The sequence below is a fragment of the Mesocricetus auratus genome, unplaced genomic scaffold (assembly GCF_017639785.1).
Source record: "Mesocricetus auratus isolate SY011 unplaced genomic scaffold, BCM_Maur_2.0 Super-Scaffold_15014, whole genome shotgun sequence".
Taxonomy (NCBI): domain Eukaryota; kingdom Metazoa; phylum Chordata; class Mammalia; order Rodentia; family Cricetidae; genus Mesocricetus; species Mesocricetus auratus.
The window spans coordinates 36,014,223-36,158,401 of NW_024429186.1; the positions used below are offsets into that span (position 1 = coordinate 36,014,223).

The 144,179-nt window shown below is 44.3% G+C and overlaps 1 protein-coding gene and 1 long non-coding RNA gene across 3 annotated transcripts; one reads left to right on the forward strand and one right to left on the reverse strand.

Moving 5' to 3' along the window:
• Positions 1 to 32,494: 32,494 nt before the first annotated feature.
• Positions 32,495 to 117,981, reverse strand: Susd6 (sushi domain containing 6). Of its 2 annotated transcripts, none has more exons than XM_005072725.4 (6): positions 117,851 to 117,981; positions 80,930 to 81,151; positions 42,896 to 43,093; positions 41,766 to 41,904; positions 39,070 to 39,497; positions 32,495 to 36,453 (listed from the first exon to the last, which is right to left on the reverse strand). In XM_005072725.4, exons 2-6 carry the CDS (start codon positions 81,048 to 81,050, stop codon positions 36,428 to 36,430), a joined length of 912 nt encoding a protein of 303 aa, XP_005072782.1. In that variant the 5' UTR covers positions 81,051 to 81,151; positions 117,851 to 117,981; the 3' UTR covers positions 32,495 to 36,427. The 2 variants fall into 2 exon arrangements, with proteins under 2 accessions (XP_005072782.1, XP_040598755.1); XM_040742821.1 differs by lacking the exon at positions 117,851 to 117,981 and adding an exon at positions 81,420 to 81,440.
• LOC121139310 lies at positions 44,667 to 54,416 on the forward strand. Its single transcript, XR_005876233.1, has 3 exons — positions 44,667 to 44,818; positions 47,911 to 48,010; positions 53,681 to 54,416. It is a non-coding gene; the product is annotated as an uncharacterized LOC121139310 (long non-coding RNA).
• Positions 117,982 to 144,179: the final 26,198 nt, after the last annotated feature.

A 144,179-nucleotide genomic window follows, 5' to 3' on the forward strand; every position in this document is an offset into this window, starting at 1 on the left:
CTAGCTGGCTTGAACCCCACAGAGATCTGCCTCTCTACGCCTCCCAAGTGCTGGCATTAGAGGTGTGCACCACCACACTGGGCAAGGATACGGGTATAAAAGCTGAGTGATGCTCAAGACAAAAAACAAGAGGAAATGGGAGGCAGAGGTAGCCGTGGCTCTACTTAGGGCCTGCTGCTAAGCCTGGACTCTACCAAAGGGATGTTAACAGAAGCTTCAAGATGTTGTGTAAGGAAATAACATGATGAGGTTTATGTGTTAGGTGGAAAAGGCTGAGAGAGAGATAGTGGCCAGAACCAGCAGAGACTCTATAGGTAAAGAAATATAATTCTTTTTTTTTTTAAAGTTTGAGTAGAAACACTTTTTTTAAAGATTTATTTATTATGTATACAGCATTCTCACTGCATATATGCCTGCAGGCCAGACAGAGAACCAGATCTCATTACAGATGGTTGTGAGCCACCATGTGGTTGTTGGGAATTGAACTCAGGACCTCTGGAAGAGCAGTCAATGCTCTTAACCTCTGAGCCATCTCTCCAGCCCCAAGAAATATAATTCAGTACAGTCTGGTACAAATAAAAAAGTGCTGGGACATAGCTCAGTGATAGTGCTTGTTACTACTCAGGCATCTGTACTGGCCTGCCCTTGGGGTTCTGACAGGATATGCCCTCAGCTGCAGCCACTAAGAGCACCACCTGTGCACATTCACTATGTTCCCTTTTAAAAAGGCCCTGTCCGCCTCCTCTCTCTCACTCTCACTCTCTCTCTCTCTCTCTCTCTCTCTCTCTCTCTCTCTCTCTCTCTCTCTCTCTCTCTCTCTCTCTCTCTCTCTCTCTCTCCCTCCTCTCTGCCTGTCTTTCTCCCCCCCCCACTTTACTTCTCTTTTCTGATGTTTCTGTCCCCAGGGGTCAGTCTCCCCCTCTCTTTCTCCCTTTTCCATTCCCTTCCCACAAAACAAAACCCCTCCATGTGAGTTCTGTTGCATGGTGTCTTTATTTCTTATGCTGCTTTTTAGATTACAACAGTACTTTGCTCACTCTCAGCCCTACATGAAAAAAAAAAGACTAATATAAGTGAATGTTTTACGGACAGCGCTAATATAAGCGAATGTTTTACAGACAGGTTTAGCTGTCTTGGATTAGCTTTGATTACTTAGTTGTAGGCTTAATCTAGAGTGCAAGTGGTATCTCCAGTGTTTGCCTCTGCTTCCCACAAAAATCAGCTTCACTCTAGGGCTGACTTACTTCATCAGCTCCTCCTCCTCCTCCTCCTGATCTCATCCTCCTGCCTCAGCCTCCTGAATTCTGAAATCACAGTGTGTGCCAACCTCTCCTGAGTTCCTTTGAAGTTTATTTTTTTTCAATCTGTGTATTTATTTGTATGTATGTATCTATGCAAGAGTGTACCTACATGTGTTTGTCGCTGTGTGTACCTGTGTGCACGAGGAAGCCAGAAGAGGATGTCAAGTGTCCTCCTCTCTCATTATCCATTATTCCTTTGAGGCAGGGTCTCTCCCTGAACCTGAGGCTTGGGTTTTCTCAACTAGGCTGGAAGCCAGCAAGCTGTGATGACTCTTGGCTCCATCCCTTGTGGAACCAGTGTTACAAGTAATGACTGCATAGCAAGCACTCTTCACTGGTGAGCCTCTCTCCAGTCCCCTCCATTGAGGCTGCTTTGATCTTTTCCAGAAGCTCTGTCAAATGTTTCCTTACGTCTCATTGTCTTCAGTTGAATTATGTACTCCTTTTTGAATCTACTACTAAGACTGGATTGTAATGAGTCTTTCTCTGTCTCACCAGCCAGCTCCCAAATAATGACATGGAGACTTATTAATTATGAAAGCTCTGCCTATGGCTTACACTTGTTTCTACCGAGTTCTTATAATTTAAACTAACCCATTTCTATTAATCTACATCCTGCCATGTGGCTCCTGGTTATTACCTCTTCTCCTTCACACCCTGCTTCCTCTGGCTGTCGACTCTGCCTTTTCTTCTTCCCAGAGTTCTCTCTCTGCCCAGAAGTTCTGCCTATACCTCCTGCCTAGCTATTGTCTGTTCACCTTTTTATTACACCAATCATAGCAATACATCTTCATACAGTGTACATATATCCCACAGTACCAGACTGACTGCTGTGTTAGTGAAATGTATCATTCTCTTAGTCAGCTGTGACAAAATATATGAGGTGAACAACTTAAAACAAAGACCTCTTCGCCAAGCACAGTAGCTTGTGCCTGTAATCCCAGCACTTGGGAGGCAGAGGCAGGTGGATCTCTGAGTTCAAGGCCAGCCTGGTCTACAGAGCAACTTCCAGGACAGACAGGGCTACTCAAAGAAACCCTGTCTAGAGAAACAAACAAGCAAACAAAAAGCTTCCCCCCTACATCCTGCTTGGAGAGAAGCCAGCTGTCATAAGATAATAACTTATGGAAAGACTGACTGAAGCCTCCAGGCAATAGCCAGCAAGAAGAGGAATTTGTGGGCTTGGAAGGAAATTCTGACACTGGACTGCTGTCCTCACTGACGGCACAACCACAGCACCGGAGGCAATGCTGAGCCTGAGCCACCCAACTGAGATGCTCACCGACTCCTAACCCACAGAAGCAATTAGAATAATGTGTGTATTGTTTTCCAAGTGGTTCTACCTGCCACGTAACAACAGAAAGCTAACATATAATGAGGTGAAACAGCAGCAGTGCATTAAAAGTCAGTCGGGGAGTGACGGTTAGTCTGGGGTGTCAAGAGAACTACTAAAGGGGCTGGAGAGATGGCTCAGAGGTTAAGAGCACTGACTGCTCTTCCAGAGGTCCTGAGTTCAATTCCCAGCAACCACATGGTGGCTCACAACCATCTACAATCCAATCTGGTGCCCTCTTCTGGCATGTAGGCAGAACACTGTATATGTAATAAATAAATAAATCTTAAAAGAGAGAGAGAGAGAGAGAGAGAGAGAGAGAGAGAGAGAGAGAGAGAGAGAGAGAGAGAACTAGTAAAGCATCACTTCTGGGTGTGTCTGTGGGAGTGTTTCCAGAGATCAGTGTGTAGATCAGCTCAGTGTGCACAGGCACGGCCCAACTTCTGGGAGCACACGGAACTCTGGCACTGCCATCTGGAGTGAGGTGTAATGTCTCCTGCTGTGCCCCTTACACTCTGGCTGCTCAGCCTTTGGTTTTGGACTTGGGGGTGCACTCTTGGCCTTCTTGGTTCTGAAGCCCCTGGATTATTGGTCTGAGCCATGTTCTTCATTTTTCTGGCTCTCAGCATGCAGACAGCCTATTGCAGGACGTTCAGCCCCTATGATCATGAGGGCTAGTTCCCTAGAATGTTCCCTGTTCTAAATTTTTTTTAAAAAGTCCTGTTTTTTGTTTCGTTGTCTTTTTTTTTTTTTTTTTTTTTTGGTTTTTTTTTTCAAGACAGGGTTTCTCTGTATTGTTTTGGAGGCTGTCCTGGAACTTGCTATGTAGACCAGGCTGGCCTCGAACTCACAGAGATCCGCCTGCCTCTGCCTCCTGAGTGCTAGGATTAAAGGCATGTGCCACCAATGCCCGGCTTCTTTGTTTTTTTGTTTTTTTAAATACATTTATTTATTATGAACACAACACCCTGCCTCCATGTACACATCAGAAGAGGGCACTAGATCTCATTACAGATGGTTGTGAGCCACCATGTGGTTGCTGGGAATTGAACTCAGGACCTCTAGAAGAGCAGTCAGTGCTCTTAACCTCTGAGCCATCTCTCCAGCCCCTTGTTTTTTAAGGAACATTGAATAATACATGTGAGAAGAACGTGACAGTGGTGATGGGAAGGGACAACTTGGAGAAGTTGATGAGGCCAGTTGTAGCAATGTGGTAATCAACTGGACAGGGTAAATAGACATAAGAACAGAATTTCATTTCCAATTTGAGTGTGCTGTGTCAACAACCGGACCAAGCTGCGCTGAGGATCCTGGGACGGTCAGGAGTTCTCTATAGAACAACTGGTCCCTCGACACATGTGCCAGGTGGTGGGATGGCAGCCGGTCAGTGGGTCTCACCGCCATTGCAGTTCCAGGGGTCCGCCTCTTCATGGGGCCCAGGGAAGGGAACAACCTTTCTTCAGGCTTATGTGTCTGATAAATTCTCTGGCAGGCCTGGTTTTCTTGAGATGTCTTTAATATACTTATGTGTCCCTACAGTCCCAATTTGCCCCGATAAATTTATAAGATGGCACCAACTCTACTTTCAAAAATAATCACGTATCAACCTGCCCCACATTCCTGGTGCCACTCAGGTGTTCAGTCATCATCTGTCTTAAGTTTCTTTTCATTTTTCTGGGGTAAAAATGATTTCCACCTTAAGGGAGAAAGGTGTTGTTCTGTCTCACAGTTCAGTGATACACAGTCCATGATGGCAGAGAAGTCAAGGCAGCAAGCAGTAGGTTGAAGCAGCTAGTCACATCACATCTGTAATCAGGAAGCAGTGAGTGATGAATGACCAAATGCTGCTACTCAGCTCTCTTTCTCCTCTTATACAGTCCAGGATCCCTTCTAGGGAATGGTGACACCCACAGTGGGCAGGTCTCCAGGCCTCAATTAATGTTATCAAGATAACTCCCCACAAGAATGTCTGGAGGCCCCCAACTCCCACCACCCTGTCAAGTCTATAGTCAATGCTATTGATTTCATTCTCCGTCCCCAGAATGGAGTCAAACGTTTATAAAATAGACAGTCTGACAAGGCACTGCTTTACACAGTATGAAGCAACTTGGGGCAGGGTGGCTTGATCTCAACAGCTGGCATCACAAATGTTCAATAAACAGTGTAACGTGCATTCTTCCTGCCAGCCTGGTCCCAGAGTCGCATCAGTCCCAAATAACACACAGGACGCTATATTAATTATGAAGCTGTTGGCCGTTTGCCATGGTTTCTTAATGGTTAGCTCTGACTTAACTATTAATCCATTATTACCAATATATATTTTTGTAATGTCTTATCTTACTGAGGACGCAGCCTCATGTGTACTCTCTTCCCATGATCACATGGCGACCCCTACCCTTGACTACATTTCCTAGAATCCTCCTCGACTCCTAGTCCCACTTATCTTGCTTCCCTATTGGCCAACAGTGCTTTATTTATTAACCAGTAAGAGAGACATGTACACAGAAGTACTTCCCCATCAAAACAGGAAACTTAACTTCAACTGGCCTGGATCCCGTATAGGGCCTGGTGTGCAACTTGTAACTGTGGGACCCAGGGCAACACCTGCAACTTGGCTACACTGCTGCCATGCCAAGGCTCAGTGGAGACCAACCAGAACGTAGTCCTGAAGTTTCAGTTTGCCCTGGGGTAAGACCACAAACTGGGACCACCTGGGCTCCACCCAGGAAGGGCACATCCAAGGGAATGTTCGAAAGGAAATTCCTAACATTCCAACCATTATAGATAAGATCACCTGATGTCCCTTAACCTAAGCATACACCCATCCCCTTTCACCAAGACACCCTTAGACAAATATCAGCCAGTCAGGGCCTCGAACCCTGAAAACCCCCTCACCCCCAACCTCTATAATGACAAAAACCCTACCCCACCTGAGCTGGGCACTCTCTTCTCTCAACCGCTCCATGGAACAGAGTGCAAGCTTAAGCTTGAATAAAGGCTCTTTGCTTTTACATATGGAACCAGTCCCCTTGTTGGTCTTCCCGGGACTCTGTGATCTGGGTCTAACAGTAACCAGTAACCACCCATTGACCTTCCAGCAGAGCAGTGCATACCATCTTATCTGCCTCCCAGGATAAGGCCCTGTTTTGGCAGACACATGAACCCACGCAATCTGCCTGAGTCATGCCAATTTTCTTCACTATGCCTATCACAACAAGATAGCTTCATAATTGCCTATGTACCTTGTAGCATCCAGGAGTAATTGGAGGCCTGTTGTATGCCAGATGCTGTCCAATTCATTTCACTGGTTTATCGCATCTGATCCCTCCCCCCCCCAACACACACACAAGAACCGTAAGAAGGCAACTGTTAGCTTTGTTTGATGGAAAAGGAAATATGTCCCAAGAGATTTATTTCTCAGTGTGGGATTCAAACCAAATCCATCTAAACTGAAAGCCCATTTTCTTTTCCTCTGTGCCAAGATTGGCTATAGTACAGAATGGAGAGACTGGCAGGGTGAAATCCTGTGCCTTGTTTTCATAGTATGGCTTTTGTCCCAAGGACATAACGCTATTTTGCTGCAGAGATTACCATGGCAAGTAGTCATGGCAACTACTTGAGCAGTACAAATACAGTGATAGCTAGTCTGTGGTGATGATAATGGAGTCACTGAGAGAAGGGAGATTCACAGGCCATTGCTGCTTTCCCTTCCAGCTGCAAGTGATCATGGGAGGTTCGAGAGTATAATAGGAAGTCAAGGTTAACCCAAAATGAGACTCTACACTATGCATTTTTTTCAAGGATTTTTAATTTTTATTTTATGTGTATGGATGTGTTTGCCTGCATGTATGTATATGAATCACATGAGCTCTAGATGTTAACCTAAAATGTGAGAAAAGATGTTAATTTTCATTTTTCCCCCAAAATTCTCTTAAAGAGCAGATAAACAGCAAGAATAGAAGCCCACCTGTCTGGGCCACTGAGTGAAACTTATTAACACAAGGAAGTGGGATGAAGTGATAAGAGTCCCCAGGGGGTGTGCAGGGACCTGGCCTCTCACCAACCCTGACCCTACTTCCTCAGTGACCTCTCTAAGCACATGGCTCAAAGGGACTTTTCAGTGTCCTCCCTGGGCATTCCGGCATTCCGGCCACCAAGATTATAAGCCTAAGTAAGCACCTTTTTTTTTCCCCCCTTTTTGTTAAGATTCATTTATATATATGAGTGCTATGTCTTCACACACACCAGAAGGAATCTGATCCCATTACAGGTGGTTGTGAGCCACTGTAGGGTGATGGGCGTGGTCAGCGCTACGGGTTTCCTAAGATCTCTCTCTACAAGCCACCATGTGATTGCTGGCAGTTGAACTTCTAGAAGAGCAGTCAAGTGCTCTTAACGGCTCCAGCCACCACTCCCCGCTTTTTTGCTTTTTTTTGAGACAGAGTCTTTTTCTTTTATCTTTTCTTGGTTTTTCGAGACAGGGTTTTTCTGTGGCTTTGGAGGCTGTCCTGGAACTAGCTATTGTAGGCCAGGCTGGTCTAGAACTCACAGAGATCTGCCTGCCTCAGCCTCTGGGATTAAAGGCATGTGCCACCAATGCCCAGTGAGCCAGAGTCTTATGTAACCCAAGCAGATCTTTTTATTATGTTTTGTTTTTTTCGGGACAAGGTTTCTCTATGTAACAGTCCTGGCTGTCCTAGAGCTCACTTTGTAGACCAGGTTGGCCTCATAGAGATTGCCCTGACTCTGCCTCCCACTGGGATTAAAAGCGTGTGCCACCACAAGCTATTCCCAAACCAACTACAGGGTCCAGGATGACTTTGAACTCCCGATCCTTCCCCTCCCATTTCCCAAGAACTTGTAGGAATTGTATGTCATGCCCAACTGCAAGGGACTCCTAAGTCAGTGCTTCTGAAACTCAGAGCAGCAGCAGAGGCAAGCCCCAGAGAGGAGTCTGGTTAGCAATGGGCGCCTTCCTTAACCCATGGCAGCAGATTTACTAGAGACTGTGCCAAATCCCAACTGGAGTGAAACTCTGTGGTCTGAACAGAACCTTTGTCTTCTAGTGAAGGACTTGAGCAATGTTCTGCTAGGCTAGTTTTGTTGTTGCTGTTTTGTTTTGAAACAGGGTCTCACTATGTAGTCCAGGATAGCCTTGAACCCATGATTCTCCTATCTTTGGCATTACAGTATGACTAGATTTTAACAGGCATTGATGAACTGAAGAAGACTTTAAGGAGATGCTCCTCTTGCTAGCTGTAGTCCTGGGAGAAGACCAAGGACCTGTAACCAGTGTAAGAGTAAGGTAAACTGGAGAGGACAGAGTTAACTCCATCCTCAGAAAAAGCCACCTTGTGAAATTCTCTGTGTGGCACAAGCCCAAGAACCACAAACAGTTCTAGGGAGCCCCCAAACTGTGTCCACCCTGGTCAAAGTGACCCCATCCGGGTGGTCAGGCAATGACTAACTTCGGTATATAACATCTTCTTGTCACAACTGTCCTTGTGGCAACTGTTAGTAACAATTTTGAAATTTCCCTAGTCCCCACGTCAATGAATCCAAAGGTCACCTACTCTTACCCAATCCTGAAACAGCCAAGACATGTACCACCCTGCTTGTAGTTTTGGTTTTTGTTTTTCTTTAAAAACTCCTTGTGGGGGGCTGGAGAGATGACTCAGGGGTTAAGAGCACTGACTGCTCTTCCAGAGGTCCTGAGTTCAATTCCCAGCAACCACATGGTGGCTCACAACCATCTGTAATGAGATCTGCTGCCCTCTTCTGGCCTGCAGGCTTACATGAAGTGCTGTATACATAATAAATAAAAACTTAAAAAAAAATTGCCAGGCGTTGGTGGCACATGTCTTTAATCCCAGCATTCGGGAGGCAGAGGCAGGCGGATCTCTGTGAGTTCGAGGCCAGCCTGGTCTACAGATCTAGTTACAGGACAGCCTCCAAAACAATACAGAGAAACCCTGTCTCGAAAAAACAAAACAAAACAACAACAACAACAAAAACCCTTGTGATTGAGGCCAGACACCCTTTTCCTGCAGCTGCTTTGCCAGTTTGCTGGACAGGGTCCCTGCTGAGGCATGTAATTTAACAATAAACCTTGTTGAGTCGGCTCCTTGGTGGGCTTTTTGGAGTCTCATGAACTTGGCATAACACCAGTCCTAGAAAGCTTGCGGTAACATTGAACTAGACATCCCTCGGCTGCTATTTTTTTTTGCAGGGGTGGGGGGGGGCTCCAAGACAGGGTTTCTCTGTGACTTTGGAGGCTGTCCTGGAACTCACTCTGTAGACCAGGCTGGTCTCGAACTCACAGAGATCCACCTGCCTCTGTCTCCCGAGTGATGGGATTAAAGGCGTGCACCACCACCGCCCGGCTTCTCAGCTGCATTTTAAAGGTGTCTGTAACCTAACAATGATTATTATCTAAGCCAGTACTGTCCGGTAGAAATAATAACACAACAACAGATAAAGGACTTTCTAGTGGCTGTATTCTTTTATTTTGTTGTTTTTTAAGATAGGGTTTCTCTGTGTATCCCTGGCTGTCCTAGCACTCCCTCTGTAGACCAAGCTGGCCTCGAGTGGTTCTACTCCTACTCTTTTTTTTGGGGGGGTGGGGTTCGAGACAGGGTTTCTCTGTGGCTTTGGAGGCTGTCCTGGAACTCACTCTGTAGACCAGGCTGGCCTCGAACTCACAGAAATCTGCCTGCCTCTGCCTCTCGAGTGCTAGGATTAAAGGAATGCACCACCACAGCCTGGCTAGTGGCTCTACTCTTAAAACGTAAAATTTAAACAGGTGTAATTCCATTTGAAAAAATATTTTAATTAAATATGTTCCAAATAGTAGCCCTTCAGCATTTAAACAGCATGAAGTCATTAATGTGCTACTTTATGCTTTTGCCAATTTATGCGTCTTATACGTTCTCCTTTAAAATGTGTCTCCTCAGGGCTAGGCATATTGCTCCATTGGTAGACTGCTTGCTTACCATGCATGAAACCATGCATTCAAGCCCCAGCGCCTCAAACACTGGGTGTGGTAGCACATGCCTGTAATGCCAACACCTGGGAGATAGAGGCAGAAGGTTTTGAAATTCAGGGTCATCCTTGGCTACACGTAGTGAGTTCTAGACCAGCGCTGGCTACAATGACACCAACTCACAAGACAAAGAAAGAAACAACATTTCTGCCCAGAGACAAGTCTTTGACTTGGTTGTTCGGGTTTGTTTGTTTTAGATATGTTTGTATATTTTATTTACGTGTATGACCGGGTTCGTTCAGGTACTCACAGAAGCCGAAAGAGGATGTCAGAGCCCTAGGAGCTAGAGTTAGAGGCGATTGTGAACAGTCTGGTGTGGCATGCTGGGAAGAGACTCAGGCTCTCTCCAAAGGCAGCTTGCATTCTTAATGTTGAGTCTTAGGTTTACATTTGTTTGTTTTTAATTTTTTCATCTCTTCTTTTTTGAGAGAGGGTTTCTCTGTGTAGCTATGGAGCCTGTCCTGAAACTAGCTCTGTAGAGCAGACTGACCTCAAACTCATAGGGATCCTTCTGCCTCTGCTACTCGAGTGCTGAGATTAAAGGCGTAAGCCACCACCTGGCACTCATTTTTTTTTTTAGAACACTTCCTACCTTGCAGTCAGTTTGAAACAAAATTTTGACACGTGTTTGTTAGTGATGTGTTGAGGTTTCATGTCACGGCTCTAACTATCCATGTCACATTTATGCCCACAATGACAACCGGTTCTTTTCAGCTATCTGTATGGAAACCCGCCTGAAGGTTGGATTCCTTTATATTCAGTGATGGACAGACAGACAGTTGGGTGCACTACTTCCTCTGGAGTACTGACCCCCCAAAGTCATCTCACACTCCAGACTCTACCCTGGATACAGGTTCCTAACCCAGTGACTTTAGGAATGAGCCTTCTGTATGGATGGTGGCTGCTTTTGGTGGGTGGCCAGGCAACAGAACCAGCCTCTACCGTTGCTAGCAGTGTGATTTGGACAGATGGCTTCAGAATCTTCATCTTAAACCTGAGTATAGAAGGATGACATGTCACAGGGTTAAGATATGCCCCTATTTAGGTGCATGAAGTCCACTGGAGATAGGTCCCTTTTTGTGGTACCCCAAAATTAAATGCATTTTTCTCCTCTTTAAAAAAAAAAAGACTAGGTGTGGTGAGCATGTCTTTAATCCCAGCACTTAGAGGCAGAGGGCAGAGTTCAAGGCCAGCCTGGTTTACCAGGGGAGCTCCAGGACAGCCAGGGCTATACAGAGAAATCCTGTCTCAAAACACACACACAAAGCTACACACAAATCAACTGGAGTATACTCTTGTGGTCTGAATGCAGATTGCCCTCTTTGAAACACTTGTTGAAATTTAACTTGCATTATGAGGTACTAAGAAATGAGACCTGGACTCTTGAGATGCCACCAGACCTGATGATCTGACTTCAATCTCTGAGATTCAGATGGTGGAATGAGAAAACCAGCTCCTGTAAGTTGTCCTCTGGTCTCTACACGCACATGCTCTGGTATATTTGAGCCCACACACATAAGCAAATAAATTCTAGTATTTTTTAAAGAAGTGGAAGCCAGAAGCACACAGGGACAGACAAATATATGTGAATTTAAGGCCAGTCTGTTCCACGTAGAGAGTTCCAAGACAGCCAGGGTAAGACCTTGTCCAAAACAAACAAAAAGAAAATGATACCAGATGGGACATTGAAGATGTTCTCTAAAATGGGTTCATTAGTTGGGTATGATGGCACATGCCTTTAATCCCAGCGCTCAGGAGGCAGAGGCAGAGGCAGAGGCAGGTGAATCTCTCTGAATTCAAGGCCAGCCTGGTCTACAGAGTAAGTTCCAGGATAGCCAGGGATACACAGAGAAACCTTGTCTCAAAAACAAACAAAAAACCAAACAAGAAGAGATTCATCTGCTCAAGCAGTTAACAGATCAGTGGGTTATCTCAAAAATGTGTGAATCATGGGCTGGAGAGATAGCTCCGAGGTTAAGAGCACTGGCTGCTCTTTCAGAGGTCCTGAGTTCAATTCCTGGCAACCACATGGTGGCTCACAACCATCCGTAATGAGATCTGGTTATACACAATACACAAGTAAATCTTTAAAAAAAGAAATCAAACAGCAATTCTTTAAAAAAAATGGGTGAACCACAGAAACACTTTGGCTAGACCTCTGGAGCACTGCCAGTCTCTTACCATGTGACGCCCTGTGCCAACTCAAAAGTTTCCATCAAGAAAGAACAGTATTATCGGATGGAGCGCCTTGACCCAGAGCCTGAACCGTGAACCAGCTAAACTTCTTGTCTTTGTGAGTTGCCCACCTTTTGTTGTTGCTACTGGCAACAGAACATGGACAAAGATATGTGCTTACAGTAAAACAATGCTAGTGTTGTTAACACGGTGAAGCAGTCCATCATGGAAATAGCGGGGATTTACAGGATTAGGGATTTAGGGGACTGAGTCAGGCTGGAACTCTGGGGAGCAGGGACAGGTCTCAACCGAGTATCATTAGGCCAGTGTCGCAGTTACATTTCCCAGAAACCTTAGTTTAGGAGGCAGGGGCACAGTGTGCTGCTGGCTAGAAGGTAATACTTTAAAGGGCAAAGGGCAAGTGGTCACGTGGTTTTGTCTACTGTCCCTTAGGAACACTGTTTAGGTTCTGTTAGAAAAGTCATATCTGATGCCTCAAACTCACATAGATCCGTTTGCCTCCGCCTCTGAGCGCTGGGAATAAAGGCGTGTGCCACTACCTCCCGGCTTGGAAACTGCTTCAAGTAGCAAAATTACTCAGTCCATGATTTGACAATGTTTTTGGCAATATGTGGTTAATTGATTGTTTGTTTTGTTGTTGTTGTTTTGTGGGTTTTTAAAGAATTAAATCTATTATTCTATGTTTTGGTACCATGTACCTATGTTTGCCATATACATGCCTGGTGTTCTCAGAGGTCAGAAGAGATCATTAGATGCCCTAGAACTGCAGTCACAGATGGTTGTAAGCTGCCATGTGGATTCTGGGAATCAAACCCAGGTCCTCTGCAAGAGCAACAACTGTTCTTAACTGTTAATTTGTTTCTCTGGCATTCCCCCTACCCTTTTTTTTTTTTTTTTTTTTTTTTTTTTTGGGTTTTTTTCGAGACAGGGTTTCTCTGTGGCTTTGGAGGCTGCCCCTGGAACTAGCTCTTGTAGACTAGGCTGGCCTCGAACTCACAGAGATCCACCTGCCTCTGCCTCCCAAGTGCTGGGATTAAAGGCGTGCGCCACCAACGCCCAGCCTTCCCCCTACCCTTTTGATGGCTCTTATTTTATTCAAATAGCAATCTGATCACACAAGGTTCAAGAATATTTAAATAATAAGTTAAAGAGTTAGATGTTAAAGATTGGTCTTTAAACATTGTAGCCAATGATGTTACTCTTGCCTGTGACCTTTCTAGTACAAAACCACAGCCAGGGACTAGAGAGATGTCTCAGCTAGTAAAGGCAGAGGAACAGCTGTTCAGCTCTGCAGAGGAACAGAGTTCAGGTCCCAGCACCCATGTTGGAAGTTGCAACCAGGAGCAACTGCAGCTCCAGGGGACCCAATGTCATTCTGACCCCCCTCAGACACAGACACATCTGGTACACACACACACACACACACACACACACACGGAGAGAGAGAGAGAGAGAGAGAGAGAGAGAGAGAGAGGGAGGGAGGGAGGGAGGGAGGGAGGGAGGGAGGGAGGGAGGGAGGGAGGGAGGGAGGGAGGGAGGGAGAGAGAGAGAGAGAGAGAGAGAGAGAGAGAGAGAGAGAGAGCGAGAGAGAGGCTGTTGTCCTGGAACTCACTCTGTAGACCAGGTTGGCCTCAGACTCACCGAGATCCCCCTGCCTCTGCCTCCCGAGTGCTGGGATTAAAGACATGCACCACCAATACCTGGTTGAAACTACTGCTGTGAAATCAAAACCATTTCCACACTTAGTGGCCACCAAACTTCAGCACAATTGTCCTAGTAGGCTTATATGTTTGAATGCTTAGTCATCAGGGAATAGCACTATTTGAAAGGATTTGGAGGTCTGGCCTTGTTGGAGGTGTGACTTTGTTGGAGGAAGTGTGTCACTGGAGTGTGGGCTTTGAGGTTTCAAAAAGCACATTCCAAGGCCAGAGTTTCTCTCTCCCTGCTTTTGGCCAGTGGCTTTTCTACAGTAGTAGAAAGCAAACTAAGATATGATCTTGTTTGATTTTTCTGACTGTGAGAAGGTGGCATATAGTTTCTGCTCTGTTCAACGTAATGATTTAGTCATAGAAGCCACCTTGGTGGGTAGGAGCCAAGGGGTGCCACAAAGTCACGTCATGCAACAGCTCTACCATGAAAGGTTTATTGGGGGTGGAGGTGTGTGCAGAGGCTGCCTCTGGGTGAGGATGGAAGGGGAAGAAACAGGGAGAGAAGGCATTTGCTTTTTATCAGGGGATATAGCACATGCGCATAGGGAGCATGTGTGACTCATGTCGCCAGTGTTGCATTTTGCTGTTGCTCAGTCCCTGAGGGCAGGCCTGTGGAAATGCCTGAATGCTAACATTTATCACATTTAAACTTTGAAAAATGTACCCTTCCTGGATAGGGAGCCTTTAGTTTCATATTAAATGTTCTAAAACCCAATCTGATAAATACGTCATATACAGCCTGTTAAATGCAGTTCTTAGTGACATACAATCAAACATTAGTTTCATTTACTAATTGCAAATATTGAGGCCAATGTGGTAGTCCTCATTGAAGGGGCTCTAGCAGGTCCCAGCATGGAAACATGGCTCTGGCAAGCCGTGTCCTTCCCTGTTGTGGGATCTTTGTACACTATGTGAATGTGCATTGCTGTGATTGGCGTAATAAAAAGCCAAATGGCCAATAGCTAGGCAGGAGGACTAGGAGGGACTTCCGGGCAGAGAAAGGAAGTAGGAGGAGTCTAGGTGCACAGGGGAGACACGAGGACACACAGAGGAAGCAGAAAGGGTGCTATATGATAGAACATAGATGAATAGAAATGGGTTAATGTAAGTTTTTTTGGGGGGTTTCCAGGCAGGGTGTCTCTGTGGCTTTGGAGGCTGTCCTGGAACTCACTCTGTAGACCAGGCTGGCTTCGAACTCATAGAGATCTGCCTGCCTTTGCCTCCGCAGTGCTGGGATTAAAGGCATGCGCCACCACTGCCTGGCCATGGCAATTCTTTTTTTTTTTTTTTTTTTTTTTTTTTGGTTTTATGAGACAGGGTTTCTCTGTATTGTTTTGGAGGCTGTCGGTCCAGCCTGGCCTCAAACTCACAGAGATCCACCTGCCTCTGCCTCCCGAATGCTGGGATTAAAGGCGTGCGCCACCACCGCCCAGCCCATGGCAACTCTTACAAGCAAAAAATATTTAATTGGGATAGTTTACAGTTTCAGAGGTCTAATCCATTATCACCATGGTGCAACATGGTCGTGTGCAGGCAGTCATGGTGCTGGAAAAGGAACTGAGAGTCCTACATCTTGATCCAAAGGCGACATGAAGTGGTCTGAGATACTGGGCGTGACTTGAGCATATATGAGACCCCAGTTTACTCCCACAGTGACACACTTCCTCCAACAAGGCCACACCTACTCCAACAAAGCCACACCTCCTAATAGTGCCAATCACATTCAAACCACCACACAGAGAGTTGTGTTTGCTGGACATAGACAAAGGCATTTGGGAGAGTGGAGTTTCCTTTCCTTCTCTAGGGGTTCAGCCACCTGGAGGCTCTCAATATGTTAATTAATTTAGGAAGTAGATCTTGGTTGCAAAGTTCTCTGCCTGATCTCTAAATTATGGCACCTAGTGTGCATTCAAACCTTGTATCCGTTAAAACCCTGTATGGTGTCCCTCTACTTCCAGGACATTTCACGGTCCTCAAGGACCCTTGCTGTGGAGCCATAGTTTCAAGTCCATGCAGCCTGGCCCTCATCCTCCTTTCCAGCCCCATCTAAGTCTGTCCTTCATTGTCCTCAGCACCATACTCCTAGAATCCTGTTCACACTGTTAGCTCAGTCAGCAAGCCCCCACCCCCTACCCCACTCCAGCCTGCTACCTATCTCTTCTCAGCCTGGAAAACTCCCACTGACTCAAGTGCCATCTTAAATCCCCCTTCCTCTCAGCTCTGCACCTCTCCTGTGTTCTCCCTTTGAAAGCCTCGAGTGTATAAAGTGGCCCCACGTGCCTGGGCCTCACTCTGCCCCGGCGCTTAGCAGATGCTGGAGGGACCATCTGTGGAGCCTACTGCGATGGACTGAAGATGCTTAAGCCCCTCCTCAACCCCTGTGCCTGCGAATGCGGCTATAATTTGAAATAAGGTACTTACAGATTACACCAGGTCAGGTGGACCCTGGTGTGATTTGTCACTTTACAGAAAGAGGGACGAGCGTCACGTGGTGAGAAGAAGGGCAGGGCCTGGAGTGGAGCAGGTATGAGAAAACCAATGCTCACCAGAGGCGCTGATCTAGGAAGAAGCAAGGGCAGATTCTTGAGGACACTTGTCAACGGCTTGATTTGGGGCATCCGTCCTTCAGAACCGAGACAATGCAATCCTGTGATTTTTCAAGGTAGTTCTAGACAACTATTTATCCGGGACCCCTGGCTCTCTCACCTCCATCCTCAGGCTCCAGCTGCCTTAAGTTCAGGGTGGATCTCAACCTAGGCGGTCGGGTCCATCTCGCCCTGCCTGTGCCTTCTCGGACCAAGAGAAGGCCATCTTCCCCATCGACGCTAGATGGCGCTAGGGCGCCGAGCCAGCGCCTCTTGGGCACTGAATGGGGCAGCTAATCAATCTTTCAGGTGTAGTGTGACTTGCTGAGACCCTAAATCCCAGCTGATGGCTGAGTACTTGTTTCTGTAAGCTCTTTCCAGAGAATATGGTGTTTGTCTTTTCAGGGAGCGGGAAGCGGATCTTCCTCTCTCAAAACTGCCTTGCTAGCCCGGAGTCCCGCTTTGTAGCCTTGCAACCTTGCAGCCCCAGCTTTTGAGTGAGCATTCAGGGACCTATTGCCTCCCAGTGGGTCTCGGTGTCAGGGTTAGTGTCTTCACCCACTGAGCCTCCTCACTGGCCAGGTCTTTTTTTTTTTTTTTTCCTGAGACAGGGTTTCTCTGTGTAACCTGTTGTCTGTCTGTCTTAGAGCTGACTCTGTAGACCAGGCTGGCCTCAAACTCAGAGATCTGCCTGCCTCTGCCTCTGCCTCCTTACTGCTGGGATTAAAGACATGTACCACCAGCACAGTAGTGATCAGGTCTTTTTTTTAACACTTTCTTTTCTCTTTCCTCTATGGCCTATCTATCACAAAGATCTGCAGTGTCTACCTCGAAAGAAAGCCTGGCCACTGCTCTTAGCATTGCTGCCAGCCTTGGGTTCAGGCTATCACATTTCTTATGGAAACAGGTCCCTCACTCACTCCTCTGGTAGTTTCCAGACCAGCCTTGGTAGCTCTATGTGCTTGACAGAAATGCAGAATCCCTACCTCTCCCCAGTCCTTCTGAATCAGACCTGCTTTCGAACAAACTCCCAAATAAACAGGTGCCTTCTCCGTCCATTTTCAACCCAGGAGGACCTTGGGAGAACACACGATGTCATAGCCCCCTCCCCCAACCCCCCCCCCCACGTCCCATCAAGGCACCCTGTGTCTCTCAGGTGATCCTCAGCCAAATGGTCAGCTACCGGGCACTGGCTGCTGCTTCAGTAGCAGTCACTGCTCTCGTCTCCTCCGAGACACATGTCCCTTCCTATTTCAGGGTGTCTGGTATGGTATACTGGTCCACCTGCCAAGGCCTGGGGCTTCCTAGCCTCCGTTCTGTGAGAAGTAAATTTCTGTTCTTTATAAATCACCCTGGTCTAAAGGACTGTGTCACAGCAACGGAAACGGACTAAGACAGAGAACTCCCAGATAGAGGGCATGTCGTAATCATTCTTAATTGAAATTATTTTAAATAAAACATTTTTATTTAAAAACAATCATAGCCAAGCAGTGGTACCATGTGCCTTTAACCCCAGCACTCGGGAGGCAGAGGCAGATGGATCTCTGTGAGTTGGAGGCCAGCCTGGTCTACAGAGCGAGTTCTAGGACAGCCAGGGCTACACAGAGAAACCCTGTCTCAGAAAACAAACAAACAAAAAAATTTAATCATATGCTTATAGAAAGCTTCCTGGACCATGTGGCTGACCCCCTCCAAATTTAATATGCTGCTCCTCTGTAACCATGGTACAGTCACTGGTCAGTGCCACAGACCATGCAGCCTTCACATCCCATAGAGTGTTCTCTTAATGTCTATATGATTTAAAGTTCCAACTATCGTTCTCTCAAGGAATCTTGTCCTGAGTGGCCTGAGCACCCGTCTCAAGACAGGGCCTTTGCTGACCTCATTCCCTTCTGGTGTCCTTATGCTTCTCAGGGTTTGTTCAGAGTTCATGCCCTGTGCTCATTTGGCACTAACACATCTGGTAATTACGGTGTGTCACAGCTGGCCCACAGGAATCGAAGTGCGTGTGTTTCCAGGAATACCATGACTCTCCACCCCAGGAATGTAAATATGTAGTAAGCTTGCATCAGACCTTGTAAAACACTGGGTTCCGTGGGGAGAAACGAGAGGGGCTGGGTTCTGCCTCTCTCGCTCTGCCCTTGCTGGTCCCTGACCCGCTGAATTCCTTACATCCTTCCCGTCCAACAAATCCCACCCCCTCACTTCACCTGGAAGCAAGCGTTCGTCATCCCCAGGAACAATGCAATGGGTCATCTTCTAAGTCCACAGCCTGAGTCCTACACGCCTTGACTCTTTGCATGGCCTCCCGGAATGCTTTCTTACAGACCAAAGCCAGTTCGAAGCCACACTGCACCTTCTCTTTCTTCTTGCCTTCGAGATGTAATCCTTCTGACCCCTTTGTATCTTTTTCTCTCCCATATAGTCATTCTTGAATCTCAGGCCTTTCACCCAAGATGGCCTGGTGTGTGTGTGTGTGTGTGTGTGTGTGTGTGTGTGTGTGTGTGTGTGTGAGACTGTAAGTATAGATTTACATATGTAGTTCAAGTAGTTTATTGAACATGTGTTATATTCACTTGCTTCAAAACTCCAAAGAGCAAGAGGATCTAGGACTAGAGAGATGGCTCAGCAGTTACAAGTACGTACTCTCTTTCAGAGGGCCCAAGTTCAGTTTCCAGAGCCCACATCAGGTAGCTCACAACTGCCCGTGACTCCAGCTCCTGGGAATCTGGTGCCTCTGGCCTCTTTGGTCACCTGCACTCAAGTGCATGCACGTGCGCTCTCTCTCACACACACACCTTAAAGAATAAATCTTTCGAGGGTCTTGATTAGAAGATGACTCCTCCAGTACTGTTCCTCAGAGACACTCAACGCTACTAGTACTGTCCATGCAGAATGCACCTACCTCTATAGGTTCCCTGTGCACAGGAAAAATACGCATGCTGATAAATTCTTTTCCATCTCTTTGTCAAAAAAGAAAAGATAGCATCATATGTACTTCATTTGACACCTGGCTTTTCTCAGGCCACAATATGTTTTGTAGATTGCCTCTTAAGTAATTTTTGTTTTGTTTTTCAAGTCAGGGTTTCTCTGTGTAGCTGGCCTGAAACTCGATCTGTAGATCAGGCTGGCCTTGAACTCACAGAGATCTGCCTGCCTCTGCCCCCCAAATACTGGGATTAAAGACTTGCACCACCATCAGCTTTTTTCTTTTTTCTTAATTTTAGTCCCCCTCCCCAGGTATTCATTGTATATTTGATTATGTTGGATTATATAACTAGACAAGGTTGATAACTGTTTGGCTTACATTCACATTTTTTTTTATTTGTGGTTATATTCTTCCTTTTTTTTCTTTTTAAATTTAAATTTAGATTAGAAACAAGGCTGCTTCACAAGTCAGTTCCAGGTCTCTCTCCGTTACCCTCCCCTCCTCCCGTGCCGTTCCCCCCCCCAGTATCCCCTCATTTCCCCAGGGAGGGTGAGGCCCTCCTTGGGGGTATCCATAGTCTGTCATTTTATCCAGGGCAGGGCCTAGACCCTCCCCCAAGAGTTCAGGGTGAGAGTACATCTCACATTGTTGGATGGGAGTCCAAAGTCCATGTGTATACTCGGGATAAATACTGGTCTACTGCCCAAGGCTCAATAGATTACCTAGGCCTCCTCACTGACACCCACATTCAGGGGGTCTTGATCAGACCCATGCTGGATTCCCAGGCTGATGCCTGGGATTCAAGAGTTAACCATTGTCATTTTGCTTTACTAAATAGTTGCAAAAAATAACTTAGACAAATGGGCAAGGATATTTGCAGAAAAAAAAAACTCTCCCAAGTGGAGCCATTGAGTATGTCCCTCCAAAGTTTATATGTTGGAACTTAACCCTTGAGGTGATGAAAAAGTGGGACCTGTGGGAGGGGTTAAACAGGTCATGGGATAGTGTGAATGGTTGGCCCTTCCATCTCTTCTGCAACTGCGGAGTATTCATCTGTTTTACAATGCTCATCATTCTACTAGAAAGAACAAGTGATGTAGAGACCAGGACTTTTGTATGAGTGTTTTGCTTTACATTTACCACGTGTGTGCCTGGTGCCTGGGAGAGTCAGAGAAGGGCATTGGGATTCCCTGGAACCGGAGTCACAGACGGTTGTGATCCAATGTGGTGCTAGGAATTGAACCCGGATCCTCCGTAACAAGCAGAAAGTGTCTTCACTGCTGAACCATGTTTCCAGCTCCCCGTGGTAATAATTTTCAATGGAAGTAATGCTTCTATTTAGAGACAATCACATACAGAAAACTTCCTGAACCATGTTCCTGATCCCCTCCCATATTCTAATGTGTTTCCTATGGTTAGAACAAAAACAAACTATAACGATATTCGAAGCTATATAGGGAAAACAATATATTTATTTACCAGAAAGAGAGAGAGTTGCACAGACCAGGAGTTAGAAGCGTGGCTGGCTTCCAGGAGAAAAAAGGAAGCCCCTTTTCCTTTCACTTCCTTTTATCTCTACCTTGACCCCGCCCTGTTGGGTGGATAGCTTTGTGGGGTTCACTCCTACAATAACAAACAAACAAAAAAAAAACCAAGCTAACAGCACACAGGGACACACACACACACACACACACACACACACACACACACACACACACCCCAGAGGCTAACATCACCACCTAACCTTCACCCCCAGGTTTGTTTGTTTGTTTGTTCTTTGTCTTGTTTTGCTTTTGTGACTCTAAACAATTATATATTTAGAAAGAAAGAGAGAGAGAAAGAGAGAAAGAAGGAAAGGGAAAGAAACGGAAAGAATTAGAAAGAGCTATCTCCAGAGACTTCTGCAGAGGCCCCAGCTGCTCACTCCCATTCAGTTTCAACCAGATAACATATGCCTTTTATGCAAAATGAATAAGACTCGGCTGAGAACCACAGGTACACTCCACTGCTTTGGGCTTCCTTAGTCTGGAGCAGTTCCTTGGTCTCCTTGATCTTCATGGCCATGACATTTTGGAGACTGCTGACAAGCAGAGTCTGTAAAATATGACTCAATTTGGGGTTTTGCCTCAATTTTTTTTCAAGACAGGGTTTCTCTGTACTGTTTTGGAGGCTGTCCTGGAACTCGCTCTGTAGACCAGGCTGACCTGGAACTCACAGACAGCCGCCTGCCTCTGCCTCCTGAGTGCTGGGATTAAAGGGGTGCGCCACCAACGCCCACCTTGCCTCGATTTTTAAAGCACTCTTAGCTATTTTATTTTCGCTCCTGTTATCTATTTTGTATTTAGTCTGTCTTGATAATTACTCTCAGTTTTGCTTTAGTTAATAGTGAATTTGGGTGCATTTCCCTAGGAAATCCAGAGGGTGGTGCTGTCATCTCTTGATGCATCCCGTCAGGTGGTAGATAATTTTCATTTGTCCCTTTGGTTGACATCTGCCAGGCTTTTTCACCATGAGGTTTTTCTGTATGGTGTTGCCTTATTTTTCCCAGGGGGACACAGGAAAAATGCCCAGTCACCCCAGATGCAGCACCAGTAACAGAATAAAGGAAAGACTGTGCCCAAGTCCAGATTTGGGGAGATTGATGAATTTATTATAGTTACTTAAGGAGTGTGGGTGACTCAGAGACAGCTGCTTCACCGAGAAGTTTCACCCCAGCATGGGTAGGGACTCAGGGAAGTTGTATTACAACAACTGCTTACTGCTTTCAGAAAACCTGGGAAGGGTCGGTGAGTTCCTGTGAGTTTCAGGGGCTTCCCTGCCCCCACAAAAGGGGATGAATAAATTCAGAGGGAATGGCTATACAGTGTATGGACACCTTAGGTTTTGTGTTCTTAATTATTGTTAGCATTATTTTGATGATCTGGAGAGGTGACTCAGTGATTAAGAGCACATGAGGCTCTTGCAGAGGACCTCGATTGGTTCCCAGCACCCACATGGTGATTCACAACCATCTATAAGTCCAGTTCTAGGTGATCTGACACCGTCTTCTGGCCTTCGCAGGCACCAGGGGCACACACATGCGTGCAGGCAAACACTCACACACATAAAATAAATCTTTAAAAAAGTTACTTGCAGTGAGAGTCCTTTGGGCACATAGCTACCATTCTTTGAAAACTTTTGTGCTGTTTAACATAAACAGTCCAGTCTCCTGTAGGCTTCCTTGGAGTCAGCCATTTCTCCAAGGAGCTGTGGTTTCTTTTAGTGTGAACAGTATTTATTTTATTTATGTGTATGTGTGTGCCTACACAAATTTATGAGCTCCAAGTACATGCAGGAGCCCAAGGGAGCCAGAAAAGATGACCTATCCCCTGGAACTGGGGCTAAAGGTGTTTGTGGGCCACCCCATGGGTGCTGGAGACTGAACCCAGGTCCTCCACAAGAGCAATAGGCACTCTTAAACAATTAGCAGCTCCCCAGCCCTGGAAATAGTTTTTTAAAAACAGCAGACTGGGGCTGGAGAGATGGCTCAGTGGCCAAGAGCCCGGGCTGCTCTTCCAGAGGGTCCCATTTCAATACTCAGCACCTACATGGAGGCTTACAGGCATCTGTAATTTCAGTCCAAAGGGATTCCATGGCCTCTTCTGGACACTGACGGCATTGCACACACAGTGTACAGGCAAAATGGAGGCAAAAGACTCTTATACACAAAATAAACGAATCTTAAAAAATCAAAGCATAGGTGGTGGTGGCACACACTTCTAATCTCAATCCTCGGAAGGCAGAGGCAGGTGGGTCTCTGTGAGTTTGAGGCCGGGCTGGTTTACAGAGTGAGTTCCAGGACAGCCAGGGCTACACATAGAATTGTTGTCTTGAAAAACCACACACACACACACACACACACACACACACACACACTTATTGTTGTTGTTATTATTATTAATAGCTCTAACCTCAGTGCATTTTTCTCCTTGGGGTGTCATGGCTCCCAAGTCCCCTGGGAAGAACTGTGAACATCTGTGTCTACATCAAGTGTGTATATGTACACCCACATCATTTTCGCATTGTTTTATCAATTAAGGGTGTGTGTGTGTCAATTTTTGCATATTGAAAGCCATTAGTTTAGATGAGTATAATAATGCATGTCTTTAGTCCCATCACTCAGGAGGCAGAGGCAGGTGGATCTATATGAGTTAGAGCCAGCCTGGTCTAAACAGTTACAGGGGCAGTCAGACCTACCCTGTGTCAAAAAAAAAAAAAAAAAAAAAGAAAGAAAGAAAGAAAAAAAAGTAAGGGAAGAAAGGTAAAGGAAAACCATAAGATCACTCTCCCTTCCACTGTGATCCGGCACTGCAAGGCTCCTTTTTTTGTTTTGACTTTTTTGTTGTTGCTGTTGTTGTTTTCCTGGAGGGGCTTGGTGTGGGATCCTCCTAACTTTCAAGCTTTGTGAGTCTCTTCTCACAAACACAACGCTTTGTTTTGTTTGAGACTTAGTAGCCAAGGCTAGCCTTAAATTTGCTATGTACCAGAGGATGATCTTGAATATGTTTTTATTATTTTTTAGACAGGATCTCATTGTGTAGCCTTGGCTGGCTTAAAACTCACTATTTGGACCAAGCTAGCCAGGAACTCATAGACATTTACCTACCAATGACTCCAGAGTGCTGGAATTAAAGGCACAAGCTACCCAGCACCATTCAATATCTTTTTCTTTCAGAGTTTTAAAAATGTGTATGAGTGTTTTGCCTACATGTATGAACATGCACCACTTGCTTGCGGGAGGCCCATAGATATCAGAGGAAGGCATTGGATTCCCTGGAATTGGAATTATGGACAGTTGTGACCACCATAGGTGCTGGGAACTGAAACCGGGTCCTCTACAAGAGCAGCAAATACTCTAACTGCCAGCCAACCCAGATTTAAAAGAAAAAGAAACTGTGTGTATGTGTGAAAGAGAAACGGGATGGGGGTTGTCGGCAAAGACCGGAAGAGATGTCAGACCCCTTGCAGCTGGAAGTCACAGGTGCTTGCGAGCCACTGGAATCACACATGGGTCTTCATAATAGTGAGTACTGTTAACCCCTTAGCCATCTCTCCAGCCCTGGCTGCACAATGTCCTTATGAAGGAATTGTTTAAAGAGAGAAGGAGAGAGAACGAGGAGCTATGTTGTAATTTTAATGGTTATTGTCAAATTGCCTTCCACGAGGAATATTCCGATTTCTCTGTGTAACAGCCCTGGATGGCTGGAATTTGCTTTGTAGACCAGGCTGGCTTTGAACTCACAGAAATCCACCTGCCTCTGTCTCCAGAGAGCTAGGATTGGAGGCATGGACTACCATGCCCAGTGAATGTTCTGACTTTTACTACTATTGCTTTTGTGTCTTTTGTCAACCTGGAAGACCAGATATATTATTTCTGATGCTTTAATAGCTACTATTATTAAGTAACTTGATAATTTCTGAACGCCTCTGGTGACAAATGGAAATTGACAAGAAAAGAATGTTGTAATGAAGCACTGTCCCCACTAGGTCACCACCAGGTCAGCACTGTCCCCACCAGGATAATCACTGTCCCCACCAGGTCACCACTGTCCCCACCAGGCCATCTCTGTCCTCACCAGGTCACCTCTGTCCTCACCAGGTCACCACTGTCCCCACCAGGTCACCTCTGTCCTCACCAGGTCACCACTGTCCCCACCAGGTCACCACTGTCCCCAACAGGTCACCTCTGTCCTCACCAGGTCAGCATTGTCCCCACCAGGTCACCACTGTCCCCACCACGTTCAGCATTGTACCTCCCAGTCCAGCACTGTCCTTCTGGGTTCAGCTCTGGGGCTTGAACCTGGGATCTCATGCATGCCAGCCGTGCACTCTCCCACTGTAGTATATTTCTAAATCTTGTTTCTTTTTTATTTTGAGACAGGGTCTTGGCAAGTTACCCAGGTTGGGCTTGAACAATTCAGTAGCTCAGGCAGGTCTTGAATTTCCAATGCCCTTGCCTCAGCTTCCTGAGTAGATCGGATTACAGACCTGGGCTTGGCTTTCCCCCTCATTTCGGGACCGCACTAAGGAAAACAGTAAAATGATGAACTTGTAACTTGGAGCAGCTAGCTGCCTGGCTGTGGCTGACCGAAACTTCATGGCAAGCAGTGGCTGCTTCTTGTGTTGTCCCAGCCAGAGAGAAAGCACTGTACTGGACACGTGTACTGTTACACATGAGATGGTCTGTACTGGACACATCTGATGCCTCCATCTGCAGAGGCAGAAGCTGGCTTGGTCCCCAGGAAGTTCTGCTCTGCTGTTAGTAAACCACACAGGAGGGAAGTGTCTCAGCACTTGCTTGTTGGTATGCCACTCCTGAGTCTTTGATTAGAAATCTCGCCCTGAGAAGAAAGGCACTCAATTGCAGCAGCCTTGGTTGGATAATCATAACTTTGGTTGGAACTCCTCATATGTAAGGATTCAGGCATTTTGCTAGTCTGCCTCGTCACTGGCAGGATGCACTCAGGCAGTACCCTGGCTAGCCCAAGGTCCCATGGATGCTACGTCACTATGTAGCCTGCACGGAGGTGCAAAGGTCCGTTTAAGAGGCAAACTCCGCCCACTTCTGCTCTTTCCTGCTGTTCCTCTGAAGGGGCAGGCAAGTCTTTTTTTCCCTGTCTCTCTCCCTCTCCCTCCCTCCCTCTCTCCTCCCCTCTTTCTAGTCTCTCCCACCTCCCTCCCCAATCGTGCTTGTCCCTCACATGCTATAGAATTAGCGACTGCCTCACCTCATTCCATACTTAAAACATTTATATCTGACTTTTTTTTATTAAAAAAAAAAAAGCCGCGCGTTGGTGGCGCAAGCGTTTAATCCCAGCACTCAGGAGGCAGAGGCAGGTGGATCTCTGTGAGTTCGAGGCCAGCCTGGTCTATAAAGAGAAGAGAGTTCCAGGACAGCCTCCAAAACAATACAGAGAAATGCTGCTGTCTCGAAAAACAAAACAAAAAACCAAAACCAAAAAAAAAAAAAAAAAAAAAAAAAAAAAGGAAAAGGGGCAGTTTCTTGTGGTTCCTCACTTCAGGTGTTCTTTTTCTTTCTTTCTTTTTAAATTCCTACGGATGCCTATAGTCTGGATGGCCCCTCCTCTGCCTGTGTAGAGTATTAAAACATAATCTATCCTTTCAGACACAAAGCAAGAGGCAAGTCTTCTTCCCTGGGGATTCCTTGCTCCTCCCCCAAAGCACTGACTGTGCTCTTCAGTCCCCAGCACTTAGAGCTTTTTTCTTTTGTAAGCTCCGTCTTAAATTTCAGGTGGCCGTTAAACCCCCCTCTTCCCTGCCGTACACCCGCCTTGAGGGTGTAGACTGAGTCTTACGTAACACTGCGTTCTGAGACGCTAGTACCAGGCTATGCGTAATGCCGGACACTAGCTTACTGAACACATTCAAACTGAATGAACGATGAAATGACAGAAGCAGAGGTAGGGACAGTCATCCCGTAGAGTGGGGGGTAGCACAAAGTCCCACCAAGTCTCTGAGCACGGCTGCTCAACGACTTCAAGAAACCAGTAGTCCCTAAAAATAAGGCCGCCCACGTCTGTGGTGTGTTTGTGCTGGGCCAAAGCCTTTGTTTCGCATGTCCTGGGTCTCTCCAGATGTTGAACTCAGCTGGCAGGCTTCATCTTCAAACAGGCTGCCTTCACTGGAGGCCAGACGGTTACTGGGGGGATGTCCACACTTGCCAAGCCCTCTGCCTTGTCCGGGCTAAGCTGAGAACCCGAGAGCAACTGCTATCCCAGGCATACAAAAGCTGCCCATGCCAACTGCAGGGGTCACATCTATGTTGCAAAATTTCCTTTTCTGAGGACACAGGGGGTGTCGGGTAAATCCAGAAAACCAGACAACTGCTCCCTGCCTGGGCGCGGGATGGGACTTTCTTGTGTTTTTATAATGCTCTTCTATCACTAGCAGCTTGCAGGAGAGCCACGCCCAGCTCAGGAATGTGTCCATCCCAACGCAGGTTCACAGTCAGAGATCTCATTTAATAGTAAAAGGAAAAAGCCTGGCCAATGCCCCAGCACTAGATCCTGAAAGTCAGAACATACCCCAGGCTAGGGCCAGGCGGAGCTGCAGGGTGGCTCCTGGCTCACCTGACCTCCTAGTTCCAGGAACCATGCTGACTGCTGGGGCAAACCGTGGGAGGACTGGCTTTGAATGGACTGACTTTGGGAATTCTGAAGGAATTTGTGGCCAGGATAATAGGTGGAACAGGACCAGGCGCTGGAGAAGATGTTCCCAGGGAGTAGTGATCAGGAAGTCGGGGTGGGGGTGGAGGTCAGAATGTAGAGGTCACTTGTGATCCCTGTGGGGTTCAGGTCAGAGAGGCTTGCCTGGGTTCAAATCCTAGCTCAGTGGGTGACTGGCTACTTATGTGGTCTTGGACCTGTCTGAGCTTTGCTTTTTACACTTGTGAAATGGATAGTCTGTGCCTGCAAAAGTGGCTTTCTCACAGACCACTGTCCCTGTTGGAACACAAGCGTATTAGCAATAACATCTGCTTTGCTGAAGACAGACCTGAGACTGTGCATGGAAGGCTGGACTTCGTGAGTTCGTGGGTAGGATTGGACAGTGTTTCTCTTACTCTGGGCTAGTGTTGAGAAGACAGGCTACCAACTCCCGCCATGGGGTGGGCTGTTCAGATCCCCTTCTGGCTCCTTGTTCTATGTTCAAGGCCTTTGGGAATAGAGTCTCTCCTTCCAGCTGGGCCTTGGCATTTTGAGTGGGAGTTCCCCAGTACCTTCTGACCAGTCATAGTAAAGGCAAGTCTCAGTTCCTTCCGCTCTATTCTCTTAGAGCAGCAGAACCCGCCACTTCCAGGGTAGGGGACAGAGGCTGCCTGGCAGAAGGTTCCTTCCTTTGCTGTAGCCCAGGCTGAAGACCAGTCAAAGTTTTCTCCCTGAGGTCTAACCTGGAAGAGGGGAAGCAGGGTTTTTTTGTTTGTTTGTTTGTTTTTTACGAGACAGGGTTTCTCTGTATTGTTTTGGAGGCTATCGGTCCAGCCCGGCCTCGAACTCACAGAGATCCACGTGCCTCTGCCTCCCGAGTGCTGGGTTTAAAGGCGTGCGCCACCGCCCGGCTGGAGGCAGGTTTTAAGTGAAGGCTTTGCCTAGGTTTAGGACTCTGGGACATGTTCCCAACCCATGCTGGGCTCTTCTTTCTCTCTGCCTTATCTGAGGAAGCCAGAGAGGGAATGATGAGCTCCCTCAAGACAACTTGAGTCTTTGCTCAAACCTCCTTTGAACTTGTCTGAGGTAGCTGACTCCCCTGAAGCAAGCAGTGGCAGTGGCTGCTCTGCAGAGGGAAGCTGAGTTGGAGAGGATGAAGGCTTTGCTCAAAAGCCAACCAGATCAAGGCTATTGGTTACTCTCCACAACTTGAAGGTCCTATTGCTGAAGACGAAACTTATATACATATCATCAAGCACAGGGAAATTGAGCTGGTGTCCGGACTAGAAGCATCACCCCTATTGACTAGCATTCAAGGTACTGAGAGGTGCTCTGCATGCTACCAGAGGCAAAAGGTATCTCCCAGCTACAATCCCTGCAATCTACTACAACAGCCTGCCTGCAAGTTGCAGGAGTAAATAACCACTTTCTGGTTAGATTTAAGGTCCATCCCATGATAGAGCCCATTGATAAGGTGGCCAAGATTCCAAGACTAAATAGGCCATAGGCCTGGGGAAAACCTAATGATGACCTGCTACACCCGTAGATCAGTGCCTTCCATCAGCTCTCATGGGAGAAGCTGCCTCTTGCAGTAGATGAAGGGAGAACCTTAGGGGCACTCACTCCTTTAACCAGGCTGTTTTAACCAATCCCCCACCCCACCCTCTGATGGGCTCAGAGACCAATGTGGGCAGAAAGATCGTTAAGAGCTGAATGAAGGTAATGACGACTCCAAGGAAACAGCATCTCCCAGACACAACAGGACCGATGCACACATGAATCCCAAAGTCCTTGGTGAGAGGCACAAGTTCAAGCCAGACAGGGTCCCAGCAATAAGGGTTCTCACCCTTGATCAAGAAACTATCTGCAGTTAAAACCCGCTGGCAAAGGAAAAATCCATTTTCTCCAGTGAAGTCTCATTGAGTATATTAACCACACACCTCAGGGCAGGCCCCATTCTCAAAAGCTGGCCAACATAAAATGAACTCAATGGTATTTTTATAGACTTTTTGGTTTAATCTTGCTTTGTTTGGGCTTTTTTTCTTTTGGTCTTATTATCTTTTGCTTATTTTGACTTTTATTTTTATGGTTTCATGGGTGTATTTGATTTTTTTCCTCCTTTTATGAGAGAAAACAAAGTTGTGTGGGTATTGGAAGTGAGAAGGATTTGGGGGAGGGAAAAACAGGATCAAAATAAATTGTCTAAACCTTTTTTTTCTAAAAAAAAAAGTTCCCCTCAAAAGCCAAGCAGAAATGTAGACTTGTTGAGGGTGGTGGGACACACACACCCTGGTGCTTAGCTCCATCCCTGCTCTGCTACCAACAGGCTGGTCAGCACATAGCTGGGTGCATCAGTTCCCGCATCTGCAAAGCTGGGAAGTAAATGACCACTCACTGCAGGGTCTGTTTGTCTTTCCTGCTTTGGATACTGAAGCCAGTGCCAGAAGGTGAAGGGTAACAACCTCCAAGCTGTCCTGGTAGAGCTAGTTTTGAGTGGTTTTCTGTTCTCCCATCAAGAGGCAGCCTGAGGTTATGGGCAGAGTTATCTGAGGCATACATCAAGAATGTGGGCTAAAATAGTCATGTTTGAACCCATCACTTCATAGCAGTGTGACCTTAGGATTAAAGTACTTCTCAGTTTTGTTTTAATCATTATTGCAGTACGGGGACAGAACACAAGACTATATGCTTGCTAGGCCATTTTGGGTTTTGTTGTTTAAGATAGGCTCTTGCTATAAAGCCCAAGCTAGCCTTTTATCTATCTATCTATCTATCTATCTATCTATCTATCTATCTATCTATCTATCTTTTGGTTTTTCAAGACAGGGTTTCTCTGTGGCTTTGGAGGTTGTCCTAGAACTAGTTCTTGTAGACCAGGCTGTTCTCGAACTCAGAGATCTGCCTGCCTCTGCCTCTCGAGTGCTGGGATGTCACGTCTGCTGCGTGGCCTGTGTCCGAGAACGTATGGAGGGTGTCGGGGATTGACAACACAGAGACTTGTTCAATGATGTAAAGAAAACTTTAAGCAGGCCCCAAAAAGGCTCAAGAAAACTTCCTAAGAAAGGCTCCCACCAGAGAAGCTTCTGCTCTCTCCTCTCCCCTGGCTGGTTCTGCTCTGACACCAGAGGTGGATGTGTGTGGGTTTTTGAAGGTGCGGTTAGTCTTTGGACAAGGTCGAGGTCAGGGCGGTTTCCGTGGGAAGGCCTTTCCCAGGAACTTATTGTATTGTTTTTAGTAAACATGTTTTTACTAAACATTGTCTTACAGCTGCCTACTCCCAGGCAGAAGGGGAAGTGGCCAGGAACTTATTGTATCGTTTTTAGTAAACATGTTTTTACTAAACATTGTCTTACAGCTGCCTACTCCCAGGCAGAAGGGGAAGTGGGTCTCTGCTCACGGTCTGGTGTTCCCACACTGGGATTAAAGGCATGCGCCACCAATGCCCGGCTCCAAGCTAGCCTTAAACCAGTACCCAACATTTATAATTTTGAGCCCATTTCATCATTGGAAATCTCAGGTTGACCATCATTCCACTACCCCCACTTACCATCTCCACCTTGACCCTAGCAAGTTGCTGGGGACTAGAGGAGTGTAGACTGAGCCTAGAATATACTCCATAGATACTTTGTTACTATATATATATATTTTTTTTTGGTTTTACGAGACAGGGTTTCTCTGTATTGTTTTGGAGGCTGTCGGACTAGCCCGGCCTCTCCGCCTGCCTCTGCCTCCCTATTGCTGGGATTAAAGGCATGCCCGTTTTTTTTTTTTTTTTTTTTTTTTTTGGTTTTACGAAACAGGGTTTCTCTGTATTGTTTTGGAGGCTGTCAGACCCACAAATACTTCTTTATCACACCTAAGTTCCTGCTTTTTTCCTCTCGTGCCTGCTGCTGAGAGACCTGACCACTATTATCACTTCTATAGCTTCTTGGGCAACAGGAATAGAACCATCTACCTACCTATCTCACTATGTATTTCTGCCTGGCCTGGAATTTGCTATGCAGGCCAGGATGGCCTCAAACTCAGAGATCTGTGTGCACCACCACTCCCGGCTGTCCTCATTTTAATTTTAATGTCCTTACTGCCTTCTTCCCTAAACCACACCTTTTTCTTGTGTTAGGGCCCAAACTTCTGGGGCTTTGAGGATGCCAGGCTAGCATCCTCTGATGTTCTACTGAATTATATACCTCCCCCACCCCAGGTTGTAAACTGCCAGGGTCTCACTACATAGCTCTGGTTGGCCTTCAACCTCCAATTTTGCCTCTGCCTCTGAAGGGGCAGCATTAAAGGTATACAGCACAAGTTCAGGAGCATCTTCTCACACTGCATGTGCACATGGCTCCCTTTGTGCCCACACATAGGTTGCATCACATAGCTTGTCCAGGATCATGCCTAGGCTCCTTCACGCAGCTCAGCTATATTTTAGTTTGAAGGCTTTCTCCAAGTACACCATCCCACCCTCATGTAGGTTCCGGTTTATATCAATCACAACACACTGAAGCACAGTGGTTGGTACCCTGAGAGGATCAAGAGACAATGGGTTTCCACTGATGACAGCTTGTGGTCCTTCTCCCAGGACCATCTTCCTCTGCACTGACAGCAGTGGTCTGTGTACCCCGAGAGGCCCCCTCATCCAGTCAACCACCAACCCACTGGTTCTATGTTCTTAATGAGAGATTTATGAATAGTTTATGAATCTCTTCTGTTTCCTTAACCTTGTGCCAGGCAACATCTCTTCATGAGCTCTTGAACACATTGTGTGTGTGTGTGTGTGTGTGTGTGTGTGTACGTACGTACGTACGTACCTACGTACGTGCAGGGGCCAAAGGATGACATCAAGTGTCTTCCTCTATTGCTGTCTACCTATTTTTGGGGACTGACTGACCTGGAGCTCACTAATTAGCTAGATTGGCTGTCCTCATTTCAGGGCTACAGGAACATACCACCACGCTCAGCTTTTCATGTGGGTGCCGGGGATCTGAACTCAGGTCAGCATGCTCAAACACACTTTACCAACTGATTGCTCCTCTCCTCCCCTCTCTTCCCTCTTGTGGTACTGGAGACTGAACCTAGGGCTTCACACATTGCCAGGCAAGAGGCTCTAACACTACACTAGAGCTTCACCCCCATACCTACTCTTCTCAATCATCTAGAGTTCTGTAAAAACTTTTATAAAGGACTACATCTCCCAAAACTGCCTTCATAAGAACTTTTATTATTATTTAGAAATGCAGTTATATACATAGAACAATTAAAATTAAATTAAACTTTGTACAAATATTAAAATACTATCTTCATACCCACTGCAATGTACAGGATACCAAAAAATATATATAAAAAATAAAATAAAGCAAACCCAGATTGGTTGACATCCTGCACAGTCAATTATGCGTGTGTTGTTTTAAACCATTGTATGAGTACCATTCTGCAAAGGATCCCATAGTGGTGCGCAACCTTAAGAAGCCAGGCCAGTGTGCATACAGCCATGCAGCCCACAGTCATTTCCTCTCCCTACTTGGCAATCTAAATGCTCTATCCCCAGATGCCCCATGGTGAGCTCTGTTATTGGAAGAGGTTTTTATTTTGGGGGGAGGGGCTCTTTGCTCAAAACTCTACTAGGTTTTCAGCTGGAAAGAAGTCACATCTCAGAAAAACTGGCCCCACCACTTTCGGCTTTCCAGAGAACCAGCTACCACATCTCTCTGCCTAAGCATCTGCCAAGAAAATATTCTCTGAAGGCTGCAGAAGACCCAGCAGGACCCACAAGAGGAGGCTCCAGCCACACTGCCAGGCACAGGCACACCTGGAATTAAGCTGTGTAGTAGGCATGCTACCCAGCCACATTGCCAGGCACAGGCACACCTGGAATTAAGCTGTGTAGTAGGCATGCTACCCAGCCACATTGCCCAGGCACAGGCACACCTGGAATTAAGCTGTGTAGTAGGCATGCTACATGTCCCTTCTAGGTCCTCTTTGCTCTTTAAGGATGAGGAAGGGAGCAAGGATCTAGAAATGTCTGCAGCATATTCCATTTTCTATTCTGGAATGTTCCTCAGAAACAGAGGAGACATTGTTATGTAGGAAGCCAAGTGTTTCAGGAGCTCTGATGGGATTGGGAAGAAAAAGGCGCCATCTATCCCCATTCAGCCACTCACAAAGCAGGAAAAGTATACCTTTGTCTTATAGCCTGGCTTCTCTACATACTATAAAGCTGGGGGTGGGGGAGGAGGGCAAGATGAATGGGGAAGACTTTAAATGGAGTGCTTGTAGAATGTACATTGAAATGCCTTCAGCAAACAAATCTACAGCATGGCCAGGACTCCACCCATCTCACAGTTCTCACCCAGGGAACAGGAATACAGGAACGAAATACAGAGCTGGGCAGAGAAAGCCTACCTGTTAAATTAAGGCAAGGAGGGACGGAATTTTCTATTTTATTTATTTTACCATTCTGGCCCTTGAAAACTGATAAGACTGTCACCAGGATATAAAACCTGCATTGAGTCAGCACAAGTATGAAAAAGCAAAAGCATCTCCCAAACCCAAACAAACAACCCAAAACTCTGTGTAAAGTCCTTTGGTGATGATGGCCTCTTCTGGACCAGTCTGCAGGACGCCCCTGGAGGTGAGCCCAGCACAGTGGGCTGCACAGCTCCTTCCCACCCGCTCTAAGCATCTTTCTGCCCAACAGTCTGGCACCTGCCACTGACCCTGTTTCTATCTAGGCTCCACCTCAAGGCAATTAAGTGCCACAGTCCCTCTGTAAGGGACAAAGTCCAGATGTCCCCAAAGCCACAGTATATGGCTGATAGTAAGAAATTGCTTTAGAAGAAAAACACAGGAAGAAGTCACAGATGCCAGCAACAGTAGGTGGGAAACTCCACAGAACAGACATCAAAACTAGTGACTGGATGATGGGGAACATGATCCTTTTGTCCTCCAGTTAGATGAGCCTGGTCTTGTGATCCCCAGAGAGAAGGTTAATGGATGGGGAGAGGGAAGGAGGCACCAGGAGGTTCTTTTTACCCAAGGGTCAAGCCAGTCACCTTGTGGCTAAATAACTCCAAAACAAAAAGTGCAATCTGTTAAGGGGCAAAAACCCAGAGTAAAGACCCAGTAAAAGGAAGGACCTTCCATTTTTCTCTTAAAAACTCCCAGAGCAGAATTAAGATTTTTCGAGGAGCAGTAAGCAGAAGGCTCCTTCAGCAGACTCCTGCCCCCCTGCCTCCCTTCTCTCGAGGAGTGCGGGCACCACTAAGGATAAAGGGGAGTCACTGAGCGGTAGCTTGGCGCCTCGGAACCCACCCCCCAGGTGGTGTATGACAGCAACTGCTAAGAGTGTATACTGTCTTCCATTGGACTTTAGTCTTGTTCTAGCACCTTCTCCAGTCATTCCTAGCCAACCACACCTGCCTGGACACTGGACACAATAGACTGGCCTCTTGGGTGGAGGATGTGGGAGTGGCCAACAGGGAAGCAGGCACTGCCCTTACCCTGAGAGGAAAGAAGACAGGGTGGCAGGAAGCCAGGCATGACAGGGACTAAAGTGCATTGTAAGTGGAGGCAGTGAGTGAGAGGACGCCATTCCCCTATCTGAGGCCACTGATGCCTGGAGCTAACTAACCCTGATAGGTCAGGAACTATAAATACACTGGGGTTTTTATTATTTTTACCACCCCAGAAAGGCTCAGGGAGAAACATCATAGGTGTAGTCCAGGATTGGCTGACGTGTCCCCAGCCTTGAGGCAAAGAATGAGAGAGAGAGAGAGAGAGAGAGAGAGAGAGAGAGAGAGAGAGAGAGAGAGAGAGAGAGAGAGAGAAGCACACATTCCTTAACACCACATTCGGTGCCACGGGAGGTCCAGCACAATGCCCAGAATACCCCTTCAATGCTAGCACTTTCACGCTCCCAGGGCCTTCAAGTCAGGCTTCTGGGTACCCACCAACCACACCAGCTGGTGAAGCCAGGAGTGCTGGGAATCATTTCTTAGCTCTGCAGGAAGGATAGAGTGGCTTGTCAGCAACGACAAGTGGAAGGCCTGGAGAAGAGAGCAGAGGAGGGAGGCAGCGACACAGCAGGCCACTTTCTGGGCATAGTCACTAAGGCACATGACTGTGGTGAGGAGGATCCTTGGGACCTCGCCCCAGCTGCCTGCAGCCACAGGGGACTTGGTCTATACCTCTCAACCTCCCCTCCATCACCACAAACCTAGAAATGGGCAACTTGCCCAGACTGCCAAAACCCAGATGAGCTTTTGTTGGCATCTCAGCAAATCTCGGGGTTCTGTGGGCTGCAAGGAAGCCAGAGCTACCTAGGACAAAGTCCAGGAGACAGCATGCAACTTCCCCTTACCCAGGAACAGAAACCAAGGCCAAGGCAGCCAATGCTGGAAGCAGGAAGTAAGAACTTGCATATTAGGAAGACAATCATTATCCGACAACCTTCTTCCCTCCCACAGGTCTTCTGGGTGCTTCCTGGAAACTCAAAAGAGCCAGGAACCTGCACCCAAGCTGGACGGCTGAGTGCTGGGCAGGTTTGATATGACTTCCCAAACCTACCCTCAGTTAAGGAAGATGCCATCAGTGTCTACACACAGGGCAAGCTCAGGGACCCACATTCTGGCCCCAATAAGAGTCACTCACTCCTGCTTTAAGGGCCTTACTGGTCAATCCGTTTCTGCAGCCCCAGTCCCAGCCCGTGTACAGGTGGCAATCACCACTAAGGCCTGCGGACAGCAACCCACCTGCATACGGGGAACGGGACAGGGTGGGGAAGGCACAAGTAAACACAGCAGTGCTCAGGCCCTCATGGCTGTGGCTGCCACCAGAGAGCTGGCTGGAAGGGACCCAGTGGCTCGGGAAAGGGAGGGTTCAATCCAGCACATTCAGACATGTCCCTGACAGATGGGAAGGCTGGGCCAGGCAAAGAGCCAGGTCCTCCAGCTGCTCAGTGGGCAGACGGTGAGAATCTTCCTTGAGTATCCAGCGGGGTGGCCTGTAGGCCCTCAGGTACACACAGATACACAGGTGGCAGCTCAGGCATCCAGGTGGGACAACTGGAGAGGACATGGTACTCAAACCCACAGGAGGAGAGAGGACGGGCAGAGAGGAGGGGCCCACGGCAGCCCTCATGCTTCTTTCAGCAGTGGGATATCTGCAGAGAGGTGGGGAGAGAAGAACAGTAGTCACTGAGAGCTGTCTCTAGTTCTCCTCCCAACGGCTCCCATTTAAGAACAGTAGTCACTGAGAGCTGTCTCTAGTTCTCCTCCCAACGGCCCCCATTTAAGAAGAACAGTAGTCACTGAGAGCTGTCTCTCAGTTCTCCTCCCAACGGCCCCCATTTAAGGAATAACGCTCTGCAGCACACATCTAAGCTATTAAGAACTTCTTGCTTTCTGCCTCATCTCTCCAACTGCCTGTGTGATGAAATCTCAATGCTGAGCCTGGCATTCAAACACCTTTGTCTCCCTTCTCTGCTGGTCTAGTTACTTTCAATTCTCCCTAGGCAGCCACAAAGTCCTTCTTAAGTACCAGCATTTCCTTAAGGCCACCTGCCATCTCTGTGAACCTGGACAAATCACATTGTTTCTCTGGGTTTGGGTCTTCTCCTATGACGAGGGGAGAAGGTAGACCCATGCGTCAAGCTCCTGACTTCCTAGGATATCAGTCTCAGGTGTCTTGTTTTCTGAATGCCTCATTATGACATCATTTCTTCAGCTGTTTTATCATTATTGTATTTTTAAACTTTATTGCTATCCATTTTTAAAAATGTGTGTGTACAAAGCACACTGCAGGGAATACGTGATGATGAGCGTCTGTAACTGCAGGTCAGAGAACAACTTTGGGAGTTAGTTCTCATTCTGCCATGTGGGGCCCTGGGATCAAATTCAGATCAGCAGGCTTGGTAGCAAGTGCCTTTACCCACTGAGTCATCTTGCTGGCCTTATTTCTTTATTTTAAAGACAGGGTCTATGCAGTTCAACTAACTTGGACTTGTGGTCCTCTTGTCTCAGTCTCTGAAATGCTAGGATTGCAGGCCTGATGCAACATATCTGGCTAGCACTACAAATACTGGTTCCATAATGTCTCCAATGCAGGCTCCATTGTCTTTCCAACTGATACTCCATGCAGCAGAGAGCATGTTTCCTGTTTGAGTCAGACCTGAAACTTCATTTGGCACCAAACACAAGATGGAGCTTTCAAAAAGGTCTGTTCAAGCCAGGTATGATGACACCTACTTTTAATTCCAGCAGAATTATTTGTAATTGGAGGCAGAAGCAGGTCACTCTGTGTTTTTGAGGCCAGCCTGGTCTGCATAGTGAGTTTCAGGCCAGCCAAGGCTACATAGTGAGACCCTATCATTAAAAATAGAAAGCTTACGTAAGCTAGCACATGGTAGACAGCTGTGTTCAGCCAGTTGGGGGGCTGAGGCAGGAGGACAATGGCTTCTAAGGCAGCATGGACTATGCAGAGAGGCCATGTCTCTGAAAACAACAAAATAACAAACAAAAGCCCTCAAACAAAAAACACAAACCAGTAGCCATCAAGGAAGAGCAGGCAACCTCCTTTGCTCCTGAGGAAGGATAAAGGATGCCATGTGCTCTTAGCCACATCTCATGATACATGTGCCTGAGGGTCCAGAGGTCACTGACTGCCATATCCAAACTGGGTCAGTTATTACAGGGCCCTTGCCATCTTTCTCCAACAAAGAAAGATAAGCTACTGATAGACACATTTCTAAGTGTTAGACATGGACTCTCCAGGATACCAGGATTTGTGAAGTTTCCTCTGGGGCTCTTTCAGAAAGGCAGAAAGCGCTACTATCAACAGTGAGCTTCCACATTTTCTCTGAATCTAGAACTACACTGGGATTTCACCTATAGATATTCCTTAAAGTGACAGATTTGAATTATAGTTAAATTCTGCAGTCTCCAGCAAAGGTGGGTTGTCAGTAGGCAGTCACTTGCACTCTGTGGCTAGTCTGACACAGAGGAGCTAGTCACCTGGGAGCCATCATGGCACTGTAAGGTTAAAAATGCTGATTTAGGGCTGGAGAGATGGCTCAGAAGAGTCCTGGCTGTTCTTCCAGAGGTCCTGAATTCAATTCTCAGTAACCATCTGGTGGCTCACAACCTTCTGTAATGAGATCTGGTGCCCTGAAGGTAGAACACTGGATACATAAGTACTTTTTTAAAAAGCTGACTTAGAGGCACAGTCATTTAGTTTTAAATCTCAGCTGTCAATTACCAGTGGATAAATAACAAGTGAAACTGGGTCTCATTTTCTCCATCTGTAAAATGGGGACCGTCATAAATACCTACCATTCACTGTCACACTTAACTGAAATGGACAGCACAAGGAAACCAGCAATACTCTCCCATGTAAATGAAGCAGCTGTCTTCTCTACAAGACATGCAGTTCAGTCCAAGGTCTCCTTATTTTCTGCCTTTCATGAACACAAAATTTTTTAACAGCCCTATATATATCCTGAACCCTATCCAGCTGGTTTAGCAGAGCCTATGGCTGTGAACAGTATTAGACTCTAGAGCCATCACAATTCATAGGTAACAATGAAGTCTCCCTACTAGAGCCCAAAGCTTTACCTGCCATTCTGAGGACCAAATCCTACTTTGTAGACTCGGCTGTTACCTTTTTTTGGAGGGGGGGTGAGGGGTGTACATATACTAATTATCAGAGTGGCCCAGAGGGCTTCCTCATTCCCAGCAAGGATTTTAACAGCTAGTGATCATGTTTAGCAAGGACCGCTTACCATCTGTGTACTCCTCTGATGTGAGGGATAAAAGGCTTTGTATGTCACTGTTCTCCGAATCTGCAGTGTCTTTGTGTGGTGGCCGGCTGCTCGCTGAGCCGGCCACCCAGGAAGACGTGGTTGCTTGGTGCACCATCACAGTCTCTGAGCCCTGGGAACCCCAGGCTTCACACAGCCCAGAATGGCCCGGGGCCTCGTCCTCTCCACCCACAGAGGAGCAGGCCCCCTGGCCCTGCAGCTGCTGCTCCCTTGGCATGTTCCTCCCACTAGGTGCAGACCCTTCCGACAGAACGATCTGTACTCTGGGGTCAGCCGGTGGCATGCAATGACCAGAACTGCCATATACAGCTTCTTCGTATGAAGGTAGCGCAACCTGGACCCCATCAACCATGATGGAGACTTGGTCCCCAGAAACCCCTTGGTCACGCCTGGATCAGGAAAGAAAAATACAAAATAAGAATCTAAGCAACACCGAGGTGACTCAATAACACTGTACCAACAAAAACCATCATTTTCCAGCACTTCTTATACACCAGCAATTAGGAAGCACTTTAAACACTTTAGCATGCTGACTGGATTCTCACCTGAGCCCTTTCACATACAGATTCACCAAGAATGTAGGCTTGGCTCAGAGAAGCAACTGCTTGGCAGCCAGGGAGCTGGTAAAGGGTGGGCTTGGGATTGAACCCGTTCTACATACTTCTAAATACTGTGTTCTTGGGGTTGGAGAGGATGGCTCAATGGTTAATAGCACTGGCTACTCTTTCAAAGGACCTGGGTTTGATTCCTAGCATCCATATATCATGCACAGATATACATGTAGGCAAAACACTCATACACCTTGCTGGGCGTGGTGGCACACACCTCTAATTCCAGCACTTGAGAGGCAGATGCAGGAAGATCTCTATGAGTGTGAGGCCAGCTGGTCTACAGAGTGAGCTTTTTAACAGCCCTATATATATCCTGAACCCTCTCCAGCTGGTACAGATTCACCAAGAATGTAGACAGGGTATACACCACATCTAACTGATTTTGATTTTAAAGAGACATGTCTTGCTAGTACTTAAGCTCAGACTAACCCTGAACTCAGGGTTCTTTTACCTCAGGTTCTCAAGTGCTAGGATTACAGGCATATAACACTAGGCCTGGAGCTCGCTCTGTAGACCAGGCTGGCCTAGAGCTCACAGAGATTTATCTGCCACTGTCTCCCAAGTGCTGGGATTAAAGGCATTATTCACCCACAGATCAGCTTTTACTTTATATTTTTATTGACTATAAAACAAATCCTTTAACACTGGTTTGGCTTTAAATTTACAGACACCTTTTTTCTGGGGATTACACTTTTTTTTTTTCCCTCTGAACCATTTTAAGGCATGGTGAAGACATAATTTTGTATAAGCCTCATGATTTCTTTCCCCACATAACTTACAGTGTTGTTACAGTTCAGAAATTTCTGCAAAATTGTCCATTGCTGCTTTGTTCTTTGTTTTATCCAGAATCAAACATACTGGGCAGGCTAATTTTATGTCAACTTGATTTAGGCTACAACAGTAGTCCTCAACTTTCCTAATGCTGTCATCCTTAATACAGTTCCTCAGTTGTGGTGGCCACCCAGCCATAAAATTACTTCATTGCTACTTCATAACTGTAATTTTTTTTTTTTTTTTTTTAGTTTTTCCAGACAGGGCTTCTCTGTGGCTTTGGAGGCTGTCCTGGAACTAGCTCTTGTAGACCAGGCTGGTCTTGAACTCACAGAGATTCTCCTGCCTCTGCCTCCCGAGTGCTGGGATTAAAGGTGTGCATCACCAACGACCGGCTTATAACTAATTTTTTTAGTTATGAACTGTAATATAATTATCTAATATGGGACTCCCTACGAAAGGGTCACTTGACCCACAAGGAGGTTGTGACCCACAGATTGAGAACCACTGAACTAGAGTCGTCTAAAAGGAGAATCCCGATTGAGAAATTGCCTGCATACACTGGGCTGTAGGCAAGCCTGTTGAGCATTTCCTCAATTAGTGATTGATGTGGGAAGGCCAGCCCATTGTGGGTGAAGTCATCCCTGGGCTGGTAGTCCTGAATTCCGTAAGAAAACAGGCTAAGCAAGCCATAAGGAGCAAGCCAGTAAGCAGCACTCCTCCATGGCCTCTGCACTAGTTCCTGCCCTGTTTAAATTTCTGTCCACATCTTCAGAGAAGGATTATGGATGTGGAAGTATAAACCCTTCTCTCCAACTTGTTTTTTTGGTCTTGGTGTTTCATTACAGTACCCTAAGACACCACTTGAAACCAAATAAATCAGAATTTGGGGAAGCTGAGGTGCACTGAAGATTAGAAACAAGGGGCAGGAAGAGGTATCCACATCATACAGAGAGCTATAAATCCTATCACTGCGCCTTAGCTCAAACCACAATCCAGAGATAAGTGGAAATGCCATGGCTTTGAGGGTGAACAGATTTAGGTTCAAATCTCAATTCTGCAGTCATCCTGAGATATAACATGAATATCTCAGTTTCTTTGTCTGTGATGTTGAAATGTAATCAAAGTAATGTATGTTAACCAACTAGTACAGTCACATGCACATCCAGGAATTTAACACCCACTTCCTTCTCTCCACTTCCCTAAGATACAGACTAGCAGAGGCTACAGTCCAAGGCTGGTCTCGTGGGGATGCCTGGCTAACAATGTGCTCACCTGCTATGATGGAAAGACTTTAGCTTTGGCTGCAGCAGCACAAACAGCACCACGAGGAGAAGAATGAGTGCCACAGAGCTGGCAGTGGAAGCCACTATGGACAGCGTGGGGACCCCGAGCGACGCGTGAGTTTCTTTGTCTAAGGAAATAAATCATCACACACATTTGGTACCCAGAAACATAGCACATGGGCTCTGTGGATGATGTGCATGGTAATATACAGAAATATGTATTTGACAACTGGACCTTTTCAGGGAAATCTTATAAAGTGGTCTATGTATGTACAGTGTTTCTGGAAACACTTCCTTTTCCTGTTCACTGAATAAGATGCCCACCTTACTCACTCAGTTCAACTGGTACCTAAACTCACTTAACTCTAGAGTTCTTAAAACACCAATGGCAAGCCGGCAAACATCAACAATTAAAAGGGCCACATCTTTCTACCACCTTGAGTTCCACCATATCCCCCCCCAATACGGCAGGATAATTAAGAAGCGGGCAAATAATAAGGTCCTGTCCTAAGTCCTTCAGCCGCCATTGTAAACCCCACATTGTTTCCCATTCTCTTCCGAGGTGTTATAGGTTAAGCATGCTCTGGTTTTGAAGCCCAAGTGTGAAGCAGAGAGAATGCTTTTGCCACACATCCCTTTAGGAGTCTGCATTTTCCTGTCATGCTAGACAGGAGGAGGCAGGAAGGAAAAAGACAGATTCTGTACAGCGGGGCTATAGCTCCATAACAAAACTGTCACTTTCTATTCAAGGGAAAAACGAAATGGAAGAGACACTGGAAGATGTGTTAGCACTGTGCTCATTGCTCACTGTGCTAGCAGACAGAACACAGCCTAAGGCCATCAGCACCTGACTAGGCAAACAGAGATCCTGACATCAAAGGCATTTTACATAGTCAGGCAGATGCCTCAATAAAGACACAGAGCTTCTCAACGGTTCAGTGGAATGCAACGTGACATGCACCAGCAACCAATGACATTCACAGAGACATGGAATACCAAAGAAAGAGAGGCCGAAGGGCTTAATACAGCCAAGGGAGCTCTCGAGAAAGCATGCTCCCTCCTCAGAAGCTAGGAAAAAAGCAGGACCCAGGCAGCACCCCATTTCACATGTAGACTGACCTTCATTGAGATGACAGCTGACCTCCATGGCTGGCTTCCACTCGCCATCCTTGCAGGTCAGGTATTTGTAGTCGCCCTTCAACATGTAGCCTTCCGCACAGAGGTACTCGATGACACTGCCTGCTGTCAAGGGATCTTTGCAGGGCCGGGGGTGGCAAATGTAGCCACCATTTTCTGGCTCTGGAGGCAGAGGACACACTGCAAAGACAGAGAGAGATGGTATCACAGTCAGGCTTTCAATGGGCATGGGCTCTCAGTAGCATGGCCCCGAAATATGAGGGGCATAGAACCATCCTTGGAAAAGCCTGTTAACTAGTATGAATTCAAGTTGTCACTGACAGAGGAGGAAGTGCACCAGCCAAGTCTGGCTGCTTACAGCATTTCTCTTCTCCCCACTGGACGGTAGACTCCAGAAAAGTTCTGCACCTGCTGCAATTTATACCTGATTCGAACAGTGCCTACTAACAGTGAGTCAGACTGAGAGGGGATAAAGCATGGACAGCTCATTATGGCAAGTGTTAGGCTGTTTACAACATCAGTGCGGGGAAGGACTCCCTGGTATAATCAAAGCATGAGCTTGGCTTCTGAGAGGATTTCAGAGAGCTTTCCTGGGAGGCTTCCCAAACCTGTGCACCTTCTCTTGTCTGCCAGGCTTCTCTTGCCTCTGTCACAATAAACCCCACACTTCTCTTCTAGGGATAACAACTTAGTTTTAAAGTCATTGTCATCTCTTAGGATTCTATGAGGTAGTTATCATTTCTTCCCTCTGACGATGAGGATACTAAATCTCACAAAGTGAAACAACTTTTAGGCAAGATTAGGGCAGGGTGACCAGAGTCAGGACTTCTGATTCTAACCTCGAGCTCTTTTTCCCATGAGACCTAATCCCTATCCTACAAGCAGTTGATTTGTAAAGTTACGTACCAAGATCACCTCCTTTCACTCCCTCAATTGGGCCAACTAGGATGGCAAACCGGGTGGGTGGTACTGTGGTTTAGAAAAGCTGTCGCGGGGGTCACAGGAACTGGGAGGTCTAAGCAGCTCTTAGGGGAAGGAAAACTATTTCTATGTCAGACATTATAGAACTTAATCCCAAGTCAGGCAGTGCAAGGGGGTGTGTCTAGCCACACTTGAGGAGTCCAGTGGGGCACTACGGAATCTCTGAAAGGCTGGCCTCGGAGAAGGCAACAGGCACTCATGACCTCCAACTTTCCAAATGTTTTACAAACACAAGCTACAACAAAGATTTTCCAAAGGAAATTCAGTTTTGCTGACTACATGCCAGCCTATCCCCTCGATCACAGAGACATCTGTGTGGGAATCAGACTGCTGGTTTCCTTTTCTCACTTCCTCTAAGAGGCTCAGAGTGGCTGGGAATTACACAGGACTGTCTGACTAGCACGGTAAGGCCCTGGCTGACTTCCATGTGAATGCCCCACAGATCACAGTCTGCAGATATACCCTTGCAACTCCCAGTAGCGCTGACCCAGAATGCTACTATGGAGTCTGGCTGCAGAAAGGTGTTAGTTGCAAAAAAGATCCTCACCCTCAGGCTGCACATACATAGATATCCTTACCACACACTTAACTCAAAGTCCTGAGCAGGAGGGAAGAGAATACAAGCATTTCTACAGTTCTCAAAGTTTTGGTCAAGTCATTCAGAGAGCTGGCCAGCAAACCAGCTGCCTTACTACTTCATTTTCCATCTTTTGTTCAGAGTAGTAAACCCCCTCAGATCTTCTGACTGACATTTGTTTCTTTGCAGACTGTGTCTAATTGGTTCATTTCCGGAGCATAATTAATGCTGAACATTCTGGGTGGCTTCTGAGAGAAGACAGGACCCACAGAGGCCAGTGTTCTCGGAAGAGGCTCTCAGAGAAGGGCTACTCTGCTACACCTTCCCTTCCCCTGCAAATCCCATAGGTAGGATCTCATCATATATGTGGCATAAAGTTAGAAAATAAGTTATACAGTGAAAATCCAGACATCTTCTTGTGCTCTGGCCAATCAGTTCCCTCCAAAGATAGCATGTAGTTTCCCTTATGGTTCTAAAATATCTCCGCATGCAGATTTGTTCTAATATGTCCCGAAGGATGGGATTGCTACTTCAAGAGAGGGAACACAAGGGCAGCAGAAATAACAGCTTGTATGGGGACTCAGAACACCTCTGGGAGAAGTGATGCCCCAGATGAGGCTTCTTTTCATCAGGAGGGGAAGGGGCAATCTGAAGCAAATGCAATGAGATTGGAGAATGTAAGTCAAGCGAGGAGAATCCAAAGTTTCCCAAAACCTTAGCGAGGACCTTGCCTCACAATGTGCTATATGTTTAAGGTTCTTTACAAAAAGAGATGAATCTAATCTAAGGTGAACCAGATTATTTCAGCAGTACAGCAAAAATAAACTTAGTATAAAAAGTATTTGAGTTTATCTATGAAAGTCACTCAAAGGCAACAAACTGGAATACTGTAGGTTCAGCATCAAGACAGTCAGAACCAGGCTCAAGAAAATAAGGAGGCTCTAGAATGAAAGGTCAGGAACAGAACAGGCAAGGTCACTTTGAGATATCAAGGGCACACACGTAAAAATATTGCTCTTTAGTACAAAGAGGAGACTATGGGGAAGAGCTAAAACATAGGCCTTCAGTGAAGCCTGGAGTTTACAGGCAAGGGAAGAACATTCAGGAAAACCAAAGCTCACAAGGCAATGAAACACCCAGGAATTTCTGGAAGCCACGGTCTTGGCCAGGAGACTGACAACCTACACTTCAGGTTTTCTTTTTGTTGTTTTGTTAAGACACTGTTTCTTTGTGTAACAGTCCTGGCTGTCTTGGAACTCATTTGTAGACCAGGCTGGCCTTGAACTCAGAGATTTGTCTACCTCTGCCAGCCAAGTGCTGGGATTAAAGGCTTTGCCACCACTGCCAGGTTTCCTTTGACAATTCCTCACTAAAGAGAGGAAGTTAAAGCTTTGTTCTTAACCTTGGGAAGACAATGAACTCAGCTGATCTGGCAATACTACTTAATTTTTAAGAGGGACAGGAAGCCAGATGACTGCACGGAAAACTCAATCTCCCAGTTGCTGCTTTCTGCACTCTGCTAGCTCCTGCAGATAGATACTTGGGCCCCACCTGGTAAATACTGTCTTCTCTGAGACTTGCTCAACAGCAATACTTAGAGCCAAAGATTTTGAGTAAAGTAATATTGAAACCGTCTTGTACCATACCAAGTACAAGACAGATATTAATATTTCTTTGTTTACTTTCACATAGCAAAGTAAATCCTCAAGGGAAGGGGCTAACCAACCAGAAGGCAATGTCTCCAGGGGGAACTAACACACTGTGAGCATTCAGTGACCATCTAGTCAGGAAGCAGTGAGAACACAAATTTGAGAGAAAAGACCCAGCTGAAGTTTCTACTTTAGGGTCACTTTTGCCTAACACACTCCTCAAAAATCAACAAGAACCCCAAATTGTCTTGCCTTTGTGTTTTGGTGACCAGAGGAAACAATTTTTGTAACAGTTCAAAGAACAAAATAAAACTCCAGGAAAGGCCTTGAGGTAAACATACAAATACTTGAACCCTTTCAAAACAAGTAGGAAGCTACAGAAAGAAGCTGCAGCATCCAGTCTCTAAGGGATTAGAGGTGACAAGGGCAGGCATACATTTAAATATCTAGCGTATTTTCAAAAGACTAAACAAAAGAGGTTTCTGCCTAACAGTCACCAAGAAAATACAATACTATCAAACACAGGAGTCTCGGGGCTAACAAACTGCCATGTCAAGTGTTCACTCGCAGGACTGAAATAATAGCGTCACAAAATCAGTATGTTAGCATTTGGGATACAAATGAGCACAAAGAAACAGCTGTTTAGGGGACTGGAGAGATGGCTCAACAGTTAATAGCACTGACTGATCCTCCAGAAGATCAGGTTCCATTCCTAGCAGCACATAAGATATCTCACAATCATCAATAACTTCAATCCCAAGGGATCCAATCAATGCCTTCTTCTGGCCTCTACAGATACTGCATGCATACGATGTACAGATACACATGCAGGCAAAACACTCATACACATAAAATAAAAAATGAATCTTAAAAAAGTGTTTGATTTGAAAGAAGATGGATGGCCAGAGAAGCTCTCCTGGGGACTGAGGGTGGGGGAGGGGAAGAGAAAGAGGGTCCCAGGTCCAAGCATCAACTCTAGAGAGGTGATCATTGGAGCAGGGCTGAGATAGTACTGTACATGTCCTACTGAGTGAGCTGTAATTGCAGAAAACAATTAGAGGAATCTCTTTCCACCTGTGTCTTTAGGAGGGCTATAAAGATCGTAATAAGGCAGAGAGCATAATGCTATGAATAGAGCCTAGGGTCCAAATTCCTTGGTTTGTTAGCAGTATGAACCCCCGCCCCACAATCTCTTTTTCATGGCCAGCTGTTTCCTCATGTGCTCCCACTATCATGTTCTGCCTTGCCATGGGCTCAAGTGACTGTGGACTGAAGTCGCTTTTCTCAAGTACTTTGTCACAGTAAGAGAAAGCTAACTAACATAGGACTAGGAAAGGCTAATGTTGATAGTCAGTAGAATCTTACTGAAAGGAGTCTTGGCTAAATATTGGAAGAAGGGTTAGAGGATACAAAAAAAGACAAAAACAAAACAAAACAAAAAAACCCAGAAAGATTTATATAATAGCTGAGACACGGTCAGGTGTGGTGTCTACACTCCTATATATAATTCCAGCATCAGGTGGCTGAAGCAGGAGGATTCTGAGTTCAAGAACCCCCTAGGCCACACAGTGAGGTGTTTAAAAAAAAAAAAGCAGTCATGTAAAAATCCTAGCATTTCACACAGAGGACCCTTTAAGGTTATTTAGAAGAGGGCTATTTATTCACTTGTGAAACTCTTGATATGTAAAGGTTCAATTTTTACTTCCAGTTTACTAGTAGCAGAGCCAGAGAGAAGACAAGGAAATTCTGGAAAGTGAAGTTTTTCAAATGTGTTGTATTGTTTTGTACAGGAAGCAGCAGTTACTGTAACAGTTGTCTAGGTGTACCAAGCACGTTCCTGAGTTCCTTCTCCATGAAGCATTTCACAGGAGGACAAGGAGGCTCTTTTGAGTTGAGTGGTTTTCCACAAGGCTGACCCATGCATGCCTGTTCAAAGGGAAGGTGAAAAAGTATTCCAGACAATTGGAATTAGAGCATTATAAATACAGAAGGGAGGAGGGAGGAGGGGGAGGAGGAAGGGGAGGAAGAGGAAGAGGAGGAGACCATCTGGTGGTGGCCACAGGTTTCTGTGAAGTGCCTTTCACAAGCTGAGTTTTAGCAGCTCATGCTTACTGATATATGCCAGGCACTATTTTAAGCAGTTTACACATGGAACTCCTGTATGCTTCACAACACACACACACACACACACACACACACACACACACACGCACGCACGCACGCACGCACGCACGCACGCACACACACACACACACACACACACACCTTAAATATACTCCTAATACACGAGCAAACTAAGGAAGAGAGGTTAAGATACTTATATAATGCTAAACAGCAGGTAAAGTTAGCACAACATATAACAGGAGGTCTCAGAGCCTAGCTTCTCCTCCAAACCTTAACCTGCCATAGGTAACTCAGTGAGAAGTTCAGCAACAAGGACAATCTGGACAATGTAAGCAAACACTAAGGTCATTTCTAGGCCTGTTTTAGAACACGATGGCACTAAACTAAAACACCTCGGAGGTCACTTCTGACATTGAAAACCTGTCTGAAGTTGACTATGTGGTTATTAACATCACCACCTCTTTGAGAGGTTCATTTATAAAAATCACAGGCTGCAGTGAGAGGGAATCAAGATGATTTCTCATGCCATTTGCAACCTTCTCATATAAAACAAATCTTCCCAGCAGTCAGACAGGAAGCCCATTGTCCAGCCAGAATCTCTTTTCTTAGAGACCTTCCCACACACTGTGGGTAGGGACAGTCTGCCGTAGTTCAAGCCTTTCTCGGGGCATGGCACTGTGCTGGGGCAGGAGAGCACAGGGAGGAACCACACAGGCTGTCTTCCTGCAGCCCTTCTTAGTCCCCATCATCTTCCCAAGAAAGGCCTAGCTCAAGCCTGGCTCTGGGACATCAGCAACTGGCAGACAAGTCTAGCTGAGAGACTTCTTATTTTAGGACTGGACTCTTCCTTCTCCTTCCTTCCCTCTTTCATAACCAGTAGCCTCAGAAGAGGAAAAGTGTTTTCGTTTATTGTCTAAACATGGCAACTCTTATTACCTGGAGAGATACAAAAAGCCCTTAGTCACTCAGAATAAAGTGTTCTCCTTGGCCAAGGATCCTGACCTTAAAGCACATACACCCAGGTGAAACTCCCACTTTTATGTTTCAGGATTCCAAGGCTGTCGCTCCTGAACACCTCTCCAGCCACTGCCAGAGAGCACAGGCTACAATTTGTCAGTGTGGGCCCAGAATTAAATGCCTAGCTTGTTAGTTGCCTTTAAAAGTTACCCATTACAGCCTTAGGAAGATCTATTCCTCAGTTTCCTCATCTAAAGCAGGGGGATACAAAGGTTTTTGTGAAGATTAATCCCAATATACAGGACAAGTGCCTGGGACGGGGTCTGTTACATGCTAAGTGTTCAGTAAGCAGACCTTTATTATTTCCCCCTGCATTCCTGTAACAATTGCATTCCTCTTGATAAACTACAACTATATTATTTTTGCATTTATTTTTCCACAAGTTACCCTTCCTCTATTTCTCCACTAAATGCCACCACCCATCTGTCTACACTAGAGGACAGGGATTGTTTTTGCTCATGTTTGGTCCCCAGTGCTTCATAAATAATATGACAGATAGTAAATACTTAGTAGAAAATGGTATGGAGCTCGCAAAACCCTGCCCACTACAATCCCTGTCTTGCTTCTAACTAGAGAATCTCTCTGCAAGTAAATCTCTTGTTTTGTAAATTGGCATCTAGCTAATCATAAAAATATTTTGCCTGCCTAACAGGATCAGGCCAGAAGGGATAAGAGGTGTCAAACAGAACAATCTGAGTTTGACCCGAGGATTCACTCTGTGGCCTGTTACTGCCCTGTCTTCTTTTGAGCCTTACTTAATAGCAGTATCTTTTTCTATCAGTGTGAAGAGCCACTCAATAAAAACATTCATAAAAATGCTTTTATCATGCTGCACATGCAACAGGCCTAAAACATTCTCACATTAACTTCACAGAGTAAAGTAAACCCCATATTCTGAGTTTTGGATGGGGCAGGACAAAGACTTTACAAAAAAGAAAACAGCAGTATGAAGCACCATCTCCATCTGTGCAGCGAGCCAGCCCGTTCCCGTTCCCCTTCCCCTTCCAGCTGCAGAGCTTAGCAGCACTTGGCTGACAAATGGCCTCCAGATGGCCTGGTACCCTTTCACCTCTTCTTGTTTTCACAGCCCAGGAAGGAGGGGAGAACAGGCTGGCAGCTGGGCTAGGTCCTTTCCCCTTCCCATTGTTACGACTGCTGATCGGGGCAGGCAGGAGGGCATTCTCCTTTATCCTGCTACTCCAGGCCCAGGCCACCAGTCTCCCAGTTCAGTGAGCTGAAGAGCACAGCTCACAGCTGTCCTGTAGACCCAGGACAGAAAGATGGCCACAAAGCTAAGGAGGCAGGGCATTCTGGGTGTGCTAACATATTACTGTGCTACCTTGGATGGTAGAGAAAGGTCAAGAGAAATCAGGAGTTTATTTCTTCCTCAGTAGCAATGGCCACCAGCCTCATCCTCACCATAGCTCCTGCATAAGCTATCTAATGGTATGCATTAGCCCTCAGAATTCCACCTGCAGGAGGAAGCCCTATATAGCTGCTTAGACACTGTCAGAGGGTAGCTATGAAACCTGAGAGCTTTCAGGGAAAACAGAATTAGAGGCTTGTGTACAAAGGTCAAGTTGTAGCTTCACTTCCTCTACCAGCTAAAAGTAATGTCTAGTCATATCCATTTAAGAAGCATGCATTTAAATGTAAAACAAACTTAGTCTCCGTTGTCCTAGGAGATGCAAATGAGGAAGAAAATTAAAATTTACCAACAGCACTACATTAATCCTACTCAATTCTCCCTCCTTACAAGAAACATGTAATGAGATTTTAGTCAGACTAAGAAACTAAGGCTCTGACAAATTTACTCATGGCTACTGAATTGTGGAATCTGTTCAAACTCTGATTTGCCCTTATGTGTGCTATATGGGATCGCCCTGATTACAAGATGTCACAAGAAAAACTCCCCTGCAATGCAGTATATCGCATGGAGAAACACAAATACAGGGTAGTACAACTCCTTTCTGGAGCAGAATAAAGTTGGGGTGTTTGCTTGTATACATAGAGGCCTCCAGGGTTCACACACCTGTAGGCAATATTTCCCCAACAAAGTGGGGGAGAAAAGGTCAGTTTTCTTTACTACAAATGGAGCTGTTTAAAGATCTCAGATCCCAAAGATGCACCTTGGAAGGGTGGATACATTTTCAGAAGTGAAATGCAAGCTGATGTTACCACTAAATGCAGACTCACAGGGCCACTGAAGTAGCTCTACTGAACCTCAAACAGCTCTACAACATATCACCAGTGAGCCAGGAAGTGCATGCTGCTTCCATATTCAACAGGCACTGGTACTCACAGAGGCCTGAACAACCTAGAAAAACGAGGCATTCAGTAAACCCTAGTTATGGGTGGTCACAGAGCTCCATCGAGGCAGTGGCTACATATCGTGGGTCTTGAAAAGCACTCAAAGATCTGAACGTTGTTTTCTCAAGGAGATTAGACAAGGTCTAAGACATACTATGAAGTGAGCTCTATGCACTCTGCACAGGATGTGTATCTGTTCACCCTCTCATGTGTCGGGACAACAGGTCATAAAGAGGATAGAGGGTGCTATCAGGAGTATATAGATCTTGTTTTGTTTTTTTTCAGAACCCCAAACATCTCAGAAACAAGGCAATGAGAGTATATGGGTAGAAAGAGGCAAAAGCATCCCAAGATCTGGGTATTCTTTCTTGTCCACCTTGTAGGGGGTGATTCTCAACCTGTGCTTCTCGAGCCTCACAGGGGCTGCATCAGATGTTCTGCATATCAGATATTCACAACTCATAACAGTAGCAAAACTACAGTTGGAAGTAGCAATAAAAATAATTTTATGCTTAGGGGTCACCACAACATGAGGTCCTGTATTAAAGGGTCACAGCGATTAGAAGGTTGAAAACCACTGCTGTAGGGAATGGAACTCTCAGCTTTAAATAATGTTAAGTCACAAGATTTTGAATCACCTTGTCTCACGCATACAACACCATTAAAGCAGCTTGTCATGGTTTGGTTTGCATGTCCCACAAAGAGAAATTGTGCCAGCTGATCATGAACAGTTAAGAGTATTTATACTGTTGCTAAGGGTTTCGGGGTCTCTGTTTCTTTGTTGTTGAGGGCCTCACCTACTCTGTGTCTACTGCTGAGCCTACCTACTGTGTGTCTACAGACAGCAACATACAAATGCAACATATAATAAACAGAAACACCCTTTACTCTTACCTTTCTAAAGAGTAGATTTAATAACTACCTAAAAGATAATAATTAAGAGTTTTCATTCTATTGTTTCTAGAAATTGCTTTCTTAACAGAAATTTCTTCATTAACTTAGGAATCATCTACTGAATACTTACTATGTCCCAGGGTGGTACTACAAACTCAAGAGCAAATAATACAGCATCTGTCCTTGAAGAGACTCCAGTCTGTCTCTCTAGGTTATAGACAAAGAGCCCCCAGTATGTTATAATAGTAACATCTACTCTGTTTAAGCTTCAGAGTTCATGTAAGGATTACATTTGCCCATCCATTCCCTTGAGAAGGTTTTACTAAGTACCAAGCACTGTACCAGGCAATGGAAGGAGGCAGGTAACATGATGAAAAAGACCTACTCTCTTGGGGGACTCTTGTCTAATAAATGACCACAGCATAAATCAATAAGGGATATAAGAGGTTTTGAAAAAGGACTAACCCAATGAAGAAGTGACGAGGAGTAGAATAAATTGAGTTCCAATTGGAGGGTAAATAGAATCCGTGACCACAGGATAAAGCATGTGACAGAGATAAGCAGCAGAGCAGGAAGAACCCACTGAGGGTGGAAACAGGGCAAAGACAGACACAAAAAGAGGTGGCTTGTGTATAACAAGTAACAAATACCTCCAGTATTGGCAGGAGACAAGAGATTTAGAAAAACCAGGCTGGTAAAGTAGGCGTTGCACCTTATACCTTTAATCTCATCACTGAGAAGCCTCAGCCAGGCTACAAATTCAAGCCAGCCAGGCCTACATGGTCAGTTCCTATCTTAGGGGAAAGCAGTGGAGAGATGTCAGGCTGGTGTCTGATTCAGATAATTAGGGAAGGGCCTGAATGCAAGACTAGGAATGTGAACCTTTGGGTTCTTCTCCCAAGAGATGAACATTCGAAGAATCCTTTCAGCCCTAAAATGCAGAAGTGCACTGCTCATAATAAAATGAAAGTCTGCTTTATGGTACTAATTCTCCTGAAGAAGCCAGGTCTATACATCTGCTTATATCCCCTGAAATAAATGCTTCCCAGTGGAATTGGATGCACAGTAAAGCAGAATAAGGAAGGGGGGGGGAGAAATCATGAAGTTTTCCAGTACAATCATCTTGCTTCTCAGGTTTACAAGGAGACAGGAAAAGAACTGGAGGGTGAAGAGAAAAGGAATACAAAGATGACTTGGGATCAATTTCTTTTCCAGGACTTGTCACATGGCAGCAGATGGAGTGCATCCCCAGAGGACTGGATCCCAGAAAGCAGCTGTTCCCAGGTTCTAGTTCTAACAGCTGGGTCACAGGTCCTCTGCACAAACCCAATGCCAGAAATCAATAGGTCCCACTGTGCCTGCCTGCATGTCAGACTCTCCTATCCCAGGCTCATGCCCTTCATGTACTTGGAACAGAAGATTGGGAAAAATGACATCATTTACTTTAAAAGACTCTATCTGTAAATTAATAGAGGATAAGAGTATTATAAAAATCTAATGTTACAGAGACTGCCTAGAATTTGCTAGGAAAATGAGATGTTAATTATTTTAGATACCAAAGGACTCACCATAAAGTAGAGAGACAGAAGGATAGAGCATAACCAGAGTGAAAAAAAAAATCACTAAATGCCTCTGGTCCTCCTTTTTTCCCCCAATGCATTATTTGCCTCCAACCAAAAAGCAGGCTAGAGGTTTCAGTATTAGAAGAGAGACTAAAGAATCCATAAAATGACGTGTATGTACACAGAGGAGTATAACTGTATGATTACATAATTAAGCATATTAAAGTATTTATACTGCTGAGACTAAGAGCTCCTTCTCAAAGGCATTCCACCAAAGCTGAAAGGGAAAAAAGAAGATAGAATACACAGCATCTAATTGCAATCTTCTACAACACCAGACATCCCCAGCTGGTGCCACAGCTGAATTCTCTTAATTAAAATCTTGTAACAGCAAGTATGAAAGACACTATATGCTTATCAAATCTACTCAGTGACCAGCCAGACATTGAAGAGGCTCCCAATACTATTATAATTAGAGATTTTTTTTCTAGGACAATGGTAACCCAGTGTGGGATATTAATTAGTTTCCCCTAAAAACCTTATTAATTAAAGCACACACTTAACAACTCAATACTCACAAAGTTGGGGACAAGGGTTGGAAAATAGAAAAGGTTCACAGTTTAGCAGCTGGTTTACTGTTTAATGGTTCTCTTTATTCCTCAAACTTGAGGCTTTGCAAGTTAGAAAAAGCTAACAATATTTGAACAGGGTAGCTTTTATTTTACAGACTTAAAGGTGGGTGGTGATGATGCATGCCTTTAATCCCAGCACTTAGGAGGCAGAGATAAGCAGAATTCTGTGAGTTCAAGGCCAGTCTGGCCTACAAAGTGAGTTCTAGGACAGCCAGGACTACATTGAGAAACCCCATCTTGAAAAATAAAAACAAAAACAAACAAACAAAACCATGGGTTAAATATATCTAAGTGGAAGATGATAGAAATGAACATATATGAATAAGTAAAATGTGCAGCCATTAATACATGAAGAGGCTAGATACCCACACAATATATTCCAAAAAACATTCTCACAGTTCTAGAAAGGCCTTTATATTTACAAAGTTTTACTTCTGTATGACTTAAAGTTACAGTAGAACCTGTTCCCCTACTTCCTGAATGGTCCAGATAGTGTCACACAATGGACTTACATATTGAAAGGAAGTCATGTTCTCAGTCAGAAAAAGACACTAAAATGCCTAACTATACGCTGCCTCTTGACTACAACTGGGGACAGCACAACCTGGGTATTTCATACAATAGTGTGCATGTATTTTCTTCTTCATAGCTGAGCAGAGATGCTGACTCACACTCAAGTAAATATTCTGCCCTCACTGCCCCACCCCCACCTCTGACATAGTCACTGACTAAATTCCAAATTTCTCAAGGATGTCAACTTTGTAAGACCTACCCATCTTATAACCGGAACCAGTAATTTCATTATTCATTTTCAGTTTAACCTTACAAAATAAAGGCTCGATTCTAAAAGTTCTGCTATAGAGTAGAGGGAACACACAGCTCAGAGCATGAATCTGCTTTCACAGGATGGTGTCCATCAAGTTCTTTATCAGCTGCCCAAACTTATTACTCAGAGGCTTTTGGGTACCGATTTACAACAATCAGAAAGCAGGTTGCTCCTAAATGTCCAGAAGTAAACTGTTCAGTTTGTTTTGGAGGTCCTCACTTCCAAGGGCTCAGATACAAGTAGAGAAAATATATTCTTAGGTGCCCTCACCTGCAAATGAGGAATGTAGCTATGACCAAGGATCTCTGGCACTTAACATGTACACCTGCATTTCCCAGAAAACAGGCCTGCATCTGGAGTCAGAGGTTTGCTGTGCTTCCTAAGGGAAGTCAAGTTAGTCAGCACCTATACAAGCCTGCTATTCTCAAGACAGCTCATCCTGGGCTTCTCCAGCTCCTACACTTTGTTGAAAAGACTTGTCAAATATGCAGATAGAGCCCTCAGATGCTTCCAGCCAGGCCTCCTGGTGGAATAGTATTAGTAGCACAATAGTTTCTTCTCTAACTGGAACCAGCCTATGGCAAACAGAATCAATGTGTTCACTTCTCCATACAACTAGACAATGCCCTGTGGAACAAAACAAAACCACTCAGCTGAAAAAGGGCATATATGCTTTAGGTCTGATTCTGAACGCTAGGCTTGGTGCTCTCACCTTCAGCACTTCCTAAGTACCCTCAATCTTCTCATCGTAGGACCAAAAAACAAGGACAAACTGCAAAGTTCTGTAGATGAGAGGGCTGTTTTAGGGGGACTGTTACCCAACTATAATGAGATACTTCACAACGCAGACCCAAACAGAAGCTTTCAAGAGAAGAGGAATGTTTTTGTTTTTGTTTTGCTCTAAGGACAAATGTTGAAAACTCAGGCCTCCTCCTTAGCACTTCTGCCTTACGAGCCCCAAATTCCTTGCTGGAGCCTCATCCTGGCCTGGCAACAAATGGGCTGATTCACAAAGAAATGCTCTCTTTCTAAGGTTACAGGCCATGCCTTGGGTTTCTGCCAAGCACCTGAACCAGGTCTGTGGGAAGTGACAGCTCCACCCAGGACCAGCAGCTGGAAGGGAAATGCATTCACTTTCTGTAGGAAAACATTTTACCTTCCCACTTCCATGAGGAATTAATAGATTTTTGAGATGAGTACATTTATGCCTATTCATTCCCACAGAATCTCTTAATAAATATTATTTTCCCCAATTTCCATTTCTCACTATGAGCAACAGCTAGATTCTCTCTATTAAAAACACCCTTTTGCCAACCAAACCAGCTTTATTAGCTGGGTAGTGGTTGCACACACCTTTATAATCCCAACACTGGAGGCAGAGGCAGGCAGATGTCTGAGTTTGAGGCCAGTTGGCTTACAGATTGAATTCTAGGACAGCTTGGGCTATACAGAGAAACCCCGTGTTGAAAAAACCAAAAAACCCCAAATAAAATTAAATAAATAAAACACCTTTTGACTTATCTCTTTTCCTTTAATAAAACCCTAATGCTTCCCAAGTTTCTTACTGAAAATTTGTAAGGGGGCAGATACAAGGGAAGACTATTTGACTAAACACTGGTTAGGGTTTTCAGAAACACCTTTTCACTGCCAGCTACCACACACAAGGTGACTGATGTCCCCAGAAGCTGAGCAGCAACCTTCAGCCAATCTCACCCTAAAATGACGGGGATCACTGGGCGCTTCACCTACCCCGGGAGGAGAAACTGGCTAAAGCTTTACTCAGGGCAGCACCAACAGCTGATCAGGGTTGGCAGCACCGGCCCAGGGCTTCAGCTGCAAGGCTCCGAGAGGAGAGAGAAACTGGTGCCATCACTGCACGATCTCCTCACACAAAGACAAACATCTGTCAGCCACCCCCTCTCCCCAATGCTAACTTCATGATTTCCTTCTCAACTATGGCAGCTGCCATTCTTGCTGCGCCTACCTAGAGGCTACTCACTTTGCTCTTACAGGTTAACCTCTAAGCACATTTTTCCTCGTGATGTCTCTTTCAGAATCTTTCAAAAGCTGCCAATTTCTATAAGTCTTGGGGTTTGGGCCAAATATGTGCCTTTCCACAGTTAAACTGGGGCCCAAGATGCTAACTGTATCTTAGCATCTCCTTCTCCAAACTCAAGTCCAATCGCAACAATCAAGCACACAATTCTACAATGTTATGTTCACTATTTTAAAATGTGTGTTCTTGTCCAGCAGCCATGAGCTACTGGAGCACATTTAAGTCACTGGAAAAACACCAGACAGAGCCTGTGTCCAGAAGGCTGATACCGCTCATAGACAAGCCAAATGCTCAAAAGCACCCAAGGTTCTTGTTTCCCAGGGAGTTTCTCTTTTCTACAGGCCACTCCTGACTCAGTCCTAGCCAATACACAGACTTCTGCCTACAGACAGCCCACATTCCAACTTGCAGCAAGCATCAAACAAAAGATTTCACAATCCCACCCTTGCTGCAGGCTCCAAAACTCTTAAAAATCACCCAGTTTAAACAAGAGGTGCCATACATTTTTGGGAAATGATGAAGCAACTTCCCATAAGAGAAAGGAGAAAAAGCCCCCAAGTGTAAAAATGGCTTCTTGGAAACCAGAACAGCTTCCCTGCCAAGTCAGAGAAGAAAGGATTTGACATCTAGGTCCTTTATCCTTGGCAAAGCTGCTATACAGCAACAGGAGAGAAGGGGCATGTAGGGAAAAACAGGAACTCAGTGTAGTTTCCAGAATCCCAGCATTATTAGATGATGCATCTGATCCTGCATGATCCCCAAAGTCCAGCCCCTTCTCCTCCTAGTGACATATATAAACAATGGATGTGGTCCAAAAACTTGAGTGCAAATGCACTCAGGCAACACTCTGGCCAGCCCAGAGTTCTGTGAGAACCACGCAGGTGCAAAGGACCCCTTTAAAGGGCAGACCCCTGCCCGCTTACGCTCTCTTTTACTCTCTTACTTTCTCTCATCATCTCATCCTCTCTTTTACACTTCTCTTACTCTCATCTTTCTCTTCTCTCTAGTCTCTTACTCTTTTCTGTCTCTTGTATCTTATCTTCTTATCTCTCTCTCAGATCTGCACGGGTTGGTTACCCCTCACGCCCCCTTTCTTCCCTGTCCACCAATAAAACTCCATGTGGGACCGTAGAGTTCACGGTTTGTGTCTTGTTACTGGATAAACCTAGACATTTTAACACCACTTTCAAAATATACCAGGTAGCAATTCATTACTTATGAGTAGTATGTTTATCGATGGTGAGGAAGGGAGAACTTAGTGTTTCTCTGAGTTTGTTCAATGTGTCTCCTCCCTATAGGCAAGTTATACTGGAAGACAATTTATTAGGGTGTCTCTTTTCTTTCAGCTACTAAAAAATTGGGCTGCAAAATGACAGGCCAACGCTATAAATAAAATTTATGGAAAGGAACTTGAGGGAAGGGCTAGAGATATTTCATCTTTCCTCCTCTAACAAAGCCACAACTAAAACAAAGACAGAAATTAACCTAGAGGAGTGGGGGTTTTAGTTCAGTGGTAGGGTGCTTGCTTAGCAAGTGCCACCCTGCCCCCACCCACCCCAGTACTAAGGGCTAACTTGAGACCTTCATTTTAATTGGAATGATGGAGTTAACAGAGAGGCTAAGGGAATCAATCATTCATCCTCTCAGTATGCCAGAGCTGAGTTTGTGGAGTCTGAGCAGCAACTGAATTAGAGAAAACAGCACAAGCAAGACACAGGAGACACATGCCATGATGTATGTATGATAGGGATGTAAGTTCTGGACAGAAGCCAGAAGGAAAATGAGGGTTATGCTGCTATGGAATGTGGACTTTACCACAGGCTTAATTAAACTGCTTGTGTGTGATCACTCCAAGTCTGAGATTTTAAGAGTTATTTTGGCAGCATGATAGAAGGGAGATTTGTGGAGAGAGCAACAGAGATGATACTGGAGACAGTAAAACCAGTAAGAAATGAAGACCTTGGATGTCAGCTCTGTGTGTGTGTGTGTGTGTGTGTGTGTGTGTGTGTGTGTGTGTGTGTGTGTGTGTGTGTGTGCTGGGCTATCATTTGTGCCCTTGACTATAGTTAACCACCTGGCTGTGTGCCCACCTATCTACCCCCACAGATACCACCAGGAAGAAGACACTAGTGCCTTTGGAGAGGAGTTGCTTCCAGAATCTGTCACTGGTAGATTCTGGCCTCTAGACAGCAAACTACAAAACTAGGGATTCAAAGTGAAGAGTATGCACCTCAGGGAATCACTGCTGTAGTCTGCAAAACACCAGATGGCTCTCTCTAACAGAAGTCTGGACAAAGTGGCAGGGTCTCTGTGTCCCTGCTCCCATCCCCACCCATAAAGAAATGGTAGAAAATGTTCTATTCAAGCTATGTAAGTATTTGGGGAAAGACATAAAATTAGACATTATTTCTAGTAGTTGAAAATTCTGGGAAATGGAAGGTGCCGGTCATAAAATATACTCAAAAACCTCTATAAGAAAACATTAGAGGCCATCTTTACAAAACTAGGATAAGAGAGCATGTCTTCTAAATAAAAAAAAAAAAAAAAGGCTGTTAGTGTGTGTGCGCGCACGCGCGTTGTCGCATGTGTGGCACACGTGCCACGGTGTGCCTGTGGAAGTCAGGGTTGGCTCCCGCCTCCCACCATGCGTGCACAGCAGCAAGCACGCCACCTGCCCACCCATCTCACACGTCCTGAGAGAGGATCTGAAACAGGACACAGAAGCCACATCCCAGACAGAAATACTAGGAAAAGTAACAGTTACATCAGTGCCAGTTCTCAAACTGTTCATTCTCAAGTCCCTTTTCTATGCGTAGGCCAGATGCTGTGGTGTGTGCCGTAGTTCTTGCTACCCTGGAGGCTGCAGTAGCTAGGTAAATCACTTGATCTCAGAAATTTAGGGCCAAACAGTCTGAGCAACATAGTGAATGAATACCTCTTACGGGGAAAAATTAAATGATTAAGGACCCTGAGCTACTAAAGTCAAATTTGTTTCTGTTATCTTTTAAAAATAGCTAATTTATTTATAAATTCTTTTTAAAAAACACACATACAAAATGAACACTGTCATGATCATGATATCACCTAGCCTTTGTAAATTACGCTTCATACACGAGAGCAAAAAGAACAAGTAACTCAGGGGTAATGAATGAGAAAACAGTTTCAACACCATTGAGGATGAAATTCTTCCCCATCCCCAAGAATCTTAGCCATAGAGAAGTTAAAATAACCTATAAACTACAAAATAATAAAGAAAAAAATTAAAGTCTCACAAAGATTTCATTTCTTTTCATTAGCTGGACAAAACTCAGTATCTAACAATGTAAGATGTAACAAGCATGTTATGAAAAATAATTTTCTTATATTTCAGTATATGTTTAAGTACAAAAAAAACCTCTAGAACCCAGGTATGATGAAATTGGTCTGTGTTTTATTTTTGAGATTATGCCTCTCACTTCTGAGCTTAAGCAATTTTCTCAGATCGTTTTCCGAAGTGTTGGGACTCTAAGCACGTATACTGTTTTGTTTTCAGTGTTTACAAATTTTTGGAGAAATGGCAACAGATTTAATGTAGCTAATATCTCAAAGACACTGTGCGTGCATGTGTGCGTACTGTTTCAGGCTACGGAGGTGACCTGAACATTCTTATAGATGATATTTTGCAATGCCCCCAAGATAAGACATATCATTTCTCACTAAGGCATTTGGGAACTTGAAAACTGTTTTCTAATCTTCAGTACCATAGGTCCCATTTGGTCTTCGAGAACAGGGGGGAATGCTAAGAACCCACTGAGACTGCCAAGTCCTTGGCAGACCTGTTTCCACCAATGCTATGACTGACCTTGCCCCTCTTCAAACACTCTCACCTGAAAGCTAAGACCCCAGGTGGGAGCTGTCAGAGTAACACAAGTAACTATAAGCAGGCCACAACTTTGCTGAAAGGCACTCAGCCTCGGTGGCCTACTTCCTGCCTTTCAAGCGAGGCCGGCAACTGACCCAGCCGCTGCAGTCAACCTGCGTCTGTCCTTTCCTATCCTCTCCCCACATATTCTATTCATTCCTCCCGTTTCCAGTTAGGCCCCAATGATGGCAAGCTTTATGATGCAAAAATCCAGATTCCTGATCTCTCACTCTTTCTGAAACCATAGAAGGCACCAGAATGTTTTTGGATAGTATCTTGGTGTGGTCCACCCTCGCCAACTGCCAAAGAATGACAGGGGCATGGGGGTGAAGGTTCTGCCTCTGAAAGAAAATGAAATGAATGAGTTTCCTCTCTTCGGTGAGGAGAACTGAGGATCTGAGAAACTTCCACATTTCTGATTTTTTAGAAAAGAATGTAGGTTGCTGGTCTGCTCCTCAGGTCTATACAGGAATGGGAATCTGATTTTAAAAGCCCAGCAAAGGCAGAGGCGCACTGGGGCAAACGAAAAGGACCCACCACTCCCGGGACACTGGGTAGGTGTTAAGCACTGTTAAAGTTACTGATACAATTAATGGTAAATTTTTTTGAGGTCTTATAAGTTTTCCTGTAAATAAGCAAAGATGGTAGGGGAATGAGGTAATTTGACAACTTAATTGGCAGCTATTAAACTCTTTTTGCCCAGTCTACCTTAAAAGAACTGTCAGTCAAACAGCCAGTCCAACTACCTTGTACCAGCTCTAGCCATCTACAATGTTCCAGCTCTGAGAAAACTGCAGCTAATGGCCTGGGATCCTAAAGGCAGAGCCTCAGCAAGGGCTGCAGAAAACAGTTTTCGCCAGACTTTTTGCTAGCCCAGTCTCAGTGAACTCTAGATGAACTTGCAGCCCCAGGCCACAAAGGAAGACTACTGGAGCTAAGGAGGCAAGGCTAATGAAGCAACCAGACAAGCATCGACGGCTGTGATTAGTCCAAACACCCCTTCCTGAGCTATATAAGCAGACAAGCATCGACGGCTGTGGTTAGTCCAAACACCCCTTCCTGAGCTATATAAGCAGGCTGCTCTGGCTCACTTGGTGAGTTAGCTGGAATACCTCTCCTATGCTGCCTCCTATTAATTTTGCAGCACCAGGGCTAAGTTTCTCTCAAGTGATCTTTTCTTGCCTACTTTCAGTAGTACAGGCTGAGAAGAACAGTTACATGGAGAGAGCCAAACAGTTGGCAGAGCTAGCTACTTGACAGCTGAAGAAGTAGCAGCTGAACAGTTCGAGAGACACCAGGGCAGGAAGAAGGGACACAGATGGGGATGACAACTGAGGACAGACAGATGAGGCTGAAGGAGCCAAAGAGGAGAAACTGCAGGCTCTAGGAGCCAGGAGTTCAGAGAGCTGTCAAAGGGCTAAAGGTCTAGGACCTTGGAACAATAACTGTAAAACAGGCCAATTGTTAAGGAATCCTGATACCACAGCCTTCCTGGAAGCTGCAATGCCAGCCACAGCCAAGAACTGTGTGAACACACTGTATGTACATCCACATGGTGAACATACATACATGCAGACAAAACACTTGTACAGATGAGAGGATCTAGATTCAAATCCTGTTTTCCCCACATCCTAGGATCAGACATGGTAACACTGGTAGAGCTGACAATCCTAACGCCAGAGCCTACAAGAGGCCTCAACAATACAAAGTGCCACTCATTCCTGCCTGGTTACTGGTGGGCTTGCTGCCAAGCAGGGCTGCTAGAGACCAACACTTGACCTTCTCATTGCCTGCCCACAATTTCTCTTCAGGTAGAGCTAATGGACCCCCACCATCACCTCAAATGACACTGCTTTTATAAGTCTAATGAAGGATGCAAACCTTGGCATCTTTCCTACAGCCCTGAGTGCCAAGCAGTCAACTAACAACCAAAACTCTGGAACCTTCTGATTTGAATCCTGCCTTTCTACTAGCCCCAGTTAAGTTTCAGTTAAGTTTCTCAAAGCTTTGCTAGAGAAAAGTCATTCAGTGTGAACTACTCAAGAGAAACTAAGCTTTCTTCTATCTTATCCTATCCCCAATTAGACTGTAGGACCCTCCTTCCTGCAAGACAAATGGTTTGTAATACTCAAATAGCTGGGGCTAGGGGTGCATGCCTTCAATCCCAGCACTCAGGAGGCTGAAATAATTTTGAGAATATCCCATGTTTCAAAACAGCAAGACATTTTAAGTTATTAAAACAATACTAGACAATAGCATGGGATGGCTCAGTGGTTAGGAGCACTTGCTACTCTTGCAGAAGTAGGTTGGGTCCCCAGCACTCACAGGTCAACTCACAACCTCCTCTAATTCCAGGGGATCCAACATCCACGGGCATCAGGAATGCACATGGTATACATCTATACATACAAGCAAATACTCACTTTGATTTACAATGAGAGAATCTGGGTTCAAATCCCAGCTTTATCCTTTATGAACTGTGCCATGCTTATTACAAGGATAATAATATAATAAAATATGCACAAATCTGCTTTAATCATAGCTGTTACAAATAGCTACAACTATCCATTACATCTCTGGTCTCCTAAAGTGGTTTGTATTATTTATTTTTCTTTGAGTCAAGAATGGAAAAGCACAAGAAATAGAACTACAACCGTGAAAATGTTTACAGGTGTTGCAGGGCCGGTGATCCCTGTGTAGCCAGCACACCGATGGAATCTGAGCTGCTGAAGCTTCTGCATTCCCACATGGGCTACAAAATTACTGGGAACACGAACAGTGTATGTCATATTCCAGGAGGTCTACAAATGCTGAGTGCTAAAAATGAGTGATGAAAAACTTGCAGATGTACTTCCTGGGACAAGAGAGCATTCTACGGTAGGACCCTTCTCCATCTGTCTGCAGGCTCCAGGTGGGTATGAACTCATTCACAGCAACAGTCTCAGCTTTTGGAAATCCAGCTAAAGCAAGTCATTAAAAGCATCTTCAAACCACACTTCCAGCAGATGAAAAAGCAGAATGTGGTACCAAGCTGCCTAAATTAAAGCAATGTGGTAAGGGAAACGAGAAACAGGATTTCCAATTACTGCTAACAAGAGGGTGTTCAGACGGGAAGAACTTAATGAAATCATCAAAAGACTGGTGATTTTACTTAAAAAGAATGAAATCAACCTCAGTCTTTCACTGTTCAAGAGAGATCTTGGGCTAGTCAGTGCTTGAGTTCCCTGAAAAGTGTCCCAGCTGGATTAGAGAGACTAGCAACAATTAACAAGGGCTGGGAAATCTTTAGCTCCCATATCACAGGGCAGAAAGACAGGGCCAGACAATGGTTCTGAGGCAGTATGTTAATTCCCTTCAAGTCAGAAGTCCTTCAGCTTGCCAATACAAACATTACCAGGCCCCAGCAGGAAATAAAGGCAAAAAACAGGGTCAAACTCAACTTGCAGAACAGCAAACTCCTTTAGGGCAAAACATTCTGTAACTCACAGTTACCCAGAATAACATGGACAGAAAAGAGAAGGGGTCTGACAGCCCTGAAGGGACACATCACACACATGCACATACATGATCAACTTGTGTGTGCTTCTAATACACTCAACATAGATACACAGCTCTAACAGAATGGGAGGGGTTGGGATGAGCATAGGCTATGGTAAGGAGGGAAGGATGATAGTGAGTTTCAGGGTGGCCAAAGCTACATAGAAAAACAAAACAAAAACATAAAAACAAAACAAAACAAAAAAGACTACCCCCTCCCCCAAAAAAATTACCAGAAAAAGCCATTCTTGTGACCTAGGGCATAAAAAGTCAACATTATGTTTGTTAAAATAGGTTAAGTAATCAATTTTATGAATGCAAGAAGGGACAACTGAACCACAAAGCTTCTGAATTTCCTAACAAGGTACTAAGAACAATACATGGAAGGATGGGGTTCCTTCACTGAAAGCTATTCTGAAGAAACATGAGATACATCCCTGCAATCTAGAAAATGTCAAATAGAGCAGCCCTCACCCCATTTCTCAATTACCCCAGCAGAGCAGATCTCAAATGATGAATCCTGGAATACATCCACACAGCCCAGATGGTACCTTCAGTAATCTCCCTTCCCTCATCAAGGAAGAACTCCCATATCCTTTGGGGGACCCTTCACAGTACATCAGGGAAATAAGAAATCCTTGTCAAGCATGTCTTTACAAGCTGGCTGAGCTGTGGTAGGAAAGGGTCTAGATAGAGGGCCTATCTGGACTCCCCCCCCCCCCAGGCAGTCTGGAAAGGCAATACAAAAGAGCCTGTTGATTCCTGTCCCAACAGGGGATAGAAGCCCAACTACCAATCTTATCACCCTCAATCTTCTCCCACAGCTTGTACTTAGACTTATCTTCCTTTAACCCTCCCTACTTCCCTGCTTAGAGTCAATCCCTTACTGTTTGTTTTCTTGCACACTTTAATCCTTAGCTCCTACAAGAGAGTTTACTCCTCTTTAGCTCTGACAAGGGTATCTGCCTCCACCAGCAGTTTCCTCACTCTCTGCGGAAGGACACTAAACTGTTCTTTTGGTGCTCTGTAGTCTAAACTCTTGAACTTTTAGGCTGGTCAGCACAAGTTTTCTTTCTGGAAACTTCAGTTTCTGGACATGTTCCACCTAAGTGAAGGTCATCATACATTCACCACCCCCAGCAATGGGTACACCAGTTTAGGAAGTAAGTATCCTGGATCCCAGTTTTAAAAGAAGTGAAATGGGGTGCTAAGGAGATATCTCAATCAGTAAAGTGCTTAGTAAGGGCCTGAGTTCAGATTCCAACACCCAACTGTAAACCCAGTGCTGAGGAAACAGAAGTAGGTAGATCCCTGACCATCACTGGCCAGCCAACGTCGCTGAATTTAGGAAGAAGTTCTAGGTTCAAGGAGAGACCCTATTTCAAAAAAGGAAAATCAAGAGCAACAGAGGAAGACACCCAAAGTTAACCAATCTCCAGCCTCTACAAACACATATGCACACTAACAAACACATATACCACCCCACACCCTATCACACCCCAAAGCCTTACATAGAGTAACCTGACAAGTTTGAGAGAACACTTGGCAGATGTTATACTACTTTCTTCCCTTCCTAGGTCCCTAGCAGCTGGCTATGGTCTGCCACCTTAAGGTGCCATACTGAAACAGTCATGATACTTGGAACATTTAACTACCATACTTGGTGTGTGCAGTACCATTAGAACACTACAGACTCAACCACTGAGGACAGAGCTTGAGAGTCTAGTTTAAAATTACATATCATGTTCATGCTGAACTACGATTTATACCAGCCAGACTGGCTGAAGAAACAGCATTCTTAACCTTCCTGTGCCGTCTTGCCTCTTTGCCTTCAGGTCTCAGTAGACGTCTTTCCCCCCAAAAAGCCTCACAGTGACCACCCCAATATTTGTCAGGAGTCCCTTCTATGTGTGTCTCAGTACAGTGCTCAATTCCCTCACCAGAGCAGATGTCATCATGGTACACAATAGTGCCATAGCCTAGCCAAGTACTCACCACACACTTGAAATCAGAGTGCTATATCACAGCTCTGCCTTCATCACAGGGCAGGATACTGCTCCTGGCTACCACTGATGATGTCACAGGCTGGCAACTGACAGCTTCCACATACCAGTTCAGTGTCTGGTTCCTGGAAAGCCCCCCATGCCATTATATATCTCTAGCTGTGTCCTTCCTTCCCTGCCCACCTTCTGTCAACACATACTTGCTAAATAAAGAACTCAATGATGATTATGAAAATACCAAACCCAACTGTTTTCACAGCAACTCTGGGTCTCTATTAGTTACTTGTCTTGTTGCTATGACAAAATACCTGACAAAGCAACATGAAGAAGAAATGATTTATTTTGGCTCACAGTTTGAGGGAAGAGTCCACTGTGGCTATTGGCAAGAATGTGATGTAGCTTTTTATAATACGACCATCAGTTGCAGAAGCAGTCATGTCAGGTAACTAGTCGGAGGCCAAGAGCCATGGGCACTGCGGCTCATTTCCCTTTCTCTGTTTCATTCAGGTGGAAACCCCAGCCTACAGAACAGTGCCACTCACATCTAGAGTGAGTCTTCCCACCTCAATTAGAAATTGTCATAGAAAACCTAATGTAGAAAACCCTCATAAACATACACAGACATTTTCATGGTAACTCTAAATCCCATCAAGTTGATAATCAAAATTAACCATTACATCACATGGTCATTAGAGTTGGAAGCAAGTTTTTAGGATTTTAATACAATGTATTATAATCTTCAAAACAAAAAGTTCAGGTTTTTCCAAGGTTGCAGTTTCCTAAGTCTTATCAAACTGGTTGATCCTTTCAAATAAAAGACAGCCAGGCATTAGAATTCTATTCCTAAGAAAATGTTGGCATTCTCTGAAGACAAAGGACCGAACTAAAGACCCTTGCTAATTCTACTTATGCACAGACATACAACAAAGCACATTTTCCTTTCTAAAATGTATTCTCTTTTCTGCTGTTGTGATAAAACACCATGATCACAAACAACTTATGGAAGAAAGAGTTTACTTTGGCTTAGGGTGCAGAGGGATGAGTCCATCATGGTGGAGAGGCATAGTATCAGGCAGGCATGGCAGCAGGAGTAGGAAGCTGAGCAAACACACCTTTACCACAAACACAAGCATGTCCCACCCTAGCGATGTACTTCCGCCAGCAAGGCTAACTTCTGTCAGCAAGGCTGCTCCACTTAAACCTCCTCTAATAGCAACACCTGAGCCTATGGTGGACATTTCTCATTCAAACCCCTAAATGGTAAGGGACTGATGGTGTCCTTAAAGAGGTGTGTCTGAACTCTGGATCTTGCAGAATAAAGAGAGGTGTGGGAGGGCAGGGAAGCAGGTGGGATTCTAGCCATGGGAAGAATAGGATGAGAATAGGCTTCAAGGTGCTATTGTTCAAGCAAAGATGAATAAAGGCACTCATTAGCCTTGATCTTTAGGGACAAAGGCTATGTGGACAGAAGAGGAGGAGGTTGTGGGTGAAGACAAAAGATGCTACCCCAGCCTCACTTTTCAGTGAGGAAGTATTCAGATGCCCTGTGTTTCACTTTTCTACTGACCTCTCTCCCCTCCATTCTGGCAACAACAAAGTCCTTCCTCTCCCTGTTTCCTTTCCTCTTTTCTCTTCTTTCCCCCTCTCCCCACTCCAGAACTAATGGGATCGACATTGGGCTTCAAGATTCCTACCCAGGCTAGAAATCAGCCCATTCTATATCCTTTCCCCTCCACCCACATTCCTGAAGCCTGAAAAATCTTCATGTGCTTCTCAACTTCCTCACCAGAAAGTTAGGGACAAGGACCTCATCAGGAACCATAAACCAATAGGGAGGTCCCCATGCTGCTACTACTCATGGGCCTTAGACTTTCAGCTCATCCTCATACAGAGAACAACCCACAACGAAGTAATCCCACCCAAGGTAGATCTTCCCCAGGACACACTTATGATTATTATTGGCCTGGGTATAGCAAAGGAATAATGTATAATTTTGTCCCTGCTTTCGATAAGCTTAAATGAAAATACATAGAAAACCAAAAGAAAAAACAATCAGAGGCTGACAGACAAGTATAAATGACCTCAAAAAACAAAAAGCTCGGATAAAGCTCAGAAAAGGGTCTCTCTTGTAAGGATATAAAACAGAGAGCTAAACAGCATAAGGAAGTCTCTGACTAACTTCACAGTGCAGGAATTGGCAAGTGTGAGTGAGTGTGCATAGCTATAAATAAGCCTAAGTGAGCTAACACCACTGGTCCTTTGCAACCCAGCCTCCATAAGTAGTGAGCAACTTAAGAGAAGAGAGAGGTTCTTTTCCCATTTGGCCCTAACCCTCTCTGCACCTAGCCCCCACACTTAGGAAACACGGGCAGGCTGCCACCATGACCACTCAGTTTTTCTCTGTAGGCAATAATTTCAGCTACACTATTGTGCTCTAAGTCATTCCTGAGTCAACAAGGCTGAGCTGTCAGTACTCAAGCCAGTGACAACACATGTCCCAACCCCTTTGGAGGAGACACATGTCTACTACACATGAAAAGTTGACCTCACCCTCTACTTTTTATAAAGTGTTCCTTGTTACTCAGAATAACAAAAACTAGAACAGATTTTGTAACCCTGCTGTACTCACCCTAACTTCCTGAAACCCATTTGTGCCCCCCATAGTTGCAATGTCAAAAACACTTTTATTCAAAAAAAAAAAAAAAGCGTTGTGAAAAAGAAAAACTGAAGAAAATGTATTATCTTCCTTGTATTGCTGCCTGGAATTTTAAATGGTTAAACAATTGTACCTTAACATGTGGCTACTGGCAAAACTAACAAGTTAAATGTAGGGAAATCTCCATCCCTGGAAATGTCACAGAATCTAGGTAGAAAAGGCTCTTAAAATTAGAAGCTCTGTGTTGGCAAGATTGATGAATGGTTAAAGTCCTTGCTGTCTGCTTGTGAAGACTGGAATTTGGATGTCTAGAACCCTTGCTAATGCTGGGTGGGCATGAAGGCCCACCAGTTAACTCCAGTGTTGGTTGGGAAGGTAGAGATGGAGCATCCCCAGAACAAGCTTACCAGGCTAGACTAGCCAGATTGGTACGAGACTGTTCAAACGAGAAGAGACCCTGGCCCAATGAATAAAGTGGACACTAGCCAGGGAGACTCCAAACATCAACATCAGGGCTCCACATGCGTGTGCACCCACATGCATGTACAACACACACATGAGAAAAATTTATTTATTTCCTGTATTTATTGGAACACCAATAAATACAGGAAATACAAGAAAGAAAAGCAGAAGCCAGGCATTACAGTTCTAGTTCTGTGAGCAAGGCTCTCAAGCTCTGCAGCAGGAAGACGGTGGGTTTGAAGCCAGTCAACAAAGACCCCATAGCAAACAAACAAACATCAGAAAACAACCAAGCAAAGAACATGGAGATTATTTCTTTTAATTCCAATTCTTCCAAGTGTATGTTGGGATCTTTCAAAATATATTTTTATAGCACTGTGCTAGTGAAATAAACTGTCTTTAAATGAACATATCCTTGGTATTTGAAACTTAACATATAAGGTTTCAAAAAAGACTTCCAAGCTCCTAACAAACCACAGCTCTAAAATGTCAACAAGACACAATCTCACTGAAGGAAAAGCTTACTGTGGGGTCACATAGGTGACTCCCGGCACCAACAGCTCAAAGAGGCATCACCGGCTCTTTCATAGTTATGTTAACTTTATACAAGATGCCAACATCAGCATTTGATAATTAAGACAGTTAAGGAAACTATAAGGGGTATAACTCTACTCACCACTGTATTTAATGGAATCAAATAGAATGTTAGAGATACAGAAGGAACAAGAAACATCTCACTTTATATATGATCTGTCTGAACTAAGCAGCTGAGGAATCATAAATGCTGAAATGTACAATGGTATTAACTGGTGCTTGAATTTGAATTCCGATAAGGAATTGACTTTCTGTGTGCCCTACACATTCCATTTTACTCAATCCTCACAAGGACTGTGTGAAGTCTGGCACTATTATATACCATTCTGGGGGAACACAGAGTAGAAAACTACCCCAAGTAACATGGATAGTAAGGAACAGAGGATACACTCAAGCACAGATAACCTGGCTCTGGAGGTCATACTCTAAATGACTATGGTACTTCTTTAAAAAGAAGGTGGGAGCTGAAGTTAAGCCACAGCTACGTATAATAAACGCAAAGCTCCGCTGCTAACCTCAGTGGAGTATGCAGACTGAATCCATCCCACCAATTTACACGTCTATGAAAAGAAGCTGTAGAACAATCCTCTAAAGAAGGATTGTTTCATCTTCTTGTGAACTCAGGTTTCCTTGTGTTTACTTTGCTCAAGTGAGTTGGATGAGATACGGAGAGCTACCAATGAAGCTCTCATTCCTATGGCACCGTGGAAAGCCTGTCTTCTAACATTGCTGTCCCTCTGGGCTCCAAAGGTAAACGTCAGGTGGGCCAAAGCCATGCCTATCTGACCACAGTCTTGGCACCCAGCCACAGCAACAGAAGCCACCTGGAGTGGGAAGCTGCTCACACCCTCTGGAGGCTTATACTCTTGAGTGACAAACAAGAATGGAATCTTCCAGTGGTTAGGAAGTAACACAAAGAGTTCATCTAGAAACCTACTCACAGTCATTAGAGATCTGATTACCAGCTCTATTTCCCCTCCTTGAGCCAACCTTGCAATCACCTTTTGATGAAAAAGATGAACAGGTAAGAAAAATAACCTCCAAGTTAAAACAAGTTAGACCTGAGAAAAGAATACTGTGCTGAACAGATGGGAGTTTGTGTTTAATGAGGATTTAAACCAACCAAGATTCAGCCAGGTATTCAATTTGGTGGGCTTAGGTCTCATTTGCTAGAAAGACAGTACAAATGTAGTATCATATACCTTAATGTTCTAAACATGACACTGTCTGTGGAAAGTAACTTTTCAATGTCTTTTCATGACACCAGAGTTCAACAAAGCCAGCAATGACCTATCCAGCCTCCTACTGCAATGCCCAAGTCTTTTTATAGTCACAGGTAATTACCCATGGAGAGATTACATCACTTTAGTTAGTAGGGTTTGCAGCTGACAGGAAGATGCTTTGGGGATGTTTTGGGAGCTACAACCTCATTTAGAAACACTTTGCTATGCTCCTATTGTTCCTTTACAAGAATAGAAGTGCCTTGGCAAACCCTGTTCCTAAACTGGAACCAAACAACCAAGAGCCACTGCAAATAAGAACACAACCTCAGAGAAACATGGTAACAGATGACTCCTGTATCCTTTTTATCCACCAGGAAAGAACACAGATAGGGAGGAACTTTATCCTATTATCAGAACAAGTCTCTGAAGACTGGTCTAAGCCTTTCAATCAGGAACCCTGAGAAAAGGGTCCAAGGACACCTACCAATCAGTGAGGTAGGCCGATGTCAACAGTCACGAGCAGAGTCACACTTAACCCAAATCTGCAGTCACAGTCAGTCCCACCACTTGCAACCATGTGTCCGAGTAAGCTACCCAGCACCCACCTCAGTTCATCTTACACTCAATGTGGCACAGAACTGGTGTTTCTTATGGACACTTCCTATCTGCTGCCCTAGAATCCCAGGTCAGTGTACATTATCAAACTCTAGGTCCTTCAAGGAGGCCTGCCAACACCTCTCTGGTACAGTAGCAGTTAGCACCAAAGCCACCTCCAATCAGAGAACCTGTTTCTTAACAATTTCCATCTTCAACAAAAACTACGTACTTTCCTTTCTCACTCTCGCTATGTAGAAATGCAGATATCGCTGCTTTCCCCACTATCTTAAGACTGCATTGTGTGAACTGTGATGCTAAACATGGCCTCATGCATGATGACAACATGAGGAGTAGGTGATCAGAAACAAAGAAAATACTGTTTGTCAGTAAATACTGTCAAGACAAAGAAGGCAAAGCATAACTTTTGATCTGTGTCAGCAGGCCAGCCCAACTGAGATCATCAAACTGTGCAAACATGAGTTTTTGGGAAGACAAAAAGGATTCCGCAAGTAATCAACTCTTCCTGGCTGGTCAAATTTAACACCTGCTCCCAAATCTTAGCCAGCACAAACACTAACTGGATATTCAGTTCCGTGCTTTCAAGAGAGCAAAGGTGTTGTCTTCACTTTAAAGTCACTCGTGTAGTGACTCAACAGTAAGTCACCTAACAACTCTGTTGTTATTTAGAAGTTACATCATGCTTTATGTCATGTGCCCTCCAATCATTTTCGTTAGTCTATACAACACACCGACCTGACATCCTTAAAGATTGTCGTTTCTCTTTAATAGCAGCATGAAGAGGTCAAGTGATCTGCTCAAGGTCATACCTCAGGTTTCTTCAGATTAAGCAGACAGAAAGAGCTGGGAGAGACTGCCCCACAGATGGGTCCTAGTTCCTCTCTATTCCAATAAAGGTGGTTTGAGTAGCACATACACACATTTTGTTTTTAGTTTTGGTCTTCCCACAGCATGGTGTCAGACTGCCATACCTAAAAAGGGGTCTCCAATAATCTTCTCTGTTTAAAGAAAAAACCAGAGGAAAATCTGGCCCTTGGTTAACGCTCCTCTAATATTTTTGCTAGTATAATCGAAAATCCTGAACTATACATTAGAGGAACAACAGCTAGGTATGGTAACACACAGCTGTAATCCCAGCACTGGAGAAGCTGAGACAGGAAGGTGTCTAGTTCAAGATCAGCCTGGCTACATAGTTGAGACTGTCTCAAGAAACATGAAGGAGGAGGGAGTGAAGAAAAGACAAAAGAAAGGGCAGGCAGGCAGGATGGTTATGGAAATCAAACTCCAAAAATAATGCAATTTTACCCTAAAACTCTCAAGTGCCTCTTTACACATGATTCTTTTCTGTTTAAGCTGAGATTATAACCAAGACTCCCAAGATGTTTATAATCAAGAGACTAGGCTCGCATGCCTTTGGGGGAAGGCATTACCTATGATCCAATGGGATTCTCATAGTCATGAGTGTATGTGACATGTGAGTATATCTATTAACTACTAGAGTCACTGGTAACAAGATAACAAGGCTATATATTTTACCAATACTCATTTTAAGAATCTCTGAATGGAGCCGGGCGTTGGTGGCGCACGCCTTTAATCCCAGCACTCGGGAGGCAGAGGCAGGCGGATCTCTGTGAGTTCGAGACCAGCCTGGTCTACAGATTGAGTTCCAGGACAGCCTCCAAAGCCACAGAGAAACCCTGTCTCGAAAAACCAAAAAAAAAAAAAAAAAAAAAAAAAAAACTCTGAAATGGGTATTCAGGAACAGCTACAAAAAATAGGTAAGAAATCAAGAAGGCAGGGATCTGAAGGAGATAGCCTAGTAAGTTAAGATCACTTGTTATACAAGCTTAAGGACCTGAGGACCCGAGTTAGAATCTCTAGCATCCACATAAAAAAGCCTATAAAATGTGTATCTATATTGTGGAATCCTGAGAGCTCATTGGCTGACCAGCCAAAACAGAGTTCCTAGTTCACTGAGAGGCCCTACCTCAAGTCACTTAGGAGGAGGACGATGGAGGATGACACCAGATGTCTTGTTCTGGCCTCCACATGCTCAGGTCATAAACTCATAGATTACAGGCATGTAACCACCCCACCACACACACACACACACACACACACACACACACACACACACACACACACACACACACACACACACGAAGGGGAGCAGAGGCTCTTCCTGAAAGGAACTGCTTTTCTTTAGCTTCACTGTATCTGAGAATCTTGGTTTCCTGGTGAGCATACCTGGCACACTGCTCATGGCAGTTACAGCCATGCAGGTGTATACTTGGTTTTCAGGCCAAAAGGGTGGGTATCACCCTCCCCTAGAAGCCACTTCACAGAGGGAAACACTGGCAGCAACTTGGCACACTGAATCTTAGTAAAACCCCTTTTCCCTGTCGGCAGTCGGCTCCCAGATAGAACACATATTATAAGGAATAAAAATGACTTGAATGTTAGGATGGTAGGGGAGGAAGGAGTCTTTGCAATGGAGAGGGGGAAAACAGCTTCAATTCCCCCGTTCTAGTCTGGGCCCACATTATAAACAGATAGTTTCTCCACATTGAAGAACAATAATCCCTTTATCTAGCCTTTCTAAACTGTTGGGTGGAAAGTAGGGAAGGTGTTGATGGAAAATGGAATGGGAAATGGAAGAAAGCATAGAGCCAATAAAAAAGGAGGGTGGAGGAGGTGAGATGGCTTAATGAAACTAAAGGGCTAAAAACTTTCGATACTCTGCTACCAATATTGCTGCTTAACATGCTAGGGCAGCTTCCCAGGAGAAATCCTGGGAGAGGCAGGTTGCAGTAGTGTCTTTAGGCACTAGTCCAGGTTCTGTTCCTGGCCCTACCAATAGCAAATGCAAAATGTGGCTGAGCAGTTTCCCCTTCCTAGCTCTGACAGTTGTCCCACTCAAGCACATACTACTGAGCACTAACTGTGGGCATGGGGCAGGGGAGACACAAAACTCGGATAAAGAGTCAAATCTTTTTGTTTGTCTGTCTGATGTAGGGTTTCACTCTGCAGCCCAGGCTGGTCTTGAACTCATGGACAATCCTTCTCCCCAGTCTCCTAAATGCTAGAATTATAGGCAAAGACTCAAATAATTCAGATTTGGTCTTTCCTATATCTATTTGATTTTTAGCATTATAGCATAATAGTCATAGAAACTATATTCAAGAATGAATATTCCATGTTCCACTCAAATCTTACTTATAGGCATTGAAATTTAAATTTCATATATTTTTACATATCACAAAACATTACTTTTCTGCCTTTTTTCTAACAAGTTAAAAATATAGTTAGCATGCAGGTCATACAAAACAGGTAGCAAGCCAGGCATGGTGTTACATACCTGCAATCACAGCACAGAGGAAGGACTCCAAGCTCAAGGCCAACCTGTATTATAGCATTTATCAAGTTTTCAGGCTAGCTCTAACTATATAGTTGGGGGCTATAGTTTGCTAGCTTCTGCTCTCAAGTTAAGAGCAGTAAGCAAGACAGCTTTTCTACTGTATTTCTGTACCTATCACTTCCAGAGGCCTCATATAGTCAGGTCTTATTTTCCTTTTCATACAAGCATGATCCCATACTATGGTGTCCTAATCATCAATGATACTGGGGGTTGTACTAGGGCTCCTCATTACCAGGAAGGAAAGGTATGACCCAGAGTAGGGTGGAAGCAGGGGCAACAGAAAAGAAGTATGTACAGAGGGAAAGAAAAGAAGGAAGGTTACAATGGAACAACAGAATCAGTAACTATTGCTCTCAAGAATTCAGAAGAATGCTAAAAGTAGGTGAACCTGCTCCATTATCAGTATATATGAATAAAAGGGTAATAGAAATGATAAGTAATAGAAGAGAACATTGAGTTATAAGAAGTCTATAGCCACAAGTAAGGTGCCTCATCACCACTAAAGTCCCCTGTTGTGGGATATTTTGTACACTGCGTGAAGATATATTGTTGTGATTGATTTAATAAAGAGTTGGATGCCAATAGCTAAGGCAGGCGGTATAGATAAAACTTCCCAGGACAGAGAGAACTCTGGGAGGAAGAAGGGCAGAGTTGAATGACCAATAGCTAAGGCAGGCGGTATAGATGAAACTTCCCAGGACAGAGAGGACTCTGGGAGGAAGAAGGGCAGAGTTGCAAGACAGACACGGAGGAAGCAGCATGAGCAATATTAGAGAGATGAGGTAACGAGCCACATGATAAAATGTAGATTAAAATAAATGGATTAATTTAAGTTATAAGAGCTAGTGACACAAGTCTAAACTAAGGCCAAGCTTTCATAATTAATAATAAGTCTCCATGTCATTATTTGTAAGCTGGGTACCCAAAGTCTGACTGCATTTGGTGCCCAACACACAGCATGTAAATCCACATAGGGCCTAAGAAAGCTAGAAAAAAAAGTTCCAAGTAGGCTCAGTGCTTGCAGCTCATTTAAAGAGGCTTATGAGCATCAGGCAGCTCACTACTCAGTGGGGGGAGATTAGGCAGAACTGGGGCAGATAAATCAGCTGCAGACTTGGGGGGGGGCCCGCACAGGCATGAGGTTCCACTCTCACAATTCCAAAGGTGGGAGAAGCCGCTGCCAGGCCATGTACTAAAGAAGGAGCTACGTGGTGGAGGGCCTAGCCACTGCTTAGCAGTTTAAAATTCGGCTCACGTGGTCAGCGAACGCTGCAAGGCTTAGTAAAGCCAAGTCCAGACACAGAAAACCTCTAAAAAGGTACAGTATGTTTTAAAAAAAATGTGCTTGGATGTTGAAGAAAGCAAAGAAAATGTATAGACAGTCATAGAAAAAAATGAGTAGCTTTAAAACAATAAAGCAAAGTCTTTAAAAAGAGTAAAGTAATTCAAGAATGAATATTCCATGTTCCACTCAAATCTTACTTATAGGCATTGAAATTTAAATTTCATATATTTTCTACATATCACAAAATATTACTTTTAAAAAGTCACATAAACTGGGCAGCAGGGGCACACGTCTTTAATTCCAGCACTAGGGAGACAAAGACAGGTGGATCTCTGTGATATCAAAGCCAGCCTGGTCTAAAGAGTTCCAGGACAAGCTCCAAAGTTGCTCAGAGAGAAACCTTGTCTCAAAAAACAAACAAACAAACAAGTCACATAAAGATGAAAGATAGTAAATACACAGGGCATCTGGATCCTGAATGGTATGCTTTGTTGACTTAGTTATATTTTTGTTCTACAGGAAACAAAAAGCTATGAACTCCTTCAAAGTTAATCAAGATGAGATTTGACTGGGGGAGACCTCCTGAGGATCTTGGCGGCAAACGAGGGAAAGAGCCAAGCAAAACTACAAGGCAGATGACGTATAAGCTGATCCCTCAAGATGGGAACAGTTCTGAGACTGGATGAAACAGAATAATTTTTGTTGGCTACAGAGTACTCATGACTTATTATTACATGCCATCCTTTCATATGGCATGGATAGAGGTTTGGTTATACAGTCCAAATGATGTATAAAGTTAACAGATGCAGCCTCCAAAATAATACAGAGAAACCCTGTCTCGTAAAACCAAAAATAAATAAAGTTGACAGATGTCTTTTACCTGCTCAAACATAAAATAACAACAACAAAAAAATCATCTTGGTACACACCACACATTCCCTACTTGTGTTAATATATATATTACCTTTAAAAGTTTGTATGTTTGCAGAACAAAAGAACCAGACACCAATAAAGACAAGTAGACCAGGTGATACCAACTCTGAGAATGCCTGCTGCAGTTTCCTCAAAATTCTGCAGAACAACTTCAAAGTCATTAGCTGAAACAGTTCAGCCTCACAGATTACTCCAGCCAGACTCCAGATAAACTCTGCACCTTCCCATTATACTGAGATTAGACAACAACTAGCTCTCCCAGGACTTGACCGTTATCCCAATTTTCTCAAGATCTTCTAAGATGCCGTCACCCACAGACAACAGGAAGCAGTCTAGAGAACTCGATGCTCACATTCTCAAGAGGTGGGGTGGGTGGTTTTTGGACATTCGGTAGGTTATGAATGTTTGTCATTGTTTAGGGGGGTTGGTTACAAGTTGTTATTGGTAATGGTCAGAAAAAAAGGCTGAACAAAAGAGATGAGATTCAGGAATTTCCTTCTGAAGGGAAAAAGGGAGGATATAGAATACAAATAGTGGGATAAAAGGGTGGATTGTTGAGTCTACTTTTGAACAACCGTTAGTCTCAAATATTTTACAGTGATATGTATTTTTATATACTGATACAAATTTAAGGTTATTTTTAATCTATATAATACATATTTCTACTTTTGCCTAAGGTATTGTACCTGTGCAGATTATTAAACAATGTAATATAAACTTCAAGTCCTTGAAAGTTATTATTGCAAGCTATTTAAGATGATTAAGAAATACAGGCTAGTAATTAGTTATCTAACAATCAAATTTGTGGCCATGTTAGGTATGTTTTCAAGGTCCAATGGAGAGATATTTTAGACAGATGGCCTTCAAACAGTTCGGACATCTATAGAATATAGCATTTAAGATGTTTTAATAACCTAAGACTTTTCATGACAGTAAGACACATCTGCTCCAGGCAGTATCAATTTACTTCAAAGAAGGATGACAGTCTCTGAAGAACCGCCATATGGAGTTTGTTTTTATTGTGGCTAAGTTAGCCACCGGACAAGAAACTGTCTTTGCCTCAACTGCTAACAGGATGCTGTCCAAACTAGACAAGCAGGACACAAAAGATGATGACTGTCTCAACTGCTAAGACTGCTTCACAAAAAAAAGTCTGTTAGATAGTCTAGGTCTGAAGGACAAGATGGATGCTCCAAGACTGCAGAGGTCACTGGGTAACTAACTGTCCAGGCAACCAGACATCTGTCATTTCTTAGTTTTGGAAGTTGTTTGCTCTGCACTTTCTGTTTAATCAAGTAATAGTATATCCTTCTTGAGTTACAGTTATAGTTACAGTTTTCCTTGTTACCAAATTCAGAAAAGAAAATCACAAAAGAGGTATAAAGTTTATAAGGTTGAAAGACATAAAAGCTTAACTTGTTTAAGAGAATGTTTTAAGGTCTAAAAAGATAGTTTTGGGTTGGTTAGGATAGAAAGTAAATTAGGTACAAAACTTTTGACTCACCAAGATAGGATAAGTAATGAAACAGTTTCTCTGAATTTGTCAAATACAGTTAGAGTGGACATTGTAAATATAATCTTTACTGATAACTGTTCTTACTGCATACAGTTTTACTCTGAGTTAAAACCTTTCCTTTTTATTTAGACAAAAGGGGGAAATGTTGTGAAATATTTGTATACTATGTCAAGATAAATTGGTTTAATAAAGAGTTAAATGGTCAATAGTAGGAAGGAGGTATAGACAGAGCTTCCTGAGACAGAGAGGACTCTGGGAGGAAGAAGGGTGAACTCGTCAGGCAGACACAGAGAAGCAGCATGAGCAGTATGAACAGATGAGGTAACAAGCCACATGACAGACTATAGATGAAAATAAGTGGGTTAATTTAAGTTATAAGAGACAAGCCTAAGCTAAGACTGAGATTTCATAATTAATAAAAGTCTCCGGGACATTATTTGTGAACTGGCGGCCCAAAGAAAAATCTGACTACAGTCCCATTCCAGATTAGCTTGTGATCCCTCTCCAGGGAACAAGTCCAAGAAAACTGCCATCTAAGGCCCTTTAAAAAAATTATTTACTTTATGAATATGAGTGACGTGTCTTCGTGCACACCAGACCTTCAAGGTCATAAGGTCAACTCCTTTATTTAGCACACGAAGAAACTGAGCTATGGGACAGTTGAGTGGCTTTGTCCAAAATTCAGCGTTAGTGGTCAGTTACCAGGCCCTATTTTCACTAAGATACAGAATCTCAATATACCTGATCTGAGTAGAGGCATAGAAAAAAACAAAGAGTGAGCATCCTTAAGTGTTTACTATGCAATATTAATACCTTTACAATCCTCAGTGAAGTAGTACTGTTATTAACCCACTCTGCAGCTGAGGAAGCTAGAAATTCACAGTAACAGAGCCACTTGCTCAGGATAATAATAGGTAGTTGTAGGAATGGGCTCTGAACGGGCAGTCTAGCCCCAGTCTATTCCCTTCCCTGTATCCATATGCCCTGGATCCTACACGCCTCCCGCCCCCCCTCCCTGAAGAAGCCAACAGCTGAAAGAAAGGGTGATAATCACCAGAAGGTTTCCCACCTCTTTCTATTAGCTCATTGGGCTTCAAAGGACTGGCTCCCACACCAGACTGGGGAAAACAAACAAACAAACAAAAACACCTCTTCGCAAACTGCAAGTCCCCTACCCCAGGCTCCAGGCGAAACACTGGTGTAGAGTTGCCCCCCCCCAGCCCCAGAAGGCAGATCTGGACTTACCAGAGGCTAATCCATCGCCAAGCAGGGTGCTAAGGAACACCAGTTGAAGAAACACTCCATGCCCCACAGAGGGCACAATAAACGCTGAGTTGCTCTTTGGTGCTATCCTGCCATGGCACATCTTTTATCCGTCCGATGTCTTTATTTATTTATTTATCTTTTAAAAAGAAGACTTTAAAATCCAGAAGTAAGAATCCTAAAGCCAGCCAGGAGTAGCTTCACCTATAACAAACAAACAGACAAAAAGACGTAAGTAAAAATTTCAGTCGTAAGTTGATGAGAAGCAGGCACTCTGAAAGGAAGCCACAATCCCACACTAAGATGAAAGAATTCTAGCAACTGAATCCTTACTGCCAAGAGAAGAGACAAGCACAGAAGTCGGTTTCAGCGTGTCCTGGGGGAGCTGCCAAAGCTTGCTGCCAGCTGTTGTCAAAATCTGGTTCAGGAGCCAGACCCTTTCAAAAAGGGTCAAGGGACAGTTCCAGCTCACCTGTATGTCACCTGCATGGCTAGCCAGGCCAGTGTTGCTTTCAGAGACTTCTTCCTGCTCTGCCAGCACCACTGACTTATGGGCTCCAGCAGAAAGCAGCTGTTGACACGGAGCTGCTACGCCTATGTCACTTGGCCTCAAAGAGACTTCAGCTCACCAAAGGAAAAACAGTGAGCACATGTCTTAAAGGAATAACTTCACCGCCTAGAGAAGGAATGCAGCGCAGCAGCAGGAGCCAAGTCCACAGAAGCCTGACCTGTCAGACACTCAGGAGCCATGAATCTCAAAACTATTCAAGGATCAACCCACACACCTGTCACCAGAGGGGTGACATTCTATTGACTATCCTTGACAATGATGGTGATGGGAAGACAAGCTTTAGTTGCTAATTGGTCCCACCACTCATTCTGGTTCACACTGACTTCTGAAGGTCAGAAAGTATTATCTAAAAAAAGAAAGAAAGCCGGGCGGTGGTGGCACACACCTTTAATCCAGCACTTGGGAGGCAGAGACAGGTGGATCTCTGTGAGTTCGAGGCCGGGCTGGACCGACAGCCTCCAAAACAATACAGAGAAACCCTGTCTCATAAAACCAAAATAAATAAATAAATAAATAGAAAATAAAAAAAAAGAAAGAAATCAAGCACACACCTTTAATCCTAGCTTTCTGGAGGAAGAGGCAAGGAGATCTTTGTGAGTTCAAGACCAACCTAGTCTATACAGGGAGTTCCAAATCAATCAGGACTACACAGTGAGACAGTCTCAAACAAACAAACAAACAAAACTAATCTGTAGTCAAGAACTTAAGGATTATTTTCTAAGTGCCTTTAGAGAAGATGTTGGGTTATAAAATGAGCCTACTTCAGTTAATTTTTTTTCTTTCAAGACAGGGTTTCTCTTTGTAGGCCTGGCTGTCCTTGAACTCATTCTGTATATCAGACTGGACTGGAACTCAGAGATCCTCCTGCCTCTGCCTCTTGAGCGCTGAGATTAAGGTTGAGCGCCACTACCACCTGGCTATTCAGTTCTTTTCTTTAAAAAAATTCTATATACACTTAACATAAAGCATTATAGACACAGGTTAGAGGGTATGTCATCTACAACCCTAATAAAGGACTCCCTGAGACTTGGCCAAAGATATTAACTAGACTCAACTTTAATATATGTCTGAAGCCTTAACTCAAATACATGCCTCCTTCCAGAGAATACTTATGCAAGCAGTAACATAAGTTCTCTCAGTGTAAAAGAGATCAGTTATGATTCTTCAGTAAACATTAGCCAGAATCAAGAATAGAGTGAGTCACTGGTCTTCACCTCTTTTCCCTAGTAACTGTGACAACAGCATCTTTGGTCCTTAGTTTTTATTCACACTCTAACTTGAGCCTTTAAAGCTATAGACAGAGTGATTCATGGAGAAGTCAGTATGGACATGGAGTGTGTTCACATTTATATGGCTGTAAATGGGAGTCAGAATGCCCAGCTATATTCAAATATTTGTTCCTTGTGGCTCTTAGCCCTAGTTTCCTCTGTGAAATAGCAATGATGTAAGGTTTAGACTCAGGCAAAGTGCCCAGACCTATTTAAGCCCTCAATTGTCATTGCTGTTACAGTCACCAATAAGACCTGAGCAGGGATCTTTAAGCTGCTTTTCTTGCAGATGCAAAAAGGGGGGGGGGGGGGGGTGTTTAAAGTCAAAGAGGTTAAAGATGTTAAAGGATATGCCCAGAGCCCTAGCTGGCTAATAACAACTTAACAACCAGCTCTGTGGTGCTACCATTTCAGTGTATGCACACTAGATAACCCTACGAGGCATTCTTTAGTCATCTCTTCAAAGCAACAACTGGGAACCATCAAAAATGCCATCTGCATGTGCCACATCACAGCACGTGCACAGCACATATTTAAGTGGTGAGTAGATATATGTGAGGTTGTGCCTTAGGTGTTTTGTACATGAGTGCAGAGAGCCAAACAATACTACTCAGAGGAGCTAATGCTCAGCTGCGTCCTAAATGATGGGGGGGGGGGGGGCAGAGTTACCATATACAGGTGAGTCAGAGTACTCCCGGCAGAGGTTCAGAGGAAGGCTAAACATTCTACTCTGAAAAGCAGGTAATGCTGACAAGGATATTAAGTTGGCAAGTTACAAGAGCAAATTCTCTTGTAATTTTACTATTTTTAAATTATACATGTGTATATGAGTATAAGCATGTGCATGTTGCGTGTAGAGGTTCAAGGAAGTCAGAAGGTAGTGTTAAATCCTCTGGAGCTGGAGTTATACACACTTATGAGCTGCCTCCCGATCTCTGAAAGAAGTATGGGTAGGATGTACACTCTTAATCACTAAGCCTTATCTCTAGCCTCACAAGATCAATTTTATTTTTAAGATCACTCTGGAAGGGATTTTTAAGAATTAATGGGGACAGAAGATACGTTTTTGTTTTTCTCTTTCTTTTTTTCAACAGGGTATCTCTGTATAGCCCTGGCTGTCCTGAAACTTGATTTGAAGACCAAGCTGGCCTTGAACTCACAGAGATCCACTTGCCTCTTTCTCCCAAGTGCTGGTATTAAAGGCATGCATCACCACTGCCCTATTGATAGAAGATAATCTTAACATTTTATATTTTATACATAATGCCTTTGTAAGACAACTTAATAATGTAGGTCCAAAACAGCACATATTCTCTGACCTAATAATTCTAATTCTAGATCTGCCCTTAGAAGTCACACGTGTAGAAAACACATACAACTGTAGGGTACTCAGAGCATTGTTTAGAAAGAGAAAAGATGGAGCAACCTGAAAGTTAAGAAGGAGGCTGGTTAAATTAGTTATAGTACACTCAATAGTATTGTTGCTTAAAAACAGGGCATTCCAATCCTTGTATGGCTTCTAAAATTAATGTATGAAAAAATTTAATGCACACTTACTATTTTTTAATTTACTAATTTATTTTAGGTTTTTAAAATACAGTCTTTGTAGCCCAGATTGGTGTTGACCTTGGACTTAGGGGTGACACCACCTAAGTGAGCTGGTCATCCTACATCAATTATTAATCAAGAAAAAGCACCACAGGTTGCCCACAAACCAATCTGGTGAGGGCATTTTCTTAAGGTTCCCTCTTCCCAAACACCTCTAATTTGTATTGGGTTGAATAAAACTAGCCACCACATATCATTAGCCCTAGAGAAATATCAGGGCTTAAACCGTTCAAAAAGAGGGAAAGACCAAAGATTCTTTTGGTATATTACTGCCCAAAAGAATATGTTTTGTAATTATTTATTTGAGACAGGGCTTCTCTGTGTAGCTCATGATGTCTTTGATTTTACCTTCCTGCCTTGGCCCACTGAGAACTAGAATTTGGAATTACAGGCTTGCATGATGTCACCTAGTTACATCCTCTACTTTTAAAAAGATCTATTATTTTTATTTATGTATACTTGTATGCCTGTAGGAAGTATATGCAGGTGCACACTGGTCCCATGGAGGCCCAAAACTTCAGATCCCTTGTAATTAAGAGTTTTAGATAGTTGTAAACTACCTGATGTGGCTGCTAGGAATCGAATTGTGTCCCCTGAACATCTCCTTCCCTCGATCCTTTATTTAAAAAACAAAAAACAAAGCATATAATATGATTGTTTTCAAAGCTAGCACTCACCATCCTCACAGGAATGTAACAACTGAAGTTACAGGTGAGCAGAGGTGAATGACTTAAGCCTGTTTGTAAGTCTTCGGCCACCAGGCAAGCAAAGTTTTCTGGCTTCTATTTCCATTTATAAGATTGAGTCTCAGGTCTCATCTCAGCTACAGAATTCTTCCCTATTGATTTTATATTTATCTTCATGTAAAACAGGTTTTCCCCTCCAAAACATGGGGCAGGAGAAGATAGGGAAACCCTATATTCATTATTCTGGTTTCCTTCCTTGGGAACACAGCTGCTGTCCCCAAAGTGGGCAGTAGGAAGAGGCCCAATGAGCTATAGACAGTGAGCCCCACAAGAACAAGGTGCTAGCCCTTCACATTTGTGAACTAACAACAATAAAGCCTAGGGGACTGCATGCTGTTGGATGTGATGAGTATTCATTCCTGCCACTAAGCTATGAGTCTAACTTTGGGGCAGTCACTTAACTCATTTGTCTATTTTTCCTCTTTTGTAAAGTGGAAGAGGAATATTGTTTGCTTTGACTATCTCACTAGGCTCTGTTGAAGCTCAGCCATTCAGAAAGAAAGAAAGAAAGAAAGAAAGAGAGAGAGAGAGAGAGAGAGAGAGAGAGAGAGAGAGAGAGAGAGGAGGGAGGGAGGGAGGGAGGGAGGGAGGGAAGAGAAAGAAAGGAAAGAAAGAAAGAGAGAGGAGGGGAGGAAATGAAAATCTTGTAAACTAGACCTGGAGCTTTGTGTAGTCCTAGCCAGAACCTGCAACTTGAGCCCAAAGTTCATATGGCTTACTTGCTTCAGGGTTATTGACACAGCCTGCTAAAGGTTAAAGGTGTCCTTGAGTCAAAACTAGCTCAATGCCTGAGAAAACAGCATAGGTGGCACAGCCATGAAACAGCACGTACCCTATTCTCCAGGCAGCCAGGCACACATCATCTTTGCCCATTTGCCCAAATGCCTTGGAGAACCCTGTGGAGAATGCCACAGTTTTGCAGAAGGTATGTGTGTGGGGGTGGGTGGGGGAGTATGTCACATTGAGCTCTCCTCTCTGGAGTCAAAAGGGTCTGACTCAATAGCTTTGACTCTCAAGTACCTGAAGGCTAGTCAGCTTCAGTTCACATATAATTTTAGGACAAATTATTTGATAAACCATAAATCATTTATCCATTACTCAGGAAAGGGAACTAGGAAGAGAGAACAAATTTGAAAGTTTTTCTTGTCTCAGACTAATATAAAAAGGAATGGAGGACGTATAAGAGAGTCTAGAACAAGACAGTGTTTTCTTTTGACCAACCCTCTCCCTGCTACATGAGAAGGGACAAAGACCATTTCCTGACATATGAACAGAATGTAAGCAGCTGGCTACATTTCAGAATGTAATGATAAGTCTAAAGTCCTCTCTCAGAAGAGAATCTAAAAGTGACTCCCCTTCCTTACATCTCCCCTTCTTAGAGGGGATTGCATAATGTTCCCCCTTTCACTCCAATTTACCTTCAAAACATCAGGACCTCCTACCATACCCTACAAACAATAGGAGTTTTCTAAGGTGCCTTCTATTTCTTCCTCCTATGGATCTTCTCAGTCACTAACTTCTATTTCTCCTGAGCCAACAAACACTTCAGTGCTTCAACGTCCACAATTTCTTCTACTGGGGTTTCAGGAACATTTGGCAGAACATTACCTTATCCACTTCAAGGCAGGGTAGGGCAGGGCAGGGCAGCAATGTGTGTGTGTGGGGGGGGGCAAGGTAACTCAGACTGGCCTTGAATTTGTAATCCTACTGCATCAACCTCCAAATTGCTGGGATTATAGCTGTGCTCCACCATTCCTAGCTAACAAATTTTTGTTGAAATTTAATTTGCTCCTAATTATAAAAATTACCCCCAGCTTTCCTCTTAAACCACCTAAAAGTTACTGGAACATGCCAGAGATTTTCTTGAATTGCTTTGATATTCCTTACAATCCTGTGCTGCTCCAGAAGAAATGCTGTTGATATACTCTGGGCATCATACTCTCCCAAGATCCAGGCAAGCAGGAATACCAACAGACAAACTACGGTATCATCCTTCAGTCTTCTCTTTCAGTCTCTAACACCTCTTTTCTAGGACCTAGCAGAAGTTTGACTACAGCAGGGACCTGACACAGGAGACAGCTAGATTCAGCTTCAACATTAGGCAAGTGGTTCTGACCTCAAGCAAGTCACCCAAGCTTCCCAGGGCTTAGAGATGGACCTGGATAGTTCCCAAGGCTCTTTTAAGTCTAAGGAATTCAAAGTCTTCTAGAAGATATCCAATAATACTTCTTCTGAAAAAGTAAATCAACAAAAGTTCTAATTAAAAGGAAGAAATGTTAAACCTATTCTAGTAGCCCTTCCCTCTTCATCTTCCAGGACCAAACTCCAGCATTATTTCCCACTGCAGCAAACTCAGGAGAGTCTACTTTTCCATTTAGAGTTTAATCAATCCACCAGCACATTTGTACCCACAATCTAGTACATGGTGTTCCCAAAGTGCTTTCCAAAAATAACAAACAGCTAACAAAGAGTGAGAGAGAGAGAGAGAGAGAGAGAAAAAAAACAACAAAACCCCAAACCAAAAGCCAACCACCCCAGCCTCTACACACAAAGAGCACTGTAGCATTGCAGGAGAAAAGTGCAAGAGAAAAGAGCAGAGGAGGAGAACAAAGCAAAACTGACTGACAAGAAAACAGAGAACAAGCTCAGCCTCACACATTTCTAATCTGTAGTCAGGAAGCCACTTTTTTTTCCTTTAGGGCAGAACTTTACCATGGTCTGAGAGCCTGACCTATGACAAAAACTTCCTGTGCTTTTAATGAAAGAAAAACTGTTCAGCTAAGTACCTCTCACGAACAGTATAGAAGACCAGGCCAGAGTCTCTGGTCTACTTGGACTGTATTAATTGGGTGGTCTAAGGAAAGTAATTTTCGATTCCCATCTGCAAACTGGACGATACTGATCTTATTGGGCTATGTAAGGCGGAAAAAAAATAAACACAAGCCATAGATGTACTGCAACTGCAGACTTCAGTTCATAATGGTGAGGACCCTTCTTCTATCAGGCTATGTCTGATACCCACCGTACTCCCAAAAGGCAGCCTTTGAATGTGGTTTAGACACACCCTGAAATCTGGCTCTAGGCACAAGGTCAATTCTGATTTAAAAAAATAAACAAAACAAAAAAGTCAAAGAGTTAAAGAGAACCTTCCTCAACCTTAAACAAGGCTCTTTCCAAATTCCAGAATATTTTTAAAGGCTCTTAACTAAGCACTACTGCTCCACGAAGAATTAAATATCTATTTGCCTGATGAAAAAAGTGCCCTGCTCTTTTGTTTTCCAAATAAAAGGTCAAGCTCAATTTTATCTTTGAACTCAGATTCTTCTTTCTCTGCATCCTCAGTCAATTCTATCTTGAGACAACCAAAGTATCTCCCCTCCTTGAAGCCATATAGAAACAGGTTTCTCTCACAAGCTGCATTTACCACAGGCAATCAATGCATAAAAACAGGAGAGAAGGAGCACATCAATCTTCAAGTTTTGACTAGCAGCAAAACATGCTTGGCAAAAACAGCAGCAACTGGTTTCTAAGCCTCAGAGACAGAATTTTTATGTCATCACACTCTTCATGATTCACAGCAGAGCTGAGAGGAACAGGCTCCAATACCCACTTTGCAAATAAAGTTCAAGAAGGTGATTTGTTCAATCTGAACTCTTAGGGCTCTATGTTTTCAGGGGCTGACTATAATTCAATTCAGCAAATATTTACTAGCTGTCTTCTATGCAAGGTTTTGGTAATCACAGAGACCAAATGTAGTATCTTACTCTCATGGAATTCTCCATATTCTTGAGAAGTATATGTTTATCTATAGCACTGAAATTGTTACTAGGGACTCCAGAGAAAAAAGCATTTTATAGTGCTAAGAGAAAACAAAGAGGTTGAGAACAAAGACCTTTGATGTGTGTGGTGGGGGAGTGAGTTGTGCCCCATATTCAAGTACACAATGGTGATCACACTTCAGGACAATCTTTTGCATGCAGGGAATCAAAACAAGACAAGCAAGCAAACAAAAACAAAACAAAAAAGACTAAGTCACAAAAAGGATGAAGAGGGGTGCAACCCAGTTTGTCTGTCTAAAATCACAGAATGCTCCTGTCTGGTAAGAAGAAATAAAGACCTATCTATATATGTCACTGGAAAGGAAATTTAGGAGCCAGATTTTAGTGTTCAGAGTAGTTATAGCTGTGCAGGAAACACCTCCTCCATGTCAAAAATAGCGAACCCAAAGGAAAAGGCTGCTGCAGTTGTGTTTACTTTTTACCATCTATGTGGATGGCTTTCCAAAGGCCCTCAAGTGGGATGATATAAACAGGTCTGTGTCACTTCCTGTTTCTCAGGCCTTCTGCTACACATTCCCAGTCTGTCTGGAAGACTGCCTACTTAAAAATAAACTTTAAAGCTCACCAAAAACTCCAAACTTAAACCATCCTTCCTCTATTTCACTAAAATTAAATGGGGTAAAGAGCAAGAAAGGAGAAAAAAAAATCACTGAGAAGGAATCTTCAGTTCAAAACAAAATTTTAAAAAAATGTGCTCAATGGAAGAAGACAAGGTCAAGAGACTCGGGGTTCTACTTACATATCACCTCTCAGAAAGCTGACCTCAGAGGAATGATGGTGTCCAAATAACTCAGAGAGAGCCCACGAGGAAGAGTCTCTGAACTAGCAGCTACAGCTGGCAAATCTAGCAAGGGGCTTTTGGCGTTCTCTGTTAGAGAGGAACCCACTTTTTAGTGTTCATCGTCATCAACAACGACAACAAAAAGCTTCTCTGACGCACCACACCTGCCCTGAGATTTCTAACTCTTTGGCAGGATTTATTAGTGAGAAAAACAGACAACACAGTGATCTCCCCAGCATCTTCCAGATACATAAATGTGATCATAGTTTCTATTATTTTCCTCTTTCCTACTCAGATGTCACCAGAGTATTACCCTATTAGTAATAATTACATGTTAAAATATTTTCATTGGTGCTTACTATTTAGCACAAGGAATCAATAGTTCTGAAAAACATTTATAACTACAGTATCCTCCAAGAAGTGAAATGAAGTCCTCTTTTAGGATCTTACCAAAACAAATTATTTATGTCCTCTAACATCCCAATCTGCAACCCTGTGTCACCTTACAGAACAATGGAATATATTAACACACTAGAAATGAGTCAGGAGGTCCTCATTCCATCACAAAATAAAATCAACTTAAAAATACACATTAAGGATTGAGATCTACTAGCATGTCACAACAATGTCTTCTTCAAGTATTAACACTGAGTATTAATATGTTTCATGGACCTCTACAAATTAAGATGAAAAAAATTTTCAAGTATGTTCCTTGAGCAGAAACAAATAACTCAAGTCAGAATATGAATATTAAGCTCTTAATTATGCAATCTAGCCCAAGGCAGCACAATGTTATTGCATACTCTGCTTTGGTGACTTGTTCTTCATAACCCAGCCCAAGGTTTACATCCTAAAGAAGGCATAAAGCTGGTAATTTACTTTCCCAAAAATGTTGGTTTGCTTTCTCATATCAATGTCTGGAGGTAATTCTGGCTGTCACAACTTGGGAAAGGGTATCTAAAGATTAGTGACACAACTGATATCTAATGATTAAGGTCAGTACTAATGCTAAACACTTTACTATACACAAAACAAAAAATTAATTGATAAAGGTCAATACTCTGCAGCTAAGAACTACAACCAAGTGCATAAATGCTGAGCTGAGCTGCACATATACCAGAAGACATACGGTGACACCTAGCTAGTATGAAACCTGGTCAACACAGAAAAGTCTTGTATCCTACTTCAAGTTCCTAAATATACATTTTTATCCTCTCTTTCTAACTCAGGACTATAGCTCTCTCCTCTCCCCTCTCTCACCTCCCTCCCTCTCTCCCTCCCTCCCTCCCTCCCTCCCTCCCTCCCTCCCTCCCTCCCTCCCTCCCTCCCTCCCTCCCTCCCTCTCTCTCTCTCTCTCTCTCTCTCTCTCTCTCTCTCTCTCTGAGCTTCAGAGCTGGGAAGGTGGCTCAGTGGTTAACAGCACTAGCTGCTCTTCCATAAAACCCAAGTCCAATTCCCAGCACCCACATGTCAGCTCACAACCATTTGTAACTCCAGTCCCAGAGGATCCAGCTCCTTCAGGTCTCTGTGGGTATCAGGTATACTTGTAACACACAGACATACACACAGACAAAAGACCCATACAAACAAATAATTTTTTGTTTTGTTTTTTGTTTTTTGAGGCAGTGTTTCTCTGTGTAACAGCCCTGGCTGTCCTGGAACTTGCTCTGTAGACTAGGCTGACCTCAAACTCACAGACATCCGCCTGCTTCTGCCTTCTGAGGACTGGGATTAAAGGAGTGTACCATTACTGCCCTGCAGTAAATTACTTTTTGAAAACAAGGGAGAGGAAGAGCAGAGCAGACCTTAGGAATGAAGACATCTGGTCTCCTTCTTCAGCTCAGCCCTGAGTGTAATTCCAGGCATGATGCACAATTTTCTGTACTCAATTTTCTGCTAGAGTTCCTCTGCCTCTAAAATTTTATTTAAGATCTAGGTTCAGTCTTATCTGTTTACAATAAATCACAGAAAAGGAGGAAAGATTCACATACTCCATGAAGGTAAAAGTCAAATTCAAGCAAAGAAAGTGTAAAAAAGTCAAGAGCTCAGATTAGGGAACCAAGGAAGGCTTGTGGGTACTGGCTAGTCCTGAATTTAAAACTTGACAGTCTGTACCAGACTGCCTTCCTCAGGTCAATCTTGATGGGAAAAAAGGCAAAAGGAGGACAAAGCTTTGTTAGTCTAGCTAAGGTTCACCCAAGAACCGCACTGGCATCACCTGACAACTTTTCAGAAACATTAATTTCTTAGCCTTCATCCCAAATCTACTCAATCAGAGCCCGCATTCCCTAAGATTCTCCAGATAATCATCTGCACATTAACATTTGAGAAATATTACTTTATAATATGCTAACTCCTAGTCACCATTTCTGTTGCTTCTTCATTTAATAAAAAACATTTTACCCAAGTTCCCTTGATAACCCCACTTCCTTATATTTTTACATACACAATTTTATGCCAGCTCAGAACCTCCAAACTCAAGATTACCAAGAGCAATGAGGGCACATTACATTCCCCTTACATATTTCCTTCTCTGCACAAAGTTAAGAAAGGCAAGCCTGACCACAACCTAAATTATAACTCTTCCAAGTAAGTAATTCAGCCCATACATATTGTTTAAAGATCTCCCAGGAGGAAAAGTGGAAAACAAGGTGGTGAACCCAAAGGTACAAATTGATAGGTAGAGGCTCATCATTTATATCTGAAAGAGACCCAAAATTTCATTTATGAATGTTTTTATCCCCCTCCCCCCCCCCCGTGCTACTTTATATTACATGAAGAGTCTCAGAGACCAGGGCAAAAGGGTAAAGTACTCACAGAGTAAACAGAAACTAAGTGTTCTCTAGCAGAGTAGTTAGGGGACAGCAGCTGGAACAAAACCAAACCTGGATAAGTCAGAGCTGTGGTGGGAGCCCTGGACCCATCCATACAGTTAAACCTGAAAACAAAAACAAAAATAAAAACAGGTAGCTGCTCACCCTAGACCTCTTCCCCTGCTCAGGTCACTCACAAGCAGCAGAAGACGGCAGCCCCAGGCAGATGACTGAACATGGAGGGTGACAAGACAAAACTAAGGCCCATCAACTGCTTACAAGAGTGCTTGGGGTTGGCACAGCTCAAAATCAGCAGCATTATCTAAAGTTCTTCAGCACCCACAGAGCTCAGAGAGAGTCTGGATAAGGAGTTTGGAGTTAGGGAAAGACCTAGTACAGCTTCCAGCTGGCACTGAGATATGCTGGCCTAGGGGGGCATTCATTAATTTACTGTGAATACACCACAATCAAAGCAGTATACCAGCAACTAGAGAAACAACCACAGAGAGGGTGACAAGACAATCCGCTCTCAGGAAGTTCACTGAAACATAAGGGTAAAGAATTAAAAGAGATGGGAACACCGTGAGGGAAGTGCTGTGAACAGGGCAAACAGTGGCGTAAGCAAGAGAGACCCAGAATCCAGGACTCCAAACTGACCCTGGCTTTATAGATACTAGCCAGGCATAAATGAAGGAGGTAGTGAAAGACAGGGACCATTCCAAAAAGAAACAATTTAGAGGCAGAAGAGATTTGGGGACTATCCCACCTTTGCTGCTAGCATGAGACCCCAACCATTACTGCCTAAAATGAACAGTTGGGGCCATCTTATAATGCCCTGTCTACTCAATAAAATAGCAAACTGTGACCTCAGCATGAGTTACAACTTGCCCAGGGATACAGGCCTTATGAATGTCTAAACCAGAGCCAGAGTCCAGTTCTCTCACTCAACAGTTTCCTTGGGTGTTCCCCAATCAGAATCTGACTGCTAACTTAAACCCTCAAGGGCACAGTATCAGTCACAGATCTGCTCCCCCTAGGTTAGGTGTATTCTGAGCACCGCTGGGAGGGCTCTTGCCTAGGTCTCTCTACCAGATAAGGAACTCAGTAACACTGGCCTTCAGGAGCTTCAGTGTGGCAGGAAGAACTCATGAGAAAACAGAAGCAGGTACCTACCTGTCTCTTTGGGAATGAAAGCAGCAGCCATCTGCAACACACACATGGTGGGGGAGTGTACAGGCAGGGTTAATTAAGACTCCACAGCAAAGCTAATAATGTTCAAATCTATTTACTATGCCATTTACTGCCTGGTGACCATCCACTCTAAGACCTTAAAGCAAAGGTATGATGAAAACAGATTAATCACCAGATATCTTTGCTGCCTCCACTGCCCTCAGATTCTTCCTCTGACCACATACTCCAGCGCATTTGCCAAATGATGGCTTTGAGGTCTGAGGGCGTAGTTCAGTAGTTAGTACAGCACTTACATAGATATAAGATGAAACCCTGGGTTTCATCCTCAGGACCATGAAGTCATCATAAAAGCTTTCTGATCCTGGCCTTCAAGGACAAAACCAGTTAGGAACAATCGGGGCACATAAGTAGCCTGACAAAAGAATGATTTATGCAGGGACTGAAAAGCCACGTTCAGGGATAGATATATCCTGAACTCCTTCACATCCACCATGTGAAAGCTACGGGTGGGGGTGAGGGTGTTTATGTCTGTCTGTGTGAGATGACTCTATCCAGACTTCCTTCTCTCCATAAAATTCTCCCTCTGGACCTTGAACTCCTAAAAGGGAAAAGAAGTTTTGATTTCCAGATGAATGTTCCCATTAAGAGAAGCGCAGCTAAGAGTAGAAAGAAATATCTACTGTGAGTTCTAGAGCCATTACACTTTTGCAAAGACTTCCTCAAAAGATGCAAAATACCCATTCCAAACAGCAAATACACTTCATTCAGATTACTTCTCTAAATGTACCATTTTGGTAGATGATGTCTCTGTTCTCCATGACTGCTTTTTTTCTTTACATGACATTAAAACTCTCACATATAATGCATAGAATTTTCTTACCAGGAGCTTTAGAAATAACTAGTTTGCTATTGATTGTGGTCACACACACACACACACACACCCCACACACACACACCCCACACACACACCCCACACACACACACACCCCACACACCCCACACACACACACCACACACCCCACACACCCCTACTTCTATTCCCAATTTTGGAGAAGAGACAAAAAGACTGTAGTTGAAGCTAGCCTACATTACATAGTGACTCCAATGCCACTCTGAACTACACAATGGTAACCTATCTTGGGAACAGGGGGAAGAGACGGCACCTAGACATGGTGGCGTGTACCTTTAATCCCACTCTCAGGAGGCAGAGGCAGATCTTTGTGAGCTGGAGGCAAACCTGCTCCGCATATCAAGTTCCACAACAGCCAAAAAACTACATAGTGAGACCCTGTCTCACAAAACAAAAATAAAAACAAAAACAGGAAATAAAGGCAGGAAGACAGATCTCCCAAACTGACTTTTCAAAAAATTAAAAATAGAACTACATGACACGCTATTTTACTCCTAGGCATATATCCAGAGAATTCTATACCCTACCATAGAGATATTTACATCTCCATGTTTATTACTGCTTTATTCACCATAGTATAGAATTAGAAACAACTTAGTTGTCCATCAACAGACTAATGGACAATAAAATTCACACACACACACACACACACACACAGAATATTACTCAGCTCTTAAGAATATGAAGTTTAAAAATTTTCAGGAAAACAGATGAACTTAGAATGTATAATATTAAGTGAGACCACAAATCTCAGAAAGGAAAAAAAATGTATGTTTTCTCTTACATCTAGAATCTAGCTAAAAATACGCATATGCATAAAGAAATGTACATGTGTAATACAGAATAATGTAAGGAAGAGAATAAGAAGGCTAGAGATAAGGGGTGAAGAGAGACTGACTGCAAGTAGGGAACACAAGAATATAAAGCTAGCTGTTTTTCTAGTTCTGATCTGTCGTTCACTTTTTGTTTTGGAAGGCACATAAATGCAAAGTGAAAAACATGCAGCTCCACAGTTTTTGCTCTGAATGCCTACTCTAATTGTATAGAAATTCATGTGAACTATGCAGACTTCAGGTATGGTTAATTTTGGAATGTGAAATTTCTATTTCTTTGCAATTTTTAATAATAAAGTTTATAAAAACTTTTTCAATCATTAAGAAAAAGAATTTTTACAAAGTAGTAATATTGGTTTACAACTCAATCAGTGTACCTGCTATTGTATGTCACCATCACCACCACCAAAGAACTAAATTTCATCATAATATGCTGCAACATTTAGGTAAATGAAGGTCATCTTTTTAGGTAGAACAGAACAGGAAAAGGCAGCAGCATTTTTCAAAGACACAGGATTTTGAGAATCACTCACTAGCTTATTCACCACAACAGTAGTAGAGCTGCCACCCCAAAGTCTATAAAGCATTTACAGAAGTAGAGAAAGGTTTGGAGAAGGTCTTGCTATGAGAAGAAAACTGACACTAGTTTCATTTCCACAAAAATGACAACTCCCTGAGTTTTGTCTATGCAACCACACTTTCTACCTCATTTCAGCACACTTGGCTATACCCCAGGAATTTACCTGGCTGAAGCTGGTCCCTCCCTGCCCATAGTCCTGGAGAGGCCAAAGAAGAGGGGGGACAAAGGGGGGGTCAACATGATGCTTAAAACTCTATCCCCAAGCCATATCCAGATTCTATTATTCAAATTAAAAAACCTACATAGGCCTATAAGCCCCATCAATAACAAGCAAAGAAAAAAATGCTGTTCATACTTGCACAACAAGATCAAATCTCCAAGCTACCCAGATAAGTCCGATACAAATGTCAATAATATGTGTAAGTAAATCCTTAGACTAATAGATCTGCTTACTGGTGCTCCTATCTAGTCCCTAAAGCTGTAAGCTTCCCTGTGACTAGGCATCCTCCATACCTTCTATTAGAAACTACATCAAAACCGGGAGTTGGTGGCGCACACCCTTAATCCCAGCACTCGGATCTCTGTGAGTTCGAGGCCAGCCTGGTCTACAGAGTGAGTGCCAGAATAGGCTCCAAAGCTACACAGAGAAACCTTGTCTCAAAAAGAAAAAAAAAGAAAAAGAAAAAGAAAAAGAAAAAAGAAACCAGGTCAAACAGAGGCACACCTGCTCTTACCACCATCCTAACTACCCTCGCAGTCTTCTAGAATAAACATATTTTCCACCCAAACCTTACAGCTTCTAGGAGAATCTCAAGGTTGAACAAACTCTTGAGACACAAGTCTGACCATGACTGCACTTGGCCAGTTTCTCTCAGGTCTTGGTTCCCAACAGCCTAAAAACTCCAGATCCTTGCTCTATCCTCTGGCACTTGAAGTTATTATGGTTTTTTTTTTTTTTTTTTTTTTTTTTTTGGTTTTACGAGACAAGGTTTCTCTGTATTGTTTTGGAGGCTTTCGGTCCAGCCTGGCCTCGAACTAACAGAGATCCGCCTGCCTCTGCCTCCCGAGTGCCCTGTTTTATCATGTCCTAGAAACCTTCTCTACACAGCCTGTAAAATGTACAGAATGCCCAGACCTCAAACCTACCAGAACTTTCAATAGAGCTAAGGAGGCTACAGATTCCGACAGCAAAAACAAGACAGGAGCATCTATTTCAATATCCTATGTGGGTGCAATAAATGCTGAACTGTGGAGTATGAATAATGGGAAAGCCTTCTAAAGGAAACTCAAGAGGTTGGACATGAAAGCTTTGAAGTCTGAGAAAGTAGAGGCAGTCTGACCCAATGGTATAAAGCTGTAATCCAGCTCTGGGAAGGCTGGCACAGGAGGATCTCGCCATTCAAGGACAGCCTGAGCTACATAATAATGCCATGTCTTAAAAACTATAATAAAAACGTATCAAGAAGCAAAGAGGGGGAACACATAAGAATGTTCCTTCTTGAACATTTTTTTGGAGCAAAACACTGAAGTTAAACATCCTAGATGGGGAAAGTTCAAGGATCCTCACGGTGATTCTTACTGGTTTCCTTAGTTTCTGGCACTTGGCAGGTTCTGGTTATTTCACAAAGTATTAAATATTCAACTGACTCTACAGATAGGGCCAGCTTGGAAACTTACCCTTGGGTCAGGATACAGTGGGAATGAGCAGGAAGCCTGACTCAATCCAACATTAACTCCACAGCATTAACAAGAGGCCCTCCAGGAGCACAGGAAGGAACGACAGGGGTGCCACACCCTGACATAGTTTTTATTCTCTTACCTAATCCCCTGAGATGATAAGCACTGTGAAAGGGACCTAACGGACCCTGACAAAAGCAAGACGGCAACCTGGAAGGCCAGTCAGAGCAACACAAAAGAAGCCTTTGTCAGGCACTGGTGACAGGAAGCTGCAGAAGGTGGCACAAGAGAGGCTCTGAAGGAGGAGCACTGGGCAGAACTGGAAGGTTCAGGTTTCCATCCCCGATGGTGCCATTGTCTTCAGACCTTGATGCTGTGGCTTGGCTGACAGATGCCAAATGCTAAGGTCAGTCAGCTCAGCACTCTGCTTGCTTCTGGGAATAGAGGTTACACATTCCATCCTTCCCATCTGTCTGTGGTTTTGTATGCTAGCTGTGATTTCCTGTAATTCCTGTTTATAAGGGGATCAATGAGAAGATAAGGACAAGCACAGGCAACTCCTGTCCATCACACTGTGACAAACACATCTCAAGAGTCCTGCACTACAGTTTTACTGGTAACTCCAATTATGGGAAGAAGAGGGAAGGGGAAGGAAGCATCTTGCTTTGAAAGCAGCAAGGGAAGTGCCCTCCTTACACAATCAATTTCCCCTTTTGGCAGAGCCTTCCCAGAATGCATTTAGTGAGAGGGAGGAGAACCAACGGTTTTCAGCCCTGAGCCCTAAGTCCCGACTGGTTCCTGCACCAATAAGGAACCAAGATTCCTACTTTTTTGCACTGTGAGAAATGAATACAAAACCAGGAACCAAGTATCAACATGAGACCAAAAATGCTTCCAAGTACACAGCGCCTTGAAAACTGGGTGCCAGCCTTTCACAGTGATGACTCTGAGGGGGACAGGACACATAAGGCATGGACACTGCAAAAGGCTTGTCTCAAAGTAGGGAAGATTAAAAGTTCAAAGTCAGACTGGCCTATAACAAGACCTCTTCTCAAATAAACAGCCTTACATACAATTTTTTTTCTTTTTCTTTTTCTTCTTTGAGGTAAGGTTTCATATATTTCAGGCTGGCCTGAAACCTACTATTTAACTGAAGTTGACCTTGTTTTTAGTTGTTTGTTTGTTTAGTCGTTTTTGAAACAGTGTCTCTCTGTGTAGCCCTGACTGTCCTGGAAGTCCCTCTGTAGACCAGGCTGGCCTCAAGCTCAAAGAGAGCCACCTGCCTGGGCTTCCCAAGTGCTGGGATTAGAGGGATTCATGACCAAGCCAGGCTTTATGTGATGCTGGGAATCAAAGCCAGTGCTTCAGGCATGCTAAGCAAGCACTTTACCAACAGAGCTATATCACTAGCCCTACATCTGTGATTTCTAAAAGATTTTCAAGATCCGGGAAGAACAAATTTCAGATGTGTATCTTCACACAGGAAAAGTGCATTCCAGTACTTTTCTAACTATTAAATAAGCATAAGGGGGAAAGAGAGCAGATTGAAAGAAGAACAAAGTGTTGTTAGTTATAACTTGGTGAGTTCTGACATTTTCTAAACAAGCACTTCCCTCCCACCAGTGACAGATTCAAGCACCCCAGAACAGTCACACTGCATTCTTCAACATGGGCCTCTGAAAACTAAATCTAGTAGATGACCCGAGAATACCTGTTACTGCATGATTTTTTTTTCCCCACGATTAGGCCTCCTAGAGAAGCCAAGCAGTCCTTTACAAGATTGTGGCCTGGTGTGTCAGCGGGGAGAGAGACATTTTTGTCATTCTCTACAACTGAGGTGGTCATAATTCCATCCAAGGAAACTCAATAGCACTATTATTATTCTATTAACTAGCAGTTGACTGCTTATTTGCTGGGCATGAATCTAAACACTTTACCCTGACTATCTGATCTAAACACTTACTATCTGATCTAGTCCTCAAACTACCTTAAAAGGTAGGTAAAACAAGCTAGCAAGCACAAAGTTCTGACTGCAATCCCCAATATTATAGAAACAGGGCATAATGATGCACACCTGCAATCCCAAAAATTGGGGTACAGAGACAAGAGGATCAAAAGTTTAAAGTTATCCTTGACTACATAGGAAGTTTGTGGCCACCATGGAACACAATTCTGTTTCAAAAAACAAACAAAACAACAACAACAACAAAATCCAGGAGGTGGTAAGGCATGCCTTTAATCCCAGCATTTGGACTGCAGAAGCAGGAGACTCTCTGTGAGTTCAAGACCAACGTGGTCTATAGAGTAAGTTCCAGAGCAGTCAGGGCTATACAAAGAAATCCCGTCTCAAAAAACAAAAATCAAACAAACAAAAACAGAGATAGGATGTAACACAGTTGTACAGCATTTCCCTAGTATATAGGAAGCCCTGGGTTCAATATTCAATACTATAAAAAATATAAGTACAATTTCAAAGTTACTGGGAAGGTAAATTAATACATACAAAACAGTAAGAACAGTGTCGAACACAAAGACGCTTTTAATAGTATGATAACAAACACATACCTGTACTCTCAGAATTCAGGAGCATGGGATAAAAGAATAGTGAAAAAAAAAAACAGCCTTGGCTATGTTATAAGTTTGAAGCCACTTTGGGCTACATTTCAAAATGCTGACTCAGAACAAAAATGTCATTCTATACATGTCAGCATTTAGTATCATCCTACCTTGTATTAATTTAGTTCTATATGAGTTTGGGCTTTATGCATTTAAAATGTGTTTTAATGACTTGTGACTCTATATTCAAGCTTCACAATAACCATGTACGTTCGATCAGACTGAAAGCTTATGGACAGTTCCTGCTATAAAGAAAAACAACTAGCCAAAGGGTGGGAACTGAATACACAGCAAATGTCCTCCTTAGGCCAGAGACCTGTCTCCATCATTTCTAAATACCCTCCCACCCCCATCCACATAAGCACATATTCAATAAATCCATGTTAAATTGGACTGACCACACAGCTCTCAGGCTATGAACACAACAACCCCAGTCCTGTAGCCAGAGAATGGGGAAAAAAAAACAACAGGATTTATCATTCCTGGGCATTCCTAGTTAGTCTGAACAGACAAGAGGGCTACTATTCCCAGGCCAGACTCCAACTCATTCCTGAGAGGAAAGGCAGCAAGCATCCAGAGGTCACTTAGAGGGAAATGTCAGTATTGCCCCTGCACAAATAATCTCTGAAGCAGTGGGGAATCAGGCTAAAGTAATGGGACATTGTTCAGGCCCTTCCACCAGGCCAAATAGGGATCCATATATGCTTCAGGGGTACATAATGCTGCCTTGCTAATTGAAGTAAGTGGGAGCTGCCTTTTACAGAGCTTAGGCCAGTCTATAAATAACAGGGACTAAAAAGCTTCCTATAGGGGCTCAACTGCCTCTCCCTAAATGGAGAGACTATCTGGTCCTCTATGCCCCAAGCAAACCCCAGAGAGTATCCCTCACAAAAGAATTGTCCTCAAACCACAAACAAGCCCCCAGAAATATACCTCCACTTCTTTCCCCACTTTAGCCTGGTTTTGTGGCCTGTTCTTCCCATACCCTTCATCTAAACAATCCACTCCTAAACACCCTTGCATGGTCCTACCCTGTTTTCTTCGGATAATTGTTTTGTCTCTCTCCAGCTTATCCTACACTCATTATTTCTATCCCCACAGATTTTGTCTCCCATGAAAGAAACACTGGCTCTGACATTATTGTAACTTTGGTTCTAGCTCAAACTGTAAATTACAGTACTTCATGTTGCTGAGATTGGCGTCCTGATGTAGATAGTATGGTGGCTATAGAGCAAGATCCTATCTAAAAAGAAAACAGGAAAAAGGGGAAAGAAATAGGGAAGGAGGCAAAGTCACTTAATCACTCTGTGCCTCACCTTCAGTAACTTTAAAGTGTAACTCCGACCCCACTTCAAGCCACAGTCATGAAAATAAGAGCAGTAGCTGAATACTACCCATGTGCTAGGTACCAGGCCAAGCATTTCACAGTTCTCACTTCACACACTCCTCAAAGCCCAGTCTATGGTACAGTGATTATAACTCCCATTTTCAGCTGAAGAAGCTGAGACTTAGCAGAAAGACTCAGTCACAGCCATGTACTCAGATAGAAAACTCTAAACACTATGGAAGCAAGCTTTTAACATCACTTCCTCAAACAGCTACTTGAGTATCTTTTGGTTGTCAGGACTGTGCCTTCTGTTTTAAATATGTCCATTTGATTTTCATATCAATTGTATTAAATGTGGTTTTTAATAAGTTTTCAAGTTAAATATGCCACTAGTATACAATTCAAGTAACACAGAAAAGTAGTTTAAGATGCTATAGTTTAGACAAGCAGATCTCTGTGAGTTTGAGGCCAGCTCATCATCTACATGGCAAGTTCTAAGACAGCCAGAGTCCCCACTCCCCCCCCCAAAAAAAAGAGGAAAGAGAGAGAATGAGGGAAGATGAAGTTACAGTTTCCCTTATCTTTATGACCTAGAATTCCCTCCCCAGGTGATCATTAATATGTAAATAAGCTACTTTCTGGAGAAGGTGTGAACATCAGTTCCATTTTACAAACTAGAAAACTGAAGGCTCAGTTGGGCATAGTGATGAATGCTGATAATCTCAGTATTAGGAAGGCTAAAACAGGAAGATTGCTGAGTTTGAGACTAGCCTGGGCTACAAAGTGTGACCTCCTCTAAAACTAATCTTAAAGGCTGGACATCAAAGTTCAATCTGCTCAGGTCAGACAGCTGGGAAGTAGAAGAGCTGAAACTGAGGCGAGGTCACTCTAAGCCCACTACCTTTTCTGTTGCCTCCCTAAGTACTCTTACGAAAACAACTGTCATTTTCAAAGGACACAGAACAGGGAAACTGCATCTGGCCCACAGCCAGTTTTACTCCTCCACTTTCCCAACTAAATAAAAAAACAGGCAGGCTGCCCAAGTACATCTCTGGTCCAAGAGTGCTGGCACTCCTCCATATTCTTTCTGTCCTAGGCAGCCACAGCTATACTGTCCTTGCAGCTCAGTCTCATCCTCAGCCTCTGAAACACCACAAGGACAACGGTTCAGAATCACAGACCATGCTGGTCTCCTCTTAGCAATATCAAAAGGAAGAAAGTGTCTTCAGAAGCCCTCATAAACCCAGAAACACCACCAGGCTGAGTCCATCGGATGATTACAAAGGGATAGTTAGAACCAAGATTCCAACAATACCTAATTTGGGGTGAGCTTGATGAGCCAATCCCCAGAGCACAGTGTTTGTAACCTAGTAAACTCGATTCATTTCCGCTTTGTTTTACTCCTATTTGACCATCAACCATATAGATTTTGAGATATTATTTCTGTCCCTGGAGACTACCCCCTTCTTCCTTTGTATTATATGAAAACATTCTTCCTTAGGATATTAAGACTGTCAAATTATACACATCCACATTTTTTTCAGATTTTTATCGCGCACTCGAGTGCGTGCGTGCGTGCGTGCGTGCGTGCGTGCGTGTGTGTGTGTGTGTGTCTGTGTGTCTGTGTGTATGAACATGCCTGGGTGCCAGTGCCTGCACAGACTATTGACACTGAATTTCCTCTGAGAGCTGGATAATGTTACAGGCAGTTGTGAGCTGCCCAGCATGGATGATGGATCCTCTAGGAGTAGGACTGGTTCTAACTACTGTACCATCTCCCCAGCCCCCATGTTTGAATTTTTTGCTCCATTGATATACAAAAACACACTGAGTTTAGGACTCCTATGCTGAGCTAAGGGAACAGGAAAGGAGCTACTGCTATTACGTTTTATGGATCTGAAATCCTGGAAATTTCCATTTCCTAGCATGAGTTATCAATGTTGGATTTAAGGCTGAGTCAGCATCTCAATTATGTAAGTATAGTAGCTCCTTCAGGGGAGGGTAGATAGAGATGGTCAGTGGTTATAAGCACAGTTCCCAGGAACCACATGGCAGCTCACAACCATCTGTAACTTCCTCAAGTTCTAGGGAACCCAAATGCTCTGAGGGTCCAAAGCATACAGGTGATGCATATACATACATACAGGCAAAACACTCACAGACTGTCAAAGGTTTGGTTTTTCCCATTTGTATAAGAGGACTAAAATTCAAGTACAGTTGTCCCTTGGTATTCACAGGATTATTGGTTCCAAGATCCCTGTAGATACCAAAAATCTGAAGCTATTCAAGTACCTTTCTTAAAACAGCATAGCAGTTACTTACAAATATCCTCCCATATAAATATATATATGTGCTAAATCCTCTCTAGATTACTTATATGACCTAATGCTGTATAATTGTTATGCTATATTGTTTAAAGAGTAACAAGAAAAACAGTCTACATGCTGCCCATTACAGAAACATTTTTCTCCCCACAAATTGTCAATGTAAGGTTAGATGAGTCCACAGATGAAGAACTCACAACCTTGTGAGAGCACATATGTTTTATATGAGATGTCTTGTGTGAGAACAACTTAAAAAATGCAGAAATTTTTGCTGCTACTAATATAAATGTCTAGCCCATAGAGTAAGCATAGGAAATTTAAAATACACTTAAGGGATTTGAAATGTGTAAGAAAAGACTAACTAACCGGGCGTTGGTGGCGCACGCCTTTAATCCCAGCACTCGGGAGGCAGAGGGAGGCGGATCTCTGTGAGTTCGAGGGCAGCCTGGTCTACAAAGTGAGTTCCAGGACAGCCTCCAAAGCTACAGAGAAACCCTGCCTCAAAAAAACCAAAAAAAAAAAAAAAAAAAAAAAAAAAAGACTAACTAAAACACTGGAGAACAACTCAAATAATGCATCATTAATTGTTAAACTGTGCTGCAAAGAATATGGGAGGGAGCACTCAATACTCATACAATTAACACATGAGCCTAGAGGCATTACTTGAAAAATTCCCTACTTAGCACCACCATATCTGTATCTTTCCTATTAAAGGTGTCACCAATGGCTCTGACATCTGTTCATGCTACCACCCTCTACTTATAGTCCTAAAAATAAGCATGTACTTTTAGACAAGCATACACGGGCAAATGAGAAACACGAATAAAATTAATCATTTCTGAAGAACAAGGAAACAAATCATCCTGTGTTAACTATTTTCTTATCTATAGCTGAATTCACACTCAGTGATAAATGTATTTATTTTCCTAAGCTCAAAATCAAATGTGTAAATTGGTTTTAGGGCATGACTGAGACCTACCAAGGTATTTACAAAAGCCAACAGGACTATAGAAACAAAACCTGCACCTGCAAATTAGCAGACACACCTTTTTTGTTTTCAACCATAACACTTAAAGAACCCTGTAATGTTTTCTAAAAATATTTCATAGGTGTTTCGCTTACATGTATGTCTGTGTACCACATACATGCCTAGTGCCCACAGAGGTCAGAAGGTTTCAGATTCGCTGTGAGCCACCATGTAAGTGTTGGGAATCTAACCCAGGTCCTCTGGAAGAGCAGCCAGTGCTCTCTGATCAGTCATCGTTCCAGCCCCTTATAGTTTGTTTTACTGCCCTTGCTATAGTGAGACCCTGTCCCCTAAATCAAATAAAGTACAATATAAAGACTTGGGGGAATATGAGAGAGTGGGGAAAAGTAGCTATGAAATACACACCACCTATCCTATCTATTCTCTTCTCTCACATCCTTACTGTTTTCTCTCTCAATAGAAAATAAAGGGCACTGTAAGGCTAGGGACGTAGCTAAGTTGGTAGGACACACACAGCATGCACAAAGTTGTGGTGACATCTTTCTTGTACAAATAAAGCCTGTCTGGGGGTCAAAGAATGAGCTTGCCATTAGCTAACCATAGAGGTCTGAGGTCTGTACAGTGAGACAGGAAGTGATGTAGCTGGGCAGAAACAGGATATAAGCAGGGAGAAATGGGAAATCTTTCTCTTCTCTGCTGAGACTCTTAGGAGGTAAGCTGTCCTGTGCTTGCTCCTTCTCTCTGATCTCTCAGCATTTCCATCTATATCTGACTCCATTTTATTATATAGACCAATTAAGAACTCCTCTTACACAGAGCCTTGGGTTCAAATCCCAGTACCACATAAACAAACAGGAAAGTACCTACTTATAAGCCCTAGAACTTGGGAGGTAGAGGCAAGAGGTTCAAGAGTTCAAGGCTGGGGACTGGAGGGTTAAGAGGATTGGCTTCACTTCCGAGGGATTCAGGTTTGATTCCCAGCAGCCATATGGCAGTCATAACAGCCTGAAAACTCCAGTTCCAAGGGATCCTGGTCTCTGTAGGCACCAGGCACACACATGGTACACAACTCTTATTTCTGAAATGGAGTTTCACCATATGGATGCTGACCTCAAATTTGAGATTCCCCCTGCCTCAGACTGAATAGACTGAGTTATAGATATGGTAGGCCATGTCTTGTTAGAATTATTAATTGGTAAGATCTTTTCCTGACATTATTTAACTGTGGCTTTATAAGCAGTTGAAGACATAGGTTTCCAATAGTCCTAAATCCTGTATATTTTTATTTCAGTAGACAGTCATTTCTTCTCAGAGGTCAGGTCAGCCCAGGCTATTGTTTAATCGCCACCCCCTCAACACACACATATACAACACACACACACACACACACATAAAGACACAGACTCCAGATTAAAATCTGGTTAAGTGAAGCTAAATAGTAAAAAAGCCTTACAACACCCAGATCAAGCTTCTATAACTAGCAAGCAGTTCACGCTGGTGAGATTAAGGAATTCACCAAGGATTCTGCCCAAGGTCTCTCCTCCCTTCTAGGGTGATTGCAAGCCCAATATACAGAAACCACTAATGAAGTCAGAATGGTAAGGCTCTGTGTCTACTGTATACAACACAGTTCTCTAAGTTAACTCCTGGGTATCTCCCTCGACTGATAATTCCATGCAGGCAACTACTGTGACTATTTTGTTCTCTTTTAAGAACTGTATATATGGATTGGGCAAGGTGGCACATGTCTTTATTCTGGGAGCAGAGGCAGAATGATCTCTCTGAGTCTGAGATCAGCCTACATAGCAAACTATAGTAATGTGTAGAGTGACCCTGTCTCAAAAAACAAACAAACAAAATGCATATATGGTACCTAGCCGATGTATTCACTACATACCAAATAAATTTATTTTCTTTTGTTTTTTGTAGTAACTATCTACCCGCCTCCCACCAGTCCAAAACCTAAACTGATTATCTGCTCATAAATTATTACAACTTGAGGGCACTCGTAAACAGGAAAAAATATGAACCAATCAACTATTAAGAAACCCAGAGCCTGTTTTTCTTGCTACCCTGCTATGCAACAAATAAAATCCCCATAGGATTAAACAAGGAAGACGGCCTTCCTGGAGCAGAGCTTCTCCCTGAAGGTGGATGAGAAATAACCAAGGACTAATAATAAAGGTGTGCAGCAGTCAGCAGACCATTTACTAATGGTCTAGAAACAAAAGCACCAACCAAAACAAAATCAACAGCACCAAATATAAAACTTCGTTCACCAACTTTCAGGAATGGGGAAAAACAGAATATATAAGCTATTTCTTTCCTAGTTGACTAGAGACACACAGTTACAGATGTGTGTTCACAGTGCCTTTAAGTGAGTGGCTGATTCTACACATAGTAAACCCCAGAAGTCAAATCCAAGCATGAAGGGGCTGTCGATAAAGGAAGAAAGAAAAGTGTGAGGAGGGGGTAGGTAATAAGTAAGGAGGTGGGGGTATGGGATTCTTCCAGATGACTGCTGTCTTCCATCTTCAAATAATCCTATGTCTAGGATGTTAACAGCACTTGGCTGCCCCACCTGGAAGACCTAAGGAGAATAAAAACAACAGAAGACACAACCCATTGGCCTGACGTCAAGTAGCATTTCTGAATCACAAAAGAGCACAGCACAGAGGCAAAAATAGTTAGGAAGCCTAGCTATCATGCAACTATACCCATATAAAGAAAGTGTTCTCTTGGGCTGGATGGTTCAGCACTTAAGAGCATGTACTGCCTCCAAAGTGCCAGAGATTGATTTCCAGCAACAATAGTGGGAGGTTCACAACCACCTATATTCCAGGGTCAGAGAATCTAACATTCCTTTCTGGTCTCTATAGGGTACCTGCACTCAAGTACACATACCTCTACACAAACACACAAACCCACCCCCTCTCTCCTCTCCCCTCCCTCTCTTCTCTCCTCTCCCTTACTCTCTCCTCTCCCTTACTCTCTCCTCTCCCTCTCTCTCTGTCTCCCTCTCTCTTTCAAAAATAAAGTCTCCTTTTTAAAAGTACTCCTTCAAACATCCCCCTCTGTCACTCACTATTAGATTTAAAACTACCACAGAGGCTAGGGTAGCTCAGATGATAGAATATTTGCCAGCATTTATGAAGCCCTGAGTTTTATCCCTAGCACTAAATAAACCAGGATACAAGCCCATAATCCATCACTTGGGATGCACAAGTATGAGGATCATAGTTCAAGGTCATCCTCAGCTTCTTGCTAGTTCCAGACCAGACTTGGTGGCATATCCTGTCTCAAAAACAACACACCATAGAAGAACATGAGTTTATTCAAAACAAAATAGTATGAATCACACACTTGGCTGAGGACCCAAACCACTTTCTAAAGATAGACCCAGAGGAGGACAAGAAACAAAATGACAAGGTGATCATACTGGGGTAGGAAGGAGCCTAGCTTCTCCACTGATCCTTTTCAAGTAACCTAAGTCTCCATTTCTCCTTTTTCTTTTAATAGGAAAAGAAGATCTAAGACTTCAAAGTCCAATTCTCCCAACTTTAATGAGCCTACAGTTTCTCTTCAAATACTTGGTTTGTTGCACAAGAACCTGATGGAATCCAGAAACCTACCTACAGTCAAAATTTTAAGCCAGTATGATGTTGCATGCCTTTAACCCCAGCATTGTGGAGGTAGAGACAGGTGGATCTCTGTGAATTGGAGGCCAGCCTGGTCTACACAGTGAGTTCCAGACAGGGCTAAATAGACAGACCTTGTCTCAAAAAATAAAAATAAGTAAAATTAAAAATAATTTGACTCCTCACTGGGCCTCTTGAAATTCTAGGGCTTGAAGTTGTATTAACAGTAGGACCTACTCCAAATTCCAACATTTTAGACAATGAACTCTGCCAGGTAAGTTATAGCTGCATTCATGAATATGTATACACACACACCTGAAGAACTTTCCAGAAGGATTAACCTTCTGGCTTGGTTCCAGATATAAGAAGGCTAACTAAAGTTCTCCGTTTTTGTCTGTCCTAGATGGCATGTGCCCTGCCCTATGTTTCTCTAGAAAGAAACTGTCCAGATGCTCTGATAAAAAACGAGGTGACCTGTAAGCGTGTAGTTTCAAGGCCTTTTAGTAATGATTTAGAAGCAAGAAAAACAAAACCTGCTGCTGATTATTAAGGCTACTTCCAACTAGGACAAGGGCGAAAGGAGACAAGCCATTACATTATTCCAGTAAGGTGGCTGGCTTGATGAAAATGCTCAGGATTAGGCCCCATAGAGGAAATGACACTCTCAGCAGCACCATCTGCTCCTTCTGGTGTCTAGCCTGAGCTTTTTTTTTTTTTTTTTTTTTTTAACTCAGCTGTAGCCAGAGTCCACCTGTATGAAGACTGAGAAACCTGTTCCAAAGAGCACGGTTTCTCAGATCTGCATATTCACTGCACTCAAAGCCACTTCAGATCTTCCCTACCTTACTGGGTGACCCCCCCCAGAAGGCACATGGCACCCCAGCACAATCTCTACAAGGAAAGGAAAAACTTCTGAGAACTACAGATCACATTTAATAATGAAAGCACTGTGGTATTCTAGTTAAGGTCTCTCTGAAAAGTACAATCACACTTTAGAACTGAGACTTCACAGTGAAAGTATTCTTTTTTTTTTAAAGAAGCAGTATATGTGCACTAAATTTAGATACTATTCTGTCAGCTCTCATCATTAGGTTCTGCACTATGGGGCAATTTCAACAGAACAAGACTAAAAGATTTTGTCCTAACATCGTTTTTCCTCAAACTGTATCACTAAGTAGACTAACCTAAAACCAGAAATATGGATGCAGCTTTAAAATATAGCCCCAAGAAATGAAAACACAAGTCTACACAAAAACTTATACAAGGGCCGGGCAGTGGTGGCGCACGCCTTTAATCCCAGCACTCGGGAGGCAGAGGCAGGCAGATCGCTGTGAGTTCGAGGCCAGGCTGGACCGACAGCCTCCAAAACAATACAGAGAAACCCTGTCTCATAAAACAAAAACAAAAACAAAAACAAAAAAACCTTATACAAGGATATTCTTAGCTTACTGTGGTGGCACATGCCTGTAATCCCAGCACTTGGGAGCTGAAGTAAGAGAATTTCAAATTCAAAGTCATCCTAGAATACATGACTACATTATCGACATACATACATACATACATATATATGTCTATAGATATAGATATATTACAATATATGACAACATTATTCAAAACCAAAAGTGGAAGCAACGCAAATGTCCATCAGCTGATATACTACATAAGTAAGTGTAGTATATCTATACAAAGAAATAATATATGGAAATAAACTGGGACTGAAGCACAGATAAATGCTACTTAACACCAATCAACCTTAACACTAGTTGGAAAGATGGCTCAGCAGTTAAGAACCCTGCTGTTCTTCCAGAAGACTCGAGTTAGATTCCCAGCACCCACACAGTGGCCCACAACTGTCTTTTAACTCCAGTCCCAAGGATATTGTGTGAACATGGTACACAGGCAAAACAGACACACACACACACACACACACACACACACACAGGCAAAACAAAACAAAAGTAACTGGAAATGAAAGAAGGCAGTTACTAAGACTACATACCATAATTACAATAATATGAAACATCCAAGTAGGTAAACACAAATAGAAAGTAGACCAGTGGGGGGTTGGAGAGGTGGCTCAGAGGTTAAGAGCACTGACTGCTCTTCCAGAGGTCCTGAGTTCAATTCCCAGCAACCACATGGTGGCTCACAGCCATCTATAATGAGATCTGGTGCCCTCTTCTGATACCCAAGCAGAACACTGTACACATAATAAATAAATAAATTGAAAAAAAAAAAGAGTGAGAAAGTAGACCAGTGGTGACCTAGGACTGGGGAGATTGTAGACTGATAATAGATTTCACTTAGGGTTGATGAAAATAGTCTAAAATTAGATTGGTGTGATCTTACACAACTCTGCAAATATACTAAAAACAGTTGCATATATGCAAATGTCTGTCAACTGATACATAAAGAAAGTGATACAGACTGGGCAGTGGTGGCACACACCTTTAATCCCAGAATCAAGAAGCAGAGGCAGGTAGACCTCCATGAATTCGAGGCCAGCCTTGTCTACACACTGATTTCCAGGACAGCCAGAGCTACATAGTGAGACCTTTTTTCAAAAAACAAAAAATCTTAACCAGGCAATGATGGCTCATGTCTTTAATCCCAGCAATGGTGAGGAAGAAGCAGGTGAATCTTTGAGTTCAAGGCCAGCCTGATGTACAAAGTGAGTTCCAGAACAGCTAGAGTTGTTACACAGAGAAACTCTGTCTTGAAAAACTCAAAAAATAAATAAAAACAATCTGAAAAAGTGGTACATCTATACAAAGAAATATTACTCAGTAATAAATAGAATAACATACTCTAACAAAACCCTCAAAAACATGCTAAGTAAAAGCCACACTTTAAATGGGTAGATTGTTATGATACATAAGTTATTAGCCAACAAAGCCACTTCTTTAAAAAGGTACATAACATAATATGCTAAATGCCAAAAAAAAAAAAACTCCTTTAGCAAACTTAGAAGCATATCTAGTTAGCTAGCTATAACCACAAAGCCATTTGAACTTTTAAGGATGGGTCACAGGAAAATGGTTATAGAATACCACTGAGAAAAACAAAATTCAAAACTGGATGTTTAGGGATATTACCACAAAAGATGTTAGAAACAGAACATACAGAAAATATGTGCTAGAATGTACATATTGCCCTGTATATTCCAACCTTTCTGTAATCTTTTCCTGCTTTAATGGCAATTAAAGAGAAAATTCCCCTACAATCTTCCCTCAGTCTGCTTAGAAAATTATAATTTAAGATGTAAAATAGGTAGCCCAACTCCTTGATTCCCCTTTTCAGACTTCTACCCACTTAGTTTTCAGAGATCTTCTGAGAACAACCCAAAGAGGGAAGAATTGGACTAACAAGCAGCTACCCTATTCCCAAAGCTAGTGTCATTCACAGCCTAGTCAAAAGCCAAAGCCTAGTCCAGCCAGAGAACTTCTGCAAGGACAGTCTACAGAAAGGCAACTCCACTCTGATCTTAAACTTGTGTGGGTGCAGATGAGTCACTGTTGGTGGTAGATTGGGTTCGAGAAGATTAGATACATGTTCCTCCTTGAGAAAAGTTGGTAAGAAAAGGGAGTCTGGCAAAGTCTCTATTCAAATCTCTTGAGGTTTTGCTCAATCTCAAACTGTAAGAGAAAAGAATCCTGACCCATTTAACTTTTCAACGGAAAAAGGTCCTACTCTGAGTAATAAAGAACTGCCAGTCACCACCTCTGCAGTCTGAAAAAGCATTGAGTCTGCTGCTGTCACTAGTTCACAAGTCAAGGGATGGAGCACTGCAAACAATAAAAACAAAAACAAAACACTTAAACTGGTACTCGGGAGAGGGTATATCTATCAATTAGGGCACACAGCTACCAGGTAATTTTAGAGCCACGGTAATAGGCAACTACATCTGTTTCTGCTTCAGAGGCTGTATCGCTAATATCCTGTTTTGGGAGTATGCATGAATGCTTGGCATGCAGCCTTCAGATGTCTCCAGAAGGGAGACACATCACAGACAACACCAGAGTCAGAACCCCTGCTCAGTTCTCACTATAGCTGCTGTACTCCCTGCTACTCTTATACCTAGTACCTTCGCAGACCCAACACCACTTCCAGATCTACCAGGTACCTAGAGACCTCTACACACAGCTGAGAACCATAAGACAAAAGAGCAAATGAAGAAACCTTGCTTGTTTCCAGCCCCAAAAAGCTAAGGGGGTAGGGTATGACAGACAGACACAGATACAAGGATAAAGACAGAAAACTACAGGTGCCTACCAGATCTACATAAAGATTTTTACAGGGCAACACTCATGATCATACATCAACCAAAAAATGTCTATTTGAATCTCAGCCATGATAGAGTGAATAGATCTTCATGCCCAAGGTCAGTCACCCCAAAGTCTGCCTGACTGACTGCTTCCTGGGTCTCAAGATCAACAGCTTCAAATACTCATCACAAAGCTTCTAGCCTCAACTAACAATAAGCTGCATTCTTCCTTCCCATCAGCAAGCAAACAGCCCTCCCACATTACAGGATTTTTTACTGCTTTAAGTTTTTAAGTATCCTACAATGTGGTCATATACCTTATGAGCATGAATTTTCTAAAAAACCATTTAGTAGGTGAATTTTCTAAAAACCAATCGACTATTTACTATTATTACATATGTGGATGCTGTGGGTTTTGTTTTGTGCCTTTGTTTGGAAACAGGGTCTCATTATGCAACCTTGAATTCAAGATCCTCCTTCCTCTTCATTCCATGGTTTGAATGTGTCTCCTAAAAGTTCAGGTACTAGAAAATCCTCAAAGTTATATATTAATTCTATTGGGACTAGAAGGTGAATGGATATATTAGCAGATAACTAGGACTAGTGAGGTCTCAAGCTGACTGTACAAGAGGAAGAGACTCGAGTTCCCGAGTTTGCTCATTTTACCATGTGATACCATGTGCTGTGTTATGATGCAGGTGCTAAGCTCTCCAACTTCCTGGTTTCCAGAACTGTGAGCCAAATAGGCTTGTCTTCTTTATGAATTACCACATCTCAGGTACTTTGTTACAATAACAGAGACAGTGATCCCTGCCTGCATAGAAGCAATTTTCAGAGAAGCCAATAGAATCTCATCACATATTATCTGCTTCAATATTTGCCCTTAACCCAAATGTCATAATCTTCACATTCAAATCTGCAACACAGCAATTCTTTGTTACTGTTTTAATTATTTATTTATTTCATGTGCATTGGTGTTTTGCCTGCATGTATGTCTGTGAAGGTGTCAGGTCCCCAAGAGTCACAGACAGGTGGATGCTGGGAATTGAACTCAGGTCCTCTGGAAGAACAGTCAGTGCTTTTAACCACTGAGCTATCTTTCCAGCCCCTTTGGTTTTGTTTTTCAAGATAGGATTTCTCTGTGTAGTCCTGACTGTTCTGGAATTAGCTCTGTAGACCAGGCTGGCCTCCTCTGCCTCCCAAGTGCTGGGATTAAAGGCATGTGCCACCACTGCCTGGCAAGAAATAACGTTTTCCCCCAAAATTATGTATGCAACAGCTCTGGCTATCCTAGAGCTTGCTTTGTAGACCAGGCTGGCCCCGATCTTAACACATGATTCCTTTATCTACTCTTTTTCTCCATTCTCTATTGCTTGAGAGAATGCTCTCAACAGGAACCCATGTCAGGCAGATAGAGGCAGATAAATGAATTTTGTTCATCAGCTTCAACTAGACCACTTGCCAATGCAAGAACTCAGTAAAATGTTTAAGACATAGCAGACAGGTGACCAAGCCAAGTGGGCTATAAGGACCTGCCCCTACTTCTCATGAATTGTCACTTGGGAAACAGGGAAAACAACAAGCACCACATGTTCTTTGGCTTTCCTTCATTGCCAGCAAATGGTTCTGCTTCATTCTCTCAGATCACCTGTTTGGTACTGAAAATGAGGAATGATGTTCCTCATTGGGTTAACTTCCTTCTTTTTTTTTCTTTTTTTTATACAGGTGTCACTATGTAGGACTGGCAGTTCTAGAATTCACTATGTAGATCTGACTTGGTCTCAAACTCTGCCTCTGCCTCCGCCTCTCCAGTGCTGGGTTTAAAGGCATTGGCCACCATGCCTGGTCTCAACAAAATTTTTAAGGTTTCATTGTTTGTGTGTAGGTGTCTGTGTATTTGGGGGCCTGAAGCTGGAGTTATGAATGACTGAGCTGGTTGGGTGCTAGGAATGCATCTCCAGTCCTCTGCAAGAGCAATATGCACTCCTAATCAGGAAGCCCTCTCTACAGCCCCCAACGGAGGTTTTTTGGGTTTTTGTTTTGTTTTGTTTTTACAAGACAGGGTTTCTCTGTATTGTTTTGAAGGCTGTCGGTCCAGCCCGGCCTCGAACTCACAGAGATCCGCCTGCCTCTGCCTCCCGAGTGCTGGGATTAAGGGCGTGCGCCACCACTGCCCGGCCCCAATTGAGTTTTTAAGACCTTTTATTGTTTCTCTAAGTCTACAGAGGATACCAGCAGTGAACAGCTGTCAAGGGAGCCAAAGGTACAGAAAAAGCACCAGGAAAAATATGAGATGAGAGCAAGGGATATGGGGGGAGGGGAAGCTTTTGATTGTTATTGTTGTCATCTGATTTTGACACAGGATTTCACTGTGTGTATACCCAGGCTAGCTGGAACTCATGACCCTCCCACCTCAGGCCTCCCTAGTACTGAAATTACAGACATGCACAACCAAAGGCAAGTTTTAATGAGAAATGGACTAGCATAACGTGAGCAAAATAGTAATAAGTAATAGTAAGAGAAAAAAAGTCTTACTTTTAGAAGCCAAGTGAATTACTGCCTTTGGCGGGTACATGCATGCCTGTGTGTGGAGGAAGCAGCGAGGCAGGGACTGCTGCCCCAGCAACAGCAGAGAAGGAAATACTGTCAGGAAGAGGCATCATTACATAAGAGCCCCAGATCAATCACCACACCATGGAGACCAGCCAGAAAACCACAGAGTGCTGAGGTCTTGCCACCTGCCAGGCTGCAGCACCTCCTCTTAACCTGTCTTCCTCTTCTTTCAATGAGCCTGAATGCTAGCTTTGGAGAAGCTGGGCAGAGCAAGTCAAACTGCCATCTGGTGGGTTTGATCTCAGGACTGCATACCCTGAGACTTTTCTATAGCAGTAGGGGAGGATTTGACTCAAATACCATTCCTACAATAGCCAAAGTTGGAAATCCATCCGCAAGTTTCAAACTGGTAACTGTCCTCTCTTAGTGGGTACAACTTACAATCCCAGTCCTTGGGAGGCAGAGGCAGGTGGATCTCTGTGAATTCAAGGACTGTTACACAGATAAACTGTGTCTCAAAAAAAAAAAAAACAAAAAGGAGGGCCGGGCAGTGGTGGCACACGCCTTTAATCCCAGCACTCGGGAGGCAGAGGCAGGCAGATCTCTGTGAGTTCGAGGCCGGGCTGGACCAACAGCCTCCAAAACAATACAGAGAAACCCTGTCTCGTTAAAAAAAAAAAAAAAAAAGGAGGGAGGAGCAAAAAAACTAAGCACCATGAAGACCTGTCTGGTTTCAGTTTTACTCACCCGTTATGGGTGTGTGTGTGTGTGTGTGTGTGTGTGTGTGTGTGTGTGTGTGTGTGTGTGTGTGAGAAGATGAACAAACCAACCATAAACGTGCATCCAGGAGAAAATTAGGGATGCTTATAATTAGAGAAACAGCCTCAAGTAGTGGTGCTTTGAGAAGGATCTAGAGACTCCAGAACTCCCATTTGTGGCCTTAAATTAGTTAACCTGTGTGGCTTTTGTCTCAACTGGAAAAATAAGGATCACATCCATCCTACCTCAAACGTTACTAAATGAGATCAAAAGTGAAACTTGGGCCAGTGACTAGCTCAGTGGTTTAAAAGCACAGCCCTGATCGCCAAAGTTCAGTCGCTGGGAGGCAGACCTTTGACCTCCCTCCCAGCACTACGGTGTGTAAGCACACAAGCTGGTCTTTACCTCCCTCCCAGCACCACGGTGTGCTCACACCACACACTCCAGCAACCTCACGCACACCAGTGAAACTTTTAGCACAAGGTTGGTACACAATAAACCCTCAAGAAGTGTTCCATGTTATCACCACTTTATGAAACTATTCCTTTACTGATGTAGGAACACCCTCTAACTCAGGCAATTCTCATTTCTGTTTGCATATGCAGCTAATGAAAAGTACAAAGCTCAGAAAACTAAGAAGTCAATGCCAAGGACATGTCTCTACTAGTCTCCGCTAGATGGTGACAATCCCGGTGTAGAATTCCCAGAACACAAAAGTGTGTGTATGTGTGTGTGTGTGTGTTTAACTCATGGATTCTAACAGCAAAAAGAGAACTGATCACTGCGAAGAGTGCAAAGACACTGCACATCGAGAAAGGAGTAAATAAATACCCATCGCTTAACTGAACTGGACAACGTACCCGCACCTCTCTATACAGAGCACTTCAAATCCCTGTCCCCAAAAGCAACAAGGGGTAGCATACTGCCTTGTCACCATAGAACTGTGTGACAACTTTAGGCCTCTGCAGAGCCGTGAAGTTCCCAATGAGCTTGACGCCTCTTTTCCTAGGTCTTGCTGTCCCCCCAATTCCGTTACAGGTTAAGTTTTTCCACCACGGTGGATGCACAACCACTACCGTGAGGGACCGTCAGACTCACAAATATTTGCGATTTTAGTAAGGACTCAAAAAGAAAGTCTATATGTAGTCACGTTTAAACAAAACAAAACAGGAAGTGGCTTAGGCGAGTTTCAGCCCACATAATAAGAAAGTTTCTGCGACTGAAGAGGCGACCAGGCGCTGGGGCTCCAGAGGGCTCACGCGCACACGCGAGCGGCTGCAAGATTTCCTCGGGAAACCCACCTCGGTCAAGCCCGTCCCGCCGCGCCGGGCCGTGGCTTCGCTGGGCGGGAGGGCCAGCGCGGCCACACCGAGGGCCTCCGCCCGCCACGGATCCTCGGGTCCCCCGCACCGCACGACCACGCCGCCGCCCTCGGAGCGGCCGGGCCCGGCTACCTCCGCGCGCCCCGCGCCGCTGACACCGGCCAGAGCGAGAGCAGGCGGCCGCGCTGAGGCCCGCGTCCCTGCGGAGGTGCGTGCCCGCCCGTGCCCTGACAACCAGCCCCGCGCGCCGCAGCACAAAGCCGGCCCTCCCGCCCGGGCGGCAGTGACAACTCACCCGGGAGTCGCGCCGAGACCTCCGGGAAGGGGGCGCTCGCAGCTCCCGCGCCGCAGAACCCGCTCCGCCGCTGCGCGCGCCCTCCTGCACTCCCTGTCGGGTCCCCGCGACGCCCCGCGTGCCCTGGACTGGCTCGTGCTGTCGGGCGCTGCGGGAGGAGCAGGACGCGAGCGGAGGCCGGCTTCGGAGGACGGAACGCGGCGGCCGCTGCGCCAGCGTCACTGGCCCAGCTGTACAGCGCGGGCGGGGGAGGCCCCGCGGAGGGCGGGGGGAAGGGAAGGGAAGGGACGGGGCCTGGGCGGAGCCAGACGCGCACGCAACAAGCGCCGGCGTCGCGTCGCTGCGACCGCCCCGCGGAGTCGCGCGCACGCGCCGCCGACCTTGTCTGACACGCCCCTAGGGGATGGGGGGAAACCTTAAAGAGACAGTCGCACTGGCTGTAATGTAAACGCTAGTTCGCCACCTTTCCAGGGCGCTCTCCAGTTCTTTTACTGTATTGTTTGGTTATTATTTGGATGTTTTAATTACTGTCATTTCCAAAGACGTATATTGCTGTTTAAGAGGCTCTGTCGCACACGTTGCCTGACCTATCTCTGAAGCAGGTTATTATCTCCCTATTAAGCAGTACTCTAGGTTATGGTGTGTAACTTAACTACCTCAAAAGTGCCCCGAGGGATTAGGTAGGGGTAGGTGTGTTGAAATGTAGATCCAACCATTTTAAGTCTATAAAGCTGAGGTGGATTATGGGATTCTTTTTTTTTTTTGGTTTTCGAGACAGGGTTTTTCTGTATTGTTTTGGAGGCTGTCCTGGAACTCGCTCTGTAGACCAGGCTGGCCTCGAACTCACAGAGATCCGCCTGCCTCTGCCTCCCCAGTGCTGGGATTAAAGGCGTGCGCCACCCCCGCCCCAGCGGGAATCTTTTTCATGGGTGTCCCAGAGTGCTGTTTCTGCACACTCAAAAGCACCTGGCTGGGGAACCCGGAGCTGTAGGCATGGCCCCTAGCTTTGCTCTGCTATCGAGCACATCTGAAGTGAGCAAACTATATTGGCCTGCTACATCCATCCAACAGTGACCTCTCACTGCAGAGGGGTGGCCACATGATGGTGGGAACGGTGGCTCTTTGTGCCCACGTCCCTGTACTTGACCTGTCTCAGAGGTGCTCGGTAAGTGTTAGGACACTCCTTCCTGAAAAGCAGGCATTTTAGCCCAGTTGCCCTTTTCTTTTTTTCTAGGCAGGTGCCCTACCTAGCTCTACTGGGAGGGAGGTGTTTTTTCCTTTTGCCAGATGCCTTTTGAACAAAGCTACACCTCAGGGCCTTTCACCTAGAAAGCTCTCCATAAAAGTGCTGAGAACTACCACTACCACAACACACCCACCCTCTAGAGAGCTCTTCCCCTTGGGCCTCAGAAACCCTTGATGTGTTTCTACCCCCACCCGGGTCCCCTGGGGGAAAATAGACACCTGGAGTCCTGCTCCTTTACCCACACTAATGGAACTGCACTGCCCAGACCATTAAGGGGTTGAAATACATCAGCCTATAATTTCAGCACTTAGGAAGGAGGCTGAGGCAGGAGGATTCCAAGCACAAGGCCAGCCTCAGCTACAAAGCAAGAGCCTGTATCACGAAAAGATGAGAAGCGCTGTAGGACTGTAGCAAGCTTGCTGAAACCTGTGGTCCTAGCAGGAACACCCAAGGAGAAATAAAGCACAGGAAAGAGTAGAGACTGGAGAAAACAAATGGACGGATGAGGAGGAGGCAAGGGAGGAGAGTGAGTCTAAAGGCGCAGGTCATGTATCTTCCAAGGGGGCAGCTGAGTCTCCAGCCATGTGTGACAGTTTGGCCATTAATGGGGGACCTCATGAAGGATGTGCCACGTCGCACAGTGTAAAATGGTATCATCACTCACTGCCTACCTACCAAAGTCCACCGACTGAGAACAAAGGCCAAAGCACGCATTGTGCCCAGGGCTCTCCACAGTCTGGCAGAAATCTAACCACATCACCCCTCTGAACGACTGACACTCAGGGCCCCCCACCTGGCTAGCAGAGCTCTAACAAGCCACCATCTGTCACACCTCTGAGCCCTCACCAATGGCTCCCCTACCTGGAGTGTCCTTTCCCATTCACCCTTCCTTACTGCGCAGCTCTTCTCCTCCTGCCCCTCTGTGGTGCTTTGGTTTAGCTTTACTTACACATTTATCTCCTTTTACCTTGTATTGCCAGCATCAGGACCAGGGTAAACCCCCTTTCTCTGGTGTCAATACTGCCCCACCAACCTCTCCCCTCCTTCCTACCCCTCATAGCTTACGTGCTGATGCTCCTTATAGATCTGGGTCAAAAATCCTCTTACAGCCTGCTTATAACAAGCCTTGCTCTACTGTCCTGCAGAATGAGGACGGTACTCCCTGGCTTAGATAAGTTTTTGGTGTGCTTTGGTTTGGTTTCATTTTTTTGTGAGGGGGGAGGGTGGCCAATGATATCCTAAGATGGAGATTAAGAGTGCTTTGTGCTTCCATCCATGCTCGCACAAGCAACCCTAATTAAATGAAGTAGAGCCCACACACACACAAAGTCATCAAAGTAGAGGAGAAGTGACTTGCTGGTAAGAAGAAAGGGTTTGGTGGCTGGGAACAACAGGAGGATGGGCCTGTGGAATATGAGCAAAACATATCATATATATATATTCATGTGAAATTGTGAAAGAATAACTAAGAATAATTTGGATTTATGAGATTCTCAGGTGCATAAGAAGAACATTGGTTTAAGGAGGATTTTTTTTGTATTTTTTTATGGTGCTACAGAATCAAACCTGGGTCCTTTCTCCCCCCACAACAAGGTTTCTCTCTGTAGTCCTGGAAATCCTGGAACTCACTCTGTAGACCAGGCTGGCCTTAAACAGACGTCTGCCTGCCTCTGCCTCTCCACCCCTGAGAGCTGGGATCAAAGGCATACACAATTACTGCCAACTCCAAACCCAGGTCTTTTTGCATGCTAGGCAAGCATTTTACCTTGGCCTCTTGACATTGTTTTTCATTGTTTGGTTTGGTTTGAAGCAGAGTCTATGAAGCCCAGGCTTGTCTTGAACTGAAGATCTTCTCAGTTACCTCCTGAGAGACAGGAACACAGGCATATGGCATCCTATCCTGCCAATTTTATTTTAAAATTGCTTTTGAAGCTTTAGGTCTGCCAAGACAGATCATCCAGGAAGGAAAGGTATAAGCCTGACGACCTGAGTTTAGTCTTCTGAACACATTTGGAGGAAGGAAGAAACTGACTTCCTCAAATTGTCCTCTGATTTACACCTGTGTGTGGCAGTAGAGATACACACACACACACACACACACACACACACACACACACACACACACGCGCGCAAAGATATAAACATAGATTTTAATTTATTTATGCACATTGGTGTTCTTGCCTGCATGTATGTCTATGTGAGGGTGTTGGATTCCCTGGAACTGGAGTTATAGACAGTTGTAAACTGCCATGCAGATGGGGGATTGAACCTGAGTCCTCTGGAAGAGCAGCCAGTGCTCTTAACCACTGAGTCACCTCTCCAGCCCCCATAAATATACACTTTAAAACCATAAATATCTTTTAATGTAGCAGCTTTATTTTATTATAGCAATCATCACCAATTTACAACTTAAATGTGCAATTATACATTTAACATACACAACTGGATGTTTTAAAAATACATTTACCACAGTTAATTTCAGAACATTTTCAGGGCCCCCATAAGACATGATAGTAAGTTTATAACTCAGGGCTCAAGAGGATGCTAAGGCGTGTTGACTGCCATACACTACATCTGTAGCCTCCAAAATGAACTGTAATTCTCCAAATCTAGGCAACCTAATATCAATGCCAGAGAGGTTGGGCTAACCCTAGTGAGTAGAAAAGTCAACCATTGCAGTTTGTCAGTGACTAAGGGGATTCCTGGCTGGTGTCATGCCCAGTACTAAAATTAGGCCAGTCTTGAGCAAAGAAGGTAGTTGGTCAGTTCCTTAGGAAAGTATTCCTTCCTTTCCCAGAAACCCAACGAGGAGTACATGGCCCTCAGGCGGGAACAGGGAAGTCTAGCTCTCTGGGAGATGGGGAGTGTGGGTAGATGGCTCAAAATAAGTGTGTGGCATTGTTGTTGCCGTGGTTATGACATATAACAGCTGTAATGATAGCTCTATTTATAGAGCACCTACTGCGTGCCAGGTACTTACTTGGTAGGAACTTTATCCCTGGAACTTCTAATTGTGGTAACAATCTTCCTAGTCAAGCATCATCAACATCATTTTACCGGGAAGTCTCACAGAGAGGTTTCTACCTATCAAAAACCATGCAGCAGGTATGTTGCAAAACCAGAATTTGTTGTTTATCTGTTCTAATTAAAAAAAAAAGAAGAAGAAAAAAAGCATGAAGCCACTCCTACACTGGCAAAGGGGGACATGGATGAGACATAACACACAGCAGGACACAATACTCCTTGTGTATCTATCTGTTCCTCTGTCTCAAAGGTGTCTTTACACACCAGCTCATTTTATCCTCACAGCATTCCCACAAAATGAGCCATGACTCCCCCCTACTTTACCCAAGGAAGCTATAGTAAAGGGATGTTAGGGTTTCTATTGCTGTGAAGAGACATTATGATCACGGCAACTCTTACAAAGAAAAACATTTAATCGAGGTAGCAGCTTACAGTTTCATAGATTCAGTCCATTATCATATGGCATGCAGGCAGACATGGTGCCGGCTACATCTTGATAAGAAGGCAACAGGATGTGAACTGTCTCACTGGGCGTGGCTTGAGCATACATGAACCCTCAAAGCCCACCTCCACAGTGACACACTTTCTCCAACAAGAATATGCCTACAAACATACCATATCAACAAAGACACTTCCTAATAGTGCCACTCATTTTGGGGACCATTTTCTTTCAAACCACCACTGGCTTATTTCATCTCGCACAGCCATTAGTTCCAGTTTCATGTTTTAATTCAAGATTCCTTGGGTAGCCTTCACAGTCCAAGAAAGGAAACCTACTTGATCCAAGGGAAGTAGAAGTATTCAGTTGCTAAAGAAAGCAGAAGTCTACTATGGATGGGTCACAGGGCTCCACCAGCCTGAGCTAAGGGGAAAATCCCATCCAAAGGAGGAAGCTGTGGGTTTGTGAGTTGGCATTGTCATAAGGATACCCCTTCCTGCAGCTTGATAGGAACCTGTGAGAACCAGACTTGATATCTAGATCTCTAGAGACAACCAGTCAGATAGGGCTTTGCAGAGCTCTGGGTTCACATCACAACAAGTAGGGCAATGCCCTGTGCACCCCAACCCTACCCCAGCCTTAGAATAAGCACTAGCTAGACTTGGTGGCCCACACCGTTAAACCCAGCACCCAGGAGGCAGAGGCCTGTGGATCTTCCTGAGTCTGAGGCCAGCCTGGTCTATACAGGGAGTTCCAGGATAGACAGGGCTACAAAGAAAAACTCTATCTCAAATAAAATAAACAAACAAAGAAAACGTTTGAAAAAGAAAGAAAGAAAATGTGTATTGGAATCTGCCTAGCCAGTTGGTGTGGAATATTCCCCCTCCCAATTTTCTGAAGCATTAAACTCTAACCACATTTTTATTCCCAACACAGATCCGGTAATCTGGGTGAATGCATTGGAGCCACTTTTTCACACATAGAAAACCAAGATAGAAAGCAACCGCTAGTCTGGACTACATAATGAGACCATGTAAGAAAGAAAGAAGAGAGAGGGAGGGAGGAAAAGAGAGGGGGGGAGGAGGAGGAGGAGGAGGAGGAAGGGAGAGAAGAATTCAAATATGAGAGTCCATCTGCTGTGTTCCCAGGCAGCCCAGGTGGTAACCCAGTGGGAGAAAAATGCCAGATCCTGTCACAGGCACACACCCAAGGCTGGCCAACCAGATCACCTTTGCCCAAGAGCTGGGCAGGGACTCTGGGTGATGGCCAGCCTGGAAAGAGGAAGGAACAGAGGACGGCTGATGATGACCTGAGGCCTTTGTAGCTACAACTAACCCACAAACCTCACCCACACTGCTCTCGGTCTTATGACACCACTGTCCCTTGGTGACTCTTCCTCCTCCAGGTTTCTTGATTGTTTGTTTTCCCGTGACTTAGTGGAGAGAAGAGAGAGCTGCATGATTGGTTCAGCAAGTTCTGAGATGCCAGCAGCTGGAAGAATGGAGTAGTCTCCTCTTTCAGATCATCAGGGTTGGGAGGCCCTGACAGCTGTCACACAGAGTGCTTCCATGTGCAATGTCCTGTCTCCAATCCCCAGAACCAAAACATAAAAATAAATCAAACTTCCAATTTTATTGTTAAAGAAAACTAAATTGCACGCAGAAAATTTAACAAAGTGTGGTATTAATGTGATACTCAATATACTTATTTTTAAATAATTTATTTTTATTTTATTTGCATAGGTGTTTTGCGGGCATGTATGTTTGTATGAGGGTGTCAGACTCATAGTCACAGTTGTTAGCTGCATGTGGGTGCTGGGAGTTGAAGCTGGGTTAAGTTTTCTGGAAGAACAGTCAGCTCTTAACCACTGAGGCATCTCTCCAGCCCCTTCAATATCACTTCTTTTTTGTTTGTTTGTTTCTTTTTTTTTTTTTTTTTGGGTTTTTCGAGACAGGGTTTCTCTGTATTGTTTTGGAGGCTGTCCTGGACCTTGCTGTTGTAGACCAGGCTGGCCTCGAACTCACAAAGATCCACCTGCCTCTGCCTCCCGAGTGCTGGGATTAAAGGTGTGCGCCACCAACGCCCGGCTTCCAATATCACTTCTTAATTACTTTACTACACTGTACTTTTCTCTCTGCTTTCAAGTTTATCTACATTTGCTCTATCTGTATGTTGGGAATACTAATGTAGTACTATTATGGTGTCTCCTTCCAACTCTATATACAACAGCATCACACTGAGACAGCCTCAAATCAGGGAGGAAGTAGTAACACAAGAGAAACTGGCCAATCCCGTAATTCATCTCCCGCTTCAGCACACACTGTCAAACATTTACATCTGAAATATCAAATATATACATCTAACAGGAGAAAGTATCCAACAGTTTCCACTACTTGCATCTACAGATGTGAATGAATAGGATAGCGGAGGAGGTGGACCCAGCACACGTGACCCAGGATTAGCCAAACTCAGGACAGCAAAGCCATTGTCGTGAATGAAGGTGGATAACAGGTCGAGTACCCAAGGAGGCAACCAGATCCTCCACACCGTACACATAACTGGGAAGGTGGGAGATGGGCCCACACAATAGGCCTGAGATGTTTGGTGTTAGCCCATCTGCCTTAAGGGTGCCAAGTTACCATGAAAGATGAGGATACCAGGTCTGAAAGAAAGCAGGTGACCTCTAGTGGTAATGAAAACAGCCTCCTCTCGCCTTAAACAGAGCACACCCAGCAGACACCCGGAAGAGGACAGTAGGAACAACTGTTGTGACACAGACAGACCATGAGGGGAAGGAATTGTTCAAGACAGGGGGCTTCAAGCATTGCCTTGGAATCTATGCCCTTTAGCACAGCAAGAATCTGATGATGCCCTTACTCCATGAGATGAAGACCTTAACACAATCTGCCTATAGCACTATTGCAAGAAATGAAGAAATGCATGCACATGTCTCTAAGAGACGTGTTCAAGAATGGTTGTGGCACCATCATTCCCTATAGAAAACAAAACAAACAAAGCCGGGCGTTGGTGGCGCACACCTTTAATCCCAGCACTCGGGAGGCAGAGGCAGGCGGATCTCTGTGAGTTAGAGGCCAGCCTGGTCTACAGAGTGAGTTCCAGGACAGCCTCCAAAGCCACAGAGAAACCTTGTCTCGAAAAACCAAAAAAAAAAAAAAAAAAAAAAAAAAGAAAACATAAGACAACCAAAGTGTTCACCAATGGTGGAATGGATCAATTGGTTATGGTATGCCTAGTATGGTGACATACTATGCAGTGGATAAAAACTAACAAACTTCCAAGCTTTATGAATCTCATAAATAGAACCAAAACTAAAAAGAGCCTGGCATTAAAATGGATGTACTGTGGGTTTTGTTGTAAATCAAGAAATCATAAGTGAGGACAAAATAAAAGACACTTTTATTTGGGTGCAGAATAGATTTGTGAATCTGGGATGTGGGCTCAGTTCAGAAGCTAGGTGAGTTTCCATGTAAGATAAGCAGGGCTGGAGTTTACACAACATAAAAAGCATTCTTTGGGATGATAAGGAGAACTGAGATAAGTTCTGTCTTGGAAACCAGAGTGGTAAGTTCTTTGGAATGTCCAGGTCAAGAAGCAAGCCAGCTAATCTAGTGTCTACAAAACACTGTCAGATTCCAGAAAATCACTCTGACAGATTCAGTTCCCAGCATGAGTCTTTATGGCAGTTCATTTCTGTACACACACACACACACACACACACACACACACACACACACACACACACAATCTTAAAGGCTTAGGATGGGGTTTTTGCTATGTTTTTACTGTTCTGTAGTCATTTTGACTAATTACTATTTATATCAAGTTCAGATAGGCAGAATTCATTTAAGGTGTTAACAAGTTGGGATGGCAGTTGCCTTTAGGGGAAGTTTTGGTTGGGATTGGACTACCAGGATGATAAAAATATTGATACATGAAACCCTGTCTCGTAAAAACCAAAAAAAAAATATCGATACATGATCTCACTATTACAGCAGGCTTTCTTTTGAGCTACAAGCAGCTCCCAAATCATGACATGGAGAAATATTACTAGTTATGAATGTTCGGTCTTATCTTATGCTTGTTTCTTGCTGGCTGTTTTTTCCCTCCCCCTCAGAACTGAGTACTGAACCCAAAGCCTTGTGCTGGCTTTTTTTTTTTTTGAGAGCATATTAATCATAGTTTATTATAGCAAGACCAAAAAGGGGGAGACAGACATGAGGAAAGAGAAGAGGAGAGAGAGTAAGGGAAGATGAAAGAGAAGAGATGATGAGAGAGAAGACCGCACTTGCTATTTTATCACTGAGCTCTTATAATTTATATTACCCCTGCTAGCTCTTATAACTTATATTAACCTGTTTCTCATCATCTACGTTTTGCCTTGGGGATTTTTACCTTTCTTTCATTCTGTATGTCCTACTCCATCTTTGGCTGTCGGCTGCTTGGCTGGCTGGCCCTGGGCATCCCCTCCCTTTTTCCCTCATTCTCTCCTCTCCTCTTGTTCTCTCTTGAGTCTTGATTCCTCCTATTTATTCTCTCTGCCCATCAGCCCTGCCTATGCCTCTCCTGTCTAGCTATTTATTGTTCAGCTTTTTTTTATTAGACCAATCAGGCAGGGTAACACATCAACACATCTTTACACCATTGAACAATGTAGCATAAACAAATGTAACAAATCTTTACATAGTTAAAGAAATATTCCACAACATACTATGTAGTTCTGGTTGTCTTAGAACTTGTGATCCTCCTGCTTCAGCTTCCCTAGCACTGGGATTATCATTTTGTGCCATGATTCCCCAGACTCTTCTTTTTTTTTTTTTCAGTGCTGGGAACCAAATTAAACACCTTGAACATGCTAAGTATGTTCAAGAAACATGCTAATCTCTACCACTGAGCTACACATCCCAGCCCTGTTTTGCCTCTTGATCTGAGTGCTAATGACACAGGCATTTCATTTTGGGAAAATTCATAAAGATGCACATTCATATACTTTTTGAGCCAGGTGGGCGGTGTACACTTGTGATCTCAGTAACTCAGGAGACTGAGGCAGGAGGATATTGCCAAGAGTTTGAGGCCAGCCCAGGCTATATATGGAGCCCCTTCCTGAATCTCTCCACCCACTTAGGGGGAAAAAGTATAGCTTACAAAAAAAAGTTCAGTGCTCTAACTATAGATGAGAAGAGAAAGAGAAAGTCGGTTGAATCATGACCACAGCAATCACTAATACCACATGGCTGTGGTTTTTGTGACATCAGTGCTTTGGTCATTGTCACCACTGGCTTCCTTGACTTTTAAAATGGTGAACTCTTTAACAAAGTGTTTACAAATACAGCATGCTCTTTGGGCAGTTTACACGCATGAAATAAACATATCAGAAGGCCATTCTTGGCCGGGCGTTAGTGGTGCACGCCTTTAATCCCAGCACTTGGGAGGCAGAGGCAGGCGGATCTCTGTGAGTTCGAGGCCAGCCTGGTCTACAAGAGCTAGTTCCAGGACAGCCTCCAAAGCCACAGAGAAACCCTGTCTCAGAAAAAAAAAAAGGCCATTCTTTGGACTAAGTTCTACACTGGTAAAAATCAAAATGGAGCCACTTGGGCCAAAGTTCTAAGTTGTTAAACTGAGACGAAACTATTCATCTAACGTTCCAAGAAACCAAGATTAGAGAGTTAGTCAAATTTTACAAGTAGGCCAGTTCAATCAACATGGTAACAATGGTCTCCTTGGCCTTAGTCTATGCATGTAGTAACAGATGTGCTCAACGAACCCTATGGTAAACGTTGTGTTTCTACTCCTCCACCTCCCTGACTGAAATAAAAGGGTTTTGCAATGGTGGCTCTGCTTTTTGTTGCTTGTGCCTGCTTTCTTTAACTCTTCCCTATCTCTAAAACCTATTAACAGGATTTTCTTCTTATGTTAGATACCCAAAGGCTGACTGTATATCTTTAATCTCAGTACTTGCGTGGTGGCAGGTGGACCATGAAGTGGATCAACATGGGCTACAAAGCAATACCCTGTCTCAATAAAGAATAAAAACAAAATGGGGGCATGCCTGCAGGAGCTATGCAGCACACGATGTTTCTATACCGTGTAGGGATAGCGTGTCTATACATACTAACCAATGCTCGCTCATCTATGAAATGTGGTTGGTGGCAGAATATACTGGGTAAGACTGTGTGGAGATTAAATGATCTCATCTCACTAAAAAGCTGAAACCAGGCCTGGAGACATGGCTCAGAGGTTAAGAGCACTGACTCTTCTTCCAGAGGTCCTGAGTTCAATTCCCAGCAACCACATGGTGGCTCACAACCATCTGTTATGAGATCTGGTGCCCTCTTCTGGCCTGCAGGCTGACATGCAGACAGAATACTGTATAATAAATAAATCTAAAAAAAAAAAAAAAAAGCTAAAACCAGAGCCTGGCACATAATAGCCAAAAAACAAGGGTTTGATATTGTTTGTCTTGCTCTGGACCCACCCACTAAACACCAAAGATGTCCTCATCATCAGTAGCCTAAAACACTCCCCTGGGTGTCCAAACAGCTTACAGTATTAGGCTTCAAGTATATTGAGTGGCCGGAACCATCAAGCAAGGAGCAGCACCCTTCATGCATTTGCTCACAAGGATGCTGGTGCCTGCTGGTGCTAGGCCTGGTATTCAAGGTGCTGAGTAGGGAGACAAGACAACAGCTAACCAACAGGACGAGTGTCAACATAGCTCAGTATAACAGATTGTGTATCTCAGGCCCCAGCTTGCCACAGTGGGGTTCGATATGCATTGTGGTTTGTCGTTTGTTTGAGCTTGTGCTTTGTCACAGTAAGAGAAAATTAGATGGTTTTATATTTTTAGAATCTAGTTTTCCTACCTTTCTTTATCAAGTCTAAAGTTTTAATTCATGGAGTTAGGAGCCCTGCCCCTTGTCACAACCCCTAACTGACTTTCATCCACTTTCCTACCAGGTCTTTATGGACCCTTAAGCTTGGAGCCCTTGTCACAGGTCTGTCTGATGACAGCTACAGGACCCTGAGGAAAACCCAATGCTTCTGGATGGAGCTGATAAGTGAGCCTTAAGTGCTGAAGAGGAGGCAGATAAAGTAGGAAGGGCCACATTTTCAGAGGCTCCTGCTGTGGGTCCAGTCCCTCACCACCAGCCTGCAGCAGCGTAGGCAGACTGACGCCACACTTAGAATCTGAACACCAGGACTGAAACGCTGTGGGATGAGGCTCACGGCGTCTGTGCATCTGGGCTTGCCTACACTGTCCCTGCAAGGACCTCAGGAGATGAGCAAGAAATGAAGAACACGGAATAGCACAGCATAGTCCTTAGAGTCTGGTGGTTAGTAGCGATTGTCGCCTTGGCAGGATCCAGTATCACCTAGGAGACAAACCTTGGGCATGTCTGTGAGGGAGTTTCTAGATTAGGTTAATGGAGGCGGGCACACCCACCCTAAATTTGGGAGGTACTAGTCCATTGACTGGGGTTTTATACTAAATACAAAGGAGAAAGACAGCTGAGCATTCCTGACTGCAGATGTAACCGGATCAGTTGCTTCACACCCCCAAACTTCCCCGTCACAATGGGCCATACCCTCCAACTGTGAGACAGACAAACTGTTCCTACCTTAAGTTGCTTTTGCCAGGTATTCTGATTCAAGCAATGAGAAAAGTAACTAATATGAGTCCCCCACAGGGAAGTCCTGCCATAGCATGACTTACGGAACTGAAAGGGGATCCCCTGCAACATGTCTACAAACTGACATTCCCTAGCTTGCTGCTCATCTTTTGGTGTACATACAGATAACGCAGGGCTCGTGTTAAAAAGCAAATTCTGAGGCCAGCAGGTCAGTATCTCAACTGCCTATGGAGGCTGCTCTGCTTGGTTCTAAAACCCACACTTAGTAAGAACCCTAGGGCAGCGTTCTCCGCGACAGCACTGCTAGCATTTTGGATGTAATGAGCCCCAACGATGGAAGACAATTTAATTCTTCATGCAAGCGAGTTCCATGTCCACCCAATTGTGGGATGCTTAGTCTCATCTTTACCTATTACCTGAACTGACTTGGAACCTACTTTGTAGCCCAGGCTGGTCTTGATCCTGATGAGTACTAGGATGACAAGACTCCCTCACCATACCCAGCATGAACCTTGAACCTGATGTATTATTTATACAGCCAGGGGCAGAGAAGCAGACTTCCCACTGAGGGTCCCACTGAGTAGCTTCTTCTTCCTCCTGTGGTTGCTGCTGTTGTCCCTATATGTGCCACCAACCTAGACCCAGTAGATCTAAAGACTGTTTGAACACAGAGGGCATGGAGGCACACGCCTGTAATCCCAGCCCCGAGGAAACAGAGGCAGAGAGGATTGCTGCAAAGTCAAGGCTACTCTGATCTGTGGGATGTGGCAAGACAGTGACAGTGAGTTCCAGGACAGCCAGGGGTGCACAGTGAGACTTTGTTTCAAACCAACAGAGAATGTCACAAGCATAGGTGTGCTTATAGGGCCACCAGGCTCAAGTGTCTCCCTTGTATGTGTAGCCGGTGTCTTATCGCTCCTGCTCACATTCATGCTTCAGGGCCTTACTGGACTTCCTGGACCAAACACAGCTATGAAGATACGACTGTTAAGCATTGAGACATGTTGGGTGTGGTGGCACATGCCTTTAATCCCAGCACTCTAGATGTAGAGGCAGGCAGATGTCTGTGACTTCAAGGCTAACCTGGTCTATGTAGGTGAGTTCCCGGTCAATCAGGGTCATAAAGGTGAGACCCTATCTCAAAATAAATAAGTAAAAAGAGTCACTTCAGACTGAAGAAAGATGGTTCAGGGGTTAAGAGCACTTGGGTTGGTTATCAGCGCCCATATCAGGTAGCCCATAAACACCCGTAACTCCAGTTCCAGGAGATTCAGTGTTTTCTTTTCGCATCCAAAGGGTATATACACAGGTAGCACACGCACGCACACACACACACACACACACACACACACACACACATACACACACACACCACTTAAAAAAGAAAAGAAAGAATAGTGTCATACATAACAGGGTGGAACCCCAGCACTTAGGAGACAGAGGTGTGAAGAAGGAAAGCTGGAGGCCAGCCTGGGCTATGTAGTGAGACCTTGTCTCCAAAAACAGAAAATGTTGAGAATGTAAAGGTGGAGAGAATTAAAGCTAGGTGGGGCTCTATGAAGGTTGCACACCCAGGTACTAGCCATTCCTGACAATGACAGTAGTACTTGAGAGGATTCTGCGAGGGAAATGGACACAAGAATCTGCAAGAGGTGACAGGAAGCATAGAGAGAAGGAGTGGGGAGGAGGAGACCGAGACCCTAAGGGCGGGTCAGTGTGGGTTTCCAGATGGACACAGGTGTCCCCGTGCAGACCCAGGGAGACTGGCTGCTGTGCATCCTGACAAGGGCACAAAGCCCTGCCAGTCCGCAAACGTTTGTCCATAGGAATTGTTATTTCCTGTGGCTACGTATGAGGTGACCATGACCCACTAACTCGAAGCTTCTAGTCTGTCACCTGTAGCTCCCCACACCCTCCGACTGCTAAGGAAGGAACTCTCTCCTGACTTCACTCCCCACTCTTGGTCTCCACAGCCTCCATGCACTGTTAATATGTGCCTCCTTTCTTGCCCTGTCCCGTGGAGCTCACTTGTGGGGTAGGCCCTAATCGTTGGTAGAAAGAAATATTTTAAGAGGAAAATTAATTTCAGGACAACTAGAAATATATGAAAGCCCTTCTCCCAAAGGCCAAGACTAGGAAGAAAGAAAAGGGAAACCAGTTTTAAATGTAAATGTCACTTTCATTTGAAGTCTTCAGGGAAGCCCAGCCCCCCAGCCTCTTAGGGACTCTGGAGAAACTCACTTTTGAAGTCACCAGCCAAGGGTATGCTGAGCCAAACAATAACAGCAAAGCAAGTTCAGCTAACAGGACATCCTAGCGCCAGACATGCATTGCTGCTGATGCTGCTAGCAAATCACGAGTGTGCACCACGTCCGTTAACAAGGCACATCCCATCCACAGCAACTCCATGAGGGCAGCCTGACCCTAGCAATGGTTGTCGGGATGAGGAAAGAGCCTCACCCAACATCACCAGCTAGGGACCGACGCACAGGATTCAAACCCAGGCTTACCTGGCTACAGACTCTTTTTCTACACTGAGTTGTGTCTTTCCTGTAAAGCTGCCCTGAGCAGGTTAGAATAGTTGGTCAAGTGGATTTTTTACCAAGTATTCTTCAGATCGCCTGCTGTCCTTTTGGAAGTGGGGTGAAGTGTGGCTGTATTGGGATTGGGGCCTCATGCTCACTAGGCCAGTGCTTCACCACTGAACTCATCCTGACCTTTCCTTTTCTAATTGGCTACTTTTCTTTCCTTCCTTCCTTCCTTCCTTCCTTCCTTCCTTCCTTCCTTCCTTCCTTCCTTCCTCCCTCTCTCCTCCTTCCCTCTCTCCTTTCTTTTCTTCTTTCTTTCTTTCCTTCCTTCCTGTCTCTCCTCCCTCCCTTTCTCTCCCTCTCTCCTTTCTTTTCTTCTTTCTTTCTTTCCTTCTTTCCCTTCACTCTTCCCTCTCTTTATCTCCTTCTCTCCTGTCTTTCTTTCTTCCTTTTTTTTTTTGTCTTGACTAATCTACCTAGTACTTGAAACTGGCAGTGGTGGGATTCCAGGCATGCCTTGGAGACAGATGTCTTCCAGTAGGAAGACCTCTCTGGTCTCTCAAGTAACTTCTGAAGAGGGATGCAGGTTGGTCAGCTGTACATGAGTGAATAGGCTTTCAGTGCAGACATATTCATGTGTGTGGTACCCACCTTAGTTCTACCAGTCCTTTTTAATCTGGGGGCGGGGTTAAGACAGGGCTCTGTAGCTTTGAAGTCTATCCTGGAACTTGCTCAGTAGACCAGGCTGCCCTGAAACTCACAGAGATCTGCCTGCCTCTGCCTCCTGAGTGCTGGGACTAAAGGCGTATGACACCACTGCCCGGCCCCAGTTTTACCAATTCTCAAATCTTGACTCCTTGGCAAACTTCAGGCATTAACTTGTTCCTGTTTTAAAAATAGGGAGGCTGAATATGAAGCTGGAAGACTCTGTGTCAAGCACGGTGTGGGTGAGGTATAGGAAGGACAATGTCTTGAGCATTTTGTGAGTGCGATGTAGGTAGGACCATGTTTGAGCACACAGTAACTTAGATGTCAGGGAGCTACTCACATGGTCATTTGCTTTGTGCTCTTTCTGATAAGTTTGAGAAGACTTCCTGGGATTCCGGTCTCCCAGGGGACTGCATTGGCTTCCGCACAAGTGCCTGCTGCCCGGCCTTTCCTCCCTGACTCTGGGCAGTGTCTTTGAGTCTTTGTTCTGTGGTCTCTGAGCTCCAGTCCACACTGACTGCCCACCCAGCAACATCTGCTCCAGGCGTTTAATCTAGCATTTGCAAAGCTCCCCCTCACAAACTCTCCAGCCTGGCACCGCGTCCAGCCCCAGTAACGAAGGGCAGCAATGTTTATGTGGCTTCTCCAGCAATGGCTTTGCATGACCTACCGAGCAGCTTTGATCTGCATGGTGCTGGGGAGGGATAAGAATGAAGAAAGAGGCCCAAAGTTAAAAGGAAGGCTTGCACATACTTGCTCTGGATCTAGCCTTTCTACCCAGCACCTGCTGGCTCTGTACAGCCCAAGGAGCCAACAGGTGTGATTTACACATTTAACATTCAACTTTGATACTGACCCTCAGGCAGAATTCCTCATCAGTTCTAAGCAATAGACTGTGGAATTTGGAGTTCAAGAGGGTGTCTCTAGAATGTAATTGATGTCTTTTGGAGTTTGGGAGTGTCTAGGAATTTATCTTTCCATCTAGTTTACAGAGCATTTAAATATTTTGGGATCAGAATAACAGAGACACACTTTCTGCCTGTGTTCTTTGTGAGTTATTCTGTAGTATGACTGTAATATACCTATGAACACAAGCTATGGCATGGATACTCAAAACCAAGTGATTTGGCTATGGATGTGGTTCCATAATAAAACACTTGCCTAGTATATGTAAGACTCTAGGTTTAATGCTAAGTACCAAAACAAAACCACAAAAGTAATAGCGTTGGTACTTGCCACCAAAACGAGTGACCTGAGTTCAATCCCCAGAAGCTACATGGAACAGATTTTTACAAGTTGTCATCTGACCTCCACGTAGGTACAGGACGTGTGCATGCGTGAGCCCTCCCGGACCCTTCCATCCACATTCTAGAGGCCCCAGCCCTCTCTCCCTGGAACTAGTGTCCATGGAGGGAAAATGGTACCAACAAGGGATCTGAGTGTTTCTTTCCCACGCAAGGACTCGATGGATTGTCAGCACACCCTCCCTGCTGCCATCAGAGCAGCTCTGCAAGGATCACACATCTTACAGACTTTTAAGGCACCTCTACATCTTCAGATGTCTTACTGGTCCATTGGATAAAGGATTAACAGAAGTCTTACCATTGGCTTAGAGACACTGAAGGTACTGCTAGTGCTCCAGCTGTCATATCCCCATGAAGGCGGAACAAAGCCATGACAAAAGGAGCACTTCCCTGATCCAGCACTCAATTATTCCAGTTACGTCTCACCAGCCATCTCCTATCTGCAAAGGAAGGTGCGACAAGGGGGCATTTTGGCTGGCCACAATATTATTCCCAGTAAAAACAATCACTGTATCTTTCCTTATTCAGCTAGATTGTGTATGGTAAGAATGGAGCTGGGGTCTGCGGAGATGGCCCAGTGGGTAAAGCCACATGGAATGAGGACCTGAGTTTGGATCCTGAGAACACACACAAGACCAGATGCAGTAGCATGCTGTGCTCCTGTATTGAGATGGGAAACAGAAACAGGAGAACCCGTCCTGTAAGCCAACAGAGGATTCTGTCTCAGACAAGGTGGAAAACGGGGATCAACGTGAGCTTGTCCTCTGACCTCCATACACATGCCATGGGTTGCTTTTGCCTGCCCGCATGCATAAAATACAAACGAGTGCACTGATGAGCCCAGGTACACACAGAGGTGCACACATGTGAGTGCATGTTGGGGGGTTAAAACACAAGAATGGGGGCTGGCAGCAGCCAGCTGTCTCTGTCCTACCTCTTCTCATACTGTTTCTCATCATTCTTAGATAGCTGTGTCTTCAGGATTCAGACTGATACATAATGCCACACTATCATGTAACGTCTTCTGATTGATTGATGGGTTGGTTGGATATATGTGTGTGTGGCATATGTGTGTGCACATGTATGCTGATGCACATATACGTGTTTGGGACCAACCCGCCATTTGAAGTAGCATACATAACTATAGTTTAGCTAGAAAAGAAAAATATATATATATGCATAGGCATATGCATGTATTTCCCTATCCCATCCACAAGGGACATCCAGTGTCTTGTCTGGGATTGCTAGCCATGCTCTGGTTCTCAAGTCAAATGAAGATAAGAAAGTGAAAGCAGCCTAACTCCATTCCCGCTGATGCCTTCCTGCCCTTTTGAGGCTCGCCAACTATTTATTGGCCTTTGGCACACCCAAAATTGATATGAAGTTTATTTACTTGTGCTTGACTGATGGTCCAGCAATAGAACGTTTCTGTGCCCTCGCCCAATAGGAGACCTAACCTCTGGCTGCACCTGAGCAGGAAGGGCAGAGCTCAGGCTGGTTCAGGAAAGACATCACCCTCCATAAGGGTGGTAAAGCCTTTGCCTAGCACGCACATGGCCATGGGTTAAATTTCTAGCACTTCAAGAAACAAATGGAGGGCTAGAGAGATGGCCAAGCAGTTCAGAGCACTTGCTGCTCGTGCAAAGGACCTGGGTTTGATTCCCAGCACCCAGGGGATCCGATGACCTCTCATGGCCTCCACAAGCACCAGGTGTGCATGCAGTACACACAAACACACGAAGGCTAAACACCTACACACATAAATTTAAAAAAGAAACAAACGGAGTTAGCTAAGCCAAGTGTGTAGCACAAATCAGTAATCCAAGCAATGGGAGACAGAGCTAGAGGATAAACCAAAGTGCCTGAGATTCTCAGCAATCATGCTCTGTTCTTTAAAGACAATTTATCTGTACTCATTTCTCTGATGTCATCTTTGAGGAGACACACACCTGCAGCTATTTGAGAAGCAGGCCGGAGGGGATAGGCCTCTCATAGCCCGTACTCTTTATTTAATGAGCTTACAGAAATTGCAGTTTGGTCTGTTCCAATGTGTGCCTGTCACTCTCTCCTCCCCCAGCCGTAAATCACCACCAGATCTGTGGCTAAGTCTGTGTGTTCATCACAGAGTCCCAGAACTGGCCCTATGCCTGTGCGCAGTAGGCACTTAAAACACACGGAGTGTGACAAGAATGGGATTGCAGAGGCACAGGGAGGCCATTGCAGCTTCTTTGCACACCACCTAGACATACCATGGGTCTCTCCTGTTGAATACAGATCACTTGTGTGTTGGGAAGGATGGCATTATTTCCTTTGCCTGGGTACCTGGGTAGGAGAAGGTGAGGCTTTCCAAAGAATCATGTTGACATTATTTCAGCAAAAAAAAAAAAAAAAGGAATAGCAGACATCTTTCCCTCCAAAGATGAAATCCCCTCCCTCCAAATCAAATAAAACCCAAATGAAGGAAAACAGTACTCACTGCACACCTACTGTATGCCAAGTGATTGACTGTTTGATATGATTTTCACAGCTACTTCACAGAGCAGATATAATTCCTGTGTCTAAGACAGTGCAACTTCAAGATGTCAAGATATTAAGTAGCTTGCCATGTTCATGAGAGAGGAAAAGAAGGAAGGAAGGAAAAGGGTAGGGTAGTATATACCAGTAATCTTAGTACTTGGAGGCTAAGGCAAAGAATCATAAATTCAAGGCCATACTGGTCTCATAGCAAGATTCTCAACACACACACACACACACACACACACACACACACAGCTATATATACGGTTCTAAACCCATGCCGTGTCTAACTCCTCGTCTTTGGTGGAGGAGGGCATCAAGGCAGTCCCTCCACACACACACACACACACACACACACACACACACACACACACACACACACACAGAGCTATATATACGGTTCTAAACCCATGCCGTGTCTAACTCCTCGTCTTTGGTGGAGGAGGGCATCAAGGCAGTCCCTCCATACACACACACACACACACACACACACACACACACACACACACACACACACACACACACACAGAGCTATATATACAGTTCTAAACCCATGCCGTGTCTAACTCCTCGTCTTTGGTGGAGGAGGGCATCAAGGCAGTCCCTCCATACACACACACACACACACAGAGCCATATATACGGTTCTAAACCCATGCCGTGTCTAACTCCTCGTCTCCTTGGTCCTCGGTACTGACAAGTGTCTATGGCTGCTTCCCTGCTTGCCACAAACACACCAGCACAGATGGGAGAAGCTCTGAGGACAGGAGGGAAGGGTGGAGTGGGACCAAGTTACTGGCAAATATTTGTTTTACAAACCTTTATTGAGTATGTCAAGCATAGGAGCTGGGGACAAAATGACATAAAACACAGGTCCTCCCCTCATGAAGGTCACTTTCCAGTGCTTGCGTTGGATAAGAAAAACAGCTATAGTTAAGCTAACATTGTGAATGTATAGGTGGGTTTTCATTTGTGTGTGTGTGTGAGAGAGAGAGAGGTATACATACACGTGCACACACACTTGAATTTCTCTATAATAAAACATTATTCCTATAATCTCAGTAATTCAGGTGACCGCAGCAGCAGGATTGTGAGTCCAGGCCAGTCTGGTTTATATAGAAAGTTCCAAGCCAACTTGGGTAGGTAGTAAGACTCTGTCTTAAAAAAAAAAAGTCACTTGTGTTGACACATGCCTTTAACCCCAGCAGAGGCAGTTGGATCTCTGTGAGTTTGAGGTTAGCCTGGTCTACAAAACGGGTCCAAGATAGCCAGAGCTGTTACACAGAGAAAACCTGTCTCAAAAACCCAGAAAAAACAAGAAAGAAAAATCAAGACATTAAAATTCATAGATTGCTGCTCACCCAAATACTATGCATTGTGCAGAGGTGCCCAGTCCAAACTGAAGATTCAGTCAATGAGGCCCTCACCGCGGTGACATTTGAGGTGAATTGTGAGTCAGTTCCATAGCTGGAAGGAATGAGTATTGTCATCCAGCCCCCTTATCAAACTGACCTTTGAGTGAGATTCCCCCCTCCTGGATTGAAGGATCTGCACTGGTGTCCAGGCCTGGAATGTCACTTTGGGTGGAGATCCCAGGCTCACGATTTGCTGATGAGCAGAGGAGTGGCGCCACCTGGAGGTAGGAATGCAGAGCTCACATTGAGTTCCAAGTCTCCGACTTCTCTCTGTGTCAAGTTAACCCAGGGGCCATTCAGCGCTGCCCAGGAGCCCAGCAACAGAGAAATCCTCTCATTTCCAGCAGCAACTGGAAAAATAAAAGGCAACGTTTCCAATCGAAGCAGAGGGATTGAGATTCCAATTAGAGACGCGGTTTGCAAGAGCAAAGAAAACCCACCAAAAGAAAGTTTGGATTTAATCATCATTCCCTTCAGATTCAGTTAACAGTAATAATTGCCTTTCATTATTATTCCAGACACACGGGTAGGCTGTGTTATTGCTGAACATGTTTCATCTCATCTAATTCTCAGTAACAACCTTGTGAGATGTACTATAGTCCCCTCCCCCTCTCAAAAGATAGGCAATGGAGAGACAGCTCATAGCTGCTTTTTAGAAGGACCAGGGGTTCAATCTCCAGCATCCACACAGTGACACAATCACGTGTGACTCCAGTGCCAGGGATTCCAAGACACCATTTTCTGGCCTACTGGAGCACCAAGTAGGCATTCAAGTGGTGCACAGACATATGTGCAGGCAAAACACCCATACACACAACAAAACCAAGCCATAAAGTAAAAGGGCAAGAAAAGTTTACTGACCAAATAAAGAAAGCGGATCCCTATGACAGTTGTTATATAATCGTCCAATGGCTGTTCAGAGAGGCTCAGTAATTTCCTCAAGGCCTCAGAGCCAACACATGGACAAACTGGGATTTGAACTCTGGTTATAGACTCTGAAGTCCTGTGCTTATCCTTAAACAACCTGATGGATACGGTCCCCAATGCATTAAAAATGGTACTCACCGAGCTTACCTTTCCTCCTCCTCCTCCTTCTCCTCCTCCCTCTCCTCCTCCTCCTCCATTTCTAATCTGAGTAAAAGCTATCTCCCTTCCACCCGCACTCGGTTGCCCATTCCAGAAACCTAGGAGTTTTAGCTCCGCCCAGATTTGCTCACCGATTGTGTCTCATATATTTGCTTTTATCTTTCAGTGTTGGGGATTGAACCAGGGACTCACACACAGTAGGCAAGTGCTCTCCCGCTGAGGGAGATCTACATTCTCAACCCTCGCACATACACTTTACATGCTTTCCTCTGCTCTGTCTTCACTGGCTCAGCCTCAGTTAGTTCTGGCCTGGCCAGTGCTTACCTGATTAGATGCCTGCCCGGGAGTCCCTGTCCTTTTCAGCACAGTGAGGTTGATTTATAATGGACTCTCCCATCCTAGTCTCCATGGTGAGAGGCTCTGCCACTGCTGTCCTAGTGCTGGGCACCCAGGAGCCACTCAAATCTGAGTGGCTGAAGGTAGCCAGAAGTCATTGTTTCCATTTTACCAATATTCTGTTGAGTCGTAGCCCCTCAACATTCATATCTGTTGGATCCCTGGAAGCCGGTGCCTTCATTTGTGACTGGAGTCAGAGCCTTTAAAACTCTCCGAGTTAAAATGGAATCATCTGGGTGGCTCTGTTCCCACATGGCTGGTGCTCTGTAAGTGAGAAGGTTAGGGGCTGGGGAGACGACGGCTCGGTCTGTAAAGTGTTGGCCTTGGTCTTGGCAAGCATTAAGGAGCCGAGTTTGGTCCCCAGAATGTGTATTTTAAAATCTGGAATTGTGATACCCAGCTTTTTAGTACAGAGCTAAGCACAGAGTTCAGAAGGTGGAAACAAGGAGTCCTAGGACTTACTGCCCAGCCAGCCTAGCCTTCTTGACAAGTCCTGGGCCAGCAGGAGAATTGGCCAAAAAGAAAAAAAAAAAGCAGATGGCACTTCAGGGAGGATACTGGATACCCTGGTTGTCCTTGAGCTCCAAACACATGTGTATGTGTACATATATCCATACACTTTACACATGAAGAAGAGATCAGAATTCAGAAAACACAGACAGGGGCCACCTTGTGGGCACAGCGAGAAAGCAAAAATGCTGACGTTATCTTGGGTTATCTTGGGTTTCCTTCCAGCGAACAGAACAGCAAAGACATGAACGTCTACAGCTAAGGGACCCAGTCGGTGGCATTTCTTACAGCAGCTCTACCACGGGAGAACTATCAAGACAGGGACTCCGTCTCAGCGGTCGAGGCACTGATTGATCATGCACAGTTAATTAGCAATGCATTGATCGCTGCATTGATCACATTCTGCCTTATGGTCACATTTGTTTTTGCAGCTTTTTTTTTTCTTCAGCTCTTGTAACTGACTTATTAACTTCTTGAATGTCTGGGACTTGTTACTCTGCCTGACATGCAGGGCAAAGACCCTGTCTTCCCCTTCTCCACGTTCCCAGGCTTCCAGGCTAAGCTTGGTGTGCTGTTTTGTGGTGCAGAGATGGAACCTAGAGCCTGGGCGCTCTACCCTGGCTCCCCAGCCCGATGACTTTTAATGGAAACCTTTCAGTGCACCTTTTATCGCTGTTGTGTGATTGGTTGACACATTTGGATGTGTGAAAAGGATCCTGAAGGCCTGATCCCCAAGAGAAGCAAACAGAGGGGACACCCATCTCCAGAAAGGAAGTATGACTTATCTCAGAGTGAGCTTCAGGACAACTGGTCTAATGTCACAGGGCAATCCTGCATAATGTTTGAAGTTAAGACTCCCTATTAAAAAGAGGGAAAGGGGAGCCTGGAAAGATGGTTCAACAGTTAAGAGTCCTTTTTGCTCCAGTAGAGGACCCGAGTTTGGTTCCCAGGACCCAGATTTTGTGGCTTACAAATGTCCATAAGTGCAGTTTCAGGGAATCTGACTTCTTCTGGCCTCTACAAGCATCCATACACTTGTGCACATACACTCACACATAAATGAAAAGTAAGTCTTTTTAAAAAGACAGAGACAGGAGATAAGGAGACAAGCAGGTGTGAGTTAGAGAAGAAGCCTGTGAAAAACAATGTGAAAAACAATGGCTCTGACTCCAGTATAGCCCATTGCAAAGGGTAATGAATGGGGTCTATAGCACCTGCAGGCAAGTGACTCTTAAGAGAGAGAAACTACAACAAGCATGGCTTCTGAGCAACACTCAGACCTATGCAGACTCATGTGCCACCGATCAAATGTCCAAAGGGCATCACCCCAACACACGATCACCCTAAGGAAAGAGGGTCCTTCCTCAGTATCATTTAAGATGGTTCTGGGTAGAATAACTGTAGACAAAAACATCACTGAATTTATTGTAGTGGTCCCTCTAGGTCTCCTTGATGACATGCTGTGGAACTTTAAAAAAAACTGTGTGTTTGATATGTGTGTGCATGTATGTAAGTAGAGGTGCATGCATGCCAGGGCACACATGGAATTCAGAAGACAACCCCATGGTTTGGTCTTGGCCCTCCATCTTGTTTGAGACAGAGTTTCTTGCTGGTCGATGCTGTGTGAGTCATGCTAGCTGACTCAAAGGTTTCCAGGGGTTGTCTTGCCTTTGTACCTCACCATAAGGATGCTGTAATCACAGACATGTGCTATGTGTTCAGCTTTATGTGGGTTCTGGAGATATGAACTCAGATCCTTGTGCTCACACAAGTCTTTTACCCACTGAGCCATCTTCCAGGCCAGGCATGTTGGTTTCTGCTCTCCCACAGGACCCTAGCTTTACCTACTTTGGACATTTAATGCCGCAGATTGACCGACGCAGCTTAATAGCTCAAAATATTTTTTTTGTTTTTTTTTTGTTTTTTCGAGACAGGGTTTCTCTGTATTGCTTTGGAGGCTGTCCTGGAACTCGCTTTGTAGACCAGGCTGGCCTCAAACTCACAAAGATCCACCTGCCTCTGCCTCCCGAGTGCTGGGATTAAAGGCGTGCACCACCAACGCCCGGCGCTCAAAATATTTTTGATGTAGCCAGTTTCACAACACATACAAAGAGCAGAGTAGGCGCACTCAGACCCCATTCCTTCTCAGTGATGTAACAGGCAGAAAGGATACATTCATTCCTAAACAGCCGAGACCCAAAACAGATAAGGCCCTGCCTACCTGCAGGGTAGCTTGGAAGTCCTTGCCATTGTCACCCAAGTCAGGACAGTGATGGTCTTTGACGGGTCCTTTTCTACTGGTGACCTTTTCCCTTCCTAATTTCTGCGTTGTCTAATCTCCTGTTTTGATTAGCACATATTACTTTTTAAAAATTATTTATTTTTATTTTATGTGCATTGATGTTTTTCCTGTATGTATGTCTGTGTGAGGGGGTTGGATCCTGCAGTTACAGACAGTTGCGAACTGCCATGTGGGTGGTGGGAATTGAACCTGGGTCCTCTGGAGGAGCTGTCAGTTCTCTTAACTGCTGAGCCATCTCTCCAGCTCCAGTACATATTACTTAATGAAGTATAAAATGAAACATGTTCTTTTGCCAAATATTACCTTTACCTTCTGGTTTACATCTGAGATTTCTTAGTACTTTAATCTCAACTATTAAGGATGGTGACATTTTAATCGTATTGGTCTGGAGCCACTTGGGAGACAGAAAGTCACAGTAATTTAAACAGGGAACTCTTAATTTAAAGAGGAATTAGGCTAAGAAAAGAAAATGAATGCACACACATAGAGGTCTCAAGTCTTCCTCAGCCTTGGGTGCTCAAGGGCCACTGAAGGGTCAAGATCAAGGTCCAGGCCTTGTGGGAGAAGGGGATGCTTCCGTCTTCCAGGCAGCCAAGATGTCTTCCTGATGCAAGTTGTCCCACAGTTGTGGGAAAAGGAGGAAACCGCTTCAAAACTGCAGAAGTGAGGCTGGAGAGTCAGGACACTAGAACAAGGCACAAGGCCCAGGGCAGGCAGTGTCTACCTCAGGAGGGCAAAGGAAGGTGGTCCCCAAACCTAGGCATCACCAAGGGACTGATCTTGGGGTTCAGCTGGAGGGCATGCCACAGGCAGTCCCCGAGCTTCTGTGTCACTAATCAGGTAGCAAGAATAGGAAAAGACCAGTAGCCAGGAGGAATCAGAAGCCCCTTGTCTGCTGGAGCTCTTCCCTCTCCTGGAGAGTCTGTCTGTGAGGCTCAGTCAAGTGGGAAGTACTTGGTCTGTTTTTCCAGGACAGGTCCTGCAGGGTGGATTTGGAGCTGTAAGCTGATGACGGACACAGGCTGTTATCGTCATCAGAACAGGGGTTGGGAAACAGATCCACCAGGAGCTCGATAATAAGCAGTTAGAGATCTGTGAGTCATGTAGTCACTGTCAAAACTACTGACGTGGCCACTGTCACACAAAGTCAGTACAGACAATATGTAAACAAATACATATGGCTGGGTTCCAGGAAAACCTGACTTA

Excerpts from the sequence above, each read along its gene's own strand:
- Susd6 (XM_005072725.4), bottom strand. The coding sequence starts at position 81,050 with ATGTGCCATGGCAGGATAGCACCAAAGAGCAACTCAGCGTTTATTGTG. Across the intron at positions 41,905-42,895 it reads CAGCTGTCATCTCAATGAAG|ACAAAGAAACTCACGCGTCG; the intron begins GTCAGTCTACAT and ends TTATTTCCTTAG. Across the intron at positions 39,498-41,765 it reads AAGTCTTTCCATCATAGCAG|GCGTGACCAAGGGGTTTCTG; the intron begins GTGAGCACATTG and ends TTCCTGATCCAG.